This window comes from Sinohyriopsis cumingii, chromosome 11 (genome assembly GCF_028554795.1).
Source record: "Sinohyriopsis cumingii isolate HCF-2022 chromosome 11, ASM2855479v2, whole genome shotgun sequence".
Taxonomy (NCBI): Eukaryota; Metazoa; Mollusca; class Bivalvia; order Unionida; family Unionidae; genus Sinohyriopsis; species Sinohyriopsis cumingii.
Genome location: NC_142971.1, coordinates 65,665,845 through 65,810,023, shown reverse-complemented (window position 1 = coordinate 65,810,023; position 144,179 = coordinate 65,665,845). Strand labels below are relative to the sequence as shown.

Sequence of the window (144,179 nt, the reverse complement as noted above, 5' to 3'; positions counted from 1 at the left end):
ATTTTTATTGAGGGCTTCTGTTACATAGCTATTTAACAGGGGATGCTCAATCAAAAACGCATTAGATACGTCAGCATCAAACAAGTAATTGCACCAGTGGTAGGCTAAGTTTCTTAACACTCCACAGCACGGTCTTCATATTGTTGTCTAAATTGGCACACGTGTTCTGGGTGGAGGCTCAGTATTCATAGAAAATGATGTGCTAATCTGTTGGACATAAAAATATCACTTGGATTTGATGATTTCATGGACGGGTTCATTGTGACTTGGTCGATTCATGAATGTCCAGACTCGTGAATAACCAGATTTCTTTTCTTTTCAATCTGTTTTCATGTTCATTAACACATTGCACTACCTATAGGGCCTGTTCAAAAATGAGATTAAGACTATCGCTAAATGGTTATAGTGGGGAGGGGGGCAATCGTCAAACAAAGTAAAACATCGACCCTGACAGTTATAATGGGGGAGGGGAGTCATCTAGCTTCCTCCAACGCCCCCCCCCCCTTTTATAACTATCATGGCCCGCGTCTTACATTTTAGGACTCTGTGTCCAGTTAATATAATGTTAATCTTTGAAGCCCACTCATCCAATCCCGATAGCCATTTACCTACACGGTTAATTTCATTTTTAACTAGCCAAGGTGAATGTACTGTTACACCAATGTTCTTCTGGGTAGATTTTGAGTTTCGCAGCTCCGAGATATAAGTCAACGTAATAGATGTTACTCTTGTAGATATCTAAATTGTTTTGCTATATGGTCATCCTTCCTTTTTGAAAGATTTAATTCGTTGTAGTTTGTGATTATCCTGCTGTTCAACTGGCATGTGACTAAAGTTTAGGTGGTTCTTTCGGAATGCTTAATAATTGAGCTTGTGAAACATATTATAGAAGGCACGTCAGATACTAATGAGTCAGTGTTTTCAGTGTCTTCATGTATGAAATTTATCGGATATGACAAATGTAACGAACATTTTCTGCTCTTTCAGACACAGCAGTTGCTTGCAGAATACCAGTGGCACAACATACCAAGATCTAGCGTACATGCAACATTTGTTATACATAAAGATTTAGACCAAATCTAGTCAAAGAAAGATTTGATTTATTTTCAGAAAAATACCTTTTTTGATTCTGTCAAAATCATTTAATTCAATTTTCAGAATAAAATATAACCCCACCAACATGTTTTGTTCATTTTAGAGGTATGCACCGTATATGCCTTCTATTTCAGTACTTACATTAGTTACTTTGCACGTGACACTATTTTATAGAAGTTGGTATAAAGCAGTTCTCCAGACAGTTTATACAGAAATAAACACATCTCGGCCTGATCACAGGATTATGTTCTGACCAATGAAAAGCTTAGCTACATTTGATAACTAATGCAATTGCAATAATTTTTCTCGTTAATGTGCACTAAATTGATTATTTCGATAAAAGCTTGACTATTGACCAAAGCAAACTACATCATTCAGGTGCGTAGCTGCCATATAGCGAGATAATGCAAATCATAGGGGCCCGCGAATTATTTCTGTACACTATATATTATGCATTGGGGCTCACATTGGGGCCCACATAAGAGCCAAATTATCCTATATACGCCACTGACGTCAGTGCATACGTTGTTAAGTCGACAAGTTCGAAGACAATTTGTGCTCCACCAAAAGAAAAAAAACCACACACACAAAATCAACTCATCAGCCGTAATTGTATTAACTTTATGACGTAAATGCACCATATGTTTTGTATCAGAATTATAGTTAGCAATCAAATCTAAAGCTTTACCTATTCATGGCTGCTACAAACATGTACCTCGTTTTAATTTGATTACACTATCAGCACCATAAATGTAATGCGTGTCAGTTTTAATCAACAATTAATGAATTTAATTTTAGATGTTATAACCCTGGTATCAGTATGCAACATGTCTTATTTGTCACGGTCTGCAGAAAACAGTTAACTTTGATATATATGAATTTTTTTATGTGAACCTTAAGGAAAGTTTTCTTGGACATAGTGGGCATTATATTCGTCAGGTCAACGGAAAGGTCAATAACGATACATGTGCGTTGGTATTGCTGCTATTGTTATCGTCGTTGTAGCTGTTTGCATGTTTGTATTTGGTTCCAGTCGTGGCGCAATTTAGGAAACGTGCTAGACAATATTCCCAGAAAGATTCAACTGATAAAGCGCATTGAATCTATATGTATCTTTGCATGAATTAGTAGCATCAGCTATTAAAACTTACGTGGCTTCTATTCTCAACCACTGTATATTTGTCCATTTATTCCACTTGAGCATCTTTATATCGCACTTACAGTGTGTGCAATGTAGGATACGCCTGGTAAAATGTATGTCTACCGCAATAATAATTATTAAAAGCTAATCTAGTATGTAATGACACCTTTGTATCGCAGTCAGTAGCAAAGTTAAGACTTTTTATTTATGATTACCTGGAAGATTTGAGTCCGACCCGTATCATATAAATAACATGAAATAAAATGAGACATTACTTTACAGACACGTTTTAACATCTAAGTACATGCTGGGCATGAAAGTGATTATCTCAGGGCAATACAGTGGCTTCTTTTAAACATCTGAGTACATGCTGGGCATGAAAGTGATTATCTCATGGCATCTGAGTACATGGTGGTGTGGCCGTAAGAAATTCGGAATAAACGCGTGCTCGGGAATGTAGCTACATCAAGATTAACTTTTTCGCGCCACCAGACACCCGTTACTATCGATGTAGCTTCGATAACAATAACGCACCTAAAATGGTGGACGTTGTCTTGATTCCAGTCACGCCAAGACCGACAGTCGTTGCTTCAGCGAGCCCGTTAATAGCATCTGCGACCAGGCACGCGCTCTTGTATTTCTGGGTCAACGCGGTTCTCTTGGTAATTTCATTTCGCATCGGTTGTTTCGCTTCGATTATATTTTTACGATGGTAAGACTGGGGGTCTGTTATGGTTATTCTATAAGAAATACAATCGGTTAGTTTAACTGCACTACAGGCAGACTACGGTTCATCATCACGCGCAGGAGCAATACGTACGCACACTTCTAGCCCGTTATTCTTTTTGAGCGGCAAAATGGTCATGCAGTTATAAAAGATTTCTTCCTCAGGAATACTTAAATCTTCAGCGATGGTGGTTTGGCACTCATCTAATGCAGAAACACATCGAATAGGCCAGAATCTTTTGCTCAGTAAATGTGACCAGAACAAATGCATCCTTGATGAATAACAGTCGAGACTTTTGTTTTCTCAGCTGAGTCATTGTTGGCTTAAAATATTCGATGGTAAACGTGACCGGGGTTGAGACATCGGTGAATGCTGCGTCGCCACTGTGACGCAGATAACTGTTGACAAGTGGGATAAAATCATCACCAATGTTAGCATCCGTTATCAACTGGTCCAGCGCCCTGTCGGTAAATTCTACAACCACATCACAGCGGTCAGACTCCATTACGTATATACAATGGCAAACAATACAATTTTAAACAGAAGCGCCAAAGACGGTTAAGTAGCCGTATGGATAGATGTGCATTGCCTAAAACTGGATTTTATCTTTAGCTACCAACGCTATTGCTGTCGCATATATTAAAGATTTTACAAGAATGGTGTCGGGTTTGTTACGAATTATTACTCGTTCACCGGGTTGATTATTGATTATTGGTGTCACTTGACTCCATCCACTATAATAACCGGATATGATAAATAAATACGATCCAAACGCACGTGCTGTTAATGTGTTATAAATGTGGTTATCAAAACCATTTACATCACCAAAAACAATTCGACCATTGGTTGTTTTACTACCATCAGTTACTATCTTTCTTTCACTTGTCTTTTGTGTGTATTCCGTAGATGAACTTACCACACCTGATGGTGCGAACACGTGAGCAAGTTTTTCTTGCACGCATTGTCTTGTTGTAGTTATGGTTGTATCGACATAGTCTTTGATATACGCAACCGACACGCCGCTGTCTCTGATTCCACCGTTGTCAAATAGTTTTTTTTTACCACAAAGTTTCCTTTCTACTTGACAATGATATCATGAATGTCCTCGTCGGACGTTTTGAGTTTGCCAGATTGATCCTCAAAAGTCACAAGCTCACGTGGATCAACACCAAAAACAACACGACAAGTAAAATTCGCTTTGGTTGCAAATCGGCTGATATCCACATCGGCATCGTGTCGTCGAGCAGAGTAACGATTGTAAATATTGATAGACATGGTTTAATACGATCTCACATACTTTAATGTGAAATCAATAAGTGCTTGCAGAGTTGGTGAGCAATGCAGTATACGCAACGCTTCAACAGCAGGATGACCGCACATGGGGGCCATCCAGATGTGTTTGTACTGGCATAGTCGAATGAAACAACTGTTGTTTCTCATACCTTGATGAATAATTAACTACTTCGACTGTGGTGCAAGTCCATACAAGTCAAACTACAAATTATGTTTATGTGTCACCACATATGTGACACAGGTGAGTGCAAGGGTATGTTGATGAACCCAGACTGACGATGCCCGTTTCGCGTGTGAGGCAACATTGCTGAAAAGTTCTTCTCGCATAAAACACCCCGAAAATGTTTGATCGATTGTGCCATCGCAAGTCAATCAATATTGGTCAATGGGCGTGTGATCTGAGGACCGGGCTATCGAAGGCCTCTGCCCGATGATATTTTTACGATTTATACCTGGTAATCGAAGGCCTCTTCCCTTTCTATGCGACTGCCAACCGGCTTTTCCAAAGCCATTTTTGAAGCATTTACGACAGTCCCTAACACTGCAGCTATTTCAGCCTCTGTAGCCGCTACTTTCAACATTGCTATAATTGCTGAGAAGAATGGAAATACTCCACCGGTCTTTTTCATTTGTGCCACCTCTGACATGGATACTTTTAATGTTACTGAATTTTTTGTGTGATTCGCTTTATTAATATGTGCGAGCTGCGTTTGGGTCAACCATATGGGAACATTTCCAGTTAATATTTGCTGCAGACACTTTCACTATGAACCCAGAATTGTTTTTGATTGTGTGTTTAATTTTTCCCATCTTGGATTGAAAAGTAGAGGGTGGGGTCGAGCTTAGACAAGTGCATGGCGCTCTCGCGAAACACATCAAACACATCTGAGAGCAACAATTCTTCCGTGCACAGATACAGACCGTGAGAGTCGACAAAGTTTTTCTATTGAACGGAGACCAAGCCTTCTTGGCATGTTCTTTGTCGGTGGCGGAAATACCTTCACGTGACAACGATGAGTAAAACGGTTCGACCGGTGTCAGCAGTTTTGGTAAAATTGTTCCAGTCGTACACATATTCACCTTTGCTCGTGATCAGGTCGGTATTGGTAGGACAGTATCGATGAGTGATTTTGAAGTTATTCTCCGTCAGATGTCTCACTAACTTCTCAAGAGACGAGTTCATAAACTGGATTGACTCATTGAACTGCCACTGTCCTAGCCGAAACGCCGTGTATTTTGGGAATCACGATAGTTCTTGACTTGGATGCGGTGCCTACTGCTTGCATAATCAAGTGGCCATTTTACCAGCGCAGATAATGAAGGACCACAGGAGTTTTGGTTCTGCTGAAGTAAATTCTCAAATGCAGATTACACGAGTTGTGTGTGGCACCTCAGTACGCGCCAGTGATGGGCCAATGATGGGTCAATCATCATAAACGTTGGAAAGAAGACTTTTACTTTTATCGCTGAACAAACTGCGCTTTGTTAATGAAATCTTTCCACAAATTTAGAAGTGAGTGGCTGCAGAAAAATCACGATTATTAATTGTGAATTGAGCTGTTGTCGAATCCATTTCACTGTGACTTCGATCGATTGGAGGAATACCTCCACTGTGTCCGAAACGTCAGAAGTCTGGGCGCGATAAAGGACCGGTGACTCTGACATGCCATCGCATCGAACCATGATGTAACAAAACCCTCATGGAATTTGTTCTGCGACTTGCACTGTCTAGTTACACATTCAGACACTCAAAATCCGCGTAGATTATGTTCAATGCCTTCATTTTTTTGCTGAATCGCAGTAAACTTGATAGTGTATTTACCAGGCTTGGGGTTGCGTGCTGGTTTTTCACTGATACCGCAGTACAATTTGTGACTGGTGAGCAGTTCTTGAGTGATAGATACATTCATGTCACGTCTACACTAATTTTTCTTGCTGTAGTGCAGGTTAAACAGCCAATAAAGATTTTTTATCCATACATAGTGCGAGACCTATTCTGAAAAATTCATTTCAGTCAGCAGCAGAAAATTAATTTAGGTTCGGCCGCTCTGACCGTGGGGAGATAGTATCAGCAAATAAAGCCTTTGTCATAGGCAAACACTTTAACATCGATACCTGTGTTCAGTGTTTTAACTTTCTTCAGTGTGGCTTTCATCGCTTGCAAGGTAAATTCGATATCACTAAAGTTGAGTTTACCCAGGTGTTATTGATATTTTTGAGGTCTGTCTTGATTGTTGCTGACCAGGTATAGTGCCGACACGATGGCCTTCTCATAACACCGATTATTAAAATTCTTCACGTTGATCACTGACCGTGGTGGAATCCATTATGGTGTTGCTGTGTAACTGGACACACGAAACGGGTGATATGGCGAGATATGGACCTCAACCAGGCAACATCTTTCGAGTCTCCATCCATATCCTGCACTGGTGTATTTCTTCAGCGTTTCTAGAATCTTTTCGTTGCCTCTGCCATTTTCATTGCTGATTGCGCTGCTGTCCTTGTGGTTCAGAATCACGAGGGCGCCGCTGTGGATCCACGGAGTAGTAGTTTTAAATCCGTCCTGGCATAACCAGATGAGCGGTGATGACAGTGTCTGCTTTGATCCAAAGTTTTGTAACACCGCTAGAATTCCATGAATTAAATTTGTCAACAGTTGTCAAGCGTCCTGCTTGGTGTGTATGTGTGCGGGTTAACGGTTTCGTTATTTTCCAACTTACCACTACGTTTCTTAAATCTAAATTCGGACACTTGTGGTTGTTTTTGTTTTTGCATGAATGTGCTCGGCCGCATCAGTAGCAATGGCAGAGGCGAGACGACATTTTAGCTCTTCCTCAGCGTGAAGACGGTTTTGTTAATACGAGTATATTATTGCAAGGATGTCGCCTTTTTTGCGCCAACGGGAGTTCGGATCTGGTGCTCGCATACAAATTGTCTTAGTTGTTTTACCGATGCTTCTGTTGTTACATTTTATATATTCGGTAATTCATTCATTGCACTTTCAGAAGCTGGTATCGTCTAGTCTGGCAAAATTCATTTTCCCCATTTTAATAGCTGCTATGGATCGTGTACTTTATACTATTTCAGGCTGACTTTTTAGCACAAGGGTGATGTCATTTTAGTTAGCAGTGTGCTTAGATCATGTACAATTTCCAAAAGTACAAAATCCCCCAAAAATGTCAGCCACATTACATTAAAGTAAAGGTATGCCAGCATTCTCTCTACTGTGCATGTTTTAAATACAAACAACTTAACCATACATACGTCACTCTCTCACAACTGATGAGCGCCTCCATACTCTTTCATGCACGATATTCTGCATTTTATTTTTGTTTTCTTTTCTTCATAAATAAGTCCAAGTTTATTTCGTTCTGTTTCTAAGATCACTGTCAGATTTACCAGTTTGTTAGTGTACTCTGGCTTTGTTTCGGATACTCTGGACGACATTGTTTGGGACTCTTTCATGAATGTGTATGACGCATTCAAGCGATTCAGTGATTTAAGTTTTTCTGCTATGTCTATGATCTTCCAATCTTTTGGCAAGATTACGTCAGTGCTAGCGATATCAATAAACTAATTCATACTGATCTGGCAATCATCTCCCTGTCTGCCGCTCAACATATTCTATAGTAAGCCACTAAAGCATTTAATATAAATGAACAATATACATACAACGCACAATGGAAAATAAAATCAATACCCTCCAAGCTAATATAACGGGCTTAGCAGCCTGTGTATTTCGATCACTACCATGGATCATCACTCACTCACTCTGAAGATGTTCTTCCTTTTCCTAATCGCTGCAGACTAGTACACTTAGTAGTACGGAAGCGGCTGTTTGACATTATTGGGTACCGTATGAGGACACTGACAGTCGTACTGACTTTAACCCCCATGACTGACACATTCGCGTCTCGTGTGTGTTTACACCACTGCCAACTCCTCGGCAAAAATGAAACCAAAACATGAGAGTTGCGTGGGGGGTAGCTTGCCATGGAGGTTAGAGGCGAGGATGGGTGGTCGGAGGCTATAGTGCATATGTGTCAAACTCAAGGCCCGCGGGCCACATCAGGCCCGGGGTACAATTATATCAGGCCCGAGAGGTCTTGACCGGCGTACAATTATATCCGGCCCGAGAGAGAATTTTAGGCTATGGTGTTTCCCAATGCACACTTTGCTGAAAAACTTAGCTTACTTCGCGCCGAGTTCGCACGGCGCTTTAGTGACTTTGAAGCACAGAAAAGTAATTTCGAGCTGTTTCGTAACCCATTTGCCATAGACGTGGAAACTGTACGTGTAAATTTGCAGATGGAGCTAATAGAGCTGCAGTGTAATGGGACACTAAAGGCAAAGTACGACACTGTGGGGCCTGCACAGTTCACTCGTTTCATTCCTGAAGAGATGCCCCAGCTTCGTCTACATGTGGCTCGAACCTTGAGCATGTTTGGTGGCACATATATGTGTGAGCAGCTGTTTTCTATGATGAAGATTAACAAAACATCACACAGGAGTCGTCTCACTGATGAACACTTGCAGTCCATCATGAGAATCTCAATGACACAGAACATTACTCCCAACATAAACGAACTTGTAGCCAAGAAAAGATGCCAAACATCCAGCTCTGACAAATTGGCATAAGAGCGAAAATGGGTATGCCAATGATTTTTTATTATTAAAACTTTTTTCTGTTTTAATTTATATTAATATTTTAAAAAGGTTTAATTTTCCGCTTATTGAATGTTTATCCTGTTTGGCCCGCAACCTTACGTGTGATTTGAGTTTTGGCCCGCTGAGCGATTGAGTTTGACACCCCTGCTATAGTGTAACGAATGAGGCGAAACGCCCATTTTCATACTACGGCAAGTCTTGTCAAGAATATGCACTGTTACATTGGACGCACTGAACGCACATTTAAGGACGTTACCTTTCCTTGTATAACACTTCCACGCCTTCTTGGAAACTGGTGTGTGGATTAGACATTTGTAAACTTATTGCTCCCTCGTTGACACAGATTTGTGTGCCTTGTTTTACCACAGGAGTCTGGCTTTTTATCAATAAAGTATGATGACAACACGAAATCACTTTATCGGTACTATAATTGGACACAATGAGTGCAAGCGTGACCCGAACCATTCGCTCGATTCGACTTTTCTCGCACGTCTTTTATCGCATCAAAATCGCAAGAAGACGTATCCATTCAAAAGACAGTAACGTACAAAGGCATAACTCTCGGACGACCATAGCATGAATCCAATCTGGCGAATTAATCTTTATTTTCACCATAACGGTCACAACCCCTTTTTATCAAAATCCATCAGACGGAAGTAGCCCATTCTAACACGGGCTGAATAAAATCATGAAAGTAATTTCACAAGATAAAATGTTTAACTTGCTTTTTATTTCAGATTGTATCATATGATAAATTTATATAAATTTCCAGTACAAAAATATGTACTTAAAGTTTGGATAGCAGAAATAAAGCCTGGACGGATGCTGGACTCGGTAGATTAAAAAATGTGTTTGATCGACTTTCTAGAAATTGCCATCTGGTAAGATCATCTGTTGTTTGTACTGAGCTTTTTTTCATAACAGAAAATAATAGTGAAAAAGAAAATATGACACTTGTATGAGAGATATACTATTTATTATGATGATGATGATGATAATGACAGAGAAAGAACAAAAAAAGTAGGAAAGAGAAAAGCTGATACTTTATACCACTGATTAACCATTGATGATGATGGTGTGTGTGTGTGTGTGTGTGTGTGAGAGAGAGAGACAGACAGACAGACAGACAGAGACAGACAGGCAGACAGACAGACATATGAGGCATGTAACACAAAATACTAAAATTATCAGGATGAATGTATATACAATGCGAGGACAGTCTGAACGCTATCAGCAACTATATGTATGCATGTATGTATGTATGTGTGTGTGTGTGTGTGTGTGTATGTATGTATGTATGTGTGTGCAGAGTGAGAGCTTTTTATTTACAACTTTTGAAAATAGTAGTACTATAATAATGTAAATAACATTTTCATGATGCATTCATTATTCTGAGCAAATTCAAATAATCTATTGATATCGCGTTATTAAATTTCCCTAGTATTAAAAGATAACAGAGATTCTGCGCCGTGTTCTGTACGATTATTAGACCCTAACGAATATTTACTGCAGGGTAGAAACTGGTAGAATGGTCTACTTCAGTCGGATGGATTTGCTAGAAAGGGTTTGTGACCGTATTGATGAAAATAAAAGTTAAGTTGCCGGGTTGGATTCATGCGATGGTCGTCCGAGAGTTATGCATTAGTATGTTACTGTGTTTTGAATATATTTGTGTATTTTTCAGTCTTCTTGCGATTTTGAAGTGGTGAAAGACGCGTTATAAAATTTGAATCGATGGTTGGGGTCACGCTTGCACTCCTTGTGTCTATTGTATAGTACCGATAAGGTGATTTCGTGTTGTCAGAGACTTCATCGTACTTTATTGATAAAACGTTAGACTCCTGTGGTTTTACGTACCAGTGCAGTCCTACAGAGGTCGTTGTTCCACAGAGAACCTGCGACTTTAGGAAAGGTTTTATCATTTTACAAATCTAAGTCTGGGGCGTTGATGTCTCCTGAAGATGTGATCAGTTTTAATTTAGGTGTGCTGAGATTTAAATGCCATCATCTGAATTATTATTGTTCTGGGATTATGTACGCCATAAAGCAGAGCAGGTCTTGTTTGCACTAATCCGAATCTCGTTACTGTTTGAGTCATGCATATCTTCGTATACGTTCCTAGTAACGGTTCTTTCTGTTGAACGACTGGGTTCAGAGATTTCTTCATTGAAGTACATGATTGACTTGTTAGCTCCGGATTTGATTTGCTGTAATCTCGGTTTGCTGATGATCTCTCAATGAGTACACAGTTGGACTGAGCTGTGGTCGAATTGTCAAGATGGTGTGACAGTGTATTTTTGACTGTCGAGCATGGCTGTTTTGTTCACATAAACGTTGCATTGCACGTAACGTCTCCGTCTAAACTGAGTTAAGAATGTCGACTGATTGTTTTACATTTTCCTTGTCCTTCAGTAAATCTGACGTCCACATAATTGCAAGATAAAATTGGCAACTTTGATAGATTCAGGGCACAAAAACTTTGTATGTCATTTAAGTCTGTGGACAGAAATAGATTCAATATATCTTTTCATATCATTTGCAGATATATCCACATCCATCCTCTTTATCATCGTCTGTATGTACCATTGAGAACGGGGTATGTGTGTACCATTGAGAACAGGGTATGTGTGTACCATTGAGAACGGGGTATGTGTGTACCATTGAGAACGGGGTATGTGTGTATCATTGAGAACAGGGTATGTGTGTAAAATTGAGAACGGGGTATGTGTGTTCCATTGAGAACAGGGTATGTGTGTATTATTGAGAACAGGGTATGTGTGTACCATTGAGAACGAGATATGTGTGTACCATTGAGAACAGGGTATGTGTGTACCATTGAGAACAGGGTCTGTGTGTACCATTGAGAACAGGGTCTGTATGTACTATTAAAAACAGGGTCTGTATGTACCATTGAGAACGGGGTCTGTATGTACCATTGAGAACAGGGTTTGTGTATACCATTGAGAACAGGGTCTATGTACCATTGAGAACAGGGTTTGTGTGTACCATTGAGAACAGGGTATGTCTGTACCATTGAGTACGGGGTATGTGTGTACCATTGAGAACAGGGTATGTGTGTACCATTGAGAACAGGGTCTGTGTGTACCATTGAGAACGGAGTATGTGTGTACCATTGAGAACAGGGTATGTGTGTACCATTGAGAACAGGGTCTGTGTGTACCATTGAGAACAGGGTCTGTATGTACTATTAAAAACAGGGTCTGTATGTACCATTGAGAACGGGGTCTGTATGTACCATTGAGAACAGGGTTTGTGTATACCATTGAGAACAGGGTCTATGTACCATTGAGAACAGGGTTTGTGTGTACCATTGAGAACAGGGTATGTCTGTACCATTGAGTACGGGGTATGTGTGTACCATTGAGAACAGGGTATGTGTGTACCATTGAGAACAGGGTCTGTGTGTACCATTGAGAACGGAGTATGTGTGTACCATTGAGAACAGGGTATGTGTGTACCATTGAGAACAGGGTCTGTGTGTACCATTGAGAACAGGGTCTGTATGTACTATTAAAAACAGGGTCTGTATGTACCATTGAGAACGGGGTCTGTATGTACCATTGAGAACAGGGTCTGTATGTACCATTGAGAACAGGGTTTGTGTGTACCATTGAGAACAGGGTCTATGTACCATTGAGAACGGGGTCTGTATGTACCATTGAGAACAGGGTTTGTGTGTACCATTGAGAACGGAGTATGTGTGTACCATTGAGAACAGGGTATGTGTGTACCATTGAGAACAGGGTTTGTGTGTACCATTGACAACAGGGTCTGTTTGGCTGCATCAGAATCATCGTCACAACATGTGTCCACGCAAAGTTTCACAAAATAATCATTCGTTGTGTTCTGTACATAGCAATGCAGTTCACTCCCCATTTAATATTGACGGGCTATCAGTGTACCTTCCCACAAAACAATAAATCTCCCTGACACAAATCACCACTCAAGGTTCCACAATCTTCGTAGTGCATGTCTAACTTAAAATGTATGTGGATAGGTTATGATAAGAACTCAGAATATATAAAACATTCTGACAGCTATACGCCCCCTCTCTCTCTCTCTCTCTCTCTCTCTCTCTCTCTCTCTCTCTATATATATATATATATATATATATATATATATATATATATATATATATATATATATATATATATATATATATATATTTTGTTTAGACCAGTGATTTTCGATAGTGACTATTGTTTTGTAAAATAATATAGTGTTACGTATATTTGATTTAATTTTATATTTGATTTCATTTGTGTTTGATATGATTTGATTCTTTGTGGGTTTTGGAATCTTTCTATTTTCTTTACAGGTCAATGTAATGTATTTTGTTTACAAGGAATTTGAGATTTTTCAGAAAATTCAGCTTGACCCGAATATTTCCAAATTACCTAACACTTGTTTCTATTTTTAGGCATTTACAAAATTGCAAAATACTTAGTATTAATAGTATTGTTTAGCGAGAGAGAGAGAGAGAGAGAGGGAGAGAGAAAGAGAGAGTTTGCGTTTTAGGCCTTTAGACACTTGATGTCAAGTTGTTTTCTTCTGTTGTGACTAGTTTTGAGCTTTTGAGTTATATGTTAATTTTTCTTCAGATTATTTTGTCTCGAAAAGATTAATTCGTTTCTCTGGAAATATTATTGTAATCTTATAGAGTTCTTGAACAAGGACACTTCTAAACAATTTTATTTGGATTTCCAAAATCGGAGGATTAATTATTGTATTTCTACAAGGAACTGTAGACTTCAACACAATACAGGTTACAGCGTACGTCATTGCCTTCCATTTTGGATTCTTTGTCGGGACTAGAACTTGAAATCATTAGAACATTTTATTATTAGGACTTCTAAAATATTATTCGTGGATTATTCTTGGATTATTTTTAGATTTGATTCTTAAAACCGTCAGTTCATATTTTCATATTTTTACAGTATATTTCCAGGGAAATAAATTATTATATTTTTAAAAGCTTATTGTTTTCGCTCTTTCTTGTATTACTGTTTATTCGAACCTAAACACGTAACAATAGTCCTTGCATATGATAACTTGTTTTTGCTGAAGCGTTGCAAACATTATTATTCCCAACAAATGGAAGTTACTTGTACACGATGAAACCACTCATTGAATTATTAAGGTACCACAGTGACACAATACACTATGCATTCAATCTATAACGTGGCATAGGAGTGATAATCTAAAACTGCATGTATATGAAGAGGGAATATCGATAGATAATAATGCGTTTAAACATGACTTTACATTAATTCCATTAAGAATAATGGATCAGGAACGTTACAGGTATAACTTGTATTTTTTTCTGAAGAAACTCGGTTGAAAAATAATTTGCAGTATAATAGTCTACAGGTTATGAACATTGTTTTTACATTTGCTGTAATTCTTTTCTAATTTCTAGTCGAAAAAGGAATTTTTAAAATATTTTTGGTAAATTTGTTTCTATCGAGATACCGTGCTGATTTTGATGCAAGTAGTTAACTACCATACATATATGTGTTTGCTTCTTATCTTGTTATTTGTCTGTTCTTCTCGACCATGTTGTCGTACCTGTGTATCTTTGACCCGAGTGAGACCTATACATACTACCGCATCTACTGTAAAGATAAGTGTGTCTGTGCATCCAAATTAACTTGGATTTATTTGCTTTCAGTGTGACGATTCGTATAGCACTCTCTCCATTTTAACGTCACTGCATGTACTTTGTTGGGACTAAAGGTTTGTATGATGAACAAAAAGGGTTATAGCTACCAGTAGAGTTGCAAAGGTATTCAATTATTTTCGCAACGGTTTCCAATTACCTTTTAACGCTAAATAAAAGTTCGATTCAGGGGTAAATTTTGCGTTTACAAAGATAAACAATTTTGATACACCACAGGACACTACTTTAATAGCTGAATGTACTGACTGATTATGACAACGTGATTTGTAGACACTTATAACGGGGTGCGTTGTCTTCACCAGACGATTTAATTGAAAAGATTTCATGCCTTTGGAGGTTATGAAAATGATTAATATGTCACTCACAGTGCCCGATTAAACCCTATAGAGGCCCTTATGCAGTAAAAATTGTGGAGCCTCCCTCGCAAATTATCTCCTAATACGTTTTTAATTTTACAAACCAACAATTTTAATAAACCAATTTTATTACACAAAACAAATATTGACAATTTTTAATGTTATTAAACAAATTAACATGTTATGTTATTAAACAAAAATTATTAAATAATTATTGTCGCGGTGGCCCTAAAAGGCGTGGGGCCCATAGGCGGGTGCCAAGTCTGCCTATTTGGTAATCCAGCACTGGTAACTCAGTGTGTACCATACTTTTGAAATGCAGAGAGATTGCGCATTTTATTCCATAACTGTGGAAATAAGATGACAACTATGTCCACTTTCTTACTATTAGAGTGTTAGAATGTTAGATTAGATTTCAGAGGAATAGGTAAGTGCTCCAGTCTTTCATTTGTATTAACGCTAAAACTGTGTACTAAGTTTTTAGCAGATCTCACTTGATTGACCTGCCGTGCTTTCATGGTACGCGTATGTATTTCTTGGAAATAGGGTTCGATTTCAAGAATGATTCATAATCAGGGCACGCAGGCAAGATAATTTTGTTCAATGGTTTTGAAAAAAATCAATATTAGGTTCAGAAATCTAAGAAGTGCTTTGTTTCCCGCTTTCTAGCAGGAAATATGCATATTGATTCATTAAGTTTATATAAAATAATCTGTACCATTTATGTCTGCGATTATATATACAAGTACATAAGAAAAGAACATATTGGATTTGAGAAATATTTTTAAAAATAGTAAAAGAGTCTTTTAACGCAAAATAAAAATATCTGTTAGTTTTAAATCCACTTTGTAGCATCAAAGAGCAAGAGCTGATATTGTATACGATATTCAAATAGATAAAATCCGAGTCAGTTCGTTACATATATGCAGGACCCCTCTGGTGGCCTAATGGTTAGAGCGTCCGCCCCGGATGCGGGAGGTCGTGGGTTTGAACCCCCAGCCGAGTGATACCAAAGACTTTTAAAAAAAAAATGGTACTAACAGCTGTCTCGCTAGGCGCTAAGCATTAAGAGATTAGTGTTAGGACTGGTCGGCCTGGTGTCAGAATAATGTGACTGGGTGGGACATCATGCTACATGTCTGCGTCATGATGTCCCAGTGCTAGACATCACTTTAAACTGACACGCTGCAGACATATTTAGCGATATGACTGGAAAATTGTGAAAGCTACATTAAAAATCTAAATCACAAACACATATATGCAGTGATCTATTCTATGCTGCATATTGGAGTCAGTTCCTTATATATATATATATATATATATATATATATATATATATATATATATATATATATATATATATATATATATATATATATATATATATATAACCGGGAAGAACTTAACACTTGATTTCAGTTCGACAAGAAATTCAGTCTTCCTTGTGCTGTATATTGACATCGTGTTGATGAGTCACAGTCCGATAATTAATTGTTTCTGTCCTTGATATAGCCTAGGGTAGCTGATGTTCTTCACCATTAACGTAAATCTAGTTTAATACAGCGAATTCCGCACCCCCTTCTTCGAGGAAGAATTTATTTAAGACCATATTCCCAAATAATAGAAAGTTTGTCAATTTTTAAAGTGTTCGTTGTTGACTTATTAGTTACCGCCACCAAAGCAATCGGTTAAAGGTCAAACGTTGAGTGGGCGTTTCCGCATGTGACTTAGTATCTGTATTAAGTGATAACACCAGGCTTTGTCGTAAATAGCGTTTAGTTGCATGTGAAGATGGGATATACAGCTCACAAACAGGTAGGTGTTTTCTTGCCCAAACTGATGTTATTCGTTGTTGCATTCTAGAGCATTTTTCCAACACAGCTGAAGGAAAGAAATTCACCAGTACCTCTCAGTTGACAAGAAAACCTTTCTTGCACTGTGTTAGTGACATTATGTTCGTGTGGTTTGAATTGTAGTTTTAGGCAGAACTGAATTTCGATAAATCTAATTTTGAAGTCTCTAATGTATGCATATTTATGTGTGTGCTAATTACAACGAAAATTACCGCTGGTTTGCTTTCAGTGGTTTCACATTCCTAAACCACTTCAGAAGTTATATATATCAGGTATTAGTTGGACACGTACTCCTTTTTATAATTTGTATGACTGCTTTCTTAAGTATCGTAAAATGTTTTGAAAGACATTTATTCATCGTCTTTCAATCAAGCTCTTTCTTTGTGCATTTTTGTGATATTATTGACATAATTCTTCATATCAGTCATATTTTGTTTAGTTTTGCTTCTTGTTTGAAATGTTCTGACTGAACGAGATATTTCACTTCATGGGCATTGTTTAAAACTTTGTTTTGTAGCTGACACAACAGCCTTTACGCCGCTTCCTTTGCGGCTACTAATGATATAACTGTTTCAGAGAGAGAGAGAGAGAGCTCATTTAGATTTCTCCGTACTCCTAGCTGTGAATAATACTGCTTCCACTACTACTACTACCACCTATGAGTCAATCATCGTAACAGTAACGCTATTTTATGTCTCCAGCACATTTGTTATTTTATATCAGTGTGAAGAGTAACTTGACTTCTGGTATTTCAGACTCAAGTGGCTCAGTTACTATTCACAATTATTGGAGGTGATCAGGTTAATACTACTTGTAGAATCCTGAGTGTGACTCTGAATACGAAATTACTTCGTCGCGTTTTGTAATGTCTTGATCTGAAAGCTTATAACTAAGAAATACGTCAGAAGATAGGTCAGTATCTTTAGAAATATATAGGTATCTAACTTAACAAAAATGTGATGACATGTGTTGAATCATCAAGCCGATCCACTCTGACCGTTTCATGCACTAAATATCGTAATAATTGCAGTTACAAATGACGTTAAATAATAACTTTCCAAGGTGAGTTAGCCCCATCTCAGAAGGCATCACAAATAAAAATGGTTACAGGCCACCAGCGACTTGTTTGTTTAGACGAGATATTCGTTATGGCTGGAACATACGAGTATTAAATGTCTTTCAGCCGTTTATGTTTGTCTTTATGTCTGTTTATTTTTGTCAAAAGTCCAAACACCCCACCCCCCCACACACATCAAACAGCAATTGTAATCCATAATCCTGAATAATAAACAGATACAGTCTTTATTTTAAGAATTTCATTTTCTCCCACATTATACGCACAACGTAAAGGAGTTCTTGTAATATTACGACTTTTTCTACATTTACGGACTCGGATATTATATTGCGATCAAAACTTTGAAATTTTTAGATAAATTTTATTTACAAGATACTGCATCAGAGTCTATTTTTCCTTAATGACTATGGTACCGCCGTCATGGAAGCTGTAATAGATTTTATATATGTATGCCCAAGGGCCAGTAGATACAATGACATTATAGTTCTTCTTGATAAGGCAAATGCATAAATAGATAATTAGACCTAATTTTATACCTATCAGATCAATGGTATCGTTTGTATTTGGGGCCAGGATACTCACAGAAGTAAAGCAAATTTCAAGGGCTGAGTGGGGAAAATAAATCTTTGTACCCCAAAATATAATTTCCCCAAGATTGACTTTAATAAGGACTTAATAAGATGGTATCTATTGTTTTGTTAAAGAATGTATTGGTTGTAATCTACAACACAAATACCCTCGAATAAAAAGAATTACCTATTACTCTATTGTCCTTTAAGTTTTCTTCACTTGTAAAATATTGTTAAAATCTCTGCTTCCCTTGCTACCAGTGCCCCCTCCCCCGGAAATAGTATTCTTATTCTAATTCGACACATACACATGGACAATATAACAAACAGTAACTGAATAAACAAATAAACAATCACATGAGGTTATAGAGGATCTCCACAATACATAACATAACATAACAGAATTTTATTGATTTGACATATGCAAGCAATGTACAAAGTCAGTATAATAAATAATTCATGATAGTTGTACTGTTGCATAAATGAACGAATACATTAATTTATTTTTGAGTAATTGAAGTAGTTTGTACATGCGTGGTCAACGTAAGATTTTCTAAGTGATGGGTGTAGTGGGCAGTTTATGACGAAATCATATTCCGCTTCGATTTCATCATTTACATATCCTTTCATGTCGTTCTTATCCTGCATATCTACTAGTCTCGATATTTAATTGAAACTTACAGATTTACGTGTTTCACTCATTTCGTCCGTAACGGTGTCTTCAGCATAAAGTCAGTTTCGTTAATGTCATATTTCTAGATCTGAGTCGGAAATGGGGCTTGAAATAAACGGTTTGTAGGCAAAACATTTAAAATAATATTGTGCTAGGTTTACACATTGACAGACATTACGTTAGCGAAATTGTTCTCTTTTATGTAATAAAGCAAAAATAATTCCTCTTCCTTCCCGAAATGTCTGTATTTTTCTCTTTTTTGTTTCGTCAAGTTATAGTAAAATCATACCGATAAAGCAATGCAATTTTTTATATTATGGTTATTTATTAACAAAGCATTTATTTATACTCATGTCACAGACAGTTTTTGTTTTCGGGTCGTTCAACTATGACGTCTTGCAGTGGGGAGAGGGGTCAACATTTTATGACTAAGTGTGACGAGGGGTAGGAAGTTTAAAGAAATGTGACGTCACAATAAAAATTATTTTGGAATGGTTCTTTAAAAAATAATGTCAGAACAAAAAAGATTTTGTGACCTGCATCCTCAGCCCATGTTTATCAGCAATAGATAACAACTCTCTCGTGGACGACGTATATTAATATTGTTACCTTAGATGAAATATTGAATAACTGTTATAATCTTCAACTGGTTTAAACTGTTCTTTTTTAAATTATATAATTTTTAAAAAAATATAATGTAATTCAGATTTTAAAAAGAAAACGTAGACAAAATAAACTGGTGAATAAACTTAGATTTAGAAAAGTAAAGCAACAAGGTATCACCATCCTGACAACAATGCCAACAAGGTATTACCATCCTGACAACAATGCTAACAAGGTATCACCATCCTGACAACAATGCCTACAAGGTATTACCATCCTGACAACAATGCCAACAAGGTATCACCATCCTGATAACAATGCTAACAAGATATCACCATCCTGATAACAATGCTAACAAGGTTTTACCATCCTGTCAACAATGACAACAAGGTATCACTATCCTGACAACAATGCCAACAAAGCATCACCATCCTCACAACAATGCCAACAAGGTATCACATCACCATCCTGAAAACAATGCAATCAAGTTATCACCATCCTGACAACACTGCCAACAAGGTATCACCATCCTGACAACAGTCCGCCGAGATCAAAGGCACACGAGTTTAGCAAGAGGAAAGACGGTATTCGGTCCCCATTGAAGGCTTAATCTTTTAATGTTTTATGTGAAAAAACAACAAATGAAATAGTTGAGTAGGTCCAATGTTGGGCCACGTGTCGCGCTGGAACGCTGCACATTAAAGGTAATAAACATATCAAATATTAGCTTTTTTTCTTTCTTTTTATTGAAAAGGTTTTGTTGACACCACTGAAGTGCTAGATTATAAATGGTCCTACTAACACAAATATTCTTTGAAGCTTAATGACATTTTTAAAAAAGCAGTTTAAAAAAGACAGGATGAAGGCTCTGTGTGTGTGTGTGTGTGTGTGTGATTTGGATTTTTATCGCTATGATATCTGCAGTGTGGCAGTTTATGGTGATGTCTAACACTGGGGCATCATACCGCATACATGCAGCATGAAGTCCCACTCAGTCACATTATCCTGACACCAGGCCGACCAGTCCTAACACTAACCTCTTAATGCTGAGCGCCTAGCGAGGCAGCTGTTAGTAGCACTTTTGTAAGTCTTTGGTATGACTCGGTCGGGGTTCGAACCCACGACCTCCCGCTTCCAAGGCGGACGCTCTAACCACTAGGCTACCGGAGCGGTCCTGTGGGGAGAGAAGAACTCTGATGATTGAGCTAGCGTGCGGCACTACTAACATTTACGCTATTGAAACCATACAACGTAAGGGTGTCCAGTGTTACATTAGTTTTAATTTTCTTGACTTTTCGGCAGCCCATAGCAATAGATAAAAATAAATTATATTAGTCTTTATTTAACGCTTATGTACTAGCATATCCTACAAAAACAAAAAATATCTGCCAAGATGAACTTATAAAGTAGAATAATATCAAGAATGACACCGATTTGCTTGAAACTATTAACCATATATTGCAAGAACTGAATGCGAACTCCGTTACGAAAAAAGGATCACTTCTTAACTTTTGGATAAAACAAGCACCATCAGTTTAAAAGAATTCTACTCAGGATAATTTAGAGTCCAATGAACAACCGACTGATGTCTCGGATGTCATTACTTCTGCAACGTTGCCTTCTACAAACCATTTGGCTACTCTGAGAAATGCTACTGTTCAGTTACATTTCAAGTCCCAAATCGATGTTATAAATTCTGATCTCGTTGGTTTGTTTAATCGGGTGAAGCAAGGACTACTTTCAAATAAGCAGAACTTAGAGGTAAAAGATAAACAAAAAAGAAAAACTGAGTTAGAAAAGAAACTAAATAGGAAGATTGATAATCATAGAAGATCCCAGATAGCAAGGGATTTGAACAAATCAAAAATGGTTGCTTTATTGGAAGATAATCCTAACTGAGCACAAAAATGAATATCAGGGCCAGATGTGTCGACCAAAACTGGAAGAGGAACAACCAATGCTTTTGCAAACTACACAGGATATCGCAATGCATGGTTCAGCTTCTCGTGAAAAAAGGCACTTCGAAGTCTACAGAAGTATCAAAACCTTAGATCAATTAACAGAACATTTTAAAAAGATGGCTTCTATACAAATCGAAGTGGACTATACCTTCGTCTACTTCCTAAGCGTAGTTCGTCGTCAGAAGGTAAGCGTCATGTAACCACTATCCCAGTAAAGTTAAATAGAGCGCAAAATGATTATCACACTAAACATGTTGATGGCCAGTTTTGCACAGCTACAATACGACAGTTGGAAGACCTGTCTTCCATGCTTGGACCGGATGAGGTTTGTTTTATCAGCCAGGACGATAAATGTCGCGACCCAATAGGTCTGGTCGCTGTCAATAAGCAGAGTTCACTGCTAATGCGCGTTGAATATAAAGTAAGCCTTCCTGACCATGACTGGGTAGTTGCTTCCCGGCACAAGCTTATAACCTTGGTGTATGTTGGCATGGAGATTCATCGTAACGGTCTTTGAAACAGAGACGCTGTTGGCTTTTCTTGCCCAACGTTATTAGCCATCCGATCTGGAAAACACTCCGCATCAACAGCATTAAGCCATGGATTTGACTTTGAAAAGTTGCTGTGTCTGACAGAGTTCGATACCATAACCAGGACTGGTACTGATAAGTTGGTCAAGACAATACTCGTGTTTACTGTTGATGGTGGGCCGGATTAAAACCCACGGTATTAAAAGCCATTAACGTTGCCAACCACCATTTCTTGAAACATGATCTTGACTCTGTCGTCGTCGCAACAGATGTTCCGGGGCGAGTGCTTTTAACAGAGTGGAGAGAAAAAGATGGCGCCACTGAGCAGGGAATATAGTGGATTAATATTACCTAATAACAACTATGGCAGCCATTTAGACGAACGAGGTAAGACCATTGCCATTGAGTTAGAGAAGAAAAACTTTGAATTTGTCGGAAAAACCTTGGCCGAAATATGATCACAATTGACTGCAGACAATTACCCAACCATTGCTGAGTATATGGATCCATTAAATTCAGAGCTCATGGAACATGATATATTGTGTAGGTAACAAAACTGGTGTGACGCCCATGTCCGCTCAAGCCAATACTTGCTTCAGATTGTGAAATGTGACGACATGTGTTGTTCGAAAGCACGAAGCTCACAATTCAGCGTGATAAAAAACAGATTTCTTCCTCCTCCTTTACTTCTTGTTCAAACATGTGAATAGTTTAAAGTTCCAGAACGAGCAACAGATGGAGCCTTGCACAAATTTCCATCCTTATTTGCAACTCAAAGTCTCAAAATGGAAGACATTCTACCTCGGTCAGCAAACACATTTCGGACAATTCCCTACGATCTTTATTGCCCTTCATACCAATCGATGCTGGGGCCCCGAGTGGTCTAAAGCGCTCTCCGTTACGGATCACTGCCATCTCACCACTAGGTTCGAGTCTCGGATTCAGCCAATGTGGGTATGTGAGAAAGCTTGCCAGTAGCTTCTTGTGGGTCGGTGGTTCTTTCCGGAGTTTTCCCGGGTTCTTCCTCCACCATTAATACTGGCCGCCATGTATAGCCTATAGTGTGCTGAAAAATGACGTTAAACCCTACAACAACAACAACAACCAACCGATGCTGAATGAGAGAATTTGTAAGACATGCCACGTGTACTTCAACTCTCTGGTCATGCTGCGCAGTCGCTCAGTCCTTCACAAACAAATAGCAGTTTTCATCGAAGCGCATCAGACGAATGAGAGTCGCAGCTATTAGGCAACGCGAAATAATAATCATATTAGCAAATGCGGAGAATGGAGAAAGTGTGGATTGGATTGACAAGGAGGAGCTTGATTTGGAGGGAATATCCTTTCAAATAAACGATGTTAATCTAGAAACAAATGGATTTCTTGTTTGTCCAATGGAGGAGCGTGTTACTTTGCCTTGGGATAATGATAACTATTAAGAGAAGTAATTCATTTATAAATACTTAAGATTTTAAACCCTTAGAATTTTTGTGGATTTGTTGAAACTGTAATGTTTGTAAGAATTGAAGTGATTTATGTGTTTAATTTACATTTCATTTTGTTGTATTGTCTGTTTAAAATTAATAAAAAATTTAAAAATAACTTTATAAACTTTAAACAATCCAAGCAGTCCGTGTAAAAGCCTGATTAATTAAACACTATGCTGCATACACTATTGTTGTTTTGTCTGCATGTTCAACTGCTTTACATTACATTTACTTTTCAGTATTACAAAAAAATTGTGGAAAATAAAGGGGGAGGGGGTTTAAGAGATTTGTGACGTCACCTAGAGAGGTCTGGGTTTGTGTGACGAAGTGTGACGAAGGGAGGAGGGGATGGGTCACAAATTTGCAACAATTGCGTGACGTCATATGTGGACGACCCTTTCACAAATAAAATAGAAAGAGGACAATTTGCATATATCTTTTTTGTTGTGCAGTCTTTTGATTTTGTCAATAATTTTAGAACTCATAATTACTCTTAGTTCATACCATGTTATGAATATAGGTGACATTCAATGCCTGCGACTGAGAATGACTGTGCTTACGCCTAGCTCTTTCGAATGATGTAACTCACCGCGAATATTCATTGTCAGTTATCTAAACTCCGCCTATCTATTACCAGGTGTCAGTAAGTTGCTATTTATTTGAAATTCCGATGAGATCTCTAGCCTTTTCTTTCTTTGGCAAAGTTTGAGCTAAACGTCTAAACGTAATTATACCTACTACATGCTGCTAGTATAAGAGAATCGAAGGCACCCTAAGGGTTCGACATCGTTTCATGCAAAACATTTTTTTTTTTGTGAAAATAAAAAAATGTTGTAAACTTTCATGATTGCTTTATTTAAGATACAAACGAAACTCATATGCATTCATATTTATAAAAAAATAGATTTCCTTTTCATGGAAAAAAGCTACCTTTAAACACATACTGTTATTCGAAATTGCAGAATACATGCTGAACTTAGCAACATCAAACGATAAAATTAGACATGAGCACGGTATCGCAAGCTTGCCTTGAACATATTATTGTGAAGCAAGGTTGCGCTGATACATAAAACTAAAATTTCATGGATTTAATGTCTTATATTCAAATATGTTCTGAGGCAACCGTTCTTGAGCGAAAAATAAAGATACGATAGCGTCTATTTGTAGTTTATCTTTTGCCACACACACACACATACACACACACACACAACTTGCTATTATTGACAGGAGAAGAACAAAAGAATTAGTTAAGAAATTTAATGCAAAACTCTCTCTCTCTCTCTCTCTCTCTCTCTCTCTCTATATATATATATATATATATATATATATATATATATATATATATATATATATATATATATATATATATATATGTTAATACAGGATTTATTTCATCGAGTGGTACAATTCATATTTTAACGCCTAGCGAGGCTGTCACGAGTAAAATATATCACTTGTTTGTACCACAAGATGCAATGTATTCGGCATTTACACAGGAAAAGAACATTTTCTTTTTATTGTGTACCAAACTTGGTTAAAGGATCAAAGTTTACAAGATTAAACCCACTATTCAGCACCTGCCCCCTCCCCTTTTTTGTGTGATAAAATAACGTCACTTTGATAGGGTGTTAATATATCTATCAGTGATTTAAGGGAGCGGTAGGATCGGTATATCCAAATATTGTCGCAGTAAACTACATTTTTTAAAAACTTTTTTACAGCTATTTGATCATATCTGACCACAAATCAGTTCCGATTCGGCAATGCATGACAGCGGGCTTATCATTGTTGTCAAGGAAGTAAAGGGAAATAACTTCATGGAGACGTTATCTACACTGATTCATATTTCTTCAGCAGAATATATTTTGCCTGTCAGAAATGTAATGTATTTTCTATTTATTTGTTCTAGCTTACAAAGTGCTCTTTTTTTTTCTTCCTACGTGCATAACTTCTTTAGGTACACAATCAAGCGTCGCACGGCATAATGGAAATATTTCTCTTCCCATTTTGAAAAATAGGAATGAAAAAAATATATAAAAATTATTTGACCAATATGTTTCTATATTTCACACTTAAGTATATATTAATTATAAAAATTATTTCACCAAAATATTTTTGCTTTATATGTGCTCAGTATGAAAAGTGAGTGTTTCGAACGGAAATGCTAGCTAGACAATGTGTCCCAATATACCCGTTGAATTGTATGTTTTGTCGAAAGCACATGTGTGCATCTTCGAAATCTGCGTGCAACAGATGATTTTGTTTTTACAGATGATGGGCAGTAAATATTCGGGGGGTAATCTTTGATTGGATTGGAGTGGAGATTAGGCGAGTGGTTTGGGTGATGTTCTAATGGATTGGAGCAGAGATTAGGCGGGTGGTTTGGGTGATGTTCTAACGGATTGGAGTGGAGATTAGGCGGTTGGTTTGGGTGATCTTCTAACGGATTGGAGTGGAGACTACGTTTGTGGTACGGGTTTTATTCAGACGTGATGCCTGCCCATCACTTTTATATCATCTAATTTCAGAGTTTCCCAAAATGTTTTAATTTTTTAAAGGTTTTTTAAAAAAATTTTAAAAGGATTTTGCTATTTGTAACATCAGCTTTTCGACCGAAATCTAGTAAGTGATCACGTTAATATTATTGTTCGCTTTATTTATTTATTTGTTTATTTCGCTAGCTAGCTAGATAGTTGTATATTTATATATTTATTTGATTGATTTGACTATAATATGTGTGTTAGGTGTATCATTTTAATATGCAAAGGGGGAGGGGAAATCTTATCTGGAAACTGTTATTAATACAAGGAACATTAAAATGCAAAAAATCTTCTGTAAGGGCATTTCACTTAAAACGGTCACAATCAATTTTCTCGCCACTGATGGACAGGTAAGACCTATATTTAAATATAGGCGTTTTCAGTGTAAAATCCGTAAAACAGCCAAGATATATAATATTTCCGCGAGCTTCTTTTTCACTGTATTTGTATTTAATGCTCTGTGAAAGCTTACACGAGAGAGAGAGAGAGAGAGAGAGAGAGAGAGAAATTTTGGGAATTACAGGTTAGTATATCTTTTTTATTTTCTATTATACATGACAAATGCGAATGACAAAACGATCAAATGTTACTGGTATTGAAAAACCTTTTACATTCTTCAGTTTTATCAAACGTGTAGAATCAAAATTTTAAAAAAATCCTTTATTAATTCCACTGACTTTGTGGAAGTAAGTACCACTTCAATCAATGCTGATGTGTGTGTGTGTGTGTGTGTGTGTGTGTGTGAATTTGCATTATAATGTGAAGTTGAATGTGGTATTCAGTGTTTCACTTTTGTATTATGCATCACTAACTAGAGTATTCCTTTGAAATCAACATGATTCACCTTCATGGTGAATACAGTGGAAATGTGCATCCATGTTGTCAGTCCCACGTGTATATCTGTAAGACATTGCTTTACAGTTCATACAGGAAATAGCACTGGTCGTGGGTTTCTGTGTGCACATGTGTAATCATGAAACAGAGAAATACTTACTACATGTCATTTATGATGTAAATACATTTTCTCTCTTGTGTTTTACATCAGATAGACATCTATTTCCTTAATTTTTAGGCAGGGATAAAGTTCAGTATCATTTACTGTTATAAACACATCGTTGATCGCATGTAAGTAGATGCGGAGAGCTCGTACTTGACGACATGCTACTTAGAACAAGGAAAAAAACCCGAATAAAAGTGAAACAGAACAAGGATTTTACACAATCAAAACATTAATTTTTGATACATGAACTAAATGAATGAAACATGAAAGCCATTGTTATGTTCAAATGTATAGATTTTGTAGGAGATTAGATCAGTTCGGGTTATTTCAATAAAAAGCGATTACTACTTTAGTTTTCTGCTATTGCGTCATAAGACAAACAATCCGATGATCTTTAGGTTGTATATACACTCTTAACGTTTCAAGCATTTCGAGGCGTATACTTTCCCAGAACGTGTGACTTGAATTGGGTGAGAGGCAAGTTTATAGTAAGCTGTGGAAAGCAAACATATACTCATTCTCCTCCCAATTATTACGGGTTTTAAGCCTTTCCTGTCTCATCTCTGTCTCCGTTTTCAGGCGTATTTTGTGCCCCTTTTTCTTCAAGTTACTCATTAAGCCCGAACGAAAATTTCAGTTTTGAAGTAAACATTCTTTATGATTTTAATCTGCTAAACGATGAGAGTATATATATATATATATATATGCACAATGTTCGAGAGTAAAATGTCCTCAGAACAGAAGTTTTACAAGTGCTTCGTTCTGTTTACAATTATTGTAGTCTTTAACCGGTTGCAGAAATGAACTGCCATGATGGAAACAGATCCCAACGTCCGTAAAACGAATGACTTGACTTCGGACTCGATCCACTTCCTGTCATAAATGTTTTTTTTTTTATTTTAAACCACTTTTACGACAGTGAAATATCGGTTGTTAGGAAGTACTGTATGACACATCATATTGATCAGCTTTACATCTTGTTCAAGTACGCTTTCAGCTGTTCTTTAATTTTTGTCAAAGCTAAAAGAAATATAATTTGAAATACAGCTGAAACGAAATATTTTTCTGCAATATGAGAGGCCGTCAGACTGAGAATCACAAGTGACTTTTGCCACAGAAATCTAGCTCCATGATAGACGAGCCTATCATAATGTCACATAATTCTGACCGTCTCTGGTCAAAATATGCATTAAATTGTTATCATTCTAAACCGCTACAACTATCAGCAAAAGTTATCATATATTTTAGTACATTTACAATTCTTACGATAAATACAGTAAATATAAAGTGTATTAGACCATTTTAGGATCAAAAGTGACAAAGATTTATTTTCTCTCACTGTGATGACTAGTATACTATTAGTGTTGAATCAACTCCTCAACATTCAAGAGTATAACCACGGGTGTAACCGTTGCGTTACAGCCTGTTTCATGTAGTACAGTATCCATGTATCATAAAAGCAAAGACTCGTGGTCACAGTAGCCTTGCGGATCATAAACGGCATGGCACAGTATTTTTTCGAAACCATTTTTTATTACACAATGTCACAGGATTTTCAGGCTATCCAAGTGAAAGTAACTTTCGGAGGATGAAGCCATTTCATCACGCATGTGTTTTAAAACAATGTGTGTATTGTATTATTCACTCCTTCCTTCTCCATTTTCCTAAACTTCCTTCATTGTTAATGTGCAGTTAATGATTCGAGTGAACAATGCATTTGTTCATATAAATCTTCAACACCCCCTCTGAGCTGATTCTTAAAGCATTGTTAGAATGTATCAGAATATGAACTTATCTTCATCCAGACCAAGGATGGGTTTCAGTGGTTTAAGGTTTCACAAAATCCTTGTACGATGAATACAAATGTACCCCTATAAAGTGATCCAGCCAGATGTGCATTAAGTCCAAGTAATAACAGATTCAACTAACCAGTTAGTATTTGATAATTAATGCACTATTTATTCATAAAAAAAGGTTTAATAACTACAATTAATTGTCACAATCAAGTTTTAAATTTTTCCATAATAGCGACAACTGGGAAAAGTGTGTAATACAGGAGAATGGATCACGCAGAACACATGGAAGAGAGCTCGTATAGTGTACGCTATATGTAATCTACAAAAAGTAGCATATTGTCATAGGGTGAAAAGGATGTACATGTATATAGGATTTTAATACGTATTGATCGGACTTAATTCTCTAGAATATGTAAATGACCCGATCACTGGACTGTATTCAACCTAAGGTGTGTTATTTGTATTTACCTCTCCATTTATAGCTTTGTTATGCGGTGGGAGGGAGATACCTGTTTTATGAACACAAATCTAGATAAATAAGATAGGGCATTTCGGGTTTCAACGTTGTTTTTAAGACAAGATTGGTGCGTTTTGCGCATGCATTTTTAATCCATCCATGCTGTTGTCGTCCACTTAAATTTAAATCGGTGTTGTGCTGCGAAGATAAAATATTTATGTAGTGCAGCACTTTTTTGCTCTCTCTATCGAATACCAGCCCTTCTTGAGCAAAATAAATTTGAAATGCATTGTGATATTTGTTAGTTTAAATTGATCGTGTAATCAGCGCAGTAGAATTTGGTTAAGGGTAATGATGTCAGAAATTCCAGTGCGCGAGTACTAGGTGATGAAAAAAAGAAGATAAAATATACCCACAGCCTTGATTAAATATATTTCATTGCATATTTTCATTTAAACTGTTGTAGCTTTTGAGTGATGAATTTAACAATGTTTATGCGTATAATTCACTCATCAATTGTCTAATTTTTAGAAGACAACTCTTTATTTATCTTAATTTTAACATAATGTCCACTTTAACATTTCAAGGGTTAACTTTTCTTTTCTTGTGTAAAGAATCTTTGTAAAACAATATTCTTTTTTTCTTTCGATATTTTCGGTATATGTAAATGATCTAATTCAATTTTTTTCAGATTGGGTGATCAAACTTCAGACGATGGCTAACATTTGATTCCTTATTTTCCAATGAAATGTCTCCTGTGTTGTACTAACTTCGTCCACTATATTCATTTTGCCATACCATGTTTCCGAGATTGTCTCACATGCACAGATTTGTTGTTATATTTTGTGTGATTGTGGTGGCCACTTTAATGCTATTCAACGCGCAGACGACATTTGGGAAAAACAGACGATTTATACGTCTGAATAGTATCATGGTAGAAAAACTGCAAGACGGTTATAGTGCCAACTTATTCCAGTCAGGTTTACCAATTGGTATGCTTGAATCGACAACTGAAGCAGCGACGACTATAACTCCACCTATAGTGAACCCGCATAACTTCAGTTACATAATCAATCCGAAACATATCTGCTCTGACAGAACTTTAAAAATGATAACATACGTGCACACTGCACCTGTAAACTACAAGAAACGGCAAATGATCCGACAAACCTGGGGCTCAAGGGAGATCCTCACTAAATACAAGGGTACGCTTGTATTTGTGATGGGACAAGTTGAAGATAAAAAAGTCATGGATGCAGTAAAGCTTGAGAGTAATAGATATGGTGATATAGTTCAAGAGGATTTTAATGACTCCTATAAAAATTTGACTTACAAAGCCATCGCTGCCTTACGATGGATTTCCACGAACTGCAAGCAAGTGAGTCTGGTACTAAAAACAGATGATGATATTCTTGTAGATATTCACTCGTTAATGGATTATATGAACTCCACTGTTATCAAGAAACAAGGTATGAAACAGCTTATTGTATGCAATCAATGGCTCAGCATGAAAGTGATCCGTGATAAGAAGAGTAAATGGTACGTCCAAAAAAGCGAATTTGAGGACGAATTCTTTCCACCATATTGCTCTGGTTCCGCTTTTGTTATGAGTTTTGATGTAGTTCAGGATATGTATCAGGTGTCTCTTTACACCCCGTTCTTTTGGGTGGACGATTTTTATATTACGGGTCTGCTAGTCGGAAAGCTCAACATTACTCACATACGATTAAATGACGGCTATATCCTGAATGCACAGGTAGCAATGGAAAAGTTACAACAGGATAAGAAACAGGAATTCAAGTTTTTCCATGTGCACAGATTGACAAATATATACAAAATGTGGACTAGTTTAAATCGGCGTAGGAATGTATCGAATGTTGGCTTCATATGGCATCCGACGACAGTTGCCGGAAATAGCTCCGTAAAGAAAAGATGATTTGTTTTTTGACGCATACAGTTTAATGTTTTTTCGTAATGTTAGACGTTTTATCTGTGATATCACTCATGTAAATTACGTCATAAGGGCAAAGCCATACAAGATTCTTGGAAAGGGAAAAGTACGTCTTGATAGCAAAGTAATACAAATCTTTTGGAAAGGGAGATGTACGGACGTCTTGAGGGCAAAGCCATACAAGTCTTTTAGAAAGGGAAAAGTACGTCTTGAAGGCAAATCCATAGAGGTCTTTTCGAAAGGGAACATTACTTTCTAGGACAAAGTCATTTAAAGTATTTTGAAGGGAACAGTACATCTTAATGGCAAAGCCATACAAGTATTTTGGAAACGGAAAGGAGCAAAGTGCATGTGGGTTTGTTGTTTGTTTTTGTTCGTCAGAAGTACGTGTAATTTTATAAAATAACATTGTTGTATTCACGCGTTTCTCTTCGGTCATGAAACAAGATGTAATATGTAATCCTTTTATTCAAGAGCAGACGACTCAGTGCTGTTTTCAAAAGGCGGAGATGCTCACGTGGCGGATAGTGATGATGGGGTTTTTCATGTCAAAGAAAGTGGTCCTATCCACAACAATTACGTAGATAAGCTTCAACCTTGGCTCAGCTGCACCAAAGTTTTCTAATGAAGCTTTCGGATATCGAATGTATAACTTTACTAATGCGGAGAGAGTGCTTATTCTCAAGTATGTACACTTCCTGTAATAATTTCATATAACGTTATTCCACAGCAAAGTTGTGATAACAACATGACAGTGTTATATGTTACAACATCCTGTAAAGTGACTTTTGTCCAAATTTATCATCAAATAATGACTCATAAGATATTCTGAATCATACACTTGGCGTGCAGCTTCCTTCAGTGTGCGGGCCGAATATTTATAGGTTACTGCATTTGTATGGGAAAATATGAACTAGTTTTGGGATGGAATACTGCACGACCATGGGAGTACAGTATATCCTTCCCACAAAACGAGTTCATATTTTCCCATACAAAGGCAGTAACCTTTTTATTATATGCTCATTTTTGTAATTCTACCTAAGGTTTAATTATATAAACACAATACACTATAAGAAACAACGTAAATGAATGTATGCCGCATTCCAAACTAAATACACAAGCGCATATTTTTATTTTTTATTTTTTATTTTTTATCTTATAGGTGTTGTCTAATGTTGTAAAGCGCTTAGAGCTTCTAAAGTTTAGGCGCTATACAAAGTCCTCATTATTATTATTATTATTATTATTATTATTATTATATTCATCATTACACAAATCAACATTATTATTGCGCACATAACTCCTCCCAGGTAAATTTGAACTTAGTCGCGCGCTCGACATAACTTTCGAAAGAAAATGGCGTGTCTAGTTAAAATTGAAATTTGGAGTCATATTGTGAATGAATGTGCATTCCATCAACTTTTCAATTTGATCTGGAATGAATAGAATTTTGTATTTTTCTCGATCTTAAGAAATTTCGTGATTATTGACTGTGACGATTCCACACGAAATACATGAGATTTAATAAGCTAGGGAGAAGCGTGTTGACATCTGCAAATGTGTTTCTGTTTCTGTCATTGAATGTTTGAAATCATAATGTGGGAAAAATATGAAGTCTTTCAATTGCAATTATCAAAAAGACGCTATGGAATTTAATGCTTATTTCATTTTAAGTGCAGTAAGGAAGATGCAATTTCACTTATCATCAAAATTACAGCACAATTTCGAAATGTGTAATCCGGTTTGAAAACCTATGACATGGCTCATGTAATTCGGATTTGCAGAATTCAGAAAATACATTTTGAGGAAATTCAGGATGTAAAACTGTAAGTATATTTTATTTTGCCATTCTTATCACCAGCTAAAGAAGAGACTATATGACTTGTCACTTGTATGTTATTTGTAAGGACGTTATCTTGCGTCTGTTATTTAATGTAGCTAACCTAAATCCGTAACATTGTATCAACGAGGAATATGCCAAAGCAGCTGGTATGTGACAGTCCACGAACATCTAGTTTTAGTTCATTCAGAAACAAATTTAAACAGCCACAACGTAAAGAGCCTCTTACGCGAGTGTACATGATTTGTGTACAAAATCAAAAGTGCTGGCGTCTGCGTCCATTGTATGTTTACAATAGAAGGTAGTTCCTTTATGCACGTGAATGCTATATGTGTATTGTCGCGCGCGTTCAGTATCGGGGAATACTGCACGATTCTGACAATGTAAAGTTAACGGGGAAACAAATGAGCATATAATAATGATTTTTACATTCAGCCTTATGATGTGAGTGTTACCGGTGACCAGCCGACAAATGGTTGCACATACGGGATAAATTACTGATAGAAATATTACTCTCATAGATCAGATAGCTTTTCCTTAGAACTAATTTTTATGGGATGATTGAATAACCACTTCCCGGATATTATTATGAAATAAATGAGAGATCAATGTTAACTTTGTTATTTTGTACAAAATCCTATTTTGTAGATGGTTATGTTTAAATTGCATTTCGTCTTATGGTGGCTGTCCCAAAATGTCGCCGTGATAAAACATCAACAAAACTCGTAGGTACGTACTACCTCAGTCATTTGGTTTTGAGTTTTGTATTCAAACAAAGCTAGTAAAATTAAAAAATATCGCGATATACAATGATCCTTTTCAGGTTTATGGGGATTTATATAGTCAACATGTACATAACAGGTTGATGGTTTGTTTTTTGAGTGTCCTGGTATTGTATTGGCAAATGTTATTATCTTCTTTTTGTAAGATTATTTTAGACGCGGATTTTTTCTTTAAATTAAAAAAGATATAATTTTACTAGTTGAACTTCGCAGTCTCAAAATCGAAACTTCAAAGGAAACACATGCAATTCCTAAATTGACCATAAAGAAAAGATGTATGCGTATACAAAGTTATGGTTTTGGACTTTTCCCTATTATTAAATCAGTCATGAGCCGGGTAGGTTGCACATACCCGTATTAAACGATAATGACTGGGTATTGATAGAAATATAAATTTTATCTAATGGCTCACAAAGTTTAAAGTCAGTCCTGTCTAGGACATTATGCTAATTTTAAAAAGAGGGTGGGATAGACGAGAAAAAAAATATTGGTACAGCTCTCATACTATCTCAGCTCTACCATATTCACTATTGAGCTGTAGGTCCCCATAACTTAACCGATATTTCATTGATATTAATTTCAGTTCACTAATGAGTCACAGACGTTAGATGACGTCAGATGCAGCACACACACTTCTTCAACCCTGTACTTGACGCAGTCTTAAAGATAACGATCGATTGAGTAGTCTTCCTCATTTCAACCAGGTCTTTAAATGAGTAGTCTTCCTCATTTCAACCAGGTCCTTAAATTACTAGTCTTCCTCATTTCAACCAGGTCCTTAAATGAGTTGTCTTCCTCATTTCAACCAGGTCCTTAAATGACTAATCTTCCTCATTTCAACCAGGTCCTTAAATGACTAGTCTTCCTCATTTCAACCAGGTCCTTAAATGACTAGTCTTCCTCATTTCAACAGATCTGGGGACAACTAATTTCGGACGTCGAAGCAAGACAAAGAACAAAATAAACTTGCTATGTCGGAATCACTTGGTCAGCTTTAGTCTTGAACAGTTCACTTATTGTCTATTGTACAGTAAACTTGTATCTTCTGAGACACAATTCCACAGCTAGTGATAACGAAGAAAATAAATGTCCCCCCCCCCCAAAAAAAAAGAAGAAAAAAAAGACGACAATCTCCAGAAACAGCAATGGGAAAGAAAATCAACATATATGTTGCTTTTTTAATATCAAAGAAACAAAAAAATTTTTCCTATCGTGCTTTCTTTACCATTTTCAAGTAAAAGTAATACGAGACAGCGTGATTAATTTTCAGTTAAGGACGGTGTCTTTATCCACAGTTTTCCAAATTTCTGTTCAAGTTTTTCATCTGGAGGTGGACATGGTATGTGCAGAAATGGTTATATCATTTTATTTTATAAACATTTGATAATTTTAGTGTGTGTGTGTGTGTGTGTGTGTGTGTGTAAGCCGTATTTAAGTTTCCAATGCTTTTATTTTTCAATTGATTTAAATTAAAACACCCATCGTACAATTTCAAAACTTGTTTTTATTTCTTGTAAATAATTCATACAGTCCAACTGTCTAACACATTCGATCTTAGTTATCTATTTTTAGCTCTGGTGTTATTCGACAATTCTCTTGTTTGCTTGTTTGCATATGTTTGGAAAAGGGATTGCCTGTTTGTTTTACCTGTTACTGGGCTTTGCTGATACAGTTTTAACCCCATGTACAAAGTGCTTGTCACAATAGTATATACATGTACTGACAGGATTTCCATCTTGTAATATCGGCCTTATGCATTCTCATTATCCTGAGCGTTATAATCACTGAAGATGACGTGAGGACTTAACAAGCGGTTTTGAAAATTTGATTTAATTTCTATACATTTTGGAATAAAAACGGGCGGGTAATTTATTTATTTTTTAAAATATTTTGTTTAAAAATAACTTGGATAACTTAATGACAATACTTTCTGTGGGTATCACACGCAGTGAGACTGTTGACAGTCGGCAATACATTTCACTAAACGCAATAGGTTCAACTTTACGAATCCGGACAGACCGACAAAGCAGTCGATAGGTAGATAGATAAACAGGCGCATGAGAGGGTTAGTTGGTTGGTATGGTTTTAACACTTTTTTCAGTACATGATAGCTTATACATGGTGGACATTAAATATGGTGAAAGAAGAAAAAGGGAAGACTAAGTCCAGCTAATGGCCAACGTTCTCACATACCCATGTTGGTATAGTCGAGACTTAAACTCACGCGGACAGACATTAGGTGTGTGAGTGATCTGTAAAGGTGAGCGCCATCTGGGACCTGTTAGTGAAGGGATGAATGCGTGGAATTAAGACAGAAATAATTTTTTTCCTTAAGTTTTAACAATGATTAGCTATTATTTCATTGATAAAAAATTACTACTGAATCATGTATGTATATATGTATGTGTGTGTGTTTGTGTGCGTGCGTGCGCACGCTTATGTGTGTTGTAATAAATTTAGAATATGAGCCATTTGTATTGACGTCTCCGTTTATAGCTTCGCTAGATTTGAGTAATCAATTGTTTGATTATGGGATATTTCTCAGCTTGAGTAATTAACCAATTTCTAGGAATAGACGTCATAGAGTGCAATATCAGGAGATATTTATGATGGTATGGATTAGTTTCATAGTTTGAGATCAGGTCAGAACCGTATAAATGTGCATAAGCCAAAGTATTTCCTTTCTGAGTTAAAATGTGCTGATTCGTGACAGGGACTAATATTTTCACCATGAATTCACTGAGAAGAGGTTATTCCTTTATTTGGAGATGCATTTGTTGTTGCTGTGGCGACGGTTTGATGGAGGGGCACATGTGAAGTGTGCTCCAAATTGCGTTCATCTGACCCGGGGATGGAATCGGGTCATCATTAGTACTTCCAGTTCAATACCGACGAATGTAGTTCTAGTCTATTTTTAGAACATTTTTCCTCTCTCATTTTGGTGGTGATAGAAGAGTTTTATTTATGCATGTTTGGTAGGGATTTAAAGATAATTGTTTATTCTTGAGAATATGAGCTCAGGGTGTTGTTGTCTGTGTGTATTTCGGCGACAGTGCACAGTGAGTAATAAGGCCTTGGCGATGATCCGGAAGTGAAATCTGTGCTCTGTTTTCGTGCTGCTCCGTTGACAGTCCAACATCTAAAAAAAGAGCAGGTCATGTATGTATGTATGTATGTATGTATGTATGTGTAAAGGGGCAAATATCTGGCGATCTATGAAGAACACATTAGTTGAGACCAGAGAACAATTAATTAGATTTATGGGGACAGGCGCGTATCAAATCGCCATACTGCCATGAACGGTAATGTCTTTCATGAATTTTATGCATTACATTAGTTAATATGAGTTACGAGAATCCCTGTGAATTCATCGAATTTAAAAGATTCCACGTATGATTAAGGTAGAGTGTGTATTTACTGAAATGTCGTAGTAAGCCATGTAATGTATCTCATTTGTTCACTTGAGTAAATTGAGGCTGGCTAGGAACCGCTATGCCTCGTGTGGTGTTAATGTGTGATGTTAATGCGTGATGAATTAGGCGTTAGATTAACTAGGGTCATTATAGGACATGTGGAGCCGACGTATGGTGCGACGTACTGATTCTGAGACGTACTCTGAGACTATCTCTGAGACGTCTAGTGAGACGCACTTATCCTGAGATCCAGGTATCTGTGAATCTACGCTCATAGTGAGGATCGAAAGAGGCAAGACCGACGAAAGTCGAAGGAACAGCTACAGTGGAAGTGGAGTGAACGAAGAAACAGGTTATGCAATCGTACAAGGCATTGACTTCGATTGTTTACTCGATCCTATGATGAACTAAATCTATCAGCAAAACAGATCGGCTACTGTATTTAAATATATTTGTGTCTTTGTAATTCGGTGAAAATGTTATATCTAAAAGCAGAGTATATTCCTGATGTAATGAATTCTCAGAGTTGTTTTATGTAATTGATTAAATTGTTTGTTTACATTTACGGGGACTCGTGTTGGTTTGTTCTTTATACCTGCTCAGACCTCTATCTATTCCGACTATTAATTTCGCCACTTATATTTATATTTACTCGAACTGGGCAATACTATCGAGGGCGGTCAACCTCTAGATAACGAAAACCAAATTAAGAGAACACCGTGAAAGAAGGTACAATCCGCCAACCCACACCTCCTGCAAGAAGAGGGGACTTTGTGTAAGGTTTCTACAATGTGGACCGTATGTATGTATGTATGAATTTATGTATGCATGCATGCATGCAAGCACGCACGCACGCACGCACGTACATGTGTATGTATGTAGTACTTTAAGGCACCTCAGCACAAAAGTCGCTATGTAGTGTCAAGAAAACGTTATGTTCCGAAAATGTACAAATTAACTGAACAAAAATTAGAAAGATAAAGCCTTCTATATAAATCTATCACTTAGCACAAGAGGATAAAATATAAAACGTAGAGATGTAAATGCTTTGCGCTATAAATAGAATACATTTAGTTTGTCAATAATAAATCTGCAATTGAAATACATGGATGAACATAATATCTTATAATAATAGGAAAGCATATCCTGTTGTCTCGTGTATGTTCGTAAGATAAACGTTGCCCATTGCCCAATCTACAGTCATAAGATCAGCGCTGTCAATCGCCCGGTGTACATTCATAAGATCAACTCTGTCCATTGCCTGGGGTACATCAGGTCAACGATCTCCGATGACATTCATACGATCAGCGATGTGTGTTACCCGGTGACCGGTGTACATTCATAAGATCAACTCTGTCCATTGCCTGGGGTACATCAGGTCAACGATCTCCGATGACATTCATACGATCAGCGATGTGTGTTACCCGGTGACCGGTGTACATTCATAAGATCAACATTGTCCGTCTCCCGGCGAACATTGATAAGGTCAGCGCTGTCAGTCGCCCGGTGTGCAATCATAAGATGAACCTTGTCCATTGCTACGATTAGCGATCTCAATCGCCCGGTGTACATTCCTAAGATCAGCGCTGTCAGTCGCCCAGTTTACATTCATAAGATCAGCGTTGTCGCCCGGAGTACATTCATAAGCTCTGTGCCGTCCGTCGCCTGGCTTACGTTCATAAGATGAGCGCCTGTTTGAAAACATGTTGGATATTGAACCTTATCTAACGAAATTACCAAAATTGCTAAGCTTCAGCTGATTTAAATTTCCAGCTGGATTAAACTGATGGCGTTGTTTATCTAAGTCTGATTAAAATCGACATCATAACAAAATCAGTTGGATACTTATACGAGGTCATGTACCGATGACCTTTTGTTACACCAATCAAATTACAGCTTCCATCTTTATGAAAGGAACGAATCTGATATTTTTGTCAGACCGTAATAAATAGTTTCCAAAGTAGCTCCAAAGTACTTTGGAGCTACGCCATCGTCTCCCGTAGACCGACGGATACCAAGAGGAATAAACAGTTTTGTGATAGAATTATCCATCCAGCATTTTATTCCACATTGCCAGTACTGTAATTCATTGTAAAAACATTGTAATTGTCGATTACTCCATTCCGTCCTCTCCGTCTGAAAACCCTCTCTAGCTCACCCATAGGACCTCTTTAGTTCATCCTACAATTACTCCATTGCACCCTACGATCTCTTCAGCTCAAGCTACAATTTTTCAAGCTTATTCTACGAAGTCTCCAGTTCACTTTACGATCTCTCCAGCTTGCCTTCACCAGATTACTCCATCTCACCTTATTCAGCTCACCCTACGATCTCTCCAGCTTGCCTTCACCAGATTACTCCATCTCACCCTATTCAGTTCACTTTACGATCTCTCCAGCTTGCCTTCACCAGATTACTCCATCTCACCCTATTCAGTTCACTTTACGATCTCTCCAGCTTGCCTTCACCAGATTACTCCATCTCACCCTATTCAGTTCACTCTACGATTTCTCCATCGCAATCTACGATTAGTCCAGCTCACCCTACGATCTCTCCAGATCACCCTGCGATTACTCCATCTCACCCTACGATCCATCCAGTTCATCCAGTTTAAAGATTTGACGTGCTATAGTCAAGGGGTTCCTCTTTGTGTCCCAGGTAAAAACACTTAGCTTGTTTTCACTGTATGATATAATAATAATAATAATAATAATAATAATAATAATAATAATAATAACGAGGACTTTGTATAGCGCCTAATCTTTAGAAGCTCTAAGCGCTTTACAACATTAGACAACACCTATAAGATAAAAAACATATAATGATATGATTACAAAAACAAACACCATGAAATTAGAAAACATTAAACAAAAAAGACGCTGAGAATATTTAAGGTAGGAAACATTATTAGGTCTTTAAGTTTGTTCTTGCAGTCGAAATAAGTGAGTTTTGAGAGCCCTCTTGAATGTGATCACTGTGTATTTGTGTCTAAGTTCAGTGGGCAATTCATTGCACGTTGCTGGGCCATTGTATGCAAAAGAACATCTGTCCATATGACTGTTTTCATAGTGGGAATAATGAGTATACGATTGTCAGAAGAGGAGCGTAAGTATCTTGCTGGTGTGTACACATGGGAGAGGTTGGATAGGTATGTTGGACTAGAGTCCGATACTGAAACGTAGCACAGAAAACAAATTTTGTGCTTGATTCTGGATCGAATGGATAGCCAGTGTAGGGTACAGAGCAGTGGGGAGGTGTGCTATGATCGTGGTACTCTAAGTAGGATCCGAGCAGCTGTGTTTTGAACTTTTTGAAGTTTCTGGAGCAGATACTGAGATGAACCAGATATAATTGAGTTACAATAGTCCAGTCTTGAAAGTACTGATGAACACACAAGTGTTTTAGTGGCATCAACTGAAAGATATTTGCAAATTGAGCTGATGCGTCTCAGCTCAAGATATGCAGCCTTGCATATGTTCATGACATGTTGGTGCAATGTGAGAGTACTGTCCAGAGTAACACCTAGGTTTCGTGCTGATTGTGTGAATTTAATGTTGGTGTTGCTGATATTTATTGTTTGAGGTAAAGGATGTGAATGAGAAAGTCTTTGTGTTGTGATCAGAATGGCCTCAGTTTTATCATCATTCATCTGCAGCTTGTTACATGTCATCCATGATTTCACATCAGAAATGCACCTCTCTACACCTTGGATAGTAGCATCAACTTCTGGTGGGTGGCTAGATTTGTGTATTTGGGTGTCATCAGCGTACAATTGGTGAGACACTGGATGATGATCTATGACACTTGAGAGCGACTGAGTGTACAGAATGAAGAGAACAGGTCCAAGAACAGACCCCTGTGAAACACCACATTATAGATCAACTGGGCTGGAGTGTATTCCATTTGCAGATACAATTTGTGTCCTGTTGACCAAGTAGGACTTGAACCACAGTAAGGCTGTATCATAAATGCCAAATACATGCTGGAGACGGTGAAGTAATATATCATGGTCTATTGTGTCAAATGCTGCAGACAAATCAAGGAGGGTGAGGACTGTAATCTCTCCGCTATCCAACGCAGAGAGAATGTCATTAACTACTTTTAGAAGAGTTGTTTCAGTACTGTGGCAAGGGCGATATGCAGATTGTACATTGCTAAAAAGACTGCTTGAATTTAGATGAGATACAAGCTGGGATAGACAACCTTTTCTAAGATTTTTTATATGAATGGGAGATTACAAAATGAGCGGTAGTTCTTTAAATCGTTATGGTCTAGTGTTGGTTTCTTCAGCAGAGGCTTTACAATGTCAGTTTTGAAAAATGATGGGAATTCCCTGGATGAGAGAGAGGTATTAATAACATCAGTTAGTGAAGGCAATAAAGCAGCAGTGATGTTGGAATTGGATCAAGTTCACATGACTTTGGTGCTCTCTTCAACAGGATTGTACGTACAAAATTCATAGAGACATGTTTAAATGCTGCTAATGGTTGCGGCTCAAATTATGTATCCCAACTGTATGGTGACGACGAATCAATTGAAATTGTGGTGTCAAGCTTATCTCTAATGGTTTGTACTTTGTCATGGAAGAAATTTGCAAACATGTCCAGAAGGTCGACTGGAGAGAAGGTAGTTGGAAGTGGTGTTGATTTGTTCCTTGACATTAGCTTGTTAGTAATCTCGAAGAGCTCTTTGCAGCTGGAACTTTCCATGATCTTAGTAGTGTTTTGGGCTGCTTTCGCTGCATCGACTATATTTGTGACATTCTTCTTAGCGGTTTCATAGATTTGCTTATCAATATTGAGTCTGGTGGAAAGCCAGATCCTCTCAGCTTTACGGCGGTCTCTTTTAGCAGTGCGAAGCTGGTCCCTAACACTGCTATACCATGGAGAACACATCTGAATTGATACTCTGCACTTGGTAGGTGGGGCATGTTTGTCAAGCAATGAACACAGGCAGTTATCACGTTGTTCTGCGGTAGGAGGTAAGCAAGTTGTTAGTTTAGCTTGGATGTCGTGCATTAGTTTGGTTCTATTTATCATAAGGAGGTTTCTCTTAGTAGCAGATAAAGGTGGAGGGTTAGGGACTGATACGTCAAGATGGCATATAATGCAGAGGTGATCTGATGCAAGGTCATGGGATACCAGGGAGGACCATAGAATGTTATCATCAGGTCTATGAAGAATCCAGTCTAAAATGTGACCATGTTTATGGATGGGTTGGTTAACTGACTCTTTGAGGTTGAAAACATCCATGGAATCTATGAGTTTTGATGTATTTGAATTTCCGGGACAGTCAAAATGAACGTTGAAATCTCCAAGAATAATCAGGTTGCCACCTATCGAATTTCCATAGTCCAGGAGATTCGGAAACTGCTCCAAAAAGAGAGAGTCAGCCAGCTTGTTTTTTCTACTAGGAGGAGGGCGGTATAGGCAGAAAAAAATGGACTGACCTTTGCTCCAGTATGAGTGTGGTTAAGACGTTAAATCATGGAGTTCTTTGTGATGACAGCAATTCCACCTCCGCGATAATTACGAGATGAGCGACTTGATGGAGTAACCAGTGGGTGTTAGATCCGCACACTTGGGCTCATCGCCTGATTTTTTTAGCCATGTTTCTGTCAGGAAATATACGTCAATATTCTGGTCATTGATAAAATTAACTATTTCTGTGCGCTTTTCCGGTGGTCCTACTGACTGGGCATTGAATAATGCAATGCGCAGAGGTATTTCTTGGATAGTTGACACAAAGGTTCACGAATTTATAGGGATTTGAATTAGGTTATCTAATATAACGGTCGAATTTGTTTTTAAATTGTTGAGCCGAAATAAGGGAGATAACTGGAATTCTTCTTCCTGTTCTACGCCGGCCAGCTTTGAAACAGTTCGCTTCTGTTTACATTTAGGTAATGATGAATGTAGTCCCAGTTCGTTTAGTCTAGAGCACAATGTAGTGTGGAGAGCCAAGGAGTGATCATTTAAAGCAATTAATGAGGGTCCATCGTAGCATAAACGGGTTGACTGGCGAGTATCACTCGATGGCGGTTTGTTCAAAAACAGTGGAGTAAGACAGCTGAGAAAAAGTCTAATTGTTCTCGTTTCCAAAACAAGGAGATGAAGAAACACATACAAATTTAACAGCCAATACATAATGAACACAATAACGAAGATGAAATCAGGCAACAAGCACAAATATCATGAAAACGGCACTAAAAACAGAACAGCTGCTTCAAGCCGGTTAAGCGACGGCCATCTTGTTTATAGCCAACGATGTGTTAAAAGTACCATTAAACACAACTAAATTACAAACAATACCCGGGCCGAAAATTAAAATCATAGGTTCTTATTTTAGTTTTAGTATGAGAACGAGTAAATAGTTTGTCTGACATGGAATGACTATGATCCTGTTTCAGGTTTATAATACATGAAGCCACTGTAAGCACAAACCGAATTAATGACGTCACTTATAGACATTGTGAACAGAAACCGATTCTGTGACGTAACTGGAAATAATTTTAAATAAAACAAATTTTGGGATGTTACTGGTAAGAATAACCGACTCATTTAATCTTTCAGTAGAATATAAGTTATGTGTTTAATTTTCTCTGGCTGTGTTGAGAATGTAAGCCTTGCCCCCGTTTTGAATTGAGAGATATCTAAATTTAGCCAATATATGGGCATTAGCAGACGCGTTGTTAGTGCATGTGCGAAAAATTCGTGATACTCACGACTACGAGCATACAAACCTGCACAACTTCCATTAACCATGATCATGAAATTGTGGATGCAGTTATTGTGTTTACAACGGCGTGCATAATAGTTCAAAATTAAACCTTCGTCTTATCATAGGGAAAATAAATTAAGAACTATCTAGATGAGGCAATGGGTGCTGTAACTAGCAGACATACTTTCGATTCTCAGAATCGGACGAATTAACAATTTTCTTTCTTGAGCAATAATATTTTTCTCCATGTATAATTTCACTTCGTAATAGCAAGGATCTCACGTCGGGAAATCACTCGGTAAATCCTTGCTGTTCTCGATAACTTTCTCATCAGTTAAGGAAGGGAGGTAACAGTGCATAAGAATAGATTATGGTCAAAAATGATCTCCCTTTCTCAGCTCTTAAAGCAAATAGAATGGTTAAGACTACGACGGGTGCTTTCTATTTTCTAAAAATATAACATCAAAAAGCATACTGAGGCCAAGGGCTATCGCATATCTATCAGACAAATACCATTTTACAAGTCTGTGATAATACTAGAAGAACAAAAAATGCAAGTGAAGTTGTTGGTAGGAAAATAAAAGTATCATAACGAATATTCGAAGACGAGGAAATAGTATATTTCCGATGGCTAAATTGAGTGTCACACAACGGTTGCTTTTCAGTTGTCACCGTGTAACCGTTTTGATACAATGTTAGGCTAGCGATAGATGACACAATGTACGATGCAGGACATAGCTGGGGTCCCTCCACATAGCAAGATACAAGTGACAGGGCATAATCATGTTTTCTTTAGCTGGTAATAACAATGGTAATAAATACCATGGTAACAATGGCAATACATGCCATGGTAATAATGGTAATAAATACACATTTATGCATCTTGAATTTTTCCTCAAATTTTACTTTCTTAGTTAGTTCTTCAAATCCGACTGACATGTCCTGCAAAACCTGAAACAAACAGAGGCTGTACCGAAATTTCGACTTGTCTATATTTCCAACTGCAATCTATTCAACTTATTTCACTGAATTGACCCAATAATCCAGCACCTCATAATCAGAAAAGCAGAATTGAGATGGAGCAAAATAGAAACAAAATCAGTGCGCATTCAGTCACAACATGACTCTAAATTTCGATTTTAAGCAGACCAAAACAACAATTCTTTTTGAAACTGACGTGGAGCGCGCTTTAAAGTTAAACAGTAAAATGTGCGCAGGGCGTAGCTATGTGCGCATGAACACTGTTATTGTTTATTAATGACTCTACGGCTGTGAATTTGTTTTTAAAAAAATGATAAATTCAATTACATTGTTTCTTGTAATGTCTTTTATTGTTAAGCCCTAGGTACTTAAACAAAATAAGCATATAATAAAACAATTTATTGCGTTGTTGTGGAAATATACGAACTCATTTTCTGCAAAATATTGAACTCCGTTAGGTCGTGCAGTATTTTGCAGAAACAAATCGTTCATATTTGTCCATACAAATTGAGTAACCTATAAATGTCTCTAAATGAATTTACAATAATCCCAAACTAGTGATTTAGTCCGCAAGTATTAATCAGCGCATTGTAATGCTAATGAATAATTTAAACGAATCCTCTAAAATTTTAACTGAACACAACTAAAATGTATACTTCTAAAGACTGATGACAGGATAGCAATGCGTAATTAAAAAATAAACAACCTTAATATAAAGACCTAAGAGACAGTTGAAGAGCCAGGGCGAGGGTCAAACGTTCATTTCAAGAACATTCTAAGTGTTCCACAAAATCAGGTTTATTACTAAAAGTTTAGTAAAGAACATCGCAAACTTCACGTACAAGAGAAACTAACGTACTGAGCTAAAATCCAAGCATATATGGTTCTTTAAAAATATTGATAATCGTAATCTATAATCTACAAAAAAATTAGCTATGTAATATAATGTTTATAAAGAAAAGACATTAGTGAGGTAGGCCGAAACTCCTAGATTAAATTATAGACCAAAGTCAATCACACAATACAAATTTAATGTACATAACTATATGTATGTATGTATGTATGTATGTATGTATGTATGTATGTATGAATAATGGTGGCACGTTTGCCAAGCCCAAGCGATAAAGTCATGTATAAGCTATTATCTACCTGTCTTGGGAATATTACGCGGCCTTGTGTTTGATCTCTAAAGATTGCCGCAGGGTAGTGGTGGATTCTTACGCAAGGTTACCATGACCCGTCAGAGACCGGAAAACTTGAACAAAGGCTTGCAGTTATCACACCTATCTGTTAAAAGTTAGTCAAGAATCAAAGGAAGTCCAATGATAAACGGTGCCTGTTATTATCCTTCCCCACGTTGACAGATAGCGAGAGGGACATTGTCCGCTAAGTTTGAGTGGATCAGTCCACAGCGATATCCAATCCCAATGGAGATAAAGGGTGCGATTACAATTCAGGCCGTAATGATACTTTGCTAATCGTAAGGGTAAGTCAGTATTCTCTTGGAAGGATTGCAGATCAGTAAGGTTTACTCTGAGAAGAAGCCACTCGTAACCTGGCGGGAGAACGTAGAGATAGATTCTAAGGAATGACAAAGTTTCGAAAAGGTCAATACGTCATTTGCTCGATTTTGCAGAATATTACGGCATCGTAATTGTAATCATTTGTAGTATGTACGCTTAATTACTAGGATCAGTTAGTACGTATAATTACTTTTGTAGTGTTACATTTACATTTGCGTATTTTAAGAATTTATTTGAGCATTATGAGAGATATATTAGATGCGAGGCGGAATTATGTAGATTGTTAACTTGTGATCAGAATTAATTTTGTTATTCGCTATTAGGTTACTTAGTAGTAAACCAGTGCATTTAGTAGTGCATTATGTTAGAATGTACACATGCCTGAATTGTTAATTTGGAAACATGGTTGAAGTATGTAAGATTAGTTACTATGGACGTATGCATATGTTAGAGGGTGGATATGTGAATATGCGTGTACTTTGTAAGAGTTGTAAGGTAAAGAAATGCGTCTGATTATTGTGATATTATTCAGTATAAAGGAATTAGGAATATGTACTGATGTGACAGAATTTATTGATGTATGTATAAGAAGTAATTGATACCGTGCTGTATGATGATGTTTGTGTTAACCGTACAAGAACTTATGGGTATCTAGATGTGAATGAATGTATGGCCGAAGAAATTTAATAGCTGCTATGTGATGATAGGTTGGGTGTAGTGTGAGATGAGAGGGCTAAGAAAAAAGACTGTACCGTCCTTGTATTTTTACAGAAAGCATTTTAGGGGACAGAGAGCTTCCGGTTCCATTGGGTCCCAAGTCTTCAAGAGTTGGAGACGGAATTGAGACTGTATTCGAGACAGTCGAAGTCGACAGAAGTGCAGTCGTGTGGGAGAAAGCGGATGAGGAGGAGTAGGGGTCAAGAGAAAGTCAAGGGAGAGGAGTAGAAGTCTAGATGAAGTCGAGGAGGAGGAGGAGGAGAATGAATTTGGAGAAAGGTCGGAGAGGAAGTGGAGAAGTAACTGGGAGAAATAGGAGAGAGAAAGTATACATCAGATGAGTAGAAATACAAGGACAGGTGGAAATCAATTTCACAATGCTAATCACGTGATGCAAAAGGCTTATTAAAGGATCGAGCGGAAGAAGTGTAATTGGAAATTTGAGTCATTGATTATTGAATTGTTTTTAAATTGTTATTCATTGAATTTCAAATTTTTTAATGTATTTAACCATTTAACCGTTGTCTGCATTTTTGTATTATTTGAGGTTTAGACCTTTTTACACAGAAACCACATGAAGTTTCATCTGGTTCAAATTTTTTTTTTAACGGTATTTAAGTAAATATCATATAATTTTGAATATAGGTTATATACTTGTCACTACACTATTGGTCCCGCAAGGTTATACAAGAAGTATATTTTAAACCCCACTGAAAATAAATTGTAGATCTTTGTATACATGAATACACGAACCGAAAAGCTATTGGCTAATCGCAGTGGGAAACCTCTCGACGCCTCATGCTGAAAATCACTTTCTGAGAAGATCATGTTTGGACGTACATAGAATTTCCTCGCCTAATTTAGATTGACGAAGAATAATATCGTCACGTGACGCCGCAAAGTGTAGTCTGACGTGCAAATAACAAGAATACCTAGAGAGAACATATTTAATGGTTTCACTTTAATTTATTTGGTAATAAAGGCAATTCATTGCTGTCGTCAATGGTATAAAATCTGAGGAGTTATGCTGTTCCGATATGCGTTTTGTCAGCAATACACACAGCAAGTCATTTCATGCGTGATGGCATCGTGGGCGTTATTTCAACGTGTTACCAAATACATGTATCATTATGCAATTTCATGTGTGCATTCACATTAATCATTATTTTATATTAACATTATGATTGTAATGACTTAATTGTTTTTCTAAATTGGCTATGCCAAATATTTGGAATATGTACTGGTGAAGCAGGTGGGGCATATAACCCACTGACACTACTGTCATTTCAATCCGTTAAGACATTAATATAAGATTAACCATCCATGCTTTTGGGGGGGGCGGTAGGGGAACAAAGGGAGAGTAGTGACAACAACATTTTCAACACAGATAAACGCGGTTGCCATATTTATTATACGATCGGCACCATTTCTATTTAGCACCAACTATGTATCATAAAACGTCGATTGATAAGAATCCCAAGATGATATTATCATCCACTGGGTATCAAGATAACAACATTTTAAAGATGGCCACCATGATAGTCGTTGTTTAGGGTCATTTAGCATTATTTTCATTTAGGACAAACTTATCACCATGAAGAGCTCGTCTGACGAAAAGCCATGTCAAAATGACTTTCCATTTAAGATGTGTAGCGATATCAATATTTTCAAGATTGTAAACAACGTTGCCATACTTGAGAGATATCAGCACAAATTTAATTGGGAATATCAAGATATTATATTAAGTTTCTGGTGGAAACGGCAAGTTGATTCGGCATCCATTTTGTGATGAGTAGCAAAATCAATATTTTCAAGATGGCTGCAAATTTTCGCTTCGATGGATATTAGATGCGCACCGTTTCCGTTCAGGAACAAAGAAAACCAGATTGGCATTATTTGCATTTAGCACCCACTACGCGTAATAAGAAGTTTTTTTTTTTTCAGTCAAAACGTCATGATGATATGATCTTTCATTCGGGAGAAAGAGTGATAACAAGATTTTCAGGATGGCCACTGCGGTGAACTGTTTAGTATCTGAACGGTACCATTTTCGTTTAGGGTCAGCTAGACATAATAGGAGGTCTCTTTGTAAAAGGATTATGTTCAAACAACCGTCCTTTAGGAACATTAGGTATAACAATATTGTCAAGCTGGCTCAGCAGAGTCGATGTGCTATCAATACCATTTTCATTAGGACCTTCCAGATTTAAGACATATTTCAGTGAAAACCATACATTGATAACACCATTCATTCCGGAAGAGCAGCGACAATACAAGTTTCAAGATGATCGCTGTGGTGGTGGCATTAGGCATAAGATCGATACCATTTTCAATTAGGACACACTATATATCATAAGGGGCCTTCTGTTGAAAAACATTATGTCCATACGACTTTCCATTCAGGAGGAGCAGCAATAACAAAATTTTCAAGATGGCTGCCATTTTGGCCATATTGGAAGTAAGATCAGCACCATTTCGTTAGAACCAGCTAAAAAATTTGTCATTTAGTGAAAATCCCACTTTGATATCGATAACAAGGATTTTCAAGATGACTGGTGTGGCGGCTATTTTGGATGCTTGAGCGGTTACATTTTCATTTACAACCAACTAGACCACTGAATGAATATGTATGTGTGTGTGTCTGTGTGTGTGTATGTGTGTATATGTTTAAGTATGAGTTACGTTTCATGGCATTCCTCCAAATCATTTAGGAGGAGTAGCGATAACAAACGTGTGGTAACAGACGGACGAGAAAACCATCCTTTGCCCAATAAAACTAATAATCACAATAACGGTTACCAATCCTTTGAAGAATATGTAAAACACAATAATACATCATACAATCCAATGGATGAACTGCAGTTCTGAGAGGCAATGAAGGACGATCTTAATCATACCGCAACGAATATTTAATCTGGTGAACAACTGGTTGATGGGTAGCCATCTTATTAATGCGATGCCGTAGGTAAGGGTTATTTCCTGCTTTCGATATGGTATATTTTCGTCTGTCCGCGATTGCTGGATTCCAGAGGTAGAGGAACCTTTTTCGTAAAGTTAATATGATTGGGGAAGGTATTTGACCGAGAAAGGGAGCATTTTTCATGGCCTATGGTCAACTCTAAATACCTGCTTACACATTTTTAAGGAATTTAGATACAGAAAGTTATATGTTAGCTTTAGATAACTCCGATATATTTATGAACATTTTGTTAATTGTACAAGTGCATAATAGCTACTGGCAGTTTGTTTGACACGACAATTAAAATATGCTCGTTCAGACGCAACACGTAGCTTTTGTCTGTCTCGACTGACGATGACTTTATCTGCATACGCATACACATGATTTTCAAGAGCGTACCCGATATGCAGCAATTGCAGTGTTGAGAACAGTATAGTTCACCCCAACTGTTATCTTCACTATCAGTAAGTGATATGCACAAGGGTCATTGTGTTTGATCCATCTGTCGTTCTGTATCTATAAAAGTTACGTTTTTCCAGGTATTATAATCTACTGATATGTTTTCGATTACGGATACAATCTAATATGGTAGAAGAGAGAGTGAACATAACTTTAGCTGAAACGTCAATTTTGAAAAATAAAACTTCATACGAAAAAAATAAATAAGGTCAATAGTGCCAAACCGAAGCCTCTAACCGAGACTTTCTATAACTGGGTTATTTTTTGTTTTGTTACTTTATCTTTGCTGTTCGTGTTTTTTTTTTAAAATTTGCATGCGCGTTTGTTTACAAAAAAGATTTTAAGATATCTTCAAGCTGGAATAGCTGCCGCTCAGCCTCCTGGAAAGGGAGAAGAGATACTTGAAGGTATTGGTGAAATAAAAAATGATCTTGAATCAAGACTAAAACCTAAAGTAAGAAGAGAAAATATTGCACTGATTAAAATATTTAGAGAAGGTGCTGTTGAAAAACTTAGAAAAGTTAAGGAGAAAGATTTATCTAATGCTGCAATCGTGGGTTTTCTTCTGAGAAATAGGCTTTTAAAACCTGAGCATGTTAGTGTAAATGTTGATACATTTTTTAAAATGGATATATCGCATATATTGCAATAAATGACAGGTTAATGTATCCTGAATATGCTACAGAGATAAATAGATGGTATACAGTCACTAAAGCAACAACCTCATCAACCTCCTCCTGAATCTAAAAAAAACAAAAAAACAACATAAACCGGAAGTTTCTATTACAGATAAATTGAAGGTTAATGGTTTTAATGCTATCAAGAATGCAAAAGCAGAACAAGTTTATGATATTGCTGCAAAATATGAAAATATAGGTAAATATGTAAGAACCAAATATGTTAAATCTTGGACAAAGGATGATTGGGTTAGAGATGTATATTTCATCTGTACTAGACAAAGTTCTCTCAAAAGCTGATGATCCTGTTTTTCAAAGATTTCAAGATGAAGTAAGAAAAAGAGAACAACCTCAACCTGAACCACAACAACCACAACAATATCTAAAACAATAACAACAACGACGACAGTTAAAACTACAACAGTTAACTGAAGTTAGAAGTAAATCTACACCTGAGGGTTCAGAAACTATTAAAAAAGCGAAATCCTATGATAAACTACTAGATATTGCTGTAAAATATAATGAAAAAGATAATTATTTAAAACCTGAATATAGATCTTTGTCAGAAAAAAGATTGTGTTAATAAGATATATCTTACAAATTCTGGTATTATTCCTGTTGATGAACATGGTAAAGATAAAAATATTGTTTAACTATATAAAGATAAACCAGATGAAAGAAAAGAACAATTTAAACGAGAATAAGATCGTCTTAGCTGAATAGAAAGAAGCTCCTGAACCAGAAGTGGATTAAGACTTTGTCCTGACAGTGTTCTTGCCGATGTTGAACGACTAGAAGTTCTAATCGGAGGAAACACGCGCAGGAAATTATGCTCCAGAAGTTATTAATGAAATATCTGATATTTCTCTGATTGTTTACAGGCGGTGTTATAGATCGTAACATTTATCATTCTCTCAATAATGAAATTGTCGATGATTATTACAGCAGCTGAAAATAATGAATTAATCAGCAGGTAATTTAAAAATGATTATACACAATGCTCAACGTGGGCCTGTAATATTTAGGATAGTAAATTCACGACTGCTCACGTACAAAGCAATTTACGGAGACAGACTTTGTGATGTCGTTATGGGTTTAGTCAGAATGATAACTCCAAAAGCAATACCGTTTGCAAAGCAATTAGGTGTCAAAGTTATTAAAACTATTCGGGATAAAGCATTAATTTCTGATGGTAATGTTTCTGGTAAAGCATTTTCATCAATCAAAGAAAGATTAGCTCGATTAGTACAAAGAAAACCACAGCCATTAAAATTACTCAGTACTGAAATTATGCCTGCAAATATCGGCAAATATCATTATACAAGATCAACTGGACCGCCGATGATGTTTGTAAACGATAACAGTTACGCTCCTGAACACATCAAGGGGGTTGCGGTAATGTATGAAACGCTGCAGGAGTTGATAGTACACCATCAATTGTATGAATCAACGCAAATTACAATTTAGGATTCGCTACACGTAGATCAATGTTGAATGGTGGAAATATAAGATTTATATGCGCAATTCCATTATGTTACATCTTTGGATTTTGTAGAAATGTCAGAAGAATTATCTTTTGGGCTAAACATACAATTGCATTTGTAAGAAAAGCTACTGATGATGATGCATTTGGCGAGCAGCCGTTGTTGCTGATGCTGGAAAAGTATTGATAACAAAACTTTGATTGTGGATACCTTGTAATGACCCCAACAATTGCTGAAAAAGAAAAGTTAATTAGTTTTATGAATTCAGGCGGAAAATCATTGTCATTCTGGCTGACAATGACCACATATAGCGTTCAAAGTAATATTAATGGTTTATTCGCATGGTATATAGCATTGCAACAGGGAATTTCTGTACCAAGACATACTTTTATTGCTTTACGAAATGCTGATCGAGTAAATTCACATAGTCATATGACATTCGACAAACCTAATGAAGTTTCCTTGCGAATAAATGGACAAAAAGAACTATTTGAAACTATATTGTTAATATTTTATTTGGATCATGTAGAACGTGAATATCATCGATTTATGACATTTATGGGACGTGATCAAAATATAGATACTGGTTAACAAATATCCCAGTTAGATTTTACAAACCCGTATCCGATTTATTACTTTTCATTAGAACATATAGATTTATTCAAACAATCTGTCGTTGATATTTATTTTAAAGCTCGCGTAAACCCAGCTGGTGGTGTTAATTATATAACAATCGCAGTTATTCTTTCAGACAAAGCACTGCTACTTGAAGGTGTTGGTGGACGAATGCGAGTTATTGATGTTCAAATAGAAAACATGTAATTAAATCGCTCACAATATTTATAATGTCATGTCATCATGTTAGTGTCAGTCAGATTAAAAATATTCAAGCATAAGCAAGTAAAAATTGTAGACTGAAAATTTCACTAAAATAAAGAACAACTCAAAGGCGGTTAAAATAAATTATCATTAAGTGAACGCCAACTCAGACATTTCAATTGCGCCAAACATCAAATTTCTTTCGGCTGGTTCAGTTAAAGACTCGATTAAAACCGGTGGTATATTTCCACTTCTTGTAGCTATACCAGGTTAATAGCCGCTAAAGCCCCAACTGTTGCAAAAGCAGCTGCACTCGGTGCTGTTGGAACTGTTGCTGGGATGGCATTAAAGAAAGCAACAGGACAAAGATTTATAAAAAGACGCGATCGGGGTCTAAGATTACCATGAACCCCATATCAGTATGGGAAAGGTCTGCCACTTCCAAGAACACTTCGTTAAATTGTGATTCAGCTGATGCTGCAAAAAATTAAATATAAAAATTTTCAGAGGTGTTTTGTGCGTGATTAATTGCAAAAACAACCAAATAATATTGAAAGATGTATCAATAATGTTGATAAAAGTTCCGGTCCAGGTATTCATTGGGCGGCATACGCAATTGATCCAAGTGGAATTATTTATTTTGATTCGTATGGGTTGGATGCACCAAAGGTGTTTTAGAATTACGTAAACACATTAAAAACTCCAGTCTGGTATTCAACATTACTAACACAAACAACAACCGATCCGCCAATACGTGGCCGTGAAGTAATTGCTGTACTCGACAGTGTCATCATCAACATTACTGCCTCATAAAGTTGTACACGATTATACGAGTAGCCGCCAATAGTTAGATCTGAAAGTATAATGGTTGATATTTACGGAAGATCTTCTTCTATCAAAGACAAGACAAAAATATTATATTGATTTACGCGACTAAAGATGTGCTTGCTGATATCATGAACCTCTCTGGAGTTGACCGAGATGAAGTTGTTATTTTTCAGGATAAATACGGTGTTTAAAAGACGAGTAATATTAAATGGAATGACCTAGTTCGTAGAGTTATCGGTGGTACTACGGATAACATTCCATAATTTAATGACGGCAGTAGAATCAGAAACTCAAATATATCAATCGCAACTGTTAGAAATTAAATTTCAAAATCTGTTACTAATCGATCACGATCAACCAGTGATACAACGACAGGTGAACTCAGCAAGAATGGAAATTAAATGGTTGTTAATGAGACTTAACATCTGATGAAGATGCCGCAACAAACGTAATATGTAGACTATAATACAGTAGATACTAAATTAACCACGTTGGGGCCTGGGTATGACGTTCACGTAAACATGTTTTTAAATCATCGTAAAAACTTTCAAACATTCAACAACATCACAGATGATTTCTTGGGAAGTCCGTTGAATGTTGACGTAAAACTCGGCGATATTAAAAAACTGTCAGACATTGAAACGATTAATAAACGTTTAGGTGTTATCAGAGATACTAAATCATTATCAGAGCAAATGGACGATATTAGAAAAAAACCTAGAAGATATTATAAGTGGAATTCCTGATTTCGTTAAAAATTTAATCTGATCAAAATTCCCCACAAGCAGATTATCAACGTGGTATACACAGTGTCATCAGAAGCATCAACATGGTCACAGCAAAATAACACTATCGAACATACTGCATAAGTGACTTTATGTCTGGCGTCATTCAACCGATAATTTTTTCTGGAACCGTGTCTATTGTGTTAAATAAAGGAGACGAAGAAACGTTTATGCTATAATCATCTGATACAAAATTAAACACAGCATTTTACTGGCGGTGTCTGGAATTTGTAACTGAAACACAACAATTGATTACTTAGTAATTAAAATACAACGAGTATTCCAATCAACGTGCAACGTTTAAGATACAATCAAACATAACTAAAAATAAATACCGTTGACGAACATACAGTAAAATTAAACAAATATCGCAGACGTTTAGCTGTCGTTGACATAATTGTTTATTCAGCGTCTGCTGTTATCGCTGAAATCGGCGTATGACTATCAACAATAACAATGGCATCGCCAGCAGTTGTAACAATTTGTGCTTCAGCTGCAACAACAATTGCTGGACTTCTTAATATAAAATACGTACATGAACAAACACAAAATTGCATGATTATATAATAAAATTACACACAGCGACCTTAGTATACTCCAAATTATCCTCGTTATTATTAACAAGCTTTAATGATGGAAAAATATCAGATTTTGAGTTCACGGAGATGATTACAATATACATAGAGGTAATGGCATCGATAGGATCCACGCCTGATTTAAATAATACTACTAATAATAATGTCAACACCGAACGAATTACTACAACCGATTGTCGCGAACACAAGTCCGTCAAAAACAACGATTATATCGGTAAGCTCAACTAATCCTGAATTTAGTGTTAACTTTCCCACTGGAATTCCAGCGAATGAAATAGTGCTAGCACAATTATGAGTATATTACAGCTGGCCAAATATCAGATCAAAGTCATTCCGTGGATTACCAGCAAGTAATTAGCTTGTATTTGTAACTAAAAATAAAGACGATGGAACTGCTGATTGGCAAGTTGTCAGATTTCTAACAGGTAATTATCAAATCGAACAAATCAACGATGAATTCCAGCGCAGATGGAAATATATTAGAAAATAACAAAAAATAGTTATTATCTCTCATGAACCAACTTTATCAGCTGCGATAGAAATATATTCTCAAGATGATGTTGTAGATATTTATCAATCGTCAATCCGGTCTGTTTTAGGCTGGCCTGAGGTTCCTCCAGAATATAGAAAAGCACAGGAACCAAACTTAAATGAATTCCTAACAAATTCATTATATATATATATATATATATATATATATATATATATATATATATATATATATATAACAACTCCAAAATATCGAGAGGAAGAAACTCCATTACATCCTACTCTTCAATATCTCTATCCTGTTTCTGTGGTTAAGTCCGTTGAGGGATTTTATACTGTTCGAGAAGAAATGTTTACATAATTAACTAATAAAATTAGAAATGAACATATAACTATGTCTGCATCATTAGAATATTTATTTAAAAATTACAGTTTGGAGTATCTTTATGATAATCTAAAATAGAAAATTATTGAAACAATCAACATTTAAATCAGATTGTATCAGACCCTGACTATATTGATTAAATCAAATATTGAGATTATAACTGAGTTAAATATTGCAAAACCACAATAAAATGAAACTTATAAAGAAATATTTCCCGATTATTATTTTTTGAAAACTGAAGCAGAATTGCTAATGTTTATAATTCCAGGATTTGAAACAGACGAACTAAAAATAAATCTCAGCATCCTTATCTATGAATATTTCCCACAAATTATTGAGTCATGGAGAAGAACACCTCCATATTGTCGGAGATAAGAATGATTCTTACGGTGGCGGCATACATATTTCACCAGGAATTGTAATTATCACATCGACAATCGCAGTCAATCTTGCATGTGATACAATTGATGGCAGCTATCAAATAGATCTTGAAAAATCAAATCAAGCCCAACAACAATAGATTTCTTATACATTTACACCGCAAGTACCTCCTGGATATTTGATTGTACAATAACCTTTTAATCCGGTTTATCTACGGTGTCATAATCCGCTATTGTCAGGGATACATTTAAAACTTACTGACCAAGCGGAAATTTGGTTTATTTAAGAAATAAAATACCGAATATAAATCTCTACGTAAAATCTTAACGATTTCACTTTAAATTATCGAACAAAAATTGCACAAGTCAAATTATTTATAGAATAAAGTCAGAGGATAATTAATCACGACCCCAATTAACATAATTTTCATTTTCTTCGGTAACATTTTCACTACTTTCACTTTCAAAATCCCGATAACTATTTTCATCAATAACTTTGTCATTGTTATCTGACATAAACTTTTTCATAATGTTTTTTGTTTCGTTTTCCTGAGCTAACTCCTCTTTCTGAATGTATTTGTTGGGGTATTCCTTAGTTAAATTTAGAGCTCACATCACGCATCGATTTATATTAGGAGGAATCCAAACTTTATCGACACCCCCCAGCAAATTCGTAAACGAAACGAAATTTTAGAGATTCAGAGGGTTGTTTAGGCTTTTTAAATTCATGTACACCCCCCATATCAAACCCGTGAGAGTTCAAAACACTCACAACTTTGTTTGACGTGGTGAGAAGGTGAACCTGACTTTTTCTGGGCTTTCGAGCCCACCTCCACCGATTATTTATGTAATATATGTCCAGTCAAGGGTTTCGAACGCCAGCCCTCGAGTATGAGAATTAGCTGCTCTACCATTGCGCTATGTTTTAATCTTACATATATATGTTTTAGAAATTATTATAAATGTATCTATGCTGGATTTCCTACAAATGTACCACGGCGTGGATTTATTTCCATTTTCCCGAACACACCGTATTAAATAATTGTATATATATATATATATATATATATATATATATATATATATATATATATATATATATATATATATATATATATATATATATATATATATATTTCTGCCTTTGACAAAATGAATTTTAAGATACATATATATCTGTATAAAAAAAATAACTGAACTGTACTGATTATAAGCGGGGCGTGTGTGACCTATTTCCTGCATTGATTTTGTCGATAGATTAGAAAGTACAAATATCCTTCTACTAATTTGAACTATTATAAAATTATGTTACTCCACTGATATTAATTATTAAACAGATGGTCAATAATTAATTACAATGATACAAATATTCAGCTCTACCGGAAAAACTATATGCTACAGTTATCTCCCTTCCTGAGATCAATTACGTAGCAACAAGCAACAAGTAGTTACTACTGAATTACTCTGAAGGAGAGAGTTTTAGTTTGACAGAGCTATCTCCCTTCAACAATAATGAAAAATTATCTTTTGATTTATATTCCTTAGATAAAGTAGATCTGGTACTATTATTTGCGACAAGGTATATTGAAAATATCAAAATATTTGCCACCTGCATAAGTCGATTGAAATTCTATTTATTCGACTGTCTCTACGAATGCAGATGCAACTACTTTGGCTCTCGCATCATTACAGCCAGTTTAATCAAATTTACAATTCTCCCTCTGTATAATTACTTGTAAATTATGTAATGAGTTATCGAGTTTTTCTCCATTAATATGATCAATCACAAGACCGTCTTCGATTTCACCTCAAAATATTCGTAATTCAATTTTAGTAAATATATAATTTATTTCCCCATACATTGACTAACATATACCCAGTATTAGTGAAAGTACCGACTGTTTTTGTAGTCGACAGTGCCTGATTAAACCAATAGTGGATGCTTCATAATTCTTAATCATCATCATCATCATCATCATCATCATCAGTCCCGTAGTCTGGAAGACCGTAGGGGCACCGCAAAAGACGTAACAACCAGCTTCCTCCATCCCTCTCGATTTTCGGCCTTTCCCAGTGAGTCGCTCAGTGTCAAGCCTGCCCAATCTCGAATGTTATCTTCCCACCTCTTTCTTTGCCTGCTTCTCTTTCTTCTTCCTTGTAAAGCGCTTTGTAGGATTGTCTTGGCAAGTCCTGATGATCGTGAGACATGCCCATACCACTGGATTTTCCTTTTTTTTCTCACTATGATCAGGAGGTCATCGTGAGGCCCAATGGCTTGTCTTATCCTTTGAGGTATTTCTTCATTGGTGATATGGTCTTTGTATGTGACGCCGAGGATCTTTCGGAAAACATCTAATTTCTGTAGCCTACATCCTTTTCTCCAAGTCCGATGTTATCGTCCATGATTCGCAGGCGTAGAAAAATATGGAGATCACCAGAGTGTGTCTTATTAAATATATATTTGCTTTAAGCTCTGATTAAAAGTATTCGTAATGCTAAGAACGAATTTCGTATAGATGGCGCAACTCATTTGTGGTCAACGTTCAAAATCATACGCAACACCGATGGTGTCGATGCTACAATGAATGACCAACGAGCGGTGACGATTATTAATTATCTCGACAATCAAATATATTTTTTCAGAGTGCTGTTTATTAAGGAAGTAGACGATACTTGGATTATCAGTGACAAACATGAGTCTGTCCTTCAAAATGAAAAATTTGACGTATTAAGTAAAAATTCCAAACCAGGAATTTTGACTGTTATTGGCAAACCGTATTATGAAAGAGCGTGTCATGTAACCACAGTCATTTATGAAATTTATCCGATAAATGATAAACCCAGCGTTCTTGATCTAAAATCGATACAATTTTCGTCTTTGACTTTGTCAAGGCTAAACTGTGTAGCCGAACGAGTAACGGAACATTTTACACATGGAAATAAACCAACAGCGACGTGAAAAAATAAACAAATGGGCCGACTCAGTCAAGAATTAAGGAGCTACAATAAGTGACGTTGCTGAATTAGGAAAGAATAATAGTAAGAACGAAAAACTGGATAGATATTATACAAAACTAAGTATAAATCGAAAGGAGATTCGATTGAAATTTTTGATCATAATGCTCATGTGTGAACTAATGCAGTAAAAATATTTCCACGAAATCAAATTTGTTAAATTATACTATTGAGATATATTTGATTTTATTAGCGAATTAAGTAAGAATAACCCTGTATCTGTGTGGCTGTTTCAGAGTTTAGATAATGGAAACTATGATCAGTTTGTACGGCGTAATGGAAGTATTTATCACACAGAATCTCTCCATGAAGAAATAAAAGATTTTGCGCTGAAATATATCCATCACGATGCTGAACAATTACTGAGTAATTGTTTTACAGTTCCTTCAGTTGCTGTTTATTTTGCTAGAGAGGTAAATTCATGGAAACCAACACGATTGGATTTTCTTGAAGAAATACAACGCAGTTGTGTTGAAAACGGACACGGTGGATTATGAAATACCAGATACGATTATAAGGATATTATTTCGGTTGATATGGTTATCCTGGAAGTTTTCTTGATATTGGAGAGTGTTCTAAATATTTTGAGCGATTTGGACATCCAACAAACGAGATGACTAGAATATCGATAAACGGACCCTTATCAGATTTTGATTTGACTGGATCAGCTTGTATCGAGTTATAAACGTTTGCTGGAAATCTTCATCCGATTTGTTATATCTGGTTGGAAAACACTTTTCAGAACAAAATATGGGCACCAACAGTATTATTACGATATATGCTCGATGTAAAAATAGTTTTATTGTTAAGAGTAAGTGAAGCAATTATATCGTATCGTCAGCAGAAAGATGTTTTGCTACCACAAGAAAAGAAATATTATGATGATGAAAATCCTGATGTAGCCGATTATGAAAATAAAATAACAAAATAACATGGCGGAAAAATATTTGGTAAATTCACCCAAGCATTATCATATGATCATAAAAGACATTGTACAAGATTAATTATAGAAGTTGCTGAACTAGATTTTATAATTACTGATACAACGAATAGAAATACATTTCTATGTCGAGGTAATCTTAATTTATCAGACGGAACTAAATTAGGTACAATTGTGAGTTATATAGATGGTGAGTCATCGCAGTTTATTCATCTAAGATCTTCAATCCTCGCGTACGTTTCGATAAATATATTATCGATGATATATATAGTTTCTGAGTTTGCTATCAGGTTCGCTACAGATTCGTTTTATATCTATAACAAATATAGGATTTTTAGAACAGCCACATATCTGCACTTATGCATCATGGGGTGAATAGAAAATAAAACAAGAAAATATACTTAATTATTCTGAATCCGCCGACATTGAATTAAGGATACTTATTACTAAAATATTAAATATCAAAATGTTCATCATCACCATCGTTAAATGGTCCTGTAGCTAGACATAAAACAATTTATCTCCATGTGCCTAGGGTTGTGGTAAAAATAACTCGTGTAATTAAATTATTTTTGAACAGTTGTTCAAAAATAGTTTTATTAATACCTACAGATAGACTCGTAAGAGAAATGAGAGAAAGAAATATTAAATCATGCACTTATCACAAATTCATTCGATTGAAGAGTGATAAATACACTCCTGAACAAATGGGAGAAAAATATTTTGCAAGGATTATTGTTTGTGATGAAATATGCACTGTTTCATTAGAAATGTTAAAACTATTTCTTGATTGGTTATTGAAAAAAATACTGCTGTAATAATTTGCGGCGATCATGGTCAACCGCCGCTTTTGTTGGATTGTCTCCACATAAATGGCTGAGTTATTTTATGTATTATTATGAAGAAATAACTGATGGTCATAGAACACTTGATCCAGAAGGAAGAGAGTTTAAGAAACTAATCAGCCTAAAACCGAAGAAAATTCGATTGGAAATAATGCGTGAAATAGTTTCAGAAACTTCTATTAACAATTTTTGGAATTTATGGAGACCAAATGATTTGATAATGGCAAGTAGAAATTTAGTTTGTGCTACACTTCAACAACAATTATTTATGTTGCATAAAGAAAAGTTTTTAAATTTACCCGTACCACTGTGTTATCGAATAGCAGATACGCGACAACAGAATATCAAGGCTGATATGCTAGGATCGTCAGATAAACACAATATTGTATTAAATGATATTTTTTAAATACCTCTCAGTGTTGTTGAGAACGCGTTACCTATGGAAAAAACTCCGTGGACGCTAGGATACGCAATGAAAATTCATTCATCACAAAGAGTAACCATCTCTGATAAAAATGTTTAGATCCTCGATGATCGTATCGAATGGTCAAACTTAATTTATCTCGTAGTGTCTCGAATCAGAAGAATATCTCAGCTGCGGAGAATTGTCATGTAGTTCACAGAAAATAATGATCAAATTGAGGAAACTATCGATAATATAGTAAGAAAGAACTAGTTATAAACAACGTGAGCAATAAAATGCGCGACTTTGATATCGATGCTGAATTTATCATGACATTGAAACAACTACAGAGTAGATGTTGTGCGAGCTGTAACACAGTAATGTTGCGGCAATATTCAAATAATAATCGAAGACAATTTACCGTAGACAGAAATAATAGTGGTATTGGTGATACACCCAAAAATGTGATGCCGACGTGCCTTGAATATAATCGACGTCGAGGTGCTGGCTTATAAAAATTGTGTGTCTTCAGGAATTACGTGTAATTTCTCGCGTGCAAATCCATTTTGAGGAGCAGTTGAATCCATCTGTAGATCCTGTCGATCTTACCACGCTAGAAATCTGTATGTGTCGTAATAATCGAAGTAGGATAAGTCGCTCTTTTTTATCACCTTCAAGTTCACCAGGTTCATATGAATATCTTACAGTAACATTACCTAGTACTGGTTGTTTTGTAAATTCATGTCGTTGTATTGGCATGTGATTTTTGTAATCGTATGTGTTTGTTTGTAATCTCATTGATGGGTTTCTATGAAATTGCACGAATAATTTCATTATTTAAAGCAACTATCACACTTGGTAATCTTGCAACCCATTCGCGAATTCCTTTGCATACTGATATCCAAATAACCTCCCAGGAAGTGTTCGATTAAACCGTTCAACAATTCCCAGATCGCGATGAATTGCAGTATGTCCTCGTCTAATTTGGCAGTGTTTTTTTTTTCATCAGAGATGATACTGCACCTAGAAATTCTTTGCCAGGATCAATTGGGGCCATCGCAATGGTCCTCGCCGATAAATTTATTCAAAGCAGATACAACTTTAGCTGCTGTTTTACTTGATAATGGTTCTGATTCTTTATATCTACTTAGAGCCTTAACGACACTAAACGCGTATTTGTATTTTCTTGACTGACGTTTAACAATTTTAATAGTATCATGTGGTAAAAATAAAATATCTGCTTGATGAACTTCAATTGGAGTGCTGACATCAAAATATGCATGCTAAATTGTTTTAGGTGGTGGTATAGAATTTTTCGTATTGCCTGTTGTGCTAACCATTTAGCTGCAGCAGAACGTGTAACATTTGCTGCTGCAGCGAGTTTACTAATCGCTGCTCTACCCCTCCAATATCCTCTTTGGCTATAATAAATCGATTCCATTACTTTATGATAATCGGTTGATTACTTACCAGCTCCTAATACTAATTTACCTTTCATTGCAGATCTTATCAACCAATTAGCTAATGATTCTCTAAAAGATTTGTTTTTGGTGGAATTTAACGAATGTATCAACTTCACATCTGCAATATGTGGAATTATCAGATCTGGATTTTTATAAGCTACATCATGAACATGACATGCTTGATCGATATGATTTATTGGATACTCTCCAGGTCTTGGTTGATCGGATATCAAGTCGAGTTCCAGGACCACAAACATTATTTCCAGGAATATATTTTTCTCCTGGGTATTTAGCCCATGGAGTTCCTGGTAATTTTCCTAATGAAGTAGCGATATCACTACCAATTTTTTAAAATTAGAAATAAATATATATATTTTGTACCACATGTTACACATATACATGTAAGTGCACGCTTTTATTTTTGGTTATTATTGTTGTTAATCCACTTTCGCGAGTGGATGCTCTACATCGAACACAATATAAATCAATATTATTGATTATATTTGTATAACATGGATGTCAATGAGTTCTCTCAGCGACACTAATGCAAGAGCCAGTAAAACATATTTCAGCATTACCGAATTCCATCAGAATGATAATAATAGGTCCTTCCGGTTTGGGTAAAAGACAATTATTACAAAATTTCATAATGAGATGACTCAAGTGTGATAAGTTGTATTTAGTATCTCTTTCGGTTGATGATCAGAGATGTCACGAGATGGCACGAAGTACTTAAAGATTTTAATGAAAATGCAAAATTGTTTGACGAAGATGGTAATGATATTATTAATTGTATCACCGATATTGATGAAGCCCCATTATTAGATGACCTAGATGAATTTGTTCATAAATTCGTAGTGTATGATGATGTAATGCTGAAAAAACAATGAAATCGAGCTAGAATATTTTCTCGAGGCAGACAAAAATATTGATGTGACTTATGTTACTCAGCGATATGCATAAATACCTAAAGTGATCAGAGATAATTGTAATATATTAATTGTGTTCAATGGAGTCGATACACATACTCTGCGAAACAGTCATCAGACCTGGCGTAATAGGGATATGGACATGATTCAGTTTTCAAACTTCTTTTCAAAAGCACAATCTGCTCCACACGGGCGTTGATCATAATCTCTTTTCCAGGGATATGTTTAGTCCTGAAAAGGGCTGGTTTGTTTCTTCAACTCCAAATGCACCTATTAATTTCTACGCCTTCCAGGTTGGGTACCAAAGATACATCACCAACTCCAATCATTATTCCAGTTCATCGTTGTGATTGGGAGCGCGGAGGCCACTCCAGTGGCCTCAGATCACCAATCTTCTATTTGTGAGATTCTGAAGTCTTGTTCCCTCTGCCTTCTACACTAGACCCATGGATGCTGTGGCATCCTTAGCTCCTGAAGACTCTGCGGCTCCCACTCCTCTTGCCGCTGTCTATCTAGTTTTTCTTCATAATGTTCTGTCTGGGGGATATTGGCTGTTGATGAGCTGGTGGTGGTGGTAGTGGCAGTATCAGCACCTCAGGTTTGACTTCACAGACCTGTCTCAGGACAAGGTGAGTTAGGATTGTACTCTTCTTTTCCTTCTTCTCTTCTCTCTTTTGTCTCCTCATCTTCTTCCAACAAGTCTTTATACCACTAATGCATTACTGCTTCTTCCGAGATGAGACCCCAAGCACCATCCAGATACTCGTCCAGTTTTTTTTTTCTGACCCATCACCAGACATTGATCGTGTTGAATTTGACTGTGATGATCGTTTTGACATCCATAGCAATTTTTGGTCAGCTCTGTAATGGTTTCTGCCAAGTGTTTGGCAAAACAGGAGACTAAATGTTGTTCTTGTTCTGGCTATCTGGAAACGACCATTCCCTCTTTCGCTTTGTCTGTTTTGGTGGGTGGTTCAGCTTCCACGATATACTCTTATTCCATTTCCAAAGATTCGCCACGATTCAGACAAGGATAATAATCTTCCATAACTTCATATAGTCTAGAATGACTTCTCTCAAACTGTTGATTTCCAGAGTGTTGTAGAATTCGGCATACAAGATGACGTTTGCCGTCTCGGGTAGAGCTTCTGCAAGCTGAAATTCCACACACAGCTGACCAGATTTTATAGGGTGGAAATATCCTCGTCGCTGTCTTCGTCTTGAGTAAAGTCAAAGGCCCTTAAAGCGTAGCCTTATGCAAAATCATCGTACGAAATGCCGTGGCTGCTGTTGGTTCCTCAGTGTCCCGTGGCTTCGTACAGGGATAATTACGATCTCAAGTAATTCTTCTGGGTAAAGTTAGGTTCGAAGGGTCTGGTACACAAGGTTTTGCCATCGCGTCTGACTTCAGTCCTGGACACTCTGTAGTGCTTAAACTGGAAAGGATTGTCAGCGACGGCTCCGTTGAGGACTTAGTCGCTAACGATGCCAATTATTACACGTTTGGATACCTGTCCTTAGAACAGATGATCTTCGATACTTGGTGGTCGTTCTGATCAAGGTGTGACTGATGTCATTTCCCACTTTAGGTAACATTTCCAAGCGTCGCAAATACAGTCTGGCTTCTTGGATAATGGTTATGTACTCGTTGACATGGGTTATCAAATGGAATATATTACAACCGAGATTCAGTCTCCGGTGGATATCCACTTCATTCAGCGAATACTTCTCTTCCAACCAAATTCCAAATGCAAACAATAGATCAGTTCTAAAATACGTCCTTGTAGGATTTTCTATTGACGGTCGTTTAGGCCCACAGTTTGGTCACCACCATCAATCACAGTTTCGTTGAACTTATTATGCTTTTCCATGTACGCTTGGTAAGGGCAAGTATCCATGCTCTTGCTGACTAGTTTGTTATTCAAATACAAATCCACTTCGCTGAACAAGAAATGCAGTGTGTCCCGGAGTGCTGTCGTCCGTTTTGATCACTTTGACTTTCAGAAACAAGTAACTCCTATTCAGATCAATGTAATCTTCGGACTGTCCTTTGATTTAAAATTTGATGGGGACTGAGGTTGTCAAAGAGGAGATGGGTTTTTTTCTCCATCATCATCATCATAGTGGGTTTCAAACAGACCCAGTTCTGACTTGGAAAATTCGCAAGACTCTCAGTTGATCAATTTTTCTCTCTGTGGTTTAATAATCAGAAACGTCCAATTATCGGACGGTTCTTCTGTTCTTGGTCTTTCTAGCTCTGGGGGTGTGATAGCCTCTGGAGGGGTGTCTTCGTCGTCTCCTTCTGCCTTGTCTTTGCTGCAGTGTCAGAGAACCAGGAATGCCTGACTGGGCAGTGTCCAGGGCATTTATAGGAGTTTCTCGTCGGACCAAAACGTCTTTGCCAGTTTGAAGCAAGACAGCTTCTATGGGGTTTTGTTTGTCGATGATGACATTTTGGAGAAATTCTTCGCCGACATCTTTCAAGGCGTGCAAGCCGTGGGTTTCAAAACGGGGCCGCGCCGAACGAAACGCCAGTTCAGCATATCTCCTAAACTATGTTCACGCTGTCGAGCGACTCCTCGGTACACATGGTACATGAATACAAGTAGTTATAGAATCTATTTCGAAAAAAAGAGTTTCACCGACTTTTCCTTTCGTGAATGAAATATTTTATACCATATCTCCTGTTATAGCAATGTTGACACTGTTGAAATAAGACTTACTGACAGATAAATAGTGAGGATGTGTTTCCACCGTCCTCGTCATTGACCGTGGCAGAATCCTCTCTGAAAGAAATGACTCACAGTAACGGTACGGAGGTGTATCCCATGGCGTTGTACTCCACCACATCGGTTTACACAAAGATCAAATTTAATCATTGGTTCAGTTCTACAGTGGAACGAAAACACTTTGCAAAATGTATGGTGTCAGCAGTGAATGTCATATTAGGCTTGATTATCTTTAGGTCGCCTTCCAAAATGTCGAACAAATCAGGACAAAATTGAATGGCCAACGTTTTGTTATCTGAAAATTTCATAAGCAGACGACGAGCAACTATATGGCACTCCATCGTAACACTTCGTTTGGTTTTGTCCAAGGCTTCGCAAAACAGCGCATTGAAACAGCAATCGATACCACCAAATGTTGGCCGCAAATTGCCTGCCGAAATTTTCAACATATAGATGCACTCTGGAGTATGGAAGGACACCTGTCGCTTCTTAGATGCATCTACAGTTTTGTTTTCATCCAATTATTGTTGCACTTGGCCTTCCAGAACTTGGACCTCAAAAGTGCTTTGATTTTCGATGACGGGTTTGATTTGTGTAGGGTGAATCGTTTCCACCAAAGATACTTCCCAATGGGCTTAGTGATCAAATTTGATGGCCTGAGGTAATTTGCCATGAAACAGCACAAGGTATTTACTGACGTTGGTCGCAAGAACCCCGTTGTTACCGTTAGAGTATTTCAGGGAAGGATTGGGAAGAAGGTAACAGATGCAACTGCTCAGTAAAATTATCCATACTTGTCTGTATCTTTGTTACAAAGTCAAATTGGCAATGGCCGCACCGATGACACAATTGGTAGAACAAAACGATTTGCATTTTAGGCACACGTTCGACAAACCATACCCACACAAATTGATTTTGTTGATCGCACAGAGAAGAACTGGATGAAGGAGTGGTCACGGTTGTAGTGGCAGCTAAGGCTGTATTGAAGGGCATGATTGGTACTTATTTTACACTCGATGATTTAGGAAACCTCGATCCAAGAATCAAAACAGGGAGGATATAATTTCTATCGTACTGACTTCTTTGACACGTCGTTGTCCCACTTTACAGGTTCTTTGTTCAAGAATACTTTCGATGTCGTATTCTTTGTCTTTTTGTTTGGTCACACGTTGTATCTCGTGCAAGTCAAACATTCCTTTTAACACTTCCCCGTTCATGTCTTCCAATTTATAGACGGCAGGATGACGGCCATGCACTCGTTCAGTGACACGAAACAATTCGGTAGTCTAATTGGGTAATTAACCTTTGTCGAAAGTACGTTCCTATTTTGCAATGCACAATTGATCTCCTGTCATGAACACTCCACCTTTCTTAGGGACAGCCACAGTCGAGGACGTACCATTAAAGATGGTCACTTCGTTGTCGAGAGTCTGTGCTTGAGGGGCACATCCGATACCGCTATGGAAAGATTGATTGTACGCTTTGACCAGGTGCGGTAAGACTTCGATGTACTTGAGAGTGTTTTGATGCGTAAAATATTTCCACATACATTCTTTCAAGGTGCGTTGGTTTCGGGATTGTCGGTGGTAAAGAAAATGAATGTCTCGTTTCTTTAATTTTTTTTGAAAGCTTGGTTCAGAAATTCGGTACCTTTGTCGGTTTGCCATTTAAGAGGTTGGCGACCGCTTTGTTTCAACACCAGTTTTCATGCCCACACTGAGTACTCGATTTGGAAGTCCGTGCCACGACCCAGACAAATTTGGAAAGGCGTCGATGACACAAAATTAAATAATTGTAGCCACAAGTGTTGGTGGCAAAATAAGAGACATGGCTAAATCGGCTTGTAAGTGATGATCGATGTTCTCCACTCGGGTGCGACTACTACATATTTTTCATCGAATAGGTTTAGTAATGTGTACGTGACTTGTTCTTGTAACCATCTTAGCACTTGAGGCAAACGGGTTTTGGCGGATCGATACAATTTCGGAACACCTCCGTATTCCGCAGGATGGGATGGATCGTAGTAAATGCTGGCTGACACATTCTCCATCAAGACTTTTTGTAGTATATGACCCACTGTTGACTGATGATACTTAGCTTGGAGTGAGGTGGTGATGGTTAGAAAACGGCTTTTACGTGTGCGACGTGCAACGGGAGTAGAAGTTGAGCGTAGTGCTGATGATAATTGGATGGCTTTGGTCCTGTTTCTTTTTCACTTCCGGTTTCCTTCTCTTTTTGACTTCTATTGAAAGAGGAGTAGACATCATCTTTTTAACTATGATGTCATTTAAGATGGGTATATTCTAAAAAACTAATTACAAAATAGATTATAAGATAAAAAATATTTACTGATACTCCGTCAGATTTCAGATAAATAATGAAAATCAGTCAGATTTTATAATTTGATTGTGTATTTGATACTAAAACATAATGAAAATTAGTCAAATTTTATAATTTGATTCGGTGAAAACTCCATCTATTCTCTCAATGATTTAAATCGTTAAATTTTCCTTTTTTCTGCTAAAATATTTATCAAAATCCGATATATTTCAGTATATAAAAAACCTATTTCTTTGGACTGTGATTCATGAAAATTTAACGAATTATCGATAAATCATTTAGAGAATCGCTGGGGTTTTCACCCTTCAAAAATCGCCACTTTTACTGATTTTTTACTTACAAATTGACTAAAACCGGTGGAAAAAAAAGCGAAGAATTATGACTAAAAATTACTACAATTTCGAAACAACAACAGAAAATTTATATGATCAGAATAAAATTAACTTTTACTTTTGACAATCACTAATCATAACTTCCATTTTCATCACTAGTGACGTTGTTACTACAATCACTGTCATAAGTGACAGATTATTCGTTTTCACGATCATATATAATCTTTCTTAGTTGTCTTACGCGTGTATTGATGATTTTTTGGTTGCATATTCGTCAGATAACTTTGATCTAATGTTTTCAATCGCGATTGAAAGCGGGACGAATTTCTCTACTTCTGTATCTCTCACTGTTGATAAAGATTGTAACATAATTTGCTGTATGGTTTTAATCAATCGATATTCCGCTGATAGTGTATAACCATATTCAATTTTCGCTGTTGAATTTACTCAAAATCGCAAATAATGTTTTCAGGATCGACTTGAAATTTTATACCGTCATGTGTTAATATTTTAATTGCAGAAATAATAGCATTACTATTTTCAAAATATATCGCACACACATGCTCTAGATAACTAAATAAATATTTCACTTATATTCGTTTTCCCAAATGCACTTAGAGTCTGACTGGGATAGAGAAATTCTCTGCTTTTATAGTCATAAACAAACCCACGCAAAATGTTCTAGAAAAGTACGTGATTAAGTTATTCTGGCAATCCCCATCATCTCTAGAATGTTCCATGCTTTTTGCAGTCATGAAAACCTATGTGGGTTTTAGAACTCAATCACGTAATTTTCTGGAACTTTCTGTGTATAGTATAAAAGCAGAGAATTTATCTATCACCAGTCAGATTGGAGCCGAATTCGAGAGTGACCAGAGGAAAGTAAAAAAAATTATTAAATACGTTATGTTAATTATCTCGCACATTTTTTATATTAATTAATTACGATGAGACAAAATGAATTAAGCTCAACGGAGAAAGAAAGCTACAGACTTATCTCCCTTTTGTCGCGTACTTGACATCAATAAGGGAGGTAACTACTGATTTACTCTGTCAAAGAGACATGAGTCATCTTCCTTAAATAATACTGAGATTTTATACAGGTATCAGAAAATAAATAATTATTCTACCTCGCATATTTTATGACTGGCGAAAGTTCCGGTTTCTTGAATAATATATATGATTTCGGACGTTTCTCCAAAGAACGATAGCGGCCTCAGATTGATAAAAAAAATCAAATAAATAGCTAATCGAGATAACTACTTAATTACTTAGCGGAGAAAGATGTGTTTGACATATGTTTCTCTTCAACAATACTGAAATGTCATTGTTTGTTTATACTATTTCGAAAACGCCGATCTGGTAATATTACTTGCGACATTATTTACTGAACTTCTACAAATATCGAAATGTTTACCAGCTGCCTATATCGATGGAAATATCGATTTTTATACCGTTGATATGTTGGATCACAGGACAGTCTTCGAGTAATTAATTGAAACATTAAAATATGAACCTTTGACAAAGATATATTTTTCTCCAAGCACGGAATTTGAGATAACCTTTATTAATGACAGAACCAACTTTGTTTTTTTTCGTCGACAGTGTCTGATGGCGCCATCACCATTTTTTCTCGTATTTCTTCATGATTGGATGTTTGACAAACTCATTTTGTTCCATTTATATATAATAGTATTTGTTTAATTGATTATTTGTCTAAATCATTACTTTGAAAAAATCTTGCTACATAGTCTTCCGCACTATTAATAACTCTGTCACTGTCATTTTTATATCATAAAAACATTTGAGCTGTCTGTATTTTTTTACCACCACTTTGCACGCACAACCGCGTTTCTCCTCTAACTGCAACATCACACAATAAGCACGGTTTTGGACCTAGACTGTCATTACAAATTCTTTGTGAATGGTATCCGCAGAATTCGTCTACGCAGGCTTTGCTAACAGGAGTCGTAGAAACTATCTTAGCCACTTGCATTTGTACTTTGTTTGAATCATTATATATATATATATATATATATATATATATATATATATATATATATATATATATATATATATATATATATATATATATATATATATATATATATATATTTGTCTTAATTATAATATGGATGAATTTGACAGATTATACAAGATTAAGCCTTCTAAAGATAAATTTAATCTTGACAGAATATTCCCTGACTTACCGATACGAGCTCTGGTTGATCCGAGGAATAAAACTTTGATTAATAAAATTCATGACGCCAAGAAAGAATTTAGCAAAGATGGCGCATCTCATGTGTGGTCAACGTTCAAAATCATACGCACCTCCAAGGTGTCGACGATACGATGAACGACAAAAACGAGCCGCAACGATCATTAATTATCTCGACAATCGAAAATATATTTTTTAAGTAAAATTCGTTGTATTAACAAAAACAGACAATAATACTTGGATTATTCGTGACAGCACGATTATATCCTTCATAGTGAAAAAGTTGTCATATTGAGTCAAAATTCCAGACCAAGACTGTTGACTGGTATTGACAAACCGTAGTATGAGCGAGCGTATCCTCTAACCGCGGTTATCTACGCGTTATATCCGATAAATGATAAATCCAGAGTTAATAATGTAAAACCAACGAAATTATAAAGGCTAATTTGTGTAGCGGAACGAGTAACGGAACATTTACCGGGAAAAATAGTTAAGGATACCGGAGCGTCTGTCAAAGATGTCGCTGATTTTGGATAGAAGCTAAAATTTCCAAAAATTATAAAAACGATAACCGGAGAGATTTTGTACGAATCAAAATATAAATCGAAAGGAGGTTTGATTGAAATTATTTATCATAATGCGCATGCGTGGACTAATGCAGTAACAATATTTCCACGAAATCGAACTGTTAAATTTTTTGAAGGAGATATATTTTATTTTATTTAACGAAATAAGTAAGAATGATCCTGTATCAGTATTGTTTTTTCAAAGTTCAGATAAAGGATATTATGATCAGTGTGTACGGCCTAATGGCGTTATTCATCGAACAGAATCTCTTCAGGAAGATATGAAAAATCTTGCGTTGAAATATACCCATATCCTGCCGATTTCAGATCTGAACAATTACTGAATAATTGTTTTACTGTTCATTTAGTTGCGGATTATTTTGCTAGAGAGAAAAATTCGTGGAAACCAACTCGGTTTGATTTTCTCAATGATATAATATCGAGTTGTGTCGAATACGGACATGGTGGATTATGGAATAGTAAATACTATCGTAAAGATGTTATCTCGGTTGATATGGTTGCATGTTATCCCGGAAGTTTCTTGAAATGGGAGAATGGTCTGCATACGAGATGACCAGAGTATCTATAAACGGACCACTACCGGATTTTGACCTGACTGGATTCACTTTTATCGAGTCATTTAAGTTTGCCGAAGGTCTTCATCCAATTCATTTTGTCTGGTTTGGGAAACATTTTTCAAAAAAACATTGGGCTCCAACAGTATTGTTACGATATGTGTTCGATGTAAAAATTCTGATATTTCTGACAGAAAGTGAAGCAATTATATCATATCGTTTGCAGAAAGGATTTTGATTACCACAATAAAAGAAATATTCTGATGATGAAAATCCTGATATAACCGATTACGAAAATAACATCGCAAAAGTTCTCGGCAGAAAAATAATCGGGAAATTTACCCAAGGAGGATTATATGATCATAAACGACATTGTACAAGATTGATCATGGACGATACAGAGTTTGAATTTATAATTGCTGATACAAAAAAAAAAAAACTTTTTATGCCATGTCAACTTATCGGACGGAACTAAATTAGGTAACATTGTGGGCTATATTGATGGTGAGTCACCGAAATTTACTCATTTACGATCTTTAATGTTCGCGTACTTTTCGATAAATCTATTATCGATGATAAATATAGTTTATACGTTTGCCGTCAGAGTCGCTACGGATTCGTTTTATATGAACAAAAGAATATTCAGGATTGTTGACAAAATTTAATATCGGCACTTATGCATGTAGGGGTGAATGGAGAATAAAACAATTAAACATACTCAATTATACTGAATCCGCCGGTGCTGAAATCAAAGATATTTATTACAAAAATAGTCAAATATCAAAATTGTCATCAGCACCCCCGTCAGTGTATGATCCTGTGACCAGAAATAAGATTGTTTATTTTAATGGGCCTGGTAGTTCTGGTAAAACAACTCGTATGATTAAACTATTTCGGAATTTTGATATGGTCGTTTCAGTCCCTATACACAGACTCGCAAGAGAAATGAGAGGAAGAAATATTAAATCATGTGCTTATCACAAATTCTGTCGATGGAAGGGGGATAAATGGACTCCTGATTGAATGGGCGAAAAATAAATACATTCCAAAGATTATCGTTTGAGATGAAATATGTACAGTGTTGTTAGGAACATGAAAACCATTTCTTGATTGGTTATTGACAAAAAAAAAAACTGCTGCAATAATGTGCGGTGATCATGGTCAACCGCCACCATTTGTTGGATTGTCTCCACATGAATGGTTGAAAAACTTTGTGGATTATTATGAAGAAATAACCTATGATCATAAAGAGCTTGATCCAGAATTAAGAGTGCTTACGAAATTAATCAGACTACAACCGAATAAAGTTCAGTGTGAAATAATGCGTGATATAATTTCAGAAACTCCAGTTAACAATTTTTGGAATTTATGGAGACCAAATGACTTAATAGTTGCAAGTAGAAAGATAGTTCGGGATACACTTCAACAACAACTATTTCTGTGACATAAAGAATTTTTTCAAATTTACCCGTACCATTGTATTATCGACCAACATATACACGACCACAAAATATCGACGTTGATATATCAGGACCCTTGACAGGATCAAGAGGAAACAAAATCTTGTGTTAAATGATATTGTTTTAGTTCCTGTCAGTGTTGTTGAGAGTTCGTTAACTATAGACAAAACTGCATGGACCCTAGGATACGCAATGACGATTCATTCATCTCAAGGATTAACCATCTCTGATACAAGTGTTTGGATCGTCGATGATCGTATCGAATGGTCGAATTTAGTTTACCTTGCAGTGTCTAGAGTTAGAAAAATATCTTAATTGCGGAGGGTTATCATAGACTTCACATAAAAAATAATTAAACTTTTGACAAGAGCGATGGTATAGTAAGACAAAGAATTAGTCAGCTACAAACAATGTGACAAAAAAATAAACACGACTTTGATCTTGACGCTGAATTATCATGACATTAAAACAACAACAGAATAATCATTGTGCGAGCTGTAGATATAATTAATAGTGAATATGTTCATACACGTAAAAATGCGATGCTTACCTATCTTGAATGTAATCGAAGTCGAGGTGCTAGTTTACAAAAGTGAAGGCGGTGGTAACTGCGTATCTTTAGGAATTACTTGCAATTGTTCATCTACAAATCCACATTGAGGAGCAGTTTAATCTAATCTGTAGATTGCGGGTCTACCAGTAGATCTTACCATGCTATACATTTTTATGTGTCGTTATACTCTAAATATGATCAGTCGCTCTTTTTTTTAACCACCTTCAAGTTCACCAATTTCATATAAATAACTGACAGTCACATTACCTAATACTGGTTGTTTTGAAAAATCATGTATTGGTATATGTTTTTGTAATCGCATTAACAGGTTTCATGGCAGTTGTTCGAGTAATTTCATTATTTAATGCAGCTGTTACACTTGGTAATCTTGAAACCCATTCGCGTGATCTAATATCTTTCTGAATTATTTCCTTTGCATATTGATATCCAAATAACCTCTAAGGAAGTTTTTGATTAAAATCGTTCAATAATTTCCTGATCACGATGAATTGTGGTATGTCCTCGTCTAATTTTGACATTATGTCTTTTCATCAGAGAATATACTGCACCAAGAAATTCCTTGCCAGGATCAACTTGTAATAGTTGTGGCCATAGTAATGGATCTCGTTGATAAATTCGTTCAAAAGCAGATATAACTTCAGCAGCTGTTTTAGTTTATAATGGTTCCGCTTCCTTATATCTAAGTGCAACGTCAACGATAGTCAACGCGTATTTGTATGTTAATTGACGTCTTCCAATTTTGATAGTATTGTGTGGTAAAAAGAAAATATCAACCGGATGAACTTCATTAAGAGTGTTGACATCAAAACGTGCACAGTGAATTCGTTTAGGTGGTGGTGGAAATTTGCCATATTGTCTGTCGTGCTAACCATTTTTCAGCAGCAGAACGTGCAAAATTTGCTGCGTCAGCGAGTTTACTCATTGCTGCTCTACCCATCCAATATCCTCTTGACTTTAATAAATCGATTCCATTATATAAATAATGGTTTGAATAATTACCGGCTCCGAATAATAATAATTTACCTTTCATCGAAGATTTTATTGTCAATCTAGCTAATGATTCTTTAAAACATAAATCTTTTATGGAAATTAATGCATGAATTAATTTTACATCTGCAATATGTCGTTGTTGCAGATCTTTACTTTTATAAGCTACATCATGAGCGTGACATGCTTTATCAATGTCAATTATAGGATACTCTCCAGTTCATGGATGATCATGTTTATCAAGTCAGATGTCAAGTCTTGTGCCGGAACCGCAATAATTACATCCATGAAGATGTTTTTCTCCAAGGTACTTAGCCCATGGTGTTCCTGGTATTTTTTTTTAATGAAGTAGCGATATCACCCCCAATTTTCCTTGACTTGTCAAGGGAGATAAATTTATATTAATTGTACCACATTTTAGACATTTACCTGTATGTGCACGCTTTTTTCGTTGTTATTACTGTTGTTAATCCACTTGTGGGGGTGGATGCTCTACGTTTAACGCAATATAGATTCATATTATTTATGATATTTCTACAACATGGATGTCACTGATTTCTCAGCGACACGAAAATAAGAGCCAGTCAAACATATTTCAGCATTACCGAATTATATTAGAATGATATTAATAAGTCCATCTGGGTCCGGTAAAACACAATTATTACTTAATTTGATAATAAGAAGGTTAAAGTGATACGAGTTATATTTATTTGCACCGTCAGTTGATGATCAGATATGATATGATGTACTTCAAGATTTTAATGAAAATGCAAAATTGTTAAATGAAGATGGTGACGAAATTATTAATTTTATAACTGGTATTGATGAAGCACCGTCCGTGGATGAATTAGCTGGATTTATTAGTAGTATACGACAACGTAATGCTGGACAAACAAACAAATCCAGCTCGGATATTTTCCGGAGGTAGGCATTAAAATACTTATGTGATTTATGTTACTCAGATATACACAAATACCTAAGGTGATCAGAGATAACTAATATTTTAGTTGTGCTTAATGGAGTAGATACACATACGCTGCGAAACATTTATCAGACTTGGTGTAGTTTGGATATGGACATGATTAAGTTCAAAAACTTCTTTTCAAAAGCACAATCTGCTTCAAACGGTTTATAACAATAAATTTGAACGATCCTAGAACAAGATATCGTGTAGGTCTTGATAAACTATTTGGTTGACATGATAATGATTTAATTATAGCAATTGAGAGGGTGCGACCTCAATGAAACGTCCGGGGGATAAACGAAAACACACATACAAATTTATAAAAACACTAACGACAAAGTAACAAAAAACTAACCCAATTAGAGAAACTCTCGGTAACTTAGAGGCTTTAGTTTAGCGTTAGTGACCTTATTTTTGTCATTTCGTAAGAACCTTTTATATTAAGGAAATGACGTTTCAGAAAAAGGTCTATTCACCCTCTCTGCTGTTCCACTTTAAACGGTTGCATTTCGATCGTCCGATGGTTCAGTGGTACAAAAGAAAGATTGACGGTTTCGAAGGTTCATTGAATCAAATGATCGTCAATGTGAAAGAGTCGCTTAGAACCCTTAATATAAAATGGTCCATTTTGCATTAGTTGTAAGGTTTATTGGTACGAAAGAAATGTTATTGGTCGACGGTTCCGTGGTCATAAAAAACGAGTTCAATAGTCAGAACGTGCGTTGCCCGAAGATTCAAATGGAATGAAAGAATGTAAATATTGAACGTTCGAACCAATTATTAATAGGGTCCATTGCCATTTTGTATCAGAGTTTAGAATAAACCTACATGAGAGTTTCGAGTACGTTTATGTCTATCAATTGGCCCTATCAGTTATGCCTTTCTTTGTGTTTGTGCAAGCGATGGTACGCTAATGTGCCTAAATTTGTTTATTTGGATTCATTACGCATGTGGTCGTGCAATATAACCCTTGAACACTTGCAAACTGCTCTGCATATATCCGAAGTCAAACCTTCATTACGGTGTGTCACGTGCACAAGACAAAAATTGGTAAACAACTTACATGCATGTAATGGCGATAACGAGAGTATTCCCAATGGTTTTTTTTTTCAATCATTGCCATAAAGGCTCGAGCGAGTTTCCGATTCGTCCACGTCCTGGTCAAGTGAAACATCACTCGGCTATTGCAATTAAGTAGAGAAATAATCCTTAACAGGTGTAGGAATAGGAAATAAATTGGATGGTCTGGTGGTCAATCCGTGTCCAGCGGCTCGGAGTTGATCACGTAAATTGCAAAAGAAAAAACCGAAATTTTCCGGATTTAAGTTTTTACTTCCATTGGCCTATGCTAAGAAAAATGTCCCAAATATAGCTCCCAATAACGACGAAGTAAACCTAAGGTTTCTGTTTTGACCTGACCGAAAAAGGAGAAAAAAGCCGGATCCTAACGCGACCGCAAACAGATTCTCTGTTGTTAGAATTTAGGCGTGCATTATGCAAGAGCAAGAAAGGAATGTCACAAAGTCTGGCTATGTATTAAAAACGACAGAAGAAAGAAGAAGAAAAAAAAAAGAAGAAGAAAAAAGACTCCCCCAACAAACAAAAAAGAAAACCTCGATTTGACTGCTCTCTTGAAATAAATGTTTTGAAAATCTTAACATTAATAAGCTAATTGCCACAAAAATAACTTTCTGAAAATTAATAACAATGTAATGATCAAGAAAGAGGTCAAATTTGAAGCTTGAGTGTACACTCAAGTTGAGGTGTTTCGTGAATACGGGGCCATTATTGGTGTAAAAAAAAAATGCTTTCGAGGAAAGCGGGCATATATACGTATACAACACCTTTAATCACAATAATTATTTTTTAAAAATAAATAAATATAAAAAATGTCTTAAGCACACTTTTGCTTAAGCAGGATCTACCCTCACCCCCAACCCCAACCCCCAAGGATGTAAAGCATACATATATTATTATTATTATTATTATTAGTAGTAGTAGTAGTAGTAGTAGCAGCAGCAGTAGTAGTAGCAGTAGTAGTAGTAGTAGTAGTAGAAGTGTAGTAGTAGTAGTAGCAGCAGTAGTAGTAGTAATAGCGGTAGTAGTAGTAGTAGTGTAGTAGTAGTAGTAGTGTAGTAGTAGTAGTAGTAGTAGTAGTAGTAGCGATAGTGGTAGTAGTAGTAGTAGCAGCAGTAGTAGTAGTAGTAGCGGTAGTAGTAGTAGTAGCAGTAGTAGTAGTATCGCACCTGTAAAGGTCTTCATCTCGTTTTATCTATAGTTTTGCAATTTTAAATTTTACTTATGTGTTAATAAAATATTTAAAAGTACTTCCATGGTTTACATATTATATCCAAAAGATGTAAAATATCGTATCTAACAAAAATCATCATCTTTTTACTGTATGCATATGTCGTGGAATCCGATTCGATTTTGCTTTGGTGTGCTTGGAAATAACTGGTCTCTACGGGTTTCTGGGATTACTGATGTCAAGTATATTTGTTTGATCAACATTAGTTACTCAGGATGATGAAAGGATAACGTGGCAAACTATGTAGGTCATGAAACGGAACGGGACAACTTAATAATGTCCAATGCATGAATCAGATTCTGTACTGCTGACATCTCTGGGTACTCATTTGAGTTCAGGCATCTGCATTTCCAATTTATGATTTTCACTCATCCCCAGACATACTATTTCTTATTTGTTTTTCTCTCCAAACCAGAGAATCCAATTGAAATGCCGTTGACCCTTCGTAGTAAAATTACCTCTTGACATGAAAGCTTCCATATATCATTCACAAGTGAGGAGACAATTTGAGACAGTTGAGGTGGGGAGATCATTTCAAGTTGGCAAGTCATCCCATGTGTACAGCGTGTCATTCAGCAGAGTGGCTGAGTCTTTCGTATAAGGATCGAGGAACTGATGTAAAATCTGTCTCGTTTCTCTGTAAATATCACCAGCAAAGTCCTTCTGCTGGGTTTTGTAGAATCTGGGCATCGATACTATTCTTTGCATCTGTTCGTGTGGAATGTCGGCTGCAAGAAATAGGGATACATTTAAACCAAAATGTACGATATTGCTATATTCCATCGTCACACACAAAACATGTCAGACAAATGATATAATCTATTCTTCAGTGGTACTACTATATATCGTATTAGCCATTCAGTGTATAATGATCTTACGACAGATATATCAGACTCGGGTTCTCTTTTAAGTATAATTACTGAATAAATAAAGTTTAAATTTTAAAAAATCTAGTTAAAATATAAAATAGAAAAGTAACAAAACAGAATATAAATAAGTCGAATAAAAATTCAAATTTAAAATCATGATTCTTTTTTAAAACTTCATGATCTTGGTTGTAAAGTCATCAATGATGTCGTTACATAAAATTATTTAGGAAAAATAATATATATATATATCTGTTTGTATATTTTATGTATGTATGTCTATCTGTATGTATGTATGTATGTATGTTTAACAGCACCTAACACAATACTGGTTATATACCGGTAATTACAACATCATGCTACATGTCTGCGGCATGATGCCCCAAGTGCTAGATATCACTATAAACTGCCACATTGTATACATCATAGCGATATGACTGAAAAATTGTTAAAGCTACGTTAAAAATCTAAATCACATCATATCACAAGACAAATAATTGAATACAAATATTGCCACAAATTACTTTGAGAGATAAACCCTCCTAAAAAAATGTAACTATGAAGCACTACAAGGAAAAGGTAAAGATTTAAAAATTATGTAAAAGGTATAAATAATAGAAGACAAAGGTAAAAAAATATTTAAATATAGGGTTAACATTTTAATACGTAAACTGCTTTTCTTCAATAAGTCCAATATTTTCTCTGGCGTTATATCATCATAGGGTTTGTTAATAGAGTAAACATAACAAATTATAGAAAAAAGAAAGATAATGGAAAGTCAAGGGGAAAATGGGGGTAATTCCACCTAAATAGCAACGTTTACAAAACAGATACCGGATTCCAAGCATGTTCATTATTAGTGGGATACCAGAAAAGTTTCGAGAGAGAAGGGAAAAGAAAGAATATAGAATAATGACTTAAAATACAGCAGTCAAGCATACTATGACCAGATAGAGCAAGGATCTATTTGTTTATTAAGTATATTTCAAGCTGTGCAAGTAACTAAATCATCATAGACGACTATTCACGCTAAATTTCAGTTGATGTGCCATATTAACGTGTACCTGTTTTCATTTGCTGTAAATATTGTACGAAGACCATCATCGAAACTATGATGGTCAGTAAGAATTTTGTTTATTATATAAAAAGGGTACTTTACTGATAAAGAGAATAACAAAGAATACATTTTTAACACCTTTCTTGAAGTACCTAGTGATCAGCTTTCTTACAAGAACGGGTTTCTGCTCGATTTTCATTGGATGTATTCGCATTATTTGGTAAATTGTATTTTCAAAAATATAACCTCATCTTATTCAATATCATAACACTGGTCTAAAATTATTAGAAGTCGTCAGCTTGAGAGATAAAATGTGTTATTTATAATGGATTTTGATGTGCTGAATTTAAATATGACAATTATAACAAATGATAGGCTACTGTTTCCAAGATATGTACGTTTTTAGATTTTACATCTGTGGATATTGTGTAGATAGTAGATTTGTAATCATAAATTGTAAACCGAGGTGTTTTTCATGTCTTTATGGTTGCTTTACATGATAATGTTTCACCTGTCCTGTTTATGTAACACTTTACAAAAAGCAAAATGGTTATAAGCATACAATTTTTTATGAAACAAAAGGAAAAAAATATCATGTATATATAAGTACATAGATTAGTCCTTCTTAGGTGTCTACTCGGCGCTTCTTGGCTAGCCTCTTGTATACACTAAACTGAGCATATCTTGTCACTGTTCAGCAATAGTCTGTAAGCATTAATGGGCTCCATTTGCAATGATATCGTTTTTCTAGTGTTGCAATGTCCTGGTGAATTCCCTCCGTGGAAACAAATCTAGATGAGCGTGCAAATATGTATCTTTAGTGACATGTTGTAACCAAGGCTTTAGCATGCCTTGAGGAGGTTTTCCACCAACTCCATGTAGTTGTCTGCCTTGTTATTTCCGAGTAAATGTGTTGCCACTAACTGGAAGGCTTTCCATACCGTCTTTTCCTTGTCACACATAGCTTCACTTAAAGTTGAACAATTCCTTGGAGGTACTTGAAAGCTGCTTGTGCTTTGTCCATGACCTTGAAAAAGTTCTTCATCAGACCCAGCTTGATGTGCAAGGGTAGTAACAAAATCTTCCCTGATTCAACAGGTGGTGGATGCTGAACACTTTTCCTCCCAGGCTCCAATGACTATCGGAGTGGCCAATCTCTCTTGATGTAGTGGAAATTGCTCGCATGATTATCCCATTCGCAGTGGAAACATCAGTACTTTGTGTATCCAGTCTGCACAACAAGCAAGAGAGCAAGAACATTCAAATCGCCACAAAGCTTCCACTGATGTTGGTCATAGTTTATACACCTTAGAAGTTGTGTCGGGTTTGCGTAGGTTTCCTTCATATGGACTGCATGACCAACTGGAAATGAAACAATGCCATTATGCAGCAAAACATATTTAAGACTCGATGAATCAATGAACGGTCTCCACTCATCTGGATCATGAACGATGTTGAGGACTGCCAGCACACAATCGATGTTGCTGCAGGTTACAAGATCACCTTCCGTGAAGATGAATGGGACAAGATCCTACTGACGGTCACGGAACATGGAAACCCTAACATCAACTGCAAGGAGATCCAATTGATGTAGTCTGGAGCCTAATAGCTCAGCCTTACCTTTGGGTAGTTCCAAAACCCTGACAAGGTAATTCATTTCACCTGGTGTTATAGTGTATGGTTCAGAGGAGGAGGATGGGATACAATATGTGTTATGTGGCATTGATGGTTCAGAATTAGAAGTTGTATCTTCTTCTTTTTTTCTCGTTTCACTCAAGTGAGAATGATTCTGGTGCATCAGGAACCGGCAATCTTTCTCTATAGGGTACTGGGCGTATAGCTGACGGAATGTTTGGATAATGCATATTCCATTTTTTCTTCCTTGGCACACCTTTCCCAAATGGAGGCACCATGCATAAGTAACAATTGCTGATATGATCTGTTGGCTCGCTCCAAATCATTGGCACTGCAAAAGGCATGCATTTCCTTTCCCTGTTCAACCACTGGCGAAGATGTTTTCCAAAAGCATATATGAGTGTCCCACCTCTTGTCCCGATCTCCAATTTTACAGCCAAGAAAAAGGTGATAGGTTTTTTTAACCACAGTAGTTATACTGCGCTGTTGTGATGCAAAACTCACTTCACCACAAACATAGAAGAATTTATCTGCATCTTTCACACAAGTACGAGGCATCTCTGCTCACTTTGACCCAACTGAGCTGCGTACCTTTGCAAAACCAAACACTGACAAATAAGAGAACATGACACTGTATGATTTCTAGAAGTGATATAGGGCAATTTGTTCAGCAGAGTGATGTAAGTTTAGTAATGATTACATTATCCTTAACTTTTAAGAATAACATGATGCAATTCATAACATGTACGACGTAATAGAAGGTTCAAATTGCATCATTCATTGTTTTGCCTACAAAGAATGTACGGTCCCAACCCAGTCATAAATTTGTTCATAGATCCAAATATGTATGCTAGTCATTTCTGGTTTAACCTGAGATCCCTTCCGTTTATAACTCACTTATCCTCCGCCATTCCCAAGTCAAGGGTCACATATACTGACCAAGTATTGTATCTTTAAAACTAGAACCAATCAAGAATGTCAAGCATCAATTTGGTTCTCAGGTACCATGAATTAGTAAAGTTTGACTACATTTACTTCGGATGCAGACAAGTTTAATCAGTCATTATGTACATGTTTTTTTAGATTCTAGAAGATATGTACGCACTGGACACAAATACATGTTATTTAGATTCTGGAAGATCTCTACGCACTGGACACCAATACACGTGGCTTATATTTATATTCAAAACTGAATGTCATAGATATTTGGCTAGAGTTGAATTTGGATAACTACCAATTCACATGGAAATAAACTAGGTCGGATTTTTTCTGGTTGTTTGAAATTATACTCCCTGATATCGATTCATCTGAAATTGATGATGGTTACGAAACAAATCACTTGCTGAAATATATAGTATTTAACTTTGAAAAACATTCGAAAATAAAATATTATTAGAAATTGAATCATTCTCTTAATAAGTTAAAACGTATAATTAAACAAATGCGCCATAAATGATCAATGAATAAAAAGTTATAATCTCAGTGTTCCATGATCAGATATGCTTGGAAAATATGCTGACGGAAATAAGGGGTATTCCTTTAAAAAAAGTCGGATGGAAGGCAAGAACTACTGACACAAGAATAAGATGTATTCCTCTCAATAAAAAGTCGGATGGAAGGCAAGAACTACTGACACAAGAATAAGATGTATTCCTCTCAATAAACAGTCGGATGGAAGGCAAGAACTACTGACACAAGAATAAGATGTATTCCTCTCAATAAAAAGTCGGATGGAAGGCAAGAACTACTGACACAAGAATAAGATGTATTCCTCTCAATAAACAGTCGGATGGAAGGCAAGAACTACTGACACAAGAATAAGATGTATTCCTCTCAATAAACAGTCGGATGGAAGGCAAGAACTACTGACACAAGAATAAGATGTATTCCTCTCCATAAAAAGTCGGATGGAAGGCAAGAACTACTGACACAAGAATAAGATGTATTCCTCTCCATAAAAAGTCGGATGGAAGGCAAGAACTACTGACACAAGAAATAAGTGAACTACATCATAATTTTGATGCAAGTATTAATGAAATATCAAACGAAAAGCAAAGGCTGTAACTGGAAGTCAGACATCAAACAAATTTGGAAAGCTTTAAAACAAGACCGCAAGCGCGATGGATGAAATGAGATAAAAGTCATTCTTTATATACTTTATAACATAGATACTTTGTTAGTGAAATGAGGCCCAAATTAAATTCGATGGCACAGTAATATCCAAACAAGAGGTTACAGTCAAGGAAAGGCAGAGAATTTACAAAGAATTATAGGAATATAGTCAAATAAATTGTTATTTTAAATGATATCCTACCTAACAATGGTGTTTCAAAATTACAAGATAGTAAAGAAATATAAATTAGAAGGTTTAATTAAAAATTCTGCGAATCTAAAACCTCTTAAAATGGCAAATAATAATAGACCTGTTTATGATGGTTAATGGCAGAGGTGTTTTTAATGAAATCTATCAAGATCTGATATTTTCAGTCCGATCAATAAACTATGAGTATGTTCCAGGATAACTTTCTTCAGTTCAAAACGGATGCATTATTACTTGTATTCCTACATGACTTAGCCAAAAACAGTCTTTAAACAAAATTCGGGTCAAATGAGTGTATCGCACATATGTTGGAATCTGTAATACCTAAACTGATAAATAATGTCCATGCTGGTTTTCCGACTAGAAGATAAATACGACAACATCAATGAATTTCGTACGATATGATGAAGTATACGGAGAGGACCTAATTTAAGCGCTGTTATTATTGATAGATTTGAAAAAAATGTATTATACTCCTTGGCTTGAACCTTTATATATATTGTTTAAGATTTTATCAGTTCTGGTGACTCAAATAGAACAAGGTTTTCAAATGCTCTTCCAAATATTAAATCTTTAAAATGGCCATAGCTCAAGGTTGTTCAAAACGTGAATGTGCAACGTACACAATATTGCGTATTTCCTATTTCGCAATATGCAGATAATACGTCTTATATCCGAAGCCGCCGAAAAATCATTTTAAAAAAACGTCTTAAATTTAATAACTGAATGATTATTGAAGAAAAACAGCGATCTAGTTAGGTTGTCTTAACGACGATATTATGAAAGGCATTAATTGACGAGTTTGCCGATCTAGTTAGGTAATACGAATTGCATTAATTGACGAGTTTGTCGATTTAGTTAAGTAATACAAAAGGCATTAATTGACGAGTTTGCCGATCTAATTAGGTAATACGAATTGCATTAATTGACGAGTTTGCCGATTTAGTTAAGTAAGACGAAAGGCATTCATTGACGAGTTTGCCGATCTAGTTAGGTAATACGAATTGCATTAATTGAAGAGTTTGCCGATCTAATTAGGTAATACGAAAGGCATTAATTAACGAAGTTGCCGATCTGTATAGGTAGTATGAAATACAGTAATTTTGCGAGTTTGCCGATATGTATAAATACTGCGAAGACATTAATTTACTAAGTTGCCGATCTGGTTAGATTGTATAAAGGAATTAATTTACGAAGCTGCCGCTCGGGTTAGGTAGTATGAAATACAATAATTTAAGAGTCTGCCGATCTGGTTTGATTGTATGAAAGAGTAATTTAAGAGTTTGACGCAAACAAATTACTCTTAGCTGGAATCGAAGACAATTCACAACATGATGCATAAAATTCTCCACCAACCTTCACGAACTTGTTGAACTTAATCATAACTGATATATTAAGAGTTATTTGGATATATGGTCATCGGCTGAAATTTGGTAGCAATCTTTAAAAACATAACTGCTTTGAAAATATTGGCAACACCCTTTGGAAATATTGGCAACACCCTTTTTAAATATTATTGTTTTAAAACTTTGCCAAGACTGTTGGGAAACATTACTCCATTAAAAAAAACATTATAAATACACGTGGGAAACATGTCTGCTTTAAAACATTGCCAATATCCTTTGGTAAAAGGACTGCTTTAAAAAATTGTAAATACCCTTTGGAAACATGACTGCTTTAAAAATATTACCCGCACCGTTTAGAAACATTGATGATTTCAAAACTGACAATATTTGGAGTTTGTTCGGAACAGTTCAAACGATACAATTAAGAGAAAAATGTGGAAGTATGTCCCATGATGGACTAAGCATGGCTGATGTATTTTCTTTCGGGTGAGTTAGCTAAGAGTTGAGTGGAAAGATTACTTTCAATTTATCGAGTTCGGTGTGAAGTTTTTTAAAATGAACTTGCATAGATCAAATTTTTGGGCATGTAGTCTTTAAGTGGTTGATTCATTTTACAGTAAAATTTTCAGAACATATATCAAGTAAAGATTTTCTTAAAAAAACAGTTTTAGTTCATTGATAACATTATGGTTGGGGAAAAAAGTTAATTCAGCACAAAATAACCAGTACTTGTCACATACCCAAGTTTTGAACATGTTATTCTAAAGTTTTTGTTTCCTTTCACCTGTCTATAAGCCTAATCAATGGACAATACACAGCTACATAAAAATGAATTCCACCTAATTACGAATTTACCGATGGACATAAAAACGTTAAGATAATGGGAATTGTTTTAAGTTGGACAATCTAAACAAGCTCGATGCATCCTGGCTAGTTACGTGAACAAAAAAACTAAATGAATATGACTAATTTATTTGCCAACACCAGCATTTTAAATAAACAAGTAACACGAGGCGCTGTCCACATGATGGAATGTTAAATCAAATACAACATTAGTCACAATATCCACTAGGTTCAATAAAATTATATTATTTATCTAATCCAGCTCCTGGAAATATTAGTTCGAAAGGTAGTCGGCATTAATAGGATATTCAGCAGTAATTACAGAGGTCTATAGGGAAAATATGGGAACTTAACCTGGGCTATGAAAAACTGGGGCATATGGGAATTTAACACGAGAGATGGGACGATATTGGGTTTATGGACATTGAACATGGATTCGCCAAACTGAGAATTTATCATGGATGGGTGGCCATCGGTCTTTTGAGAAATGACCATGGATGGAACACTAAGGAGATTGCGGGAATTCAACACGACTTGGGTATTATAGGGATTATGGGAATTAAGCACAGATGAGCCATTATTTTCTCTAATATTTCCCATGAAAAGTTAACCACAGGACTGTATATAGTTTTTATTTATTTATATTGCTTTAATGCATAATTATATTGTGCTGACATTTTTTGTGTCATGACAATATTAACTTATAATTTAAACAGGATAAAATAATGATAAAATCACAGACAAATGAAGATGTGTATGCGGGGGTGGGGAGTGGATGCTACAACAGGCTGAGCTGTGAGTAGCCTTACAAACTTTACAAGTTTTTTTATATACAAAATTATGTGTGTGTGAGTATCTTAGTCTTCTAACAGAAAAAGTCCCATCTATAGAAGATACATGTAAAAATTTGTGTTAATCTTTGCAAGCACTACAATAATTTCATATCTAAATGTTTCATGCAAGTTTGGTACTGTATTGTAACAGTAATAATACAAACAAATTAATCTGGTTGCTGGCAGCGGTAGCAATGTTATTTATATTCAATATAGTTTATTTTTATAATTGCTGCCAAAGGAGTCTGATGTTTTATCAATGAAGTACCTTATAATCAGTCATCTTATCTGTACTATAAATATCGCTTCATATATGGATGAATACGATTTTAAATAATAATAAAAATGTAGTTTCCAGTTTGATATCAGTGGAAATAAAGCATCTCATAACTGTATGGATATCTTTTTTATGTTTAGATATAAAAAATATTTTTCATACTGTTATAATTCATTTTCTTTTATAATTTAATAATACAATGTTTTGTAATATGCTACAGTATATGCTTTGTGTGTGATGTCATTGTTTCAAGTCATTTGCCTCTTGCTCTTGTATTGGAAATAGTGATTTAAAATGAAATTGGAGATATCAGATACTAGTCATAGACAACTAGTGACAATACATGCTGGCTACTGCATCATCATCCATGCCATACATACATACATACATACATACATGCATATATATATATATATATATATATATATATATATATATATATATATATATATATATATATATATATATATATATATATATATATATATATATATATATATATATATATATATATATATATATATATATATATATATATATACTATCATGCAGGTTAGAGAATTTTTAATTCGTACTGTACGGAAATTCGAAACAAGGTACGCAGGTAAACGGCACCCATCGCCTTGCCTGCACACACAAGCACATATTCCCTCACGACTAAGCACACATCAACAAAAATATGATATTACTCAATCTGTCATATGCACTCGTGTGTAACAGACACACACGCATGACGACCTATTAATTAATTCTCATGAATCTACACAGTCATTCTGGATTGCTATGAAAGAAATCAAGGTATGTATAATTAATTATAGAGAATTATATATATGCACTAGACATTCTATAGAAGAATGCTTGATAATAGTAGGCAGAATTAATATTTTAATAATATTTAACACTATCATACAGGTTAGCGAATTTTAAATTCGTACTCTACGGAGATTCGAACCAAGGAATAGCCCTTTCGGTTATTTCTGGTGTATATTTATAATTCTCTGTCTGTCTCTGTATATATATATATATATATATATATATATATATATATATATATATATATATATATATATATATATATATATATAATTAAACTTCCACTGCAAACTGCAGATTAACAGTAAAAATTAATTTCTAAGGAATCAGTCAAAATTAATTACTAAGGAATGAGAGAATAAACACCTCTCTCTCTCTCTCTCTCTCTCGTGAATAAACAAGAAAGTATGGCTTTGAGGTGCAATTATCTACAGTTTGCTCAAACCTTATGAAGTCTTTACCGAGAGTTAATGCAGAATTTGCACTGCACTCTAAAATAATAAACATGCTCTACATTGATAACATTGTGAATGAGAATATATAAACAAATTAGGGACTTAAACCGTGCTTGTAAGCGGCTACCCTATCATGGCACTGTGCGGCAGCGGTAAATTCACCCACAGATTGTCCAAATAAAAATGGGGTATGAAGGGTCAGCGGAAATACAACAGTGTGTAAATACATCACAACTGTATACAATTTCATACATTCAGTTTGTTTTGTGCTTCTTGCAGACCGCCTCTGATACTGTAAGAATGCTAATTTCCGTAATGCTAGCTTGCAACGTGCTTAATGCTACGTTATAATCATGATTTTGGAACGTGCAATCTGTGTAGCTTGTGATAAAGCATGTTTTTAAATACACTATTAAAATTTGTAATAACTGACATAGCATTTGCCGTACGACATACTAGAGAATCAATTCAGTAGTTGGCAAATTGCATGATACAATGACGCAGAAGAAAAATAGATCTAAGCACTTGCAAGCATCCATTTACAGCTTGCATCAATGAAGAATACGAAATTAACGACTAGAATTATGAATGTAGCACTTGCAAGCAGCCATTGACAACGCAGAAGGAAAGCAGCACCTGCAAACTGCCACGTACAATTTTCATCAATGAAGATTACAATATACATGGATAGAGGTATGAAAGTAGCACTTGTAAGCAGATATTTGTAATAATGCATCAAGGAAAAATAGAAAATACATGCATATAACTATGGCGGTAATTCCCTTCCATGTTGAACAAGGTGATAGTTCGTTAGCAAGTAATTATCACCCTATATAAAGTTTACAAATATTATCTAACAATGTTAAAAACACACTACCCTTCATCTTCGCCAGTTTTTATTAGGAGCCATAATCTTCTATATAACTCACAGCTAGGTGTCAGAGAAAAGCACTCATACCAAACAGCCCTTACAAAGTTGGTTGATGCACGGCTAGCAGCTTTTAATGGTTCAAAAATAACCGCAGCAATTTATTTCCATTTCAAAAAAGCGTTCGATTTACTAGGTTATTAAATATTGATGAAAAAACACAAAGCATATGAAGTCAGTGATATTTCAAAAGCCACTCAGACTTGTCTTGCTGCGAATGACACAACCTTACTTGTTATCAGTGATTCAGTTATTTCCGTTGAACAAATTCTCTGTAAGATGTTGAGACTATGGCGCGAAACCAACAAAATGCGTTTAAACAGAGAAGAATAAAAACAACTAGCTGCATACACTTAAGTCACGGCAAAAAGGGAAATAAATTACAGGATGTTAATATATTAATGAAAAATAAATAAATGAAATAATACAGTAAAGTAAAACTTTATGGGGTCATTATTGAGAGGTTTTGTTTTTATCATAGGTAAATCAAATAAAGCTTGTGTGTTTTGCCGTATCCTTCAGGAAAGACTTTTTGAGTGTCTTCTTATATGACAGAGTCTACAGTGTCTGCGGATGTTAGTGTCTTAATATTTTTCAATAGGGTCTTAAGGTGTGCCAGAATCTGAAGAGTGTCATCGAATGTGCCAGAATTATAGTATCTTCGCGTGTGCCAGAAACAACAGTGTCATCGAATGTGCCAGAAGTATAGTGTCATCGAATGTGCCAGAATTATAATGTCTTCGGATGTGGCAAAATCTATAGAGTGTCATAGAATGTGCCAGATTTATAGTGTCTACGGATGTCTCAGAATATATAGAGTGTCTTCGTATGCGACAATATATACAGAGTATCTTAAGATGTGTCAGAGTCTAAAGAGAATCTTAAGATGTGCCAAAACCTATTAAATGGTTAGAGAGTCTTCATATTTGCCAGAATCTATAGCATCTTTTCATGTGCCATAATTTGTAGAGTGTCTTCGTATGTGCCGGAATCTATTATTTTCAGATTTGCCAAAATTGATAGATTGTCTCTAGGATGTGTCAGATTTATAGAGTGTCTTCAGAAGTACAAGAATCTATATAATGTCTTTGTATTTGACAGAAACTGTATAGTGTCGCCCTATGTGCCAGAATCCATAGTGTCTTTGTATGTGCTGTAATCTATAGAGTATCTTTGTATATGTCAGAATTTAGTGTGTTTTCGTATGTGCCATAATGTAGAGATGATTTTAGAGAAACAAAGCCTAGATTTGTCGCGCCAAATGATGTAGCGGATGATAGAAGCAATTCTAATTTATATAAAGTACTGTGTACATACGTCCGTGAAAATAACCACCCACACCCGACATGGCGCTCTCAAGCTCGCCAAACTGAGTTTGGGTCTCTCAAAAATGTCACAGAGTACAAGCACTACTATGTGTCAGTAGTATTTATCGTACCGTACGTTGTCTCGCCCTATCCATTGATTTGTATGAGCAAGTGATGGGTTGTACAACTGTTGGTTAGTACGTATGTGTTGGGTTGTACGTATGTATTGGGTTGTACGTATGTGTTTTAGGTATTAATATAATCGATTTTTGTAGGCAAGGAAATCCCGGTCAAAGGGATAATCGAGTGGGGAGACAAATAACGTAACCCCGCGAATGTGAATTCCTTGTATTGGTACTGCTACCAATATTGATTATTTTTCTCACTCAGTATTTTCCATTCAAATTAAAATAACCCTGCAGTTTTGCAATATTATCAGCAGATTCAATGCGTAGAATTTTAATCAGGTTCTATTACTGTCTTTCTGTTTTTATACAGGTCATCAGTTCATGTACCGAAATCCGAATAAATATCTAAAATGAATCTAGCTATATATGCTGCTCTTTTAAGAAAAGAAAAAGGAAAAAACAAGAAAAAATCAAGTTATATATGTTACATTTTGCAAGTATTGTACCACGAGCGTCTCGAGCCACGTGCTATTATTTGTAATACGAATATGTTCACAAGGCATACGCACCAGAAAACATAAACATGAAATCATTGTATATTATTATTGAATTATTAAATGTAATCAATGGATATTATATGAAGAAATTTTTTTTAAAGGATATTTATCTTTCATCAGTTCTAATTTGAAAATGTCGATGGTAGCCATCAGGGGACTTCAAATTGATTTATTGGAAATTTATATTTTCTGTCCTGAAAATACGGCAAGTGTTGCTATTACTAGTGCAACGAATGATAAGCTACATGGAAATATAGCTTATGGACTGATGAATGAACCGTAACATTTGGTAAGTACAGCTCCTGTAGCCTAATTGTGAGCGCGTCCGCCTCGGATGTAGGATGTTGCGGGTTCGAACCCCGGCAGAGTCGCAATAAAAGCTCATAAAAGTTGTACTAGTAGCTGCCTCGCTTAGTGCACAGCATTAAGAAGTTAGTGTTAGGACTGGTCAGTTTGGTGTCAGGATAATCTGAATGGGTGGAACATGATGCTAGATGTCTGCGACATGCTACCCCAGAGCAAGACTTCACTATAAACTGCCTAACTGCACACGTCGTAGCAATATGACTGAAAAATTATTAAAGCTACGTTAAAAATCTGAATCACACACACACACACACACACACACACACATTTGGTAAGTGCATGAATTTAATTTGCATTCGTTTGAGATTTTTGTAGCCAGTGATGTGTATCGACTGTGTCTGGAACAGCGTTGTTTCTTAGTTCATATAGTTTGTTCCACAAAATATCGCGAAATTTTCCTATCTGTAACTCAGCACATTTTTCCTAGCTGTAACTCAGCACATTTTTCCTAGCTGTAACTCAGCACATTTGTCCTATCTGTAACTCAGCACATTTTCAGATCAGCGTCAATAAATCTAGTTAAAAGTGCCTAACTCGTTTTAAATAATTCGCGTATACGAATTAGGCATTATTAGCTAAATTTAATGACGCTGGCCTGAAAATGTACTAAGTGACAGATAGGAAAAATTCGCGATGCTATGTGGAACGAACTATGGCATAACACCACATGGCTCGAATTCCTGCGCGTGTGTGTATCTGTCTCTCTTAAAATGTTTTGTGTGCTATCGAAGTTGCAGAGACCTTATGTTACTTTGTTTTATATTATAGACTTCTTGTAGTTTAATTTTATAATAACTTTGTCAGGCACAGCAGAAGAAAAAAGTTTTTATTTTTAAAAGTACTAGCGCGTGGACAACATGACTTAGATGACCGGACTGAGACAACCAGACTGAGATAAGAAAAGTAAGGTTAGTAAATCGTGAAAATTTCTCTGCGCATGGGTGAGAACATATTATATCATACCGCCTAGATATTGGTTTGTAAGGTTGTATGTCAGTCATTATACCATACAACATGATACGCTCATACACTTGTATTTAAGAGTGTTTGTTTGCTTGTACGGACGCGTGTTTGTTTCTGAAACTACGTGAGCCATCACCGCATATAACGTCTTGGTCCCCTAGATATTGGCTTATAAGTGTGTGTGCTAGTTTGTGAGAACGTGTGTTTGTAAGAAAAAGTGTTAATCGTGATGCCATAGCGTTTCCCTTGCAGCCATACGTTATATTTATCGGAAGGTGTTTGCTTCAAAGCATATGTGTTCGCCTATCATTACATTTACGTTTGCCCATCAGTACAAGTGTTTGTGTATTTAATTTATATAATCCCGAAATAACATATACATTTAAATACATCTTGGAACCATAAGAAACCAGCTAGGTTGAATTTCCCTTAAGCCATAAAGTGATCTAGCCATATTTAGTTTCCCTTAAGCTTCATTGTAGACTGATCCCTTACATTATAGTACTTGCAATAAGAACAACAAGGGCCCCTCCATGTAAATTGCCCGAATGGTCCTATACCGTTCCATCCATGTAAATTGCCCGAATGGTCCCATACCGTTCCATCCATCTAAATTTCCCGAATGGTCCCATGTCGTTCCATCTATGCAAAATGTCCATACAGTTCCAGCCATGGAAGATTGCCACTGGACTCCATAGAGACAAATCCACTTTCAATTCCTTTATGGTTCCACAGTGGCCCATCCAAATTCAATTTCCATACTTCCCAACTGGAGCACTTATTTTCAAAAGTCCCATCGGGTCCCATCCATGTTTAATTTCTCTAATGCCCATTCCACTCCCACTCCAAGTTAAATTCCTAAAAGTCCCCAAGACCATATCTTGACCCCTAAAACTGCTTATATTTTGATATTTTCATCATAAAATTTGAAAGTTAACAAACGTTAGTGAAAATTAGTGCACTCTACCATACTCTACAATATATCACGAATGTTACTTACAATTAGCATGTTGTTGGAATATTTTATGAAATCGGTAAAGCATGGAACAGATGTGAACTATATTGCTTGCAGAGTTGCATTCCCCGCATGTGTACATTATGGACATTATTTGAAGAGAACAATAATGAGACAACAATACAAATCAATTGCCAAAAAAGTAGAATATAACGATAATAACAATAGCTCGATTATTTTATTATCTAGCAATGATACTACTTTATTTTGATTGTCGTTGGCATTTCATATTTGCCCTTTTCACCATGCAAGTGCCGAGAGGTTACATCATCACACTGAAGCGAAACCCCACTGATTTAACGCAGAATAAAATAGAAGTAAAAGAAACGAATTTTGTATAGGTGTATCCCTTGCTCAAATTATAAAATCTTAGTTTTTGGTGATTGGTAAGTAGATCTCTTCTGATGATCATTCCCTCGTTTATAGTTTCCGTAACATGTGTTTGATCAGCGAATCCTGCACCTTTTGTGTTCATAGTTGTGACTATTTGAAAGACGAACGGGTCTAACGTTCGTTTTTCAAATAGTGCAAAACTATATATATATATATATATATATATATATATATATATATATATATATATATATATATATATATATGGCAAACTGAAATGAAACAACATATTTGACTTCGACTTAGGTATATACTTTAAATTATAATTATAAATTGAGAACTATATACCACAGAAAGAACATACAGCCTTTATCTATTTTTACAGGTTAGAGAATTTAAGTTGTTCCAAGCTAAACTCGAACTCGTGCCGTGTATAAAGGCAACTATCGCCTAACACTTATACAGCAGCACCCTTACCAACAAAGCAACTATGCGTTCATTCAACAAATACGATGAAACAAGGTCGAAGGTAAGGACGCAACGAGCACGCGAACTCATTCGCTACGCAAACGCAATTTAACACTCAGTTACTCGCACCCCCCCCCACTGGATTTCTACTGAGAAATGCAAGACACACACACACACACACACACACACACACACACACACACACACACACATATATATATATATATATATATATATATATATATATATATATATATATATATATATATATATATATATATATATATATATATATATATATATATATATATGAGAGAGAGAGAGAGAGAGACGGGGGGAGGTAATCATCGCTCACTGAATGTAGCATCTGTTTGTCAATATTGGTCAATAAAAATTGTATGCTTCTCCTATATTTTCGGCAAGCTGGTCATTTCTGTTATGATGTATACAATTCTTATTCCAATCAAATACGAATCTGAACCGTGTTTGCCCTTAGTGCCAATAAAATATGTGTCAATAAAGTAAAATACAAAAATGTTATTATTTAATGCTTGTGTATCTCTTTTATTTCATTTTAATCCTATAAATTCTTTCATTAACTGACGTGAAGGCAATATCGAATTTTTTCCTATCTCTTTACTGAATCGCAACTATATCCTCGATCTTTTTAATACCACTTTGTCTTCATACACAATTGTATCCCGGGCAGTGAAAATATTTAATCTACACCATCACTGAGGTCAATTGTTTGGATCTTAGTTATGGCTGAGCTTTGTGCCAAAGAACATATTGCATAGAAGTTATTTTTTTACGCACTGCTAATTTTTAACAGTCTCGTTCGAAGATAAAAATAATCAATTAAACATTTACATGTACTATTACATTTGTTTGCGTAGTTTTTTAAAATCCATACAATAAAATTCGTAAAAGTGTAAAAATTTAACCATTCATTTCCAGCGCAGTTTAGTTAAAGCGAAATTCAGTATGCTTGGGCCGGAGAGAGGCAATATGCAAGCTAGGTGGCCGCCTAGGGTGCCAAGATTTTATTTTCTTTTTTTTTGGGGGGGGAGGCGCCAAAAACTCAGTACACTGTCAGATTATTCATTTATTGTCATTAAATATGCAGACTAGTAACTGTATTAATAAATTATCAGGCTGAACGTGTATTAATACAAATGAACAGTGTATAATAACCGATGTCCCCCCCCCCCGCGGGGTAGGTGCGCAAGGTGGAAGGTTCACTTAGGGCGACAAATATTACCTTCGCACCGGTACTGCAGCCTGCATAGCGCATAGCGGAACCTAACACGGGGAGAAATTCGGCCAGTAGAGCGCAACATGGAAAACGGGGAGTATTTCAGCCTGCAGAGTGCTTGCTGGGTTCAAACACAGGGACACATTCAGCATGCAAAACGCATAGTGGGATCTAACACGGGGAGAAATTCCGCCTGTAGAGTGAATGCGCGATCCTAACATGGTGAGAACTTCAGCCCGCATAGTGTATGCTGGATCCTGACACTAGGAGAAATTCAGCCCGCATAGTGTATGCTGGATCCTGAGACGAAGAGACATTCAGCCCGTATCTTATCATCGGGAGAAAGACAAGTACTAAAAATGACAAAATACTTCGTTGCAGACCAATTAATTTCTTGTAAACCTTATCAAAATATTTATATTTCTAAATTTTATTACATAAAATCACTGTTAGAATTATGTCGGTGGTCATCTATTTCGAACAATAGATGATGTAAACAAAGATCGATACTGATTAACCGAACCGATGTTCAACTCTCAACATCATCCGGTCATACAGGTCACAAACCCTCGAAGGATACTCCGTACGTATTTAATTTTTCTTTATTTTACAACAGCTATTAAAATTGCTAGAATCTCACAAAAACGAAATTTGATCTTCGTTTTTGTTCGTTTGTTTGTCTCTGTTTCTGTTGCATTTGTTTTTGTTATCTTAAACTTTAAAATTCTATAATATGGCTTTGAAGGGTTTTTGGTTCCGTTTGTTCTTTACGCATGCCTATAGAGTTGCAAGTTTACTGCTAAAACATATTCTGTATGTTAGTCACGTGTGAGGTGTTGTATAAACGGAATACAGGACGAGAGATAATTGAAAATTACCTAACTGTAAGAAGTGAAATAAGTTAGTAAGCGATCTCTCCATATCTTGTACGTAATCCTCAAAGCGGACAACAAATATCTGCTGACGTGGGAACACTCGTAGCCACTCCCTGAGGTGAACGGCGTACATACTTGCAGACAGAGGAACCTGTAAAAGAGCATAAATACAGAGCCATTAAATATGCATAAAAACGGTAATTATAGGCAAACGTGGTGGCGTTTGACTGAATATTCCGAAGTGACATGGTCAGAAAAACAATTCTGAATAAATTTTTAATGACTGGAATTTCAGTTGCAATGAAATTAGAATTCTAATTTATTTTCTAATGTAATTATAATATATAACTTGGTTGAGGACTTGCGTGAGACATTTGGGAGCAAGAAAAGTCACTTGAACAAAAGATAGGAGCCCAATAATTCATTATTAAGCCCCCCCCCCCCCATTAATAGGAACATTCATTGTTTTGTGTATGAGTGATTTAATAACATAGTTTGCATTTATGATTCCCAGTAATTCATTATTAAGCCACCCCCTCCTTAATAGGAGCATTCATTGTTGTGTGCATGAGCGATGTGATAATTTGTTTGCATTTATGATTCCCAGTAATTCATTATAAAGCCCCCCCCCCCCTTAATAGGAGCATTCATTGTTGTGTGTATGAGTGATATAATAATTTATTTGCATTTATGATTAAGACTGGAATATGTTAAGTAGCAAGACAGTCAGGTGTCGTTTTTAAATGTCACAACGCTTCACGGTCCCTAACAACACTGTACATGTTGCTTGACCTACACTTGACATGCATGACACATGAACTTTCTAACGTCTCAGTTGTTATAGCACCAAGAGGTATAAACAAATAGAACGTTGAGTCCGATGACAATACTTTAGTATGTACAAAGAAACAGAACGTTGTATCGAATTACAGTATTTAGTATGTACAAATAAATAGAACGTTGTATCCAATGACAATATTTAGTATGTACAAAGACACTATTTTATGTGCACTAGAATGGTCTTAGCAGAAAAATGAATATCAGATTTTGATACATTTATGTTGTATTTTATACACAGACTTTGATATATTTTATGATGCATTTTATACACAGACTTTGATACATTTTCTTGTATTTTATACATAGACTTTGATACATTTTGTTCTTTTTTATACACAGACGTGGATACATTTTATGATGTATTTTATACACAGACTTTGATACATTTTATGATGTATTTTATACACAGACTTTGATACATTTTGTTCTTTTTTATACACAGATGTGGATACATTTTATGATGTATTTTATACACAGACTTTGATACATTTTATGTTGTATTTTATACACACTTTGATACATTTTATGTTGTATTTGTACACAGACTTTGATACATTTTATGTTCTATTTTAAACAATACTTTAATACATTTTATGTTGTATTTTATACACAGACTTTGATACATTTTATGATGTATTTTATACACAGACTTTGATACATTTTATGATGTATTTTATACACAGACTTTGATACATTTTGTTCTTTTTTATACACAGATGTGGATACATTTTATGATGTATTTTATACACAGACTTTGATACATTTTATGTTGTATTTTATACACACTTTGATACATTTTATGTTGTATTTTATACACAGACTTTGATACATTTTATGTTCTATTTTAAACAATACTTTAATACATTTTATGTTGTATTTTATACACAGACTTTGATACATTTTATGATGCATGTTATACACAGACTTTGATTTATTTTATGATGTATTTGATACACAGACTTTGATATATTTTATGTTGTGTTTTATACACAGACTTTGATACATTTTGTTGTATTTTATGTACAGACTTTGATACATTTTGTTCTTTTTTATACACAGACGTGGATACATTTTATGATGTGTTTTATACACAGACCTTGATACATTTTATGTTGTATGTTATACACAGACGTTGATACATTTGTTCTTTCTGATACTTTGACCTTCACAAAGCTATTATGTTTATGAACCTGAGATGAAATTTTAAATTTGGCCTCTTATCCCTAATGTATGTGCCATGGAACAATGGATAAGGTAAATTCCATAAGTTAAATGTCTTAATCACTAACTCATTCACGAGAGAGATGATGATGATGATATTCTTTTTATTCCTCCATTTTCTGAAGATTTTAAGACCAAAAAAATGCAATTAAATACATAGAATCCCAAAAATAGTGGATTCGTTACTTATTGAATTATTTCCAATAGCAAACGAATAAATAAATTAAAAGCATTACTAAACTATATATATATATATATATATATATATATATATATATATATATATATATATATATATATATATATATATATATATACACACACGATAGAACATTTGAAAATGTATCCTCACAACAAAAATAGTTAGTTTCCTAATCGCTTTGCAATCCAGTACAAGTATTTCTTTCCTTATATTCTGTGTGAGTTCTCTATTGAATCGAATATATAATATCCTTTATCTTAATGAAATACTTGGTAGATAGTGTGATCATATGTATCCATGCCTCAAATTCTAAACGTTCTGATATATCATTTAAACCACCAAGCAGTATAATCAGTATAACATCATCGATCTGATCACAGAAATCACGGTAAATCACTGGAGGCTTATACGAAAATAGACTTTCCATCATGTGGTTTCTGTCGTCTAAGGTTAAGGCACAATTCATCGAAATGTGCAAAATACGGTCATGACTCATTTTGCCACATAGAGGACACAGTCCAGGTCTTGCTTGCATTCCTCCAATACGAATTATTGTCCCATATTCCATTTTTCTGCTTGAGTCAGTGTAAACTATTTTCCATAGATGATGCATTTTTAGTCCTGGATTAATTTTTAAAAATCTACCGAATCCCTCTGATGGATTTTTGATACTCATTTCATGTTTTCTCTCTTCAAATATTTGTATTCCTGTACCAATTAAGTTTTTCCATGTTATTTTGTCTGGAAATTTTCCAGTGAAATAAAAGTCGTTGAGATAAACTTCTAAATCATACTTTTTGAGAACAGTATTTATATTATATATAAAAGAGTTGTAGCTATGTTGGGGGTCAAAAATCAAATTTCCGACAGCCCAGAGGAAAACCTTTTTAGCAGTTAAGTTTGCTGATGTTCTACGCATGCGACAAAGGAATACGAGTTTTTGATTATCTATGCGAGCTTCCACTGATATCATCCCCAAGCATGATGTCGTAGATCCAATAGGCGATCTTTGAGGGAAACCTTGTACTCTCCGGGCGAAATATCGTTGTATTTTCTCCATTGATTCAATGCCCTGATATGACATATTAAACCAGAGTTCTGAGCCATACAAAGCAGACGGCAATATAACTCTTTCCCAGACTTTCACAGAAACTATAGGATTCATCCCATTTGCATTTAATCCAATTGAAATTAGTGAGTTTGTTACACGTTTAGCTTTATCGTAGGAATAGACTATACGATCATCAGTTTTCATTGGTTGTGTAAAGGTAACTCCTGCATATTTCACTTTTTTTGTTCTAGGAATATTCTGTGATCCCAGAGTAATTCCATTTGATGAGTACACTTCATTTTTGTTACTAAATATCATCCAATTACTCTTGTTAGAGTTACATTTCAATTTCCACTTCTGTGCATACTGATAAGCTGTATTCACGAGTATTTGCAATCCATTCAGCACAGAGCTTAGTAGAGTAGTGTCGTCTGCCAAAAGCATGCCAGGTATGTTCATCTGATTCACTGTTATCCCGCAATTAGTCATTACTAGTTCATTCAATAGGTCATTTATGTACACGAGAAATAAAAAAGCCCACATTACACGCTCTTGACCAACGCCTCTCCGTAATGGAAATGTATCTGTACACGCTATACAGGCACTTGACTGTGTGTAGGAATGGGCGATTATTCTCCATATTTTTGCATTAATTCCTAATATTTTTAGTTTTTTTAGTAGTCCACAATGCCACAGTCTATCGAATGCCTTTTCATTATCCAGAAAAAACAGCATATACATTAGAGTTATGATTATTAAAGTACATCAAACATTCTTGAAGAGTAAATGCAGCGGAGATAGCTCCAGCCTCCTTACGAAATCCAAATTGATAAGGATGTGGAAAGCTTATTTTGTCCAAATACTTTTGAATTCTAGTCATCAATATTTTTTCAAACAATTTTCCCAGACAAGATGTCAATGTTATACCATGATAATTCACCGGATCCTTTTTATCTTTACCATTTTGTTTGTAAGCATTCAAGTCATTTTAATGTGAGTTATAGGCCCCCAGGTACTATTCCTCAGAGAAGACACAAGACTGGGTTTTAGAAATTAAAGCCACTCAAGTACCAATTTGTTACTTTGTGAAAAATGTGGTCATTATGACAAAAATGGAGACACCTAATGTGTACCTGCTGGTGATGAGTGGTCAGTGAGCAATCAAAGTGTTGTTCCTAAGTCATATAGACAGGAAATGCATAGCCTAGCCCATACAGCTCCTTAAGCTGGTCATTTTGGTGCCAATAAGACTTATCACAAGATCTTGAATCTTTTTTATTTGCTGAAAATTAAAAGTGATGTTTTTAAGTACCATAGATCTTGTCACACTTGCCAAATGGTAGGAAATCCCGATCAGAAGATATCTAAAGCACATCTGCAACCTATTCCTGCATTTGACCAATTGACAAGAAAAAGAAAAATGGTAGACTGTCGGTTCTTTACTTAATACCAAGTCAAGCAACCAATACTTGTTGACCATAATGTGTGCGTCCTCAAGATTTACATAGTCTATTCTTTTGAAGAATATTAAAGCAAAAACTATTCTAAAAGTTTAGGCAATGTTTTTACCACTTGTTTGCCTCCCCAAATCTGTCCAGCAAATTTGATGTTTGATTATTTCCAACAACCTCTGCATGAATTAGACATCCAACAATTTAATTTTTCTATCTGTCACCCTGAAAGTAATGGGGCTAGCTCAAGACTGTCTGAAAACACTCTCACCTACCCAGGATACATGTATACCATTATACTGAATCAAACCTTAAAAAAGACAGTGATCAGTAAAATCCCGCATTGTATAATTATCGAGTAAGATCAGGATAGCGTTTCCCCCATATTGGCATTTATCACCTAATAAAACACCCCCTTACTACCATAAAACAAGAAAACAAATGTCCCAAAACAACCTCAACTACCCAGGATACATGAAGGCAATTAAATAGAATAAAACCAAATAGAATGACAGTGATCTGTAAAATTCTACGCTGCATAATTATCGAGTAATATCAGTAGAATTTATTCTTTTGTTGATACTTGCTGAAGATGGACAGTCTTCAAAACACACTCTTCGACCCAGGATACATGTGTACAATTACAATAAATTAATGAAATATGCAGTTTTGGTGCATTCTCTCTCTCTCTCTCTCTCTCTCTCTCTCTCTTTGATCATAGATAATTCACTAAACTACTTTCATATTGCAAACAGCAGCACAGTTAACAAGTCAGAATCATGCGTCACTATATTCATATTTCAAAAATTCTTTAAAGCTTTTATTTCTATCTTTAATGTGACAAAGAGCAGCTGAATAATATAATTTAAGGGTGCCATATTAATATTTTTAAAATTCTTAAACCAAATTATTAATTTTAATTGGTAAGAATTACAATAAATAAAAGTAAAATCTCCTGTAACATTTTTTGTCTCTAAGTATTTCCACTTATAGAGACAAACGTTTTAAAGGATGCAAACCAGTTTTAAAGCTGGTAATTCGGTTGTTTTTGAATATATATATATATATATATATATATATATATATATATATATATATATATATATATATATATATATATATATATATATACATTCAAAGGTTGAGGTTCTGTACATTAACAATGCAAATTATATAATGAAAAACAATCGTACACTAAATATAATACGTCTAATAGCAAGTAAACATTTTTATCATGATACGATCGTGATTTTCTACAGTTTGATTATTTCGGTTTTTGCGACAAAATATGTTCCAAAATGAAGATCGTGATAAGAATAAGAACACCTTTAAGGAATGCTTAATTTTTTTAAATGTCATTTTACCTATAAACTTTTTTATGTGCTATTGTTGTTGCTCTGAAATATTTTATTTTCGCGGGAGCTTATGTAAAAGAGTATCACAGGAAAAGATCACAGGAAAAGATAGACATCTGTGAGGTGCGTTAAAAAGGGTGACGTACAATACAATCCTTACAACCAGGGTTCATCTGATGAAAGCTCGTTAAGAAGAGCACCAAGGAATATATCGTCATTTCTGATCCTTACTAAAATAACTAATGCTTCCAAAGTAATGAGAGATATCACTAAGAAGTAGATTTCTTAAACGGTGAAGGTAAATACTTAAGTGCGTCAAAACTGGGGTTGAAAAAGATCGACCACCCTGCTGTACTGTATGCGTTTTTGTTTTCGTAAGGTGCCATAAATCACTTAGATCTTCGAGAAACCATATGGTTTTATAGACGATAAAAACTTTGTTGCTAACATGCACCTTATAAAAAGAGACTGAAAGAGTCATGGACACAAAATGAATGCCGTAAAAGTCCGTAGGGAGCATTCATCATTTCTGGTGAAGGAAAAACTTCAGAAATTTAGAGCGCCGTCTGTTGTCATAATGTTATGCTGATCTATAGTATGCCATTATGACAACAGATGGCGACACGAGTTGGACAACAAAGACGATACTGATAAAACTTAGTATTTACATTGTTGCAAGGCCAAATCTGTATGAAACAGCAGTTGGAATGATGTAAGTGTACTGTTTATAAACATAATATACAAAACTTGCAATAATTGACATAGCGTTTGTCATACGACAAAACTACATAATCAATTCAGTAGTTGGCAAATAAGAAGATACAATGACGCAGAAGAAAAGTAGATCGAAAAACTTGCAAGCAACCATTTACAGCTTGGATCAATGAAAAATAAATAATTCATGAATAGAATTATGAATGTAGCACTTGCAAGCAGTCATTTACAATAATGCAGAAGGAAAGTAGCACTTGCAAATTGCCACGTACACTTTGCGTCAATGAAAATACAATATACATTGATAGAATTATGAATGTAGCACTTGCAAGCAGTCATTTACAATAATGCAGAAGGAAGGTAGTACTTGCAAATGCCACGTACAATCTGCATCAATGCAAATACAATATACATTGATAAAGTTATGGAAGTAGCACTTACAAGCAGCCATTTACAATAATGCATCAATAGATGCGAGCTTAATATTTAAAAAAGGAACCCCGAATGGCCGAGTGGTCTAAAGCGCCCTCCGTTATGGATCACTGCCATCTCACCTCTGTCAGCGTGGGATCGAGTCTCGGATTCAGCCAATGTTTGTATGTGAGAAAGCTTGCCAGTAGCTTCTCGAGGGTCCGTGGTTCTTTCTGGAGATTTCCCGGGTTCTTCCTCCACCATTAATAATGGCCGCCATGTATAGCCTATCGTGTGCTGAAAAATGGCGTTAAACCCTACAACAACTACAACAACAATGTTTAAAAAAGCAAGAACCTAAAAGGAAAAATCATAACGGGTGACAGAATTTCCTCAGGTTTCCTTGATGAACTGTTCTGACAATTCATCCTGTCGTTAATACTATAAAAGAAACAAGTAACTTAGTTCCACGCTTGCCTCTCGATTTTCTTTTTGCTATTTCCGTCTTTGAAGGCATACGACAGTCATCTATGGCTGGTTTTTTATTCATCAAGCAATCGTTTATTTTTTCTTCTGCTTTGCACCAACGTTACAATTTTTCTGTGGAACACAAAGATAAATCGTATTAATGGTATGTAAGATCATGTTTTTGCATCTACCACTGTTCTCAGATTGATGTATTATAGAGTTGCAAACAAAGTCTCTCTCAGTAAATTAAGTACGTTGCATATGAGCGTAAGTTTGTCTCGGCAGGCGAAATTCGCGCAATTAGTACGTTTCGGGACCCCTAACGTCAGCTTGGTGCAACGCAGAAAAATCAATATAGATTGATGAAAAGAAAATTGTATCAGGAGCAAAACAAGACATAAGTTATGATCAAAGACGAAAATATCAGAAGGAGATCGAGTGGGTCAGGCGTGGAAGTTTTTGGAAGTTACTAACCTTGTCTTATTCATAGCATCATAGACAAGGTTCAGTATGACAACTGATCATGGGATTAATCTGAAGCAATTTGGTCACTCGTTCTGATATTCTTTCCTTCAGGTTATTGTTTCTCTTTTAGCATTAAGCTCGCGTTGAGCACCTGTGGGCGCAAAGGGTTCGGGCGGATGTTTATGCCTACACATTATTTTATGTGAGTATAAAACAGTATTCTACTTATGTTGCCCATGGAATGAAAGAGTTGGTATACGTATTAATGTATTATCCTGGAACGAAAGCAGTTCTTCTATACAGTTTCGACCGCTCTGGTAGCCTTGTGGTTAGAGCGTCCGTCTCGGATGCGGGAGGTCGTGGGTTCGAGCCCCGGCCGAGTCATTCCAAAGACTTACAAAAATGTTACTAATAGCTGCCTCACTATGCGCTCAGCATCAAGAGGTTAGTGTTAGGACTTGTCGGTCTGGTGTCAGGATAATGTGACTGGGTGGGACATCATACTACATGTCTGCGGCATGATGCCCCAGTGTTAGACATCACTATAAACTGCCGCACTGCAGACATCGTAGCGATATGACTGAAAAATTGTTAAACTTACGTTAAAAATCCAAATCACACACACACACACACACACACACACAGAGTTTCAGACTAGTGGATTCAAGTTAATGTTTTGGGGTCGTGGGGGTCTTTTCAAAGTTTTACTCAATGAAAGCTTACGTTATCACATCTCTCTCTCTCTCTCTCTGTTTCTAGCGAAATAAAATAATACAAATATGAGCCCTCTATATGTTTATCTACATTGTAAACACATATTAATACCAAGTTCAGCCTTAGTGAAAGTTAATAGGTGAAGCTGTAAAAGAGTTTCAAGACGGACATTGAGGACAGATTAATAACACAGATCACAAGTGGACAGATTAATCACACAGATGGACAAAGTAAATCCCACATACAGCCATGAAACCCAGTTGTAAAAGAGTTTCAGGACGGACATTGAGGACAGATTAATCACACAGATCACAGGTGGACAGATTAATCATACAGATCACAGATGGACAGATTAATAACACAGATCACAGATGGACAGATTAATAACACAGATCACAGGTGGACAGATTAATCACACAGATCACAGGTGGACAGATTAATCACACAGATGGACAAAGTAAATCCCACATACAGCCATGAAACCCAGTTGTAAAAGAGTTTCAGGACGGACATTGAGGACAGATTAATCACACAGATCATAGGTGGACAGATTAATCATACAGATCACAGATGGACAGATTAATAACACAGATCACTGATGGACAGATTAATAACACAGATCACAGATGGACAGATTAATCACACAGATCACAGGTGGACAGATTAATCACACAGATGGACAAAGCAAATCCCACATACAGCCAGCTTATTGACATGAAACTATAAAAGGAAATATTTTGCGGTTTTGTGTGAAGCTTTCAGTAGGTTATTTTAATGTATTTGTGATAGCCTAGTTTTTCAGTAGGTTAGTTTATTGTATTTGTGATATCCTAGTTTTTCGGTAGGTCATTATATTGTATTTGTGATAGCCTAGTTTTTCAAATTACTATGTATTAAAAGTGATTAATAGAGCGTGAAGTTAATTGGCTCTTTTTTCTCATATAAGCTAAACTTCAATGCATTTTCCATCGGTTGGAAGCGTGTATCTTCTTTCTATCTGTTGTACTTGAAGCTATTCATTCTTTCTTCGTCACCCTTATGAAACTAACACCATCTGTACAAACGGTTTTTCCACAAAACGCATTTCCTCTTCTGGGTTGTGGTTTTCGTCAAGCTAATGTTTACATGGAATCACCAGCTTCTCTGGGAAGAGCCGCAGTTGTTCAAATATGTATATTCATGTGCGCTATTTATAAACTAAAAACGTCGTTCGACTCTTTTCAAACTCTTAAAGTTTGACTACAGTTATCTATGTATACCCAAATATTTGACAGTACTTTAATGGTATGAAAATAGTATTTTTACAAGGACTAAAATTCCCATAAGTTTAAGGAATTGGTATATTTTATTATGCAGTAATGCTCCTTTAAACCACGGGGGAAAGAATCATCGCTGTATGACTTAGTGTACCCTCTGGCACGTGCATGACACAAGCCCATGTGCAAGGGAGCTTGATTCCAGTTGCGCCGTATCAAAATGCATCGGCAAATTAGAATCTACATTGTTCATTCAGATAATGATGACGAAGAGAGCGTGTGTTACTGAATAGGATACATAATGTCTAAGATAAGATAAGAAGATAAGAATTATTTATTTCAGACTACAAAGTCCATACCTCTAAATTAAAATATAGATATAAAGAAAGAACATTGTAAACATAAAAGAACATATATATCATACCTACAAGTATACAGATACATCTACAACTATTAACTGTGCCATGCATTGTTAAGAATGAAATTAAATGACACAATTAAATAGTAATTTGTTCCATCTACAAATAATATGAGAATTTAAATGAATGTCATAGTTCCAAAGAGATTTCAATATACAGTTCTTACTATTAGATATTCTTGTCATCATTTCGAATACATACTTTCTCATTGCTTCATCAAAACTGAATACATTATAATTTACAAACATGTTGGAGGCACTGTTCCATCTAGGAAGACCTAATAGAAAACGAAGAATATTATTATAACCAATAACTAGTTTTCTTTTCATACATTCACTAAAGTTTGTCCACAGAGGAGCACAATACATGGTGCAGCAATAAGATTTGAATAATCTAATTTTGATATTCAATGAACAAGTCTTGAATTTATGTAGAAGCATGTTTGTTCGAGTACATACAAATCGGTAATGTCTCATCATATCTTCATTATCCGACCGATTGGATTTCAAAATATGACCCAAATACATATAACTGTTGACATAGATAAGAGCATTGCCTTTAAGATATACAGGAGGAGGAGATGGTATTTTGAAAGAAGTTGACTGAAAGACCATGCATACTGATTTTTTATATATTATAGATTATATCATTCTCAAATGCGTATTGTTCACACAAACACACACACACACACACACACACACATATATATATATATATATATATATATATATATATATATATATATATATATATATATATATATATATATATATATATATATATATATATATATATATATATATTGTTGATGGTATTGGTTGCATGCTTACGAATCGTAGGCATTGTGTTTGGTAAGTACTACATTCTACTACATTGCCAGCTATGACACATACAATTTAATGAGAAATGCTTATATTGAATATGGTAAGGGGAAAATCTTTCTTGGATAATATATTAGTTCTAAAACATTGCACATCATACGGCACAACTTCAACACTTTGCCGCAGACAGATATAATTTTAACGAAATATCTAAATAATGCATGATGCACTGAGTGATATATTGTGTTTGCACCTGTCTCCGCCAAATCCCATTGAAATGTGCCAGACAGAGACTCTTCTACATAGAAGAAATTATTCTCTATTAATGGGGATCAACAATATAGTGCCAAGCCAAAGAGTTAGAATGAGTTATGATTTAAAATTCATCACACTGTCTTATCGTGATTGACAAAAAATCCCTGACACATGCGTATAAATATTCTAATCTATTTTCCTGCAATACTAAGCTTCACCTTATACTAAAATTTATATATCACACACTGTCAGAATTCGAATAGAAAGCATAGTGTTGACTCAGAAATAATCTTGAACAGAATGTCGAAAATAGCCCAAGGCTAAATTGTTGGAAATGCTTATATCTGCATTATGAACGGCCCTTTTTTGTTTTTGTTGCCATCTTGTTAATATTCTGTAGCTGTCTTTTTGTTGTCTCATATTTTGTAGCTGTCATTAGTCTCATTTTCGACCACGTTTTTCTGCAGTTAGAAAGTATTTTGTCACATTAGTTAAAATCAACCATGCATTTGACATGCATGGAAAACAATGCTTATGTTTTGTGTCAAAATGTATACGCGCCTATATATTTTAGAGGTTACGGAAACCTATTACACCATTCTAATTTTGTATGTATTGAGGGACCAAAATACTGTACTGTATTTTAAGAATGTCCGCTTCTGTCAAGTTAACGCATATTACGCAGTTGAAAATGATGCATATTACGCAGTTCAAAATTGCGCATATTACGCAGTTCAAAGTGACGCATATTAGTAGTAGCGTTGTGAACTCTGGGTAATATCCAGATATAATGACGAGGTTGTGACTTCTGTCTCTTAATAGATAAAGAAAACGATACATTCTTGCAAAATGTCAATAACAGTCATGGGAAAGAAAAGTATAAATCAAGGAAAACAAAACAAAACTTTAATAAATCGTTAGCGAGTTACGACCTATCGTATAAATATTGTTCTTACGCTTCTGATTTCACTATCGATTTTTGCTTACACTGAATGCCATAACAAAGAGAAAACATAACAAAATCTTTTATCAATACTGCGGTTTAGCTTGAGTTCCAGTCACGTATAAATGATGGCTGATTATATGCACGTATATTCCGAAACACACACACACACACGTGTGTGTGTGTGTGTGTGTGTGTGTGTGTGTGTGAGACCGTGCGTGTGTGTGTTTCGATGCAACCGTTGACAACAATTTCACCAAAAAGAAAGGTGTGTGGATTCCATTATGGACATTCACCAGAGATGCAGTATTGAATATAGCTGTAAGAAATATCATTCCATTCCTAGAAAGCTGACTTCAGGTATTCTTTACTGGATGCTGTAACTCTACTAAATCAGAACGCTTTACTGGATACTGTAACTGTACTAAATCAGAATCCTTTGCTGGATACTGTATTTGTAATAAATGCTTTACTGGATACTGTATTTGTACTAAATGCTTTAATGGATAATGTAGCTACTAAATCAGAACGTTTTACTGTAACTGTACTAAATCAGAACGCTTTACTGGATAATGTAACTGTACTAAATCCGAACGATTTACTGGTTACTATAACTGTACTAAATCAGAATGCTTTACTGGATGATGTAACTACTAAATCAGAACGATTTACTGGATACTGTATTTGTACTAAATGCTTTATTGGATGCTGTATTTGTATTAAATGCTTTATTGGATACTGTATTTATACTAAATGCTTTACTGGATACTGTAATTACTACATCAGAACGCGTTACTGTAACTGTACTAAATCAGAATGTTTTATTACATACTGTAACTGTACTAAATCAGAGTGCTTTACTGGATACAGTATTTGTACTAAATGCTTTACTGGATGCTGCAACTACTAAATCAGAACACTTTACTGGATGCTGTAACTACTAAACTACTGCAACAACTTTTCCATTTGATCTGGAATGAATAGAATTTGGTATTTTCTTCTCGATTTTACGAAATTTCGTGATTATGGACTGGATTTATATTTGACAATTCCACATGAAATACATCGGATTGAAGAAGCGAGGGATAAGCGTGTTGACATCTGCAAATATGTTTTTGCTTCTGTCATTGAATGTTTGAAATCATAATGTGGGAAAAAATATGAAGTCTTTCAACTGCAATTATTAAAAAGACGCTATGGAATTTAATGCTTATTTCATTTTGAGTGCAGTAAGGAGGATGTAATTGCACTTATATTCGAAATTACAGTACAATTTCAAAATGTGTAATCAAGATTGAGAACCTATGACATGGCTAATGTAAACCGGTTTGCAGAACTAAGAAGGCACATTTTGAGGAAATTCAGGATGTAAAACTGTAAGTGTATCTTTTTGCCATTCTTATCACCAGCTAAAGAAGACAGCTTATGTAGTGACACTTGCATGTCATTTGTAAGGAGCCTTTCTTGCGTCTATTGTATAGCTAGCCTAAAGCCTAAATGCTTTACTGGATACTGTAATTGTACTAAATGCTTTACTGTATAATGTAATTGTACTAAATGCTTTACTGGATACTGTAATTGTACTAAATCAGAAGATGTTAATGAATATGGAGGATATATGCTTTGATGTGGTTCTGGCAATTCAACGATTTAATTGTCTGTGACAGGAGTTTGCATTATTTCATCTGGAAGAATCCTGGCTTAGGACAACTTTCTGTCATTTGGGTGACCATCATTTGTCTGCACTCTCTTCATAAAATCATTGGGTTTATTTACTCATGTAGGTTGGATTTTAAGCCACGTTTTTTTTCTCGATAATGTGCAAGATTGATACCGCATAGGAGCAGCAATGTAAAGGGAACTGTCTTCAGTACAGTCGGCTGCCGGGCGTTTGTCTGCATAGATTGAACATGCTTGAATTGTATAGTAGGATGGATTTTCTCGACTGTACAACAAGTTCAGTTTCATTATGCGAACGTTTGCTCGAATTTAGTTTCAGTTTAGCATTCCGAGAGTGAACATAGGGTATACTGCAACTCACGTAACCACTATCGTAAGTTTTTGCGCCACACGCCCGTTTTCCTAATATACATTCAGCTACCGATTGGAAAGGTGGTTGCCATACTGTTAACAATAATAGCAAAACAATGTGGTTCCAAAAGGTGGTTCAGGAAAGATTGCCACAGTCGTAGCCAATCAGATAATGATAATACTGCGCAAAGATTTCATGCATGAGCCTTTTTTTTTTTTGACTGATCATATCGATCAAAAGTGACATGTTAACGTGCGGACATAAAAACAAATATACCTATATAAGGATATAAATATGTGACAAATTACGTTATGAAACTGACTGCTTCTGAAACCTGATGTATTTCGTACCATACGCCATTCCAACCAGATACAGATTTCCGCAAGCGAACCTAAGACTTTGGTATCTGATAGAAAACATTCTTTAAAAATATTTAGGAAGAAAACAAGCATATCTATAAGCATTTGGTCATCTACACTCTAAACTTACATCAGTAAATAACTTATAACAAACCAAAACAAGTTTTCGTTTCCTACAGAAGTGGATGTGAACAAATGAACTTAATGCTAATTACAATTCTGTAATTTTGATAACAATCCCATATTGGCAGTATGTATGTCAATGTAGAACCGCTCCGGTGGTATAAGTGATTAGAGCATTCGCCTTGGATGCGGGATATTGTGGGTTCGAAACCCGACAGAGTCACACCAAAGATTTATAAAATATGGTACTTGCAGGTGACTTACTATGCGCTCAGCATAAAGAGGTTAGTGTTAGGACTGGTCGGCCTGGTTTCAGGATAATGCGACTAGGTGGGACACGATGCTACATGTCTGCAGCATGATATCTCCAGTGCAAGATCACTATAAACTGCCATATTGCAGACATCGTAACGATATGACTGAAAAATTGTTAAAGCTACATTACAAATTCAGATCACACATTGCTAAAGTTGGTGTCAGTATTAGGTCCGTTATTAACTCTTTAAATACAGTTTGTACTCGCTTATAAGACTTGTAAAACTGCAAACAATATAAATTCTTTATCGCTCGTCCTACTGATTACATCCTAGCAAACTGCCCAGACCACGTTCTGCCTATGCATTATGCGAGCTAGATCTGTGCATTTTGCAGTTGGACTCGTCTTACACGCGATTGAATATGGTGCCATTCAAACCAAGGTAAATACAAATCTGAACGCACTGCTAAGAAATTGGTTTCATGGACTACGTTAAAATCTTAAGAATACGGCCGCTGAAAATCTTTCATATAATAAACGTCTTGGCATTCATATCGACAGTTTTTTTTCTCTTCAATGGTGTATATTAGTTGAAAATGTGTGTAAATTGCTTTCTTCTAAGACAGCACTGATCACCAAAATTAAAAAGTACTTCCCCCGATGCCATGATTCTTATACATATTCACCCAGTGCTTGATTATTACCTTAACTGCTCCAAGCAAGACATGAGTTCCTAATGGAAAAAAACAAAAACAAATTGCTTGATAATAATTGCAATTCTTGAATCTCGTTCAGTCAAGTAAAATAAAAGAAGCAAAAATTTTCAGTCAGCGTGTGGATTCATCTATTTATTGAATCAATCACGGGAATCTTACTGAATTTAGTTTTTTTTACGGTCCAATAAAACGTCAGTCATTTAGGAAACCATAAATAACCTGATTTTGTAAAACATGCCATACTGTATCACGCCAACAAAACTAACTTGCTGAAGTTCCTAGTTTAAAATGTCCAAAATGTGCTGAATACAAATTCAGTTAAGGCACAGAACTTAAATTTTTCATCAACATACGCGCATAAACGAGCACAGCTTCTACAAATGGTTCTTAATTGTGGAACTGTTAGGTTGATTTCATTTTCTGCATTTCTTTTTCTTCATTGACATGAATGCGTACGTTTGTGTATATATATGTGTGGTGGGCGAGGGACGGATAGTTATTATTTGGCGGGGGAGGGGGTAAAAGCACAAACTACGGAAGTCAACCCTGGCTGATCCAAGTGTAGAATTTCAACCCGCACCCTTTGGTTCACGAGGTCAGCATGTTAACCAGTGAGTCAACGCTGTTTTGCTAAACTAAATGCAGCAAGGGTCCTTATTGATCTTTTGAAAAGGTTAACCTTAAGCCCCAACGAAATGTTAACGGAGACAATATGAGACTTTGCATCCAAGGGGTATGGTAGCCCCAATTTCGTTATTTTCCAATCAACTGCTTGTACAAGAATACTGTAACGTATATTATCATCTACATATTTTAACGAGGTAAGAAAGTAAAGACACGTCGTGGCAGCTGCGTTTTTGGAAATAGCACCGAAGTAATGCGTGTTCTTAACAATTCATTGTTCAAAACAGAGAGAGAGAGAGAGAGAGAGAGAGAGAGAGAGAAAATGTAAAACGTCATTTATGTAATTGGACATTATAGAATAGGTTCATAGCTCAGTTTTGGTTCAAACATCTCTCTCTCTCTCTCTCCGATTGTTTCTGTTGATTCTGATGCCTGAGAAGGCTTATATATTATTTATCTGCAGGTAATATACGCCAACGTTATGTTCATCCTAACTCTTAATTTATTTTTTAGATCTGTATGTAATTGTTGTCTCAAGCAATTCTCTGAAGACTTATGAAGCCGTCATTGACAGTCTATCTGTTACTCATTGGAAACTCTTCAAACTGGAGTCCGTTTCTGGTGTCCAGATATTAATCATGCGTTAACACAAGTAGGCCTATTGATATCACTGCCCATCCCCCATCAATTACAAGTGGTATGTTTTCCTAGGACCCGCGTGTCTAAAATACTGAGTATCACACATATAAATTCTACCATAAGAATACATTATGTATAACTCGGCAGTTCCTTTCGAAGCGATGATGTGGTGTCCATATCTATCTATCTATCTATCTATCTATCTATCTATCTATCTATATATATATATATATATATATATATATATATATATATATATATATATATATATATATATATATATATATATATATATATATATATATATATATATATATATATATATATATATATATATATATATATATATATATATTACTTGTAAAGGTGTCTATTTTCCTACCAAAAAAGCTTAGTCATTTTAATTCCGTGATGTACTAATAACAACGTTTTGTCACTATGACTATTCACACTCAATTTAGATATTCAAAGAAAGAATAACAGATATAAAGTGTACAGTATATCCTATAATTCAAGAAAGAATCAAATCATTATAAGAAGCCTGAAAACTCATTATATCTATTAAATAAATTAGTTTATACTTTGCAGAATATCACACAAGGAAGTAAATATACTGAGTGTAGCCACTATGAAATTATTTCATGTTAGTCCAATATACCAGATGCTTTGAGAGAAATGAGAAATATATACATAATGTAAAGAAATAGAATTCGCTCTATCGTCTGACATTATAAAAATAATATCCCAGAGAAAGTCGAAGCCTTTATATATATATATATATATATATATATATATATATATATATATATATATATATATATATATATATATATATATATATATATATATATATACCACCATACCTTGAGATCTTGTACAAATGTTTCGTTATAGACGCAGGCCCGAACGTTATGTTTTGACGCACAAGATTTCATGGCTTGAATACTCTGCATGACGTCGAAGTGGAACGTCCTCGCTGATGTCCCGTAATTTCCATGTAGATAATGACTGTAAAGTCTATGAATATATATCAAAAAGAGCACTTTATATGATGCTACCGCAGCTGTTTCGTATTAATTATTCTTCTAAGATACATGCCTTAAATCTAAATTTATCTGCCGAATATTACAAAATAACAATGGATGACTTAAAAAATAAAGATTGTTTTCTTATCAAGCAAAGAAAGTAATAGCCGTGATTTTTCTTTTAGAAATCCAGTTGATAACATCAACAATATCATGAAAATAGTTGCACATTAAAAGCATCTTAATTAATCAACTCTGTTGTTTTGTTTTGTTGTTTTTTTTCAGGGATAAGAACCAATTACGTAACACGGGTTTAAATTAGGAGCAATTCACCTCTCTATTGGATCCCTGAGCATCAAGATGAGCTTCACATCCGGGTTGATATGGCGGATCAAATCTGGCGCCAACACAACCGGTTCGTCAGCTAACATATCATTTTGTGGAATGCGTCTCCACATGGTATGGTCCCAAAAATCCATAGGATCACCGTGGCCTAGATATAAAATGATTATTTGTAAGAATTTATTTGCCAATATTGCATCGGTGAGAAAGAATTTGAAAAGCGAAAACTGCAAATCTCTCAACATTATTGTTTTATGGACTTTTTTCTCTCTGTCTTCTGAAGAAGAAAAAAAAAACACAACAGAAATCTCCGTAGCTCTTGCCCAAGGATCGAATTTGTTTTAACCATTTAATGTTCTTTCCATATCAAACAACAGGATTGTTTACATTATTATATTGTAATGCTTATGGCATGTCTAGATAGAGCATCGACGCCGGGTTCCAAACTCTGAGCATCCATTGAATTGTCACGTTCAGGTTACACTAAAACGTATACCATTTAATGCTTGAAACAGCTACATGTTTTGAAATAAATCAGTCATGGCTTACAATCAAAAGGAATTGTTCTTGAAATGAAGAAAATTAAAATGTTAACAAACTGCACAAGTACCTGTAACTAATGGAAAATACGCTTCGCCTCCATCCAGAGACACGTTACAACTCTGTATCGTTGTTGCGTCGAACAGATCTAAGTACTCATTAAAGCTGATTATTTGCGTTGGCTTATGCTCAGTGCCCGCTGTTGATCAATACATGAAATGAATTAAAATAAGAGATTTCTTTCTTTATTTTATATATATATATCAGTTACAGGTAAACATATGAATATGCAGACATCGTAGCGATTTGATTGACAACAAAAATTAAAAATCCCAAACACACACACAAACGTTTATTTCATTTATTGCCTAATATCCTTGATAAACATCAGATGATCTCCATAGAAACGCATGCATTCAAGTATGGTTATAAAAAAACGACATCCTTGAGCTGTATATATCAATATAACTTTGAAAAGAATTGCAGATGCTTACACAAACAGTATTTCCTAAAAGATAAGAAAATCTTAAAGACAAACAGTTCAAGAGACATCAAAATAGTAAGCTGTGGTACGTAAGATGTAGCAACATGTGTCGACATAATATTTAGTAACCCGTGGCACATATGATTTAGTAACCTGTGGCACGTAACATTTGGTAACCCATAGTACAAGATTTAGAAACCCGTGGAACATAAGATTTATAATTTTTGAATCATGGATTATTACAAACGATATTTCAAGTCAGCTATTTTATTTTCAGTTGATGTAGCAAGAGTGAAGTAGTAGCAGTGGAGCAGATGTCGCTATCGAATAATAATAGAGGTAGAGGAAAAGGTGTTAGACATCAGTAACAAGGACAATGAATGGCAGAAACTAACCAGAAACACGAGACACAGAATTGGCAATAAAAAAACACCATAAAAACAAAACAACATCAACGAAATATGCCTAAATCCTTACAAATGCCATATCTCTTCCATGTCCAGTACCAGGTCTCTTTATACAGAATGCCTCCATTGGGGACAATCTGCGGATGACGCAGAAGGCGAAGGAACAGGTCCGACGTCCCACTCTTACAAACGCCGAAAACGTGGAAATACGGAAGACATCTCAGTTTTGGCTGCTGACTGTCTGGAGACATGGCATACCAACATGGGTTCTTGAAATTCAAGTGGATTTTTGGCGTTTTCTGAAACATGTTTCTCGTTGTTAGGTAATGATATAATCAGCTTTAGAACGAACGAAGTTAAAATTAAGCAATGCTGTATCCAGACGGTTTTTTACAGTTCGTTGTTCGGAAACTTATATTACTTTGATCTAAAGTAGAATGAACATTTAAATACCATATTATTTAACTAGCTTTATTGGGTCAAATTACGCTCCAAATGTGACTGGTTACTTGAGCATAGTCAACAACTGAATCGAATAAGCAAAATGTCAATGTGTCCAACTAGTACAAGAGCACACCAGAGTACTCTGTGCAACTATTAAAATCAAAAGAACATAATGAGCTATACTAATGATAAAAAATGGATAAGAAAAAGCCAATCTTTTTTGCAATGAAGATCTATTTTGAGAAGAAGAAGAAGAAGACGAGGAAGAAGAAGTAGATGCTGATGATGATGATGGTACTCACTAAGCAAAAGAGATCTTCAATTGGCATCAAGATTTTCCTTGCGGAAGGAATGGTACAATTGTGCGACCGGTTTTCATTGTAGTGCGATATTTTGTTATTTCGTGATTTCCTTTCTTCTTTCAACGCTTGCAGTTCGGAGTAACCTCTTTCATATTCAGCTGGCGAAAGACTGTGTCCAGAACAAAGGTCAAAGCCGGATCGTATTTGGTTCTTCACCATTGTCACTATTGGAGTGTTCCAGAAAGTGGGTCTAACAGATAAACGTGTGAGTCCCATGGGGTCCCATAAAGTCTTGGTTTTGTGTCGCATATTTTGAAGATCTTTCGTTTGAAATTGCTGATATGTTTGTATCCTACCCTGGACTCTTTCAAAAACGTCATTTCTAGTAGGGTTATCTCTGAATACATTTGATTGCACTAACGGACTGCTGTGTTCATTCACAGGAGACAAACGATCATCATTTGACCTAAACCATTTATCAGAAGGTGTGGGATCGACGATAGTTGCTGCTACTGGAGGAGGAATTGTATACATTGTCTCATGTGACACGTGATCTAGTTCAAGGTACATCCATTTCTCAGGATTTCTCGGATTTTGAGGTTCTGGTGACGTAGGCAATGAGTCTAAGACCTTTGATGTAGATTCACCCGATGCGATAAACGTTGCTTCTTCGCTTATATTGAGTACAGTTTGGGGTGATTTTTTTATTGAGTCGAAATTTCCATTTAGTATTTTGCGTTGTTTCAGAGTTTGGAACTGGGGGAAGGATGGCTTGTTATTTGGAGTGATACTATCCACAGTGCTGCTACTTCCTTTATTCAGAGTCTGTGGTAGCAAGCGTTCAGGATCCCAAGTCACTGGAGATGTTTTTCGGAGCATGACCAAACTTCCAGATTCAGAAACATTAGAGGAAGTGCTGATTGCAGAGGTAAGTGCTTGCGAGTGGATCTTTAAATTTACGTTTCTATCCGAGTTTTGCATCAGTTTGAATTGTCTTCGTAGTTTATCGTCTGAATGCATGACTATGTAGGCCAATATGGCGAATACCAAAAGGACTACAATCAAGCATTTCACAGCATGTTTCTGAATCTTGAGGCATTTCCTGTGGAGAAAGGAAACATGACAACACTTTATTATACCCTGGTTGTAAAGTTCACAACTCTTGAAGTATATAAACGAGAACACGAATATTGTGCGTGATATAATATAAATCTTAACAGGAATTACAAAATTGGGAAAACATAATCTAAGAACATGCAAATATATTTCAGGAGTCGTTTGTAACCTGTATTCAGTGATTAACAGTTAGTCCTGGAAATGCAAAAGGTGAGATATACATTTGGTCTCCCATCATGAAAATGAAACAAGATATGGATATTAGTCATCTATTTATTGCAAATGACAAAGTTTACAATAACTTTTGTTATATGAAATATTGGCCCATTTTACAAGTTTCAACAGGAACCTATCATCTGCAGTTCGAAACTTAATTAAGCATTTAGATGTAACTTTGGTAATTATAAATATATATATATTTTCATAAGCCAAATTGGTTTTAAATAAACGGTAATTAAGACCTTTAGATGGCGTATTAATGTTAGCTGCCCAGACTTGTTCCTATTTATTTATTTATTTGAGATAATTATATGGACTGCCTTAATCATTTAACTGGCACAAAATTTTGATTTCTCCTTACCTAGCTAAACCCAGGTATATATTATCTTACAGATCTACAAATTTCATCAGCATATTTTTAAATAGGACAAAAGGTCTGATCGAACAGTTTTACCTGACAATCATTAGGCAGATTTAACTTGTGTGCACGCTTGTTAAGTAAATACCTACCTTAGTAAGCGATATATATTAGATTTTTCAGGCCATTGGATAACTTTACATTCTTGTAAAATTTAATACTTAAGTATTTATTTTCGTCTACAACATCAATATACACATTTCTTATCGTAAATATATATGTGGGATTTTTAAAAACCAAATCCAAAGATGTTTGTTTTCTTTGCACTGAATATAAGCTTTCACCAAATACATAAAGGGTATACTGCATGTCTCATGATTAAAAATGTCATCTCCTTGATACAAGCAGCATAACCTTTATATATAGTGTTACGAGTCTATGATCTTAAAATAAGTAACAGAAAAGAGTGAAGACAACAGCCTTTGTACAATTTAACAAATAATATATTTCCCTAGAAAACAAACTTAAAAAAATAGAAAAAAGAACTTACGGTATTGAAAATTAAATCCAAACTGTAACCTCAGAATTAAAAAACACAAGTCCTAGTAATAAAAGTTCTAAGTGAATCACAATTCAAATCCCGATGAAGATCCAAAATGGAAGGCGATAACGTTTGTAATAACTTACGAAGTGCTGGTGTGTCAACAGTCTCTTGTTGAATCACAGAAAATATTATTTCAGTTTTGAATTCCGTATAAATTCCAGAAAATGTCTTTATCCAAGAAGTATCAGTGCACATTTGTATTTCCAAGGAAAACAATTACTTAAATTAAATAATATGAAGAAGAAAAAAAAATTCAGCCCAAACTGGGTACAAAATAATACAACTTAACGTGTGAAATATTTTAAGCCCGACTCGCAATCTTTTTTCATAACATCAGTTACAAGACTAACTAAAACACAAAACAGATTCCCGGATGGGGGTCAAGAGTTTATTCTTCTGGAAAAAATAGAAGTTTATTACATGATAAACATTATGTAGTCCAGGTATGACCTTGACTAAAAATCTAATGATTCTTACTCTGAGAAAGATAACAAAATTAAAAAATAGATTTTTACCAAACTGTCACTGATTTTTGGAACAAGGTCAGCAACAAGATACAAAGTTTAATTTCGCAGCATAACATATAACGAAAATAAAAAAATAAGAAAATTAAAAACAATCAATTCTGGACAATGTCAAATATAGTAAACACTGCTACATTTTAATAGCATGTAATGGAATAAAAAGAAATCTAAACTAACAGATATATATATATATATATATATATATATATATATATATATATATATATATATATATATATATATATATATATGTGTGTGTGTGTGTGTGTGTGTGTGTGTGTGTGTGTGTGTGTGTGTGTGCGCGCGCGCGCTACAACACAACCTCTACATCCATTTACTAATATAAATTATTCTAAGTCTTTCAGGAATAAGAAGAGCAGTAATGGACTTAAATTGTCCTCATGTCTTACACCTTAATCACAGGAGAAAAAAAAAAGACCCGATTGGTATCATTATACATACTTAATATAACATTAAAATGCTTTCCTTTCAAACCTATTAACTACAATTTATGCCACAATCCAATCATCCATACATTATCAAAGACACTTTTAAAATCAACAAAAGTACAACAAACTTTCTATTGCAATGTCTAATAAAATTCGATAACGAAAATATAACTTTTTTTAAAATCAATCAATCAAACCAATCATTCAAAATTATATGAAAAAGTTTTAACATTTTAGCAACTGAACTTATCAATTGAATTTACTGAATTATTTCTTAGAATGTTAACACTTCTAATATGTCCTCAGCTGTAACTGTGTCAATCAGACAAGAGGTGACCGCTCCGGTGGCCTAGTGGTTAGAGTGTCCGCCTCGGATGCGGGAGGTCGTGGGTTCGATCCCCAGTCGAGTCATACCAATGACTTACAAAATGGTACTAACAGCTGCCTCGCTTGGCGCTCAGCATTAAGAGGTTAGTGTTAGGACACTCCAGACATCGTAGCGATATGACTGAAAAAATTGTTAAAGTTACGTTAAAAATAAAAATCACACACATACATACATACATACATGAGTTGTCGAGAGTTTCCACCTTTGTACCATTTCGGGGATTGCTCAGTCGTTATTAACTGTGTCCGCTTACTTTATTTCTATAAAATATTCGAAAAATTCTTGCATTGCAATACTCTCGTCCAGTTTCTCTTTGGGTCTTTTGACTGTAAAGGGCGTATTTCCTTTGCAATTATTTTTATAAAGTGAGTAACGATTTGCAAGAGTTTCCATACACTGAGTGCTAATTGTTTGCATATTGGCTTTATTCGCTGCAGTTTTTCTCCTTTCATGTACAAAAAGTAAATGTTTACTGGCTTTCATACACTCATAGCCAAACCATAGCTTAGTCAGTTTTGTTTCTTGCTTGCATTTGAGGAACTTTCACCTCTATGTCTTTTTTGAGAAAATGACAGTTCAGCAGAGCTAATAAAATGTTACTATAAATTACTATATGGTATTAAAATAAGCAACAGAAAGAAGCAAAACAACGTTTGTAAAACTAAAAAACTAAAATTAATTCCTTTTTAAAAGAAACGATTCTAGTCATTATACATGTTTAATATAACATTAAAATACAAAATGAAAATTTAAGAGGAACTTACGATATTGTGAATTAAATTCCTATACAGTTCTATCACAAGTCCAAAGAATAAAGTACTGTGAATGCATTCCAGGTCTTGAATGTGTTGATATACCAATATCATTGAATAAGCTGAAGTGTCAACAGTCTTGATGTATCACAAAGGCATTGTCCAAAACTCCTTTGAATGATTCACAATAGTTACGAAATGTTCCTTTAGTCCAGACCGTTAGATGAGCACTTTGTGATTCCAATAAATAATTTTAAAAAAAATATTCCTCTCAAACAAAATCTAAACACAACATTAAATACATATGCAGACTGATATAAAAACGACTCTATTACGACTATAAGTCACATTTCATCCATACCTGACTTATGTCGCTACACAACACACCTGGGGGCCCCGAGTGGCCGAGTGGTCTAAAGCGCTCTCCGTTACCGATCACTGCTGTCTCACCTCTGTCTGCGTAGGTTCGAGTCTTGGATTCGGCCAATGTGGGTATGTGAGAAAGCTTGCCAGTAGCTTCTCGTGGGTCGGTGGTTCTTTCCGGGGTTTTTCCCGGGTTCTTCCTCCACCATTAATACTGGCCGCCATGTATAGCCTATCGTGTGCTGGAAGGTGGCGTTAAACCCTACAACAACAACAACAACACACCTGCCTTAATCATTCAACGGGGAATTACCTCAAAGAGGTTCATTATATACAACACAAACTCAGATAAACAACCAATTTATAGCACAATGCAGTCTAGTCATGGACCAAAATTAAAGAAACAATAAAGATAGTATAATACTCATATCGTTGATGTTTATAGTTACATCGTCTCGTGCTTTCTATCTTGATTGATAAGTCTCCTCCTCCCCCATTTCAATTTTGTCGGGAAATCATTTTGTCTTCTCGAATCCCACAATGTTCTGGATATGTTTTACTTGATAGAATCATCAAATACATGTAGCTGATTGGTTCGAATTTGGTATGATAAAACAGTGAATGTCTGAAAACAAACGATTAAAATCAAGCGTGTCAAAATTTTGCGACAATTGGAAGCCACTTAAGAGTATTACTAAATAATCAATTTTGGTCTTGTCACCTGACGTGCATTTTTTAAATCCCCCTTTTCAACCACCCTTCCCTTAGAAATACATAGATATTATTATTTATGCAAAAATTCAATAAACGTATACAATATAGATTTCTATTTCGGTCTTCTGAATACCAGACCTGTGGTATACCATATTTGCCAGGACGCCAGGATCCTGTTTAATTCATTTTATCATTTTAAAAAAAACCCTGAATATTTCAACTCGGTATGTATTATGAAAGTTATTACAAATATCTGAGATTGACAGTTCTGGCATCAAAGTCACCAACAAGAAAACTAAAACAAGACCTATTAGAATCTGTACCCTTTCAATTTTTATTTCATTATAACCTGCATCAGCTATACTCCGAACCTTCTTGTGGTATATCTATATTGATATGTATCACGTATTATGATCTGTCTAATTTTGATCCAAAGGGTATATTCTGATTCCAATTCTACAATATATACACACATACACAGATAAATCTGCCCCTATTTTATAGTCTGATGGTCGTTCCCTCTACGACAGATAGATCATATGCACTCGTTAAAATTCTGTGTATGTAGAGTCAATTTGCAGTTCTCATCTTAACAAAATCTGTAAGTACCACCCCAATATTGCGATCCTAGTTTTCGTTTTCATGCCCCAATAAATATCAAAGTATCTGTTATACTTCTATCTTGTTTCTTGCATATGTACTTTAGTGTCAGATTTTTAAGTTGTAGAATTGCAAGTGTTTAGTCTGTACATTTATTTGTTTGCTCATCTTTGTTTGTTCTTTTATTTTGATCTTTCTGCCTGTATCCCATAAGTTCCAGAGATTTTTTTTAAAGGTTCCTTAAATCTCATACGCTACATTTCCTTGTGTAGCCCTCTCAACTGTATGTATAAGTCTATTTTTGTCAGTTGTTACAAAACACATTTGAGTTTTTTTGTCATCAAAAAATCTACTCGACATTTCTGTCTTGAGATGCAGATGTTAATGTCATAGGTCAAGATTGTTCATTTGGATAAAGATGAACGGGTATAAATTGGGAAGGTAGGGTGAGAGTGCCAAATGACCAAATTAAGATAGAGGCGGCGATGAATAAATTGGCACTCCAAAGCAATTTTAATACGAAGGAATTATACTTGAGTCACTTGCTGAAAAGATTATTAGAACCAAAAGAACCAGCAGAATTCACACTATGCTGAGTCATCTTCGGACTTGATATCGGATTGGAGGACGACACTGTTAGGTTTTTTTTTAAGGTTATGCTTGTGTTCGCCGCTACTGCAAGATGAATATTTCGATTTCTTGCGATTTTTTGTTTTTCCAGTAGCTATCTTTACGTCACTCATGATACATGGTCAAAGATGGTGATAAATGATAAAAAGCAGATACAACTGACTGAGAATGATGTCTCAACACGTAATAAATCACGAATTTTCTTCTGACCCTGCAGAGTTCTTGAGAAGTACAGTTTTTGGTCTCACGCGCATGCTTACTGCAAGTACTCACCGAGGCAGCTGACCTGGAATGATATAGTCAGGTATCGAGTCCAAGATCTTTGCATTACTACAAAGCATGTGTCAACATTTACTAAATTGCTAAAGAACAAAGCTTATTGCGTTCTTATTGTATTGACGATTCCGAGTCTCTGAGAGAATCGCTCAGGGCCCGCATTAGCCCTCATTATTGAGACAGAGCTATCATTCGATTGATTTTCTAGACATCTGTGCTAGGTTTCCGGAAGTATAATTTTCGTCTCCATCACGCTTTTAAGACTTCGAAGATAACACTAATTGTATTTAGAGAAAGCAATATTTCGCATGAAACATTATGTGCATTTAAAGACAGCAATATCTCGTACGTAACATTAACTAGAGACATTAAGATCTCGTACAGAACATTAACAGTATTTACAGACAGCAAGATCTCGTAACATAACTGTATTGAAAGTCTGCATGTACATCGAATGATGTTGAGAATCCGCGGAAAAACTCAAAATAAATAAAGAAGAAACAACAGAAGAAGCATTCAAATCAATATCATTCTGATGACTGACATAATAAATAATTTCAAAAGGTCATTGTCCATAAAATAATGTAGAAGTACTTTGAATCAAAAGAATAAATAATGTTAAAAAATTCGGTTCTTTTGTGTCTCTGTGCGTGCATTTCACATTTATAGTCATTATTTGCTCATTTATGTGTAATTGTAAATGTTCCTCATTCTGAGCGAACATATCTAGTAACTTTAGAGATAATTGGACAATATAATATTTCCATATGGTGACGAACGTGAATGCATGAAAGCGTACGAGTGTTCAAATATGAATACTGCTCCATGCCGTAGCCATTCATTCCAACACGGACATCGTGATGAGTCAACACCACCAGCTTCATAGGGCATGCATTTACAGTAATATGCATGCATACAATCACCTATTCATATACATATTGAAATTATTGTTATTATTATTATTATTATTATTATTATTATTATTATTAGTAGTAGTAGTAGTAGTAGTAGTAGTAGTGGTAGTAGAAGTAATAGTATTAGTAGTAGTAGCAACATTATCAATTTAAATACTATCACATGCATGTTTACAGCATTAGCATGATTAGTAGAAGTTGTAATAGTAGTAGTAGTAGTAGTGGTAGCTGAAGCAATAGTTTTTGTTGTTGCTTTCAGATGTTCATTTTATCGGCACTTTGTCATAAAATTAACACCTCCACCAAATAATAATAATAATAATAATAATAATAATAATAATAATAAAATAATAATAATGTATGTATGTATGTATGTATGTATGTATGTATATGTGTGTGTGTGTGTGTGTGTGTGTTTATGAGGGCCTCAATGTAGATTATTTCTTCAGCTAATTGTTTTACCCTCTTTAAAAAAGTCATTATATATATATATATATATATATATATATATATATATATATATATATATATATATATATATATATATATATATATATATATATATATATATATATATATATATAAACCTTGAATATATTGCCAATGAACGATGAAGTACAAAAAGACAAAGATGAGACAACGAGGATAAGTTTCCCTTTCAAAGGGGGGGGGGGTGTTAGTGGCGTGTATAAAGATAATTAGATAACAAGAGATAAACATTACGATGATTGGTTGATTATAAATACTCAAATGAAATAATGTTGCACATAAGCTATATTTTGGAATACATATTAACTTCTGTCAAGAATTACAGGTGTTGGGAAAATATGAACGTGTTTTTCTGAGTTATGCTACATGCCGTTAGGAATGAAGTATTGTGCAGAGAGAATAAAAGCAACAGTTCATGTTTTCCCATGCAATGGTAGTAAACGTTTTAATATGTAGTAATTTTACTTTTATACCTACAGCTGAATATCAAAGAGGACACACTGCAAGAAACAAAGTACCTGAATTACTGCTGGATTGAAAAGTAAATACAATGCCGTATCTTAAAAAAATACACACTAACAGTATTCATGCGCACATTGGACAGACCAGCGACATTGAAATTATTAGCATATCGCGCACTTAGTCATTCCTTACAAATATAAATCTCGTTTTTGGTCTACTTAAAAATTGAAATTTAGAGTCATGTTGTGAATGAAATGCACCTTGAAACTACTTTACCACCTGGTGTCCAATGGAGATTTTTTTTCTTCTTCTCTAGATCCAACTAAATTCTACTTTTCTAGTTGTGATAGACTACATTTATTAGCTGGGTCAATTCCGTACGATTTACGTGTGACTGGAGGGACTGGTCTTGATTAAGTCTAAATTACAGATCAATTTCGCGGTGTGGCTCAAATTTTGGAACCCATGTAATTCTGAAGAGCTGAAATAACTAAGAAGGTACATTTTGAGGAAATTCAGGATGCAAAAAGGTAATTATGTTTATTCTCATTGTTATTACCAGCTAAAGAAGACATATGTTTATGTCCTGTCACTTGCATATTATCTGTTCGAAGGACCCCAATAATGTACGTGATCTGTATGATTGTATCGCTACTATAAATCCAAAATTTTCTCAAATAGTAAAACGGGGAAAATTTCAAGCAGCTAGGGTATAACAGCCCATTTCGCCAGCGGAAATGATGCTTATTTGTTGTCTTCGCCTATTGACTCTGAAGGTGTTGCTTTTCTGTCAAAATCCGATTTCTTCAGTTGCATTTGTTCCCGAATTTAGTGTCTGAGCTGACCTGTAAAATGGACGTATCTGAAGAAAACAGGATAACCATTGGCCTTCATACGACTTTTATGCTATTTTTATAGACCACAGAGAGCATAGCACATAACCTGAACAATTCGATCTGCATATAGTTGTGAACATTTCTCCAAATAAGTGTTTAAATAATCAGAACGGTATTTTCAATATTGTGTATGTTGTGGAGATTGCAGATATAACGTTTAATCATTTGCTTTGTTGAAAGTCTCTGGTGACTCATTTAATCGATCCACATAGTCAACTTTATCATCTCAACTTTCAAATGTATCAAACAGCTTGTTCAGTTCATCCACAGAAAATCTAATAAATCAAAAGCTCCTGCGTCTCCTACATGAGCGTACCTTTGTGTTCACAAACAAAAGTAGTTCCTAACACGATACTATTTTAGACACACGGTGTCGTGCAGTATGACGCAGTGCAGTATGGAGAAATACTGCATGATTTTGACAATGTAATGCTAATGCGGAAAAAATGAGCATGTCATACATTTGAAATACAAGACACGTTACCGTATCAAACAGTTCCTTCATCTACTGAAAAATGTAGTAACCATCGCGTGTAGGTTGAAGATCGAAACAATTTATCATAAAGTACTTCATAGTGAAGGGTTCAATGCATGAAACGACTCGGGTGGATCTTCTCCCTTTAATATGCACACATAGGAAAACAGTTGTGATTTATTTCTGTTCAAGTGCACAAATGGGGAAAGAGAATCTAGCTATTAATGTGCGAATATAAACTCAAAATCAAGCAATTGTTTAAACTGAACTGGCAGAAGCGTGCGTTACAAAAGCGTCCATCTTTACCCTGCTATGCCGGTAGAGAGCCTAATTTGTAGTTGGTGGATTGAGAATTAAAGTAGACTGCTGAACACTGTGACAAAATAAAGAAGACTGCTGAACATTGTGACAAAATTAGGGCGACTGTTATACACTGGAACAAAATAAAGTAAACTGTTGAATACTGGAACAAAATAATGTAGACTGTTGAACACTGGAACAAAATAAAGTAGACTGTTGAACATTGGAACAAAAATAAAGTGGACTGTTGAACACTGTGACAAAATAAAATAGACTATTGAACACTGTGACAAAATAAAGTAGACTGTTGAACACTGTGACAAAATAAAGTAGACTGCTTAACACTGGGACAAAATAAAGTAGAATGCTGAACACTGGGACAAAATAAAGTAGACTGTTGAACACTGTGACAAAATAAAGTAGACTGCTTAACACTGGGACAAAATAAAGTAGACTTCTGAACACTGGGAAAAATAAAGTAGACTGCTGAACACTGGGACAAAATAAAGTAGACTGTTGAACAGGGGGACTAATTAAAGTAGACTGCTGAACACTGGGACAAAAGAAAGACTGTTGAACACTGTGACAAAATAAAGTAGAATGATGAACACTGGGACAAAGTAAAGTAGACTGCTTAACACTGGTACAAAATAATTAAGTAGACTGTTGAACACTGTTACAAAATAAAGTAGACTGTTGAACACTGGGACAAAATAAAATAGACTGCTGAACACTGGGACAAAATATAGTAGACTGTTGAACACTGGGAAAAAAGAAAATAAACTGCTGAACACGGAGACAAAATAAAGTAGACTACTGAACGCTGGGACAAAATAAAGTAGATAATACATGTGATCACTATATTCTGTAAAACAGCTACCCATCTGAGGGAAAAGAAACAACATTTTTAATCCGCAGACAATTTATCTTAAATTATTAGTTTACTATGTGGATATATATGAAATTTCATATTAGCTTTATGACTGGTTACCGTTCCTCCACTGGATAGATACCTTTGAATGATGAGCTAGGGAATGCATAATTTAGATAGCTGCTATCTACATTTCATATTTCTTTCTTCTTTATAGCTCTGTTACTCTTGAGCTGTCCGACTGTAAATCAAATTTGCTGTCTGGTTCAAACAATTTCGCTAGATAATGCTAACCCATGTCATGAGCAAGTAATTTACTTTGTACCAGATTAGAATTTTAATTAATTAACGGTCATTTTTTTTCCCCTCAATATTATATACGAATTTTGTAACTGGTTGCAGGCCGAGGCCTGAATTGTATCCGTATCTTATTCGTAATGTCTAGTGGCTAATTTTTGTAAAACAATTTTTATTCGAGTCTCAGCTATATTGCTTAATTTACTTTTGCAGTTGTCCGGGCATTTGTCAGGTTTTCTTTCCCAGACTGAACTAGCAGCTTCTAACTGACTGTTCTGTATGTAAATCAGCTCTTTAAGTGATGTAATAATTCTTGTTGAGCTGTCTGGACTGTTGTTTAACAACATTCTTATTTAGATCTCTGGATCTTCGGCGTGTATTCGATGCTAGCAGCTATTCACTTAGTGACATACACGCTACATCTAATGTTGAACACATCTTTATTTTTTCGTTTTGAGCGGCCTTCATTATTTGCTAAATGAAATATAACTGGCACGCGTATATAATTTATATTGTATCCCTACCCCCTTCTTTATATCGACCATTTAATCAGAGTTTGTAATGACATGGTAAGTATATTATAAATGATGACGTATCATCTTTGGGCTTGAGTATAACCCTTGAACGGAATTCACACAGACCCCAAATTTAGTGAATATATAAGATATCGCCTTATTTTGTATCAATAAATACAAATTTAATTTTTGACGCTGAACAAATGGATTTTTAGTGGTATCATTTTCTATGCCGTACACAGCGGAATTGGAGGAAGAGGTCTGATTAAATGAATCATAGTAACGATTTCCTGTCAGTCAAGCATAATCTCTCTCTCTCTCTCTCTCTCTCTCTCTCTCTCTCTCTCTCTCTCTCTCTCTCAACAAGCCATGATAATGTATATGTCAGGTCCATACGGCTACTGTACTTACCATAACAACATCTCCAGAATCTGACTGCTGAAGCAGGGTAGAATCTCATCACTAAACCAAAGGGATGTGCATCACTCCTGGCCTTAATTTCCCATTCTTCCAACAAACAAAAAATAAGACGCAGAGGAAAGAAATCAGAAAAAGAATCAGCTTGTAAGAAGGACAAGGACTTTCATTGAGTCTGTTGAAATTGACAGATGTCTCTAATATTTCCTATATGTGTGTGAATTCCTGGATGGCACATATTATCAAGCCAGTGGTGATGAATTGCAATAACGTACAGGAGATACAGAAAGCATAATATTGGTTCCTGTGGAGTTGTAGACTTTCCCGTTATGCGAACAACGCAGGTCAAAATCTGCACTGGGTCAAGTAACTACGCGGCAGGCAGTTTAATGTTTACAGTGGGAGGGGCTTATGCAGAGATATGGTATTATTCAAGAAACAATCTTTGCGAGAAATTGGATTCTATTTTTTGGTGTAAATATTTGTGTCGCATATTAGCTATCCGTTATAAGAATCTGAAAATAAAACCGAGCTTCTTAAGAATATTTCAAAACATGACAAACCCACCAATGAAAACGAACAATGAACGAAGACGTACATAAACTTATTTGCAAATACAGAAGGTATCATGACGACACACAATACTTCAAGCATATCTCTCTCTCTCTCTCTCTCTCTCTCTCTCTCTCTCTATATATATATATATATATATATATATATTGTTTTTATTTCATCTTTTATTTTATATACCTTTTACAGAAGTGTAGCATCTTTACCTTCGAACTTAATCCTTTATTACTCAGTGTATAACTTAATCCTTTATTACTCAGTGTATAACTTAATCCTTTATTAATCAGTGTATAACTTAATCCTTTATTACTCAGTGTATCACTTAATCCTTTATTACTCAGTGTATAACTTAATCCTTTATTACTCAGTGTATAACTTAATCCTTTATTAATCAGTGTATAACTTAATCCTTTATTACTCAGAGTATAACTTAATCCTTTATTACTCAGTATATAACTTAATCCTTTATTACTCAGTGTATAACTTAATCCTTTAGTACTTAGTGTATAACTTAATCCTTTATTACTCAGTGTATAACTTAATCCTTTAGTACTCAGTGTATAACTTAATCCTTTAGTACTCAGTGAATAACTTAATCCTTTAGTACTCAGTCTACAACTTAATCCTTTATTACTCAGTGTATAACTTAATCCTTTAGTACTTAGTGTATAACTTAATCATTTAGTACTCAGTGTATAACTTAATCCTTTAGTACTCAGTGTATAACTTAATTTGGTCGGCAATATCTTCCATAATGTTTTTTTTATACATGTGTTCATTATTTATAGAATTATTAAGATGCTTCGTATAGCCAACATTGTGCTGATTTGCCATAAACCGTACCGCTACTAATGTTACTGTTGCTTATTGATGACGTACGTAAGCAGTAAAAGAAATAGTTCACGAATTCCCGACAATCAAGTGTAAACTGATATGAAACATACGTACACTCTAATTTAAAGCATTAAGACAGACTGGATAAAGTTCCCAGATCTACCGGTATGCCATGAATTTTGCCATTTAAACTTGAAATCTAATAATGATATCTGAATTAACCTAGACAGCAATAGCTGACTGTGACAGAATTATTGCTTATGTCAAACGGGACGAACGCAGCTAAAGCGTGTTATTTTTCTGCTGTATCTTATTTACTTGGGACGCGATGCTGATTAATCTGCCTTTATCATAAAAAATAACAATATTTCCAGATTCATTCTCGTACATCACTACGCATTATCCTATATATTCGTCTATTTCTTTGATCTGAAAATGTATGTTTAACGTATAATAAACTATGCAGGCGTTTAAGATTCGTGAGTTCGTATATACCACAATCAATAAACTATGCAGGCACTTAGAATTTACGAGTTTTATATACCACAGAGAATAAGCTATACAGACGAGTACAATTCATGAATTTACATATACCACAGTTAATAAACTATGTAGGCATTTACAATTCATCAGCTTGTACATACCACAGTTAATAAACTATGTAGGCATTTACAATTTATGAGTTCGTATATACCACAGTCAATAAACTATACCTACATTTACGATCTCATCTCTGCCTGCGTGGGTTCGAGTCGTGCTCGGCTAACGTAGGTACGTGAGAAAGCTTGCCAGTAAATTCTCTTGGATCGGTTGTTCTTCCAGGGTTCTTCCTCCACCAGTTATACTGGCCGCCATGTATAGTCTATCTTGTGCTGAAAAATGGTGTTAAACCCTACAACAACAACTACAATTCATGAGTTTGTATATACTATAATCAATAAACTATGCATACATGTACAATTCATGAATTCGTGTATAAAAGTCAATAAACTATGCATACATGTCCGATTCATGAGTTCGTGTACAAAAGTTAATAAATTATGCAAGGATGTACAATTCATCTATGCAGACATGTACAATTCATGAATTTGTGTATAAAAGTCAATAAACTATGCATACATGTACGATTCATGAGTTCGTGTACAAAAGTTAATAAATTATGCAGGGATGTACAATTAATCTATGCAGACATGTACAATTCATGAATTCGTGTATAAAAGTCAATAAACTATGTATACATGAATAATTCATGAGTTCGTGTACAAAAGTTACTAAATTATGCAGGCATTTACAATTAAACTATGCAGACATGCACAGTTCATGATTTTGTATATACCACAGTCAAAATATTATGCAGACATGTACAATTCATGAGTTCGTGTATACCACAGTCACTAAAACATGTAGATATTTGCATTTCATGAGTTCGTATATACCACAGTCAATACACTATGTAGACGTTTAAAATTCATGACTTCTTCCCCATCCCAGCAACACTTTTAAGCTGTCTGATTGTGAAGTGTCGAATTTTGAAGTACAGAAAATTTAAAGTTGAATGTATTTAGCATTTAAGATTATCGCAGTTAAGCCAGAAAAGTCTTTGTGAAGGGTCACTCTTAACTTTTGTCGATCATCTCCTCCATGTCAGTGTAAACTTCAAAGGAACAATATTTCCGAACCAGTGAAATTGACCGGGGGTATCTTAATGGGGACAAGAACCCCAACCTGCACAATTTTACTGTAAATAGGATATTTAGTAGTTTGTGCATATAATCTATCCCGACTATTTTTTTCTTTGCATCTATTGTATTTGCACGAACATTTCATACAAAATATTGTCCTGTATTCCGAGATCAAACGGAAAGAACCTGCCCCGAATTTGTTAGGTCCCTTCCATACAAACAGGATGTTACGTCATTTGAGACGATTAACGTATAAGAGCTGTATTCAATTTGTGCAGCGAAGTGTCAAGTAGGAACAAGATGGTTCAATGCGCAGCTCTAAATTGTGTGAATAATAGCAGTTCTGGAACAATTTTCAGTTATTTTACTCTTTTTTTTCCTCCATCTTTGAAAAGTAAGAAATTATCTACCAAATTAAATAACATTAAAGAAATGTTTACGCTTTTTCATTCAATGTTTCCAACATCAATTGTTCATGCACATTTAATTTTATATGTAACTGCATCGGATGAATATGCATTTTTCTTCCACACTTACATTCAAGACTGTTTTCCACTCGTTGTATAATAAACCCTTCCTTCCCATTCTGCATTAATCGAATTTCAGTTTTGTATGTGGTCCCCTTTAAACAGTCTTTAGAAGTAAACATTTGAGCTACCGACCCAAACGGCTTGGTAGGAATCTATGTCCACTCATCATATTTTCAAAGGGAAAATTGTCACGCACTGTCGTACACACATCCTGATCTGTCTAAATCTGATGAACGAAATTATTTCTTTGGGAAAGATTAGGAACCCTTGCCTACGATTGGGTAGAATAAATTAGGGCGTACACTTTAGAGCAATCTGACTTTAAAGTGACGACCCTAGTGTAAATTCTTTAGTCTGGAAAAATTTCCTCTGAGAAGAAACTTTGTCTCTACCCCGTGGAAGCCTAAAGATTAGTGCTTTCCTCGTGAAACAAGAAAGGGGCCAGTGGTCGTTGTATAAAAGGAAATGCATTTTTAGTGGTCAGACGAGAAAAACTTGAAAGAAAAGCAGCGACGAGGTACGCAATTTTAGTTTCACGTAATATTCTATTATTTGATTGCTTGTTTTATGCAAATGTGTTTGCTATGACTAGGTTTATTTTATTCATGGAAATGTGTTGATGTTAGAGTTCTTATGCAACTTTATTCAATTTGATTGAGAGTGTTGATGCTAGAGTTATTATGCAATATATTTTATTCAATTTCATTGAAAGCGTTGATGATAGAATTATTATGCAATTTACCTTTTAATTATACAGTTATTAGTTCATTGGTAGAATTGATTGCATGCGATCCAAATGTTCATTTGTGTAAGATTTCATATGGTTATATGAAATAACTTCTTTTGTTGTTAGGACGATACAGATCATCGTGAGTTAACGATATTTACCTAATTATATCTGATTTTGTCATTCTTGGATAATCTTGTAGTTGTATCATATGTAAATTAATACGGTAATACTTAGTAGTCACGTGGGAGTTCAAGACTTGCTGCTGGAAAGTGAGGTCAATGTCCTACCGTACTAAGTCAGCATTTAATCAGTGTGGGAATAGCCACGGGCTCTGAATAACTTTAAAGGAATTGTTTGTACATTTAAATAATTTTTATACAGTATTATGGGGTGAATGTGTCCTTTAAATAACAGCTTTCGGAGACAAGGACGAGACAGTCCGGAGATTAGAGTACGGGAAAAGAAAGAAAGAAGGAAGAGGTCAGAGTAAAAGGACCAGGAAGTCTATGAAGGGGCAGAACCTAATGTTTGGAAGGATGAACTAGCAGACGTTGATATACGGTTAAAGTGAATGAAGGTGATGCAGTCAGTCGTGGATTTTGCGCTCTTTCACATTCGTTATGATGATGTGATAAATCCAAATTTGACACGCCTATTAAATTCTACTTATATAATCTAACTTGAATTTGAATTACCGTTAATTTGTTTTGATTAAATTTGTTATTTTATTGTCAAAGCGGACTCGTATTGTTTTATTTCTTCCCAGTATTCTCGCTCAGTTCTATGTTCTATGTTGAAATTCCATTCTTCTTTCACTCCCATCGGGTTATAATATCGAAGGAGGTCATCCTCTGGATAACGCAGCCAAACCAAATTAACCACCCCTCTTTATAAGAGGGCGACGTTACACTGATAATTTGCATAGTATTGAATTTTAAGTACACGATACACGGGCTGCTATTGACCTTGCGACATTTCAGGTATTCTTATATTGCATGTCGTTAAATAGTCTCACAAACAGCTCAGTGGTCCCACAAACTGCTCAGTGGTCGCACAGACTGCTCAGTGGTCTCACAAACTAATCAGTGGTCCCACAAACTGATCGGTGGTCCCACAAACTACTCAGTGGTCCTACAATCTGTTCAGTGGTCCCACAAACTGCTCGGTGGTCCCACAAACTACTCTGTGGTCCCACAATCTGTTCAGTGGTCCCACAAACTGATCAATGGTCCCACAAACTCATTAGATGAAAAGAAATATGAAATAACTTTCAGCTCAGATAACTCTGTTAATACTGCTTTGATGTTGCTCAAATCAGAACATTTGTTTTCCTCTTTTGAAGTTGCTATAATCTAAAACTTTCTCTCCTCAGAGTTAGATTGATAAGGCTCACGAGTGTCTTAATTGGCTAATACGTGAGTAAAGACGGTTGTCCAATTGGCTAATACGTGAGTAAAGATGGTTGTCCAATTGGCTAATACGTGAGTAAAGAGGGTTGTCCAATTGGCTAATACGTGAGTAAAGACGCTTGTCCAATAGGCTAATACGTGAGTAAATAGGGTTGTCCAATTGGCTAATAAGTGAGTAAAGACGGTTGTCCAATTGGCTAATACATGAGTAAAGAGGGGTGTCCAATTGGCTAATACGTGAGTAAAGAGGGATGTCCAATTGGCTAATATATGAGTAAAGACGGTTGTCCAATTGGATAATACGTGACTAAAGAGGGGTGTCCATGTCCAATTGGCTAATACGTGAGTAAAGAGGAGTGTCCAATTGGCTAATACGTGAGTAAAGATGGGTGTCCAATTGGCTAATACGTGAGTAAAGAAGAGTGTCCAAACTAGTGGATTTTTTTAAAGAATGAAAAAGGTGTATCACCATTCTAGTTACAGTTCGAATAGTTCACTTGTGTTGCTGGATTATTGTCAGGGTTAATGTAAACAGTCCATCAAGTGGTCATTCGATGCCCTCTGAGTAATGGACCAACTGAATGCAGACCTTTTAGCCAGACACAACTGTTTTCATGTGTGCTCTTTTCAGATAATAATAGCAATTCTTACCATATCCTGACATTTTTTATGGGTTGACAGTTACAGTCGGCTGTCACACGTTGCTAATTTGATTAACAATAATCAGTTAGAAAAATATAAAGCTTAGCACAACAAGCTATTTAAACAATCAATTTATTATTATTATTGTTATTATTATTAAACAATAAAAAGTAGCAATATTAGACTTCGCTCAACCTTGCAAGTTATTATTTCATTGAATTTTCTATGTACATGTGTACAACCCCATGTAGATTCTGTATAGTACTTAAGTTATTTGTTTTGTTCTGGTTTTGTTTATGCAATCGTCTTTTATGGTTTTGTGCTCTTGAAAAAGGAATCGGTAGGACTGGTTTCACACCAGTTATGCACTGATATGTGTCACAGAGAGAGAGAGAGAGAGTATGATAATAATAAGAAGAAGAAGAAGAAGAAGGAGAAGAAAAAGAAGAAGAAAAGAATATTTCATTTACTTTCATTTTGTCAGGGAATGTAGCTTTACTCAGTAAAGGACGGGGATTATTTCTAAAGACGTTTTTATTTTCAATTTTTCTAAAAGATTTGTAATTTTCTACATACATCGAGAAACAGCGATTTAAAAAAGACGAGAGAGAGAGAGAGAGAGAGAGAGAGAGTTAACTATTCATTGACATTCAACTGATCAAATTTAAATTTCTTGGTGGAGAATTTTTTTTCTCAAAAGGCCAATTAATAGTCTTAATTTTGCTATTTCATGTCTTGATGCGTGGATTTAAGTTTAACTTGTGCCATTACAATATAAACATATAATGCCTCAAAGTTCTTCCTTTATAATAAAAGAATATGATTATAAAATTAATAATGAATTTTATCCTAAAATTACGGTACAATTAAACATAATGAATTTGAACCTAAAATTAGGATACTATTTAATATAATGAAAGTGTATATAAGCTAATAAAAATGGATTTTATTGCAGTAGTAATGGATAGCCATGGAGTTAATCAACCATGAACAAATTAAAAACATTGAAGAGTGTCCAAGATTATGAAAATAACCATGGAGCTTATGTCAACTCTGGGCAAATGAAAAGCCTTGAAGTGTGTCCAAAAATGAAAAGCCTTGAAGTGTGTCCAAAACGATGACAACAGCCATGGAACTTATATCAACCGCAAACAGATTAAAAATATACATTTAAGCATGTCCAAAATGCTGATGATCCTTTCATAACTACTAATTAACTCTCTCAAACCTCGTTACACAAACAATCGACAGACGACAATATTCTTATGCTAAATTTTTACTATTATTGAGGAAATTGTATGAATGAAATTTGTATTAGACATGTTTTCCATTGGCATTAAACTTGTATTCCAGTCGAATCTCTTGTTCGTTGCATATTGCGTCATTGTGAGGATTTAAATATGCACAAACTTGTCCAACAAACGTTTCATTCAGAAATGATTCCGAGAACAGCTACCAGAAACCTGTCCCTGTCGCAGCAACTTTGAAAAAGCCAGATTCATCAAGCGGAGTACATATGTAAGTTCGATAGCCACTGGATGCCACCAACGGCCCGTAAATCCGTCATTTTGGAAAGCCGTGTCATAACCTGTTCAGAAGAACATATTTTGAGAAAGTTGTATCAAGACATGCGTGACCATACCCTAATCCACCGAGTCTCTCTGGAGTCCAAACGCATCGAAGTTCTCTTGCAACAGAGCATTATCGAGTCTACCCGTGGTTCATGGACTTAACTGACTTAACTGACATAAATTTTATGGGACAAAAAATAAGGAGAGAATTGATGACTTATCATTACATGTGAAAACACAATAGGAAAAAATGACACTTGGGAACTTCATTACACAATTCATATACAGCTCTTTGAATATTGTGGGTGTGTGCTACATGTGTACCTCCCCATCGCAAACCTAAAGAAGTTCAAGCCTATGTCATCAACACAGATGACAGACATCAACCAGGAATCTAGTGGGTAGCCGTCTACTTTCCCAACGGTGTGTACTATTTTAGTTCATATGGACTCCGTCATCTGGAAGATATCATTGACTTTACGCGAATAAATGCTGTATTGACTAGATTCAATAATGATATCGAACGGATCAAATTCCATGGTATGTGGACAATATTGGGTGCATTTACTTTATCAACGTAGTCTGTGATTTCACTTAGAACATTTAGTGACTTGTTTGATCGTTCGTACTCTAGAAATGATGATAAACTATAAATATATTTTGTGAGCATTGTCTTTATCTCAAAAACATAATGTACATCGATGGCAAAATGACCGAATCTAACATCATTGGATGCCATGTTTTACTTCACAACGTCGTCAACCTTGTAAGTTTGTTTTTATTCTGTTTGTGTTCGTTAAGCTTATTCTTCTTATTAAACATGTTGATATTAGAAAAAGAAATTGTGCTGTTTTGATTTTGTTGTATTGAAAACAAAGATTCATATTTCTCTCCGTCGATTTTGGTCATGTTTTCTTTCATGTCCATGTACATGAGTCGGAGGGATGCTTTTCGTCTCATCCGTGCTTTTTCTATGCAAAGCGATGCGTTCACCGGTCATGACATCCGTAGGGAACTACATAAAGAAGTCAAGAATGAGTCATACGCCGGTATGTTTGGCGAGATCTTAGTACACCTAAAGTATGCACGTCGCTAAGTCAAACAACTCGATGAGTTCGATCCAGACAGGACCGTAATGCATTTAAAAAATGTCAAATCAAATGATCTTCATGACATTGGAGGAAGAAGTGATAGTTCAAAAGAAGACGTGGGAAAAAGAAAAAGTGCTACAGACGAGTCAATGCTGTGCTGTGAAACCCAGCCGAGGAGAATTAGAGTCGGCTAGATTGAAAACTGAGACATGAAACTGCAGCAAAAACAACGGTAGTGGCATCAGCAGCAACACCGATAGATGCATTAATTCTTAGTCCCTGACACAAGGGATTGGGAAAGTATCAGAATCAGACCCCTTATCCTTCATTATCAATCCTCGATTTGGATATAGATGTAGTTGAAGATGTTGTGCCTTCAGATGTAGACTCGGGAGGTTTTGCTTACAAAAATCAACTGTACTGAAAACCAAACTGATGAAGATCCAAGAAAATAAATTAAGAAGCATGTGTCATCAAGAGTGGATGCCGGAGACAAGAAGGAGACCCAAGAGCCTACTCCACCAAGACATAATGGAAGAAAAATGGAAGGAACTGAGGGTAGAGATGTGTAGTCAGGATTGCCAAGCCAGGGGATGTAATCACTAGGGATAGGAGCAGCAGAAAACAAATGCCATTTTCGGAGAGAGAGAGAGAGAGAGAGAGAGAGAGAGAGAGAGAGAGAGAGAGAAAGTGTGTGATATTTACTAATATTTTTGGCCAAGCAATATGTCTATGTTGTTGACAACTGACTCGATCCTTTTACCCATTCTTTTGTGTTTGTATGTTTGTGTATAAGAGTATATTATTGTGTCTATAAACACTTTCTTACCCTTCCTTGTGTGTGACAGTATGTTTGTGTATTTGTGTGTAAGTGTGTGAATCAATAATTCCTACCCTTTTCCTTGGACTTGTGTTTTGATTGTAGGGGGTGTGTTTGGACAGTAATCAAAAAAATTGTTCTGGATTATAGATCTGTTCTGTGGATAGTAATTAAAAAGTGCGTGCTGGATTGTATATGTGTTCTGTGGATAGTAATTGAAAGTGTGTGTTGGATTGTATATATGGTGTGTTTGGATTGTAGATACAAACATTGCATTATTCCTTGTTTCCATTAACTTTGAACTCTTATTTTCCTTCACCATTGTAACGGTACCATTCTCGTTTGTGCCTATAAACTCTTTTGTGGACATAAACGCTTTCTTCCATATATACATGTGTATCCTTATAACACAATTCCCATGTTAAATAAATATATATATTTAAAGTAGGAATTCCCCTTTTTCCTCAAGAGGTCCCCGTATGGTAATCAACGGGTGCCTACATAATTTTGATATGTCCCCCAAGTAGCCCAAATACAACTACTCATATGTGTTTTTTAGATAAATACTGTATACAGTCACAGAACTTTGTGTAGATGAAGTGAGTGTCTCATAAATATCATAATCATCATCGGTGTTGTTATTGCCATGTAGTCATTGTTTTGCACTGAATCACTTAAACAGTCTGTGTTCCGACTAAAGTCGTTATGTTGTATAACCACTAAACTTATCATGATATTAATGATATGACTATCGTATATACTCTCTTATACGTCAAGTCCAACTGCAAACATTATATACCCTCATCATCCGTCGCATTATGCGCAGGCACATCCTGGTACATGCCGTTTATTTGGAGTAACCAGCAGAACAAACAGGATATGTTGTTTTCATTTTGGACTTGACTTATACGCGAGTACATCCTGTATATACATGCGTTATCCCTAGATACATATATTTGATTCTTATTTAAAATGGGTTGCCTGTTCTGGGGTTTTGGACATTTTGCAGACGTTAAGAACAGCTTTGTGTCGGCTGGTAATTGACTTTGAATACTTGCTTAGCTAAACAGGCATCATTCTTGTCGATTTCATGCCTGTATATTTAATGAGTCAGTGCTAAAGTACATGCCTGCAAAGATGACGGAACAAGTACTCCATATCCATGAATCTAAGTATTAAGAAAAGTCATATTTTTGCAACGCAACAAAAATGCGATCAAATAAATAAAATAACAGCAATATATGGACTGTCTATGACACAATCATTAATATGTTGTTGTTTTTTTTCATTTTCTTCCAGGACAGTTTGCATCAATAGAAAACAGGGGCAAGGATTATACAGAAAAATGAAGTGGGTGCTGATCAAAGTTACCAGAGGATATCTGTTGGATTAAAACACTTATAAAGCATAATATTTAATCTCTTTGAATAAATCTCTCTCTCTCTCTCAAACACACACACACACACAATTACGATCATATCAACCTACACATCTACTACAATCCATCCATCAATTCAAACACACATACATGCATACATGCATTTACCACACCTACATACCTATCAGAAAATCCTATCAATTACACATCTAGCTAATTATGTCTTACGATGTATACTTAACCAAGTCATTATATATTCTTCTCAAATATTTAATCATGATAAAACTGTTTATTTTGTTTATATAAGGAAAACAATGTCGAATTTGAGGATTTGAATACCCTGAAAATGGCTTTATTCTTGCAAATAGATCTTTATCAGCTTCAGAATGACTTGATCCGTCTTGCCAAATATGGAACGAGACTTGATATTAATAAGTGGTAAGCACCTTCTATTTTAGCCTTTTTCCAATTTGAATTATGACCGGTATTTAGCTTCAAAGAATACCTTGACAACCTTTTGACATCAAGAAAACTTTTGTCCCGTTTGATTTTTACTTTTTCCGTCAAAATATAAGTGAGTTACGGCCTACGATTAATTTAAAAGTCCAGCTTATTTGCTATCTTGAGCAAGGAGCCTTGATTTTATTTGCGTTATGTATTTACTTGCGTATGCCTGAAGTGAGTAACATATCGTTTGAATATAAAAATGTCTGCATCAAATATTCCTATGTTTGGAAAGGACCCACTATTTCATGTCATAGGCATGGCGTGGTTGTTACTTAATTTACAGCCAAACGCAAGCTTATCAGCTGA

General features: G+C 35.5%; 3 protein-coding genes and 1 long non-coding RNA gene across 13 annotated transcripts; 3 read left to right on the top strand and 1 right to left on the bottom strand.

The window, feature by feature from the left end:
- The first annotated feature begins 8,408 nt into the window (after positions 1–8,408).
- Positions 8,409–11,538, top strand: LOC149788600 (general transcription factor II-I repeat domain-containing protein 2-like). The gene is made up of 2 exons (XM_089973530.1): positions 8,409–8,846; positions 11,467–11,538. The coding sequence occupies exons 1-2, from the start codon at positions 8,409–8,411 to the stop codon at positions 11,536–11,538; spliced, it is 510 nt and encodes a 169-aa protein (XP_089829656.1).
- Positions 11,539–14,659: 3,121 nt separating this feature from the next.
- Positions 14,660–47,988, top strand: LOC149788599 (beta-1,3-galactosyltransferase 1-like). 6 transcript variants are annotated; one of them, XM_089974656.1, is made up of 3 exons: positions 16,653–16,796; positions 25,454–25,612; positions 30,217–33,931. In XM_089974656.1, exon 3 carries the CDS (start codon positions 30,325–30,327, stop codon positions 31,459–31,461), a length of 1,137 nt encoding a protein of 378 aa, XP_089830782.1. In that variant the 5' UTR covers positions 16,653–16,796; positions 25,454–25,612; positions 30,217–30,324; the 3' UTR covers positions 31,462–33,931. The 6 variants fall into 6 exon arrangements, 4 of the variants coding, with proteins under 4 accessions (XP_089830784.1, XP_089830783.1, XP_089830781.1 ...); XM_089974658.1 differs by lacking the exons at positions 16,653–16,796; positions 25,454–25,612 and adding an exon at positions 14,660–14,681; XM_089974657.1 differs by lacking the exons at positions 16,653–16,796; positions 25,454–25,612 and adding an exon at positions 15,268–15,408.
- Positions 47,989–74,309: 26,321 nt separating this feature from the next.
- On the bottom strand, positions 74,310–132,471 carry LOC149788598 (uncharacterized). 5 transcript variants are annotated; one of them, XM_089974649.1, is made up of 9 exons: positions 132,104–132,471; positions 128,350–128,376; positions 119,481–120,582; positions 118,805–119,033; positions 117,914–118,042; positions 117,295–117,454; positions 116,800–116,953; positions 98,605–98,752; positions 74,310–80,689 (listed from the first exon to the last, which is right to left on the bottom strand). In XM_089974649.1, exons 1-9 carry the CDS (start codon positions 132,112–132,114, stop codon positions 80,496–80,498), a joined length of 2,154 nt encoding a protein of 717 aa, XP_089830775.1. In that variant the 5' UTR covers positions 132,115–132,471; the 3' UTR covers positions 74,310–80,495. The 5 variants fall into 5 exon arrangements, with proteins under 5 accessions (XP_089830775.1, XP_089830778.1, XP_089830776.1 ...); XM_089974652.1 differs by having other exon boundaries at positions 98,610–98,752; XM_089974650.1 differs by having other exon boundaries at positions 128,354–128,376.
- Positions 128,589–143,396, top strand: LOC149788597 (uncharacterized). Its single transcript, XR_016424178.1, has 2 exons — positions 128,589–128,868; positions 143,288–143,396. It is a non-coding gene; the product is annotated as an uncharacterized LOC149788597 (long non-coding RNA).
- The last annotated feature ends 783 nt before the right edge of the window (positions 143,397–144,179 follow it).

Excerpts from the sequence above, each read along its gene's own strand:
- LOC149788600 (XM_089973530.1), top strand. The coding sequence starts at position 8,409 with ATGGTGTTTCCCAATGCACACTTTGCTGAAAAACTTAGCTTACTTCGC. Across the intron at positions 8,847-11,466 it reads CTCCCAACATAAACGAACTT|ATATATCCACATCCATCCTC; the intron begins GTAGCCAAGAAA and ends TATCATTTGCAG.
- LOC149788599 (XM_089974658.1), top strand. The coding sequence starts at position 30,325 with ATGTTTCCGAGATTGTCTCACATGCACAGATTTGTTGTTATATTTTGT.
- LOC149788598 (XM_089974649.1), bottom strand. Across the intron at positions 120,583-128,349 it reads TCTTTGATATTCAGCTGTAG|GAAATGCCTCAAGATTCAGA; the intron begins GTATAAAAGTAA and ends CTTTCTCCACAG. Across the intron at positions 117,455-117,913 it reads GTATTTTCCATTAGTTACAG|GCCACGGTGATCCTATGGAT; the intron begins GTACTTGTGCAG and ends TTTTATATCTAG.